The sequence below is a fragment of the Rhinoderma darwinii genome, chromosome 5 (genome assembly GCF_050947455.1).
Source record: "Rhinoderma darwinii isolate aRhiDar2 chromosome 5, aRhiDar2.hap1, whole genome shotgun sequence".
NCBI lineage: Eukaryota > Metazoa > Chordata > Amphibia > Anura > Rhinodermatidae > Rhinoderma > Rhinoderma darwinii.
In genome coordinates this window covers 195,831,102-195,969,413 of record NC_134691.1, presented here as the reverse complement: position 1 = coordinate 195,969,413, position 138,312 = coordinate 195,831,102, and the positions used below count along the sequence as shown (strand labels likewise).

The following is a 138,312-nucleotide window of genomic DNA, read 5'->3' as shown; positions in this document are numbered from 1 at the left end:
GGGAGATGTGCTGCCGACTAGCAACCATTTTTTTGGCCGCATAAAAGATGCAATCAGCCGATGAACAAACGTTTGCTCGTTCATCGGCAGGTCTTTGCCATATTTACACAGGGCAATGATTGGGAGCGAGCGTTCGTATAAAAGATCGTTCACCCAATAATTGGTCTGTGTAAAAGGGCCGTTATTCCAGAACTGTCACTTTGTGAGATTATTATGGTCGTATTCACTGCACAGTATTGTGCCTGTTACACAAAATAGGGGTCCATATCGATTCTTAATGTCCTCTATGTGGACTTGAAACAAATCTAATGCAAATGATGTGAGAATGTTTGGTCATAGGTTCACGTTGGAACCTTGGCCCTTATAAATAGTGTATAGTATTAATTTTCAGGTGGATCCAAAAGTCTGCATTTTATTATATGGTGGTTGTTTTATTAAAATTAGATCTGATTTAAAAAAAACTATAGTGCAAGGGATAGGTTGAGGAGATGTCCATTGTAACTTGTCCAATTACAAAAATGTTGTTAAAAATATTGTCATTTTCTAGAGGTGCTTTGAAAAATGAAAACCGCAACTGTTCATTTCTCCCTTGCACTAGTTTTGATAAATCCCCATCACTGAGATTTCAAAATTGAATTAACTCTTTTGTTTTATAAATGTTATGAACTTTTCACTCTGCTTTTTCCCCGGCATATACATTAAACGTAGGTAAATAGCTCAATATGAACATAGCCTAAAAATGTTTTTACACTTATCCGCCCCCCCCCCCCCTTTTTTTCCATCCGCCTTTTCTGAGCATAAAACATTTGAAAACAGATTCACAGTAGATATAATTTATTTTAGTAGTATATGGCTTTGAACAAAAATTCGAAGAATGCATGCATGGAGCATTCGTCTGACTTTCCCTTAGGCATTTTTTGAGTTTTCTACAGCAGCCTGTTGAGTAAGGCCTCATGCACATGACCGTAGCCATGTGCACGGCCGTGATTTCCGGGTTGGAGTGACAGCCGCGAGCTGCCCGCAAATCGCGGGCTGTGCACATGGCCGCAGCCATTATTTTCAATGAGCCCAGACCGCAGAACACAGCCGTAATAAGGCTTGCCCGTTCTTTCTGCGGTCTGTGAAAACCACGGTCGTGTGCATGGCCCCATAGGAATGAACGGGGCCGCAAGTGGATTTTCGGGGGAATTGCGGCTGCAAAAGCACGTTCGTGTGCATGGGGCCTAAAATGCCTGAAAAAAAAAACCATACCTAGAGCTTGCTACATTTTGATAACACTACTGACCCAAAAACACCTACAAAAATGAAAATGCTGTGTATGTACAGTGCCTTCTGAAATTATTCACCCCTTAGTGTTTTTTCCTGTTTTGTTGCATTAAAACCTTGGCTAAATTTTTTTTGGGGAGGTTGTACCATTTAAGTTTAAAGAACAAGCCTATTACTTTGAAGGTGCACAATAATTGACAATAATTATGCACATTAACCCCTTAAGGACATAGCCGATTTTTTTCAAATCTGACGTGTCGCTTTATGTGGTAATAACTTTGGAATGTGAAAAACACAAACATTTTGAGAAAATTTGCAAAAAATAGCATTTTTCTAAATTTAAATGTATCTGCTGGTAAAACGGATAGTATTACCATACAAAATAGTTACTAGTTAACCTTTCCCATATATCTACTTTATGTTTGCATCATTTTCTGAACATTTTTATTTTTCTAGGACGTTACAAGGTTTAGAACTTTAGCAGCAATTTCTGACATTTTCAAGAAAATTTCAAAAGGCCATTTTTTTAAGGGACCAGTTCAGTTCTGAAGTGGCTTTGAGGGCCTTATGTATTAGAAAGTCCCCATAAATCATCCCATTTTAAAAACTGTACCCCTCAAAGTATTCAAACCAGCATCCAGAAAGTTTCTTAACCATTTATGCGTTTCACAGGAATTAAAGCAAAGTAGAGTTGAAATTGACAAATTTCATTTTTTTTGCCGAAATACATTTGTAATACATTTTTTTTCTGTGACACAGAAGGTTTTACCAGAGAAATGCAACTCAATATTTATTGCCCAGATTCTGAAGTTTTTAGAAATATCCCACGTGTGGCCCTAGTGTGCTAATAAACTGAAGCACCGGCCTCATAAGCAAAGCACCTAGGGGAATTTGGGGCCTCCTTTTTTTAGAATGTATTTTAGGCACCATGTGAAATTTGAATAGGTCTTGTGATGCCAAAACAGTGGAAACCCCCAAAAGTGACCCCATTTTGGATACTGCACCCCTCAAGGAATTTTTCTAGGGGTATAGTTAGCATTTTGACCCCACAGGTTTCTTGCTAAATTTATTACAATTAGTCTGTGAAGATGGAAATCTACTTTTGTTCTAAAATAACGTAGATTTTTTTAATTTTTACAAGGAATAAAGGAGAAAAAGCAACCCAACATTTGTAAGGCAATTTCGCCTGATTACGGCAATACCCCATATGTGGTAATAAACTGTTGTTTGCACCCACAGTAGGGCTCAGAAGGGAAGGAGCGCATTTGGAATTTTAAAGCGCAGATTTTGCTGGAATGGTTTTCAGTGCCATGTCACATTTGCAGAGCCCCTGAGTTGCCAGTATAGTGGAAGCCCCCAGACGTGACCCCATATTGGAAACCACGCGCCCTAAAGTATTTAGTGGTGTAGTGAGTTTTTCGAGCCCACCTTTTTTGTAGGAATTGATTCAAAGCAGATGTGAAAAATGTAAATCATTTTTTTGTCACAAATGTGTCATGTATAGGACACATTCTGTATTTCCTACAAAGTACATTAAAGAGAATAATTGCACCCTAACATTGATTATGCTGTGTCTACTATGTTTAAAAATACTCCCAACTGCTGCTCTATCAAATGGTGGACCCAAAAAGGAAAGAAGCACCCTGCGGCTTTCAGGACACCATTTTAGTTCAATTATAGCCCCTATTCCACACCTTTAGAGGATTTTATCTGGCAGAATGATGTAACACCCCAAGACTTGACCCCATTTTCAAATTAAAACCCCCTACGGTATTAAAGAGGCTCTGTCACCACATAAGTGCCCTATCTCTTACATAAGGAGATGGGCGCTATAATGTAGGTGACAGTAATACTTTTTATTTAAAAAAACGGTCTGTTTTCACCACTTTATTAGCGATTTTAGATTTATGCTAATGAGTTGCTTAATGCCCAAGTGGGCGTATTTTTACTTTAGACCAAGTGGGCGTTGTACAGAGGAGTGTATGACGCTGACCAATCAGCGTCATGCACTCCTTTCTATTAATTTAGGCAGCGCATAGGGATCCTTTTAGATCGCTATGTGCTGTCTTATACTAACACATTAACAATACTGAAGTGTTTAGACAGTGAATAGACATTCCATGGGATGTCTATTCACAATCCCTGCACTTCGATACTGTTTCTGTGGTAGTTACAGCAGAGCAAAGCGTAATCCCGTGAGATTACGCAGTAAATGACAGGTTACAGTGAGATTACGCTTTGCTCTGCTGTAACTACCATAGAAACAGTAACAAAGTGCACAGATTGTGAATAGACATCCCGTGGAATGTCTATTCACTGTCTAAACACTTCAGTATTGTTAATGTGTTAGTATGAGGCTGGGTTCACACGACCTATTTTCAGACGTAAACGAGGCGTATTAACATAAATCTAAAATCGCTAATAAAGTGGTAAAAACAGATCGTTTTTTTAAATAAAAAGCACTGCTGTCACCTACATTACAGCGCCGATCTCCTTATGTAGGAGATAGGGCACTTATAATGTGGTGACAGAGCCTCTTTAATCTAGGGGATTTAGTGCGCATTTTGAGCCCACATTTTGGTCCATAAAATAAGAAACTGGTGTGTCATTTTAAGGGCATTTTTGTAATGCAAAATTCATGATACTGAAAGAATGCACCCCAATATTTATTGCACCGTTTCTTCTGTGTTCAGTAATACCTCTAACTTTGGCCATAGTCTGCTGCCTAGCCACACGAAGGGGCCTGAAGCTATACAACATCCCCAGAAGTTACTTTATTTTGAAGACTATACCCCCTAAACTATTCTGGGATGTAGTAAGCAAAGTTTTTATAGCGGAAAATAATGTGGGTTAGGTGTAAAAAAAAAAAAATGCTTTTTTTTCCCCCATAAATCTGCCATTCTGGTACATCACATATAAATGGCATGTATTTTCACAATTTATTTCTCTACTCTGTTACTTCTATGTTTAGAAATATGCTTCATTCGTTTGGGATCAAACAATAGAGGAGCGCCAATTTTTACCTGAAAAAAAGGCATGTCCCTAGCAGTGAATTTTTGCCTGATATTGTATGACCATATCATGCCAAAAAAAGTTGTTGAACATCAAATGTAGCCCTGGTTTGATATATAGTATGTTAGAGAGCAAGGAATAATTGTCCTGCAATGAAAGGCAATATATCTGAAAAAAGGAGGAAAAATCTATATAACCGTCTTGAAACTCAAGCGTGTTTACAGGATGAGAGCAAGAACAGTTACAGGGCAATATATTGAACATCTTTTCTTTTTTAAAAGAACTGGTTGTACAACGCTTGTTTAGCACCACCAATCCCTATATGAGAGATGAATGTGCCAAGTGACATCGGCGCACCATAACAGGTCCCTGCCCGGCAAGGTAGGAACTGAAATGTGCGCAAAACCACCCGTCACCTGCAGAATATCTAAAGGGGCAGTGTCCAACACCGTATATATATATATATATATATATATATATATACACTACCGTTCAAAAGTTTAGGGTCACTTAGAAATTTCCTTATTTTTTGAAAGAAAAGCACAGTTTTTTTCAATGAAGAGAACATTAAATTAATCAGAAATACACTCTATACATTGTTAATGTGCTAAATGACTATTCTAGCTGCAAATGTCTGTTTTTTTAATGCAATATCTACATAGGTGTATAGAGGCCCATTTCCAGCAACCATCACTCCAGTGTTCTAATGGTACATTGTGTTTGCTACATGTGTTAGAAGGCTAATGGATGATTAGAAAACACTTGAAAATCCTTGTGCAATTATGTTAGCACCGCTGTAAACAGTTTTGCTGTTTAGAGGAGCTATAAAACTGACCTTCCTTTGAGCCAGTTGAGAATCTGGAGCATTACATTTGTGGGTTCGATTAAACTCTCAAAATGGCTAGAAAAAGAGCTTTCATGTGAAACTCGACAGTCTATTCTTGTTCTTAGAAATGAAGGCTATTCCATGCGAGAAATTGCCAAGAAACTGAAGATTTCCTACAATGGTGTGTACTACTCCCTTCAGAGGACAGCACAAACAGGCTCTAACCAGAGTAGAAAGAGAAGTGGGAGGCCCCGCTGCACAACTGAGCAACAAGACAAGTACATTAGAGTCTCTAGTTTGAGAAAGACGCCTCACAGGTCCTCAACTGGCAGCTTCATTAAATAGTACCCGCAAAACGCCAGTGTCAACGTCTACAGTGAAGGGGCGACTCCGGGATGCTGGCCTTCAGGGCAGAGTGGCAAAGAAAAGCCATATCTGAGACTGGCTAATAAAAGGAAAAGATTAATATGGGCAAAAGCACACAGACATTGGACAGAGGAAGATTGGAACAAAGTGTTATGGACAGACGAATCGAAGTTTGAGGTGTTTGGATCACATAGAAGAACATTTGTGAGACGCAGAACAACTGAAAAGATGCTGGAAGAGTGCCTGATGCCATCTGTCAAGCATGGTGGAGGTAATGTGATGGTCTGGGGTTGCTTTGGTGCTGGTAAAGTGGGAGATTTGTACAAGGTAAAAGGGATTTTGAATAAGGAAGGCTATCACTTCATTTTGCAACGCCATGCCATACCCTGTGGACAGCGCTTGATTCGAGCCAATTTCATCCTACAACAGGACAATGACCCAAAGCACACCTCCAAATTATGCAAGAACTATTTAGGGAAGAAGCAGGCATCTGGTATTCTATCTGTAATGGAGTGGCCAGCGCAGTCACCAGATCTCAACCCCATAGAGCTGTTGTGGGAGCAGCTTGACCGTATGGTACTCAAGAAGTGCCCATCAAGCCAATCCAACTTGTGGGAGGGGCTTCAGGAAGCATGGGGTGAAATTTCTCCTGATTACCTCAGCAAATTAACAGCTAGAATGCCAAAGGTCTGCAATGCTGTAATTTCTGCAAATGGAGCATTCTTTGACGAAAGCAAAGTTTGAAGGAGAAAATTATTATTTCAAATAAAAATCATTATTTCTAACCTTGTCAATGTCTTGACTATATTTTCTAGTCATTTTGCAACTCATTTGATAAATATAAGTGTGAGTTTTCATGGAAAACACAAAATTGTCTGGGTGACCCCAAACTTACGGTATATTTATATATATATATATAGTAAAGGACCACCAATCCCCAAAATATTGTCATATTCACTAGAAGTTTTGTCGGTTTTAAGAGATCAGTGAAAAACCAGAATAAAACCATCGAGTCCATACTGTATTGATCATGAACAGCTTGAAATCCTCCAAAAAAGAAAAAAGCACAATGCCCAAATCACCAGTTATGAGAATAAATATAACAGCTGAATATGGTCATAAAAATTCAGTTTATCAAAGGATATGATATATATTAACTTCTGAGGGTATTCATCTAGGGGTGTAATAAGAATTTGTAAAGCACAAGGTGTTGGCAGAAATGTATGAGGTTGTAGAGAGTAACAATTGTTAGGCCTTATTCACACAACCGTGATAAACGGCCGTGTGATGACCGTTCTTTTAACAGCCTTCACACGGCCATTTTCAGGACAATGATGTTCTATGGGTGTATTCACATGGCCGTTTTTTTAACGGCCCGTGAATAATGGCCGTCAAAAAATAGTATTTCCTATTTTTGGCCGTTTTAACGGCCTGACGGCTCCCATAGAGGTCAATGGATCCGTTTTTAACTACTAGTTTCCTTGCTGGCTATAGGCGGCTCGATGACACACACTCACCGATGCAGCGCCGACTTCTCCTGGTCTGGTCGCTAGTCTCGCGGGTTCTGCGAAGGCGGCGCGATGACGTCACCGCCTTTGAACACTAGCGACCAGACTAGGAGAAGTCGGCGCTGCATCGGTGAGTATGTGTCATCGCGTCGCTGCAGATCCCGCGAAGACGAGAGGCCTTACCTGAAGAAGACAGCGCTGCATCTGTGGGAATGTAGGGCATTCATGTCGGGCTGTGTGGCATATATATCGGGGCAGTGTGGCATCATATACAGGAGGGCTGTGTGTCATCATGTACAGGGAGGTGTGTGGCATCATAGTCATGAGGTCTGTGTGGCATATACAGGGAGGCTGTGTGGCATCATATACAGGGATGTGTGTGGCATATATAGGGAGGCTGTGTGGCATCATATACAGGAAGGTGTGTGGCATCATATACAGGGAGGCTGTAAATAGTGTCTTGGTGAACATGTGACCTTCCTTTGGGTGTTTTCAGGGGGTTGGGACAAAAAAAGCCTGACCAATGAAATTCTTCAGTTTTTTTAACGGCCAGAAAAACTGATGCAAAACGGATGTTAAACGGACAGTCGGTCTGGAAATGGATGAAAATTTAGGACCTGTTCACATCACCATTCGTTTTCTCTTCCGGGGTTCCGTCGGAGGTTTCCGACGCTATTGATTCCGTCGGAAAACCGGAAACTGACGTAATGGTGACAAACGGAAACCATTAGCGATGTTTCTGTCACCATTGATATCAATGGTGACTGAAACGGAAGCTGTGGTTTCACTTTTACTTTCCGTTGCAGGGTTCACCCGACGGAACCCCGGAATGGAAAGCGAACGGTGATGCAAAACGGCCATGAAAAATTGACAGTTAATCAGTTTTTAATGGACATTTTTTTTCACTGTCGTGTGAATATAGCCTTATTTTTTTCAGATGTATCAGTTACATTTTTTTGCAGTTGGTAACAATAGAGAAACCAATGTCTGTTCCGCTTTTTTTCTGTAGTACAGAAATATTCCATATGTTTTATTCCTCTAGGGGTATAATGAGAAGTTTTAGTTTTGTTTAGTTATTTTGTGTTAAAGTTTTTAATGGGGCAATAACTCAAGTAGTATAAGGCGGCATTAATAAAATTAAAAGAGGCTGAAGTGGCAGTGAATAAATGTGAAAAATTTAATAAATGATCAAAATTAATAATCTAAATAGGAGTGGAAGGTTTTAAGACCATCTTTAATACAAAGGCCGGGTTTGGAGGGGCCTGTGTCTCATTGATAGCGAGAATCTTTACGGATTCCTCGTTTGTAGCACACACAACGTCTTTTTTGTGCCAGTTACTTTTTTTGTGTGGGAGGCACCTCTGAAGGAAAATTTTGCCCTCAAACTATTCTTGAGGCTTCACTGACTGATGCTGAAGGTTCTCCTTCTTCCTCACTGCTTTTGAACATTTATTTTTTAATTATGTTTTCTTGCTATTCCAGGTACCTACTATGATGGCCAGCAGATCTGTACAAAATGTACGATTGGTACATAGCTACCTGGACTAAATGCATAACTAGTTTTTTATACCAGGTCCTGGATTTCCTTTATAGCATTCTAGGGCTTAATCATCTGGTCGGAAATATCGACCCCTCCCATGTATTTATTACACGCCTGTATACAAACAGGCTTTGGGGTCTCAGCAGATCTGCCACGCACGAGGACAAGAGTGCTTATCTCATTCTGTATCGTTGTGAGCATATGGACATTTTTTTTGTCCCTATATTTTAAGAAGAGCACCCTGTCACTGCACATTGCCCTGCTCTCACCAATTTGTAGCCTTTGGCCTAGGAGGGTCTTTGGGAGGCCTTTCTGATTTTTTCATACTGTTCCACAGGCTACGTTTTTTTTTACGGTCAAACATTTAAAAAGTGGAACACTGGTGTAAAAATTGGTACAAGTGGTAGCCGTGGTCTAGCAGGGGGTGCAAGAGAATGCAGACAATTTTATCACTTGTACCTAGGACAGGAGGGCAGTTTGGGGGCTGAATCTTTGTGTCTTTGCCTTCATAAATTCTGAATGTACAGGGTGGGCCATTTATATGGATACACCTAAATAAAATGGGTATGGTTGGTGATATTAACTTCCTGTTTGTGGCACATTAGTATATGGGAGGGGGGAAACTTTTCAAGCTGAATGTTGACCATGGCGGCCATTTTGAAGTCAGCCATTTTGTATCCAACTTTAGTTTTTTCAATGGGAAGAGGGTCATGTGGCGCATCAAACTTATCGAGAATTTCACAAGAAAAACAATGGTGTGCTTGGTTTTAACGTTACTTTATTCTTTCATGAGTTATTTACAAGTTCTGACCACTTATAAAATGTGTTCAAAGTGCTGCCCATTGTGTTGGATTGTCAATGCAACCCTCTTCTCCCACTCTTCACACACTGATAGCAACACCGCAGAAGAAATGCTAGCACAGGCTTCCAGTATCCGTAGTTTCAGTTGCTGCACATCTCGCTATGCTGTCTATGCTGCGAAGATACGAGATGTGCGGGAAAAATAATATTATAGTTTTATAGTTTGGGTCGTTACGAACGCGGTGATACCAAATATGTGTACTTTTTTTTAACATTTTCATTTTTTTCCCATAATAAAAGACTTCTTATAGGAAAAAAGGCATTTTATGTTTTTGTAATTTATAACTTTTTTTTACACTTTTATAAAACATTTTTATGACTTTTTTTCTTTACTTTTTACTTGTTTTACTTGAAGACCTGCAGCACTGATGGCTGCTATAATACATTACACTACCTAGGTAGTGTAACGTATTATTTATAAACTGTGTCGCTGAGAGTCACACTGACAGGAAGCTTATGAGGACCTGCCTCCGGCTGGTTCTCATAGGCTGCTGTGCATGGCAGACCCGGGGGCTGTTGTTTGGCCTCCGGTTTTGCCTTATAACCGATTGCAGCACCCGCAATCGGTCCCCAGGAAAGTTTGTTGTAGCAACAAACTTTCCAGTTTGTTGTAGCAACAAACTTTCCAGTTTGTTGTAGCAACAAACTTTCCAGTTTGTTGTAGTAACAAACTTTCCATTTAGTTGCTACAACAAACTTTCCCTGCGATCACATGACTGGGACTTGAACTAATTAGGTCCCGGTCATGTCTCCGGGACTAGAGGCAGGGGATAACAGCGCGATCCGGGTGTCAGTGCTACTCTGAGACACCCAGATCGTGCTTTTAACACCCACCGTGAATTCACGTCGGCGCTGCACAGAGCCCAGCAAGCGCCGATGTGAATTTACAGTGGGCGGTCGGGAAGCGGTTACATTTAGAAAAATGCTAATTTTTGCAAATCTGTTCTAAATTTTGGTGTTTTTCAGAAATAAATACCAAAATTATCGACCAAATTTTGTCACTAACATAAAGTACAATATTTCACGAGAAAACAATCTCAGAATCGCTTGGATAGGTAAAAGCATTCCAACGTTATTACCACATAAAATGACACATGTCAGATTTGAAAAAATCGGATGTGTCCTGAAGGCCAAAACAGGCTGGGTCCTGAAGGGGTTAAACTAACACCTGGCTGCAGCATTTTTGCCTAAACTAAAACTTTTGCATGAAAACGCTATCTGTGAAACTTGCCTTAAAGTGGTAGTAAGTGCACAAAAGAAAGTGTAGAAATTAAATATTGATTTAATATTTTACTTACGTTGGAAGATTTTGTCAAATGTTATGTTTCCTTAAAAAAATCTGTGCAGATCTGAAGGGATGCTGCGATTTTCAAATCCACTGACTTCTCTATTCTTTTGTGGATTTGTTTACATTTTGCACTGGATTTCATCCTTGGCATTGCTAAGGTGCAGTCCACTGCTAAATTCACACCAAAATCTGTGTCAAAGTCTGTATGTTGCACATGGACATTGTGTATCAGACTTTGAAATCTCTTGATGGCCTAAAGGACAGATATATACAGAATGCTACCCACCAGCATTCTGCCCTGGATTGATATCTCACCACCTGACCTTTAGAACTGGACCTGCTTTTATATCCCGAAGTACTAAATATCTCCCTTAAAGGGAACCTGTCAGCAGTTTTGAGTCCTCAAAAATGCTGACAGTGCTATATACAAGGTAGGGTGTGCAGCGTAACCATACGTAGGTTGTTGGTCATGCAAGTTGCAAGACTGAGAAATCACCGCTTTGATGTCCTTAGCGTCACGAACGCAAGTGCCATGGAGACTGCCTTTTCTTAATCAGTGCTCCGGTCTCATTGCCCATTCCTCATTAATGGCCCATGCACACGACCATGCCCCGTGGACAGTCAGCCGCATTTGCGGGCCGTGCTCCCATTGTAAGTCTGTAAAACCAATAGGACATGTCCTATTATTTACGGATGATTTCTACGGCCCAGACACCTTCCCGTAAATATAAGGGAAGGTGTTCGTGGCCAATAGAAATGAATGGGTCCGTACTTTAATCCGCAATTACGGACTGTAATTGCAAACCAAAATTACGGTCGTGTGCATGGGGCCTAAAACAGAGATTTCTCAGTCCGACCCGTCCCTTAGTCAAGGGCTACGAACTGCCAAAATAAATATTCTGTCCCAACACAAAAGGATACTGTTACGAACCTTTAATAATAAATCACAGAAAACAGACAGTTTTCGGAGCACGATGAGTACCGCTGCACACTATTTCAATCTGAGCTTGTTACGCTGAGTGTATGTATTTATTTATGAATTTATCTGTTTATCAATTTTATGGAAACTAGATTTTCTGTTTACTTTGTTCAGTTGTGCTCACGGCTTTTGGTGATTGTTTGCTCCCCTAATGGGAAGAGCGGTACCAACCGTGAGCAATCTGCCACAATTTTTTTTTATATTAAAATGATTTCCTGTTAGTGTGTGCACTCATATTCATAATTTGTGCCTGATGAAGGGGTCCTTCGTACCCCAAAACACGTTGTCTATGTAATAAACGTTTTTTGTTCACTACACTAGTGACTTTCACCTGGAATAGCTGCTGCACCAGACAAGTGCTTTTTTTCCCCGCATTGGGACAAGTTACCTGGCTGGTCATATCTTGGATAACTTTGCAGACCCCCAGCGGAGTGGGCACCATTCACAGAGGAGATTTTGGCATCGGCAGCAGCCCAACACCCTTACAAGCCTAAATATAGGGTTGTACCTACATATTAGCACAAAAGGACAAGGTGAGCCTTGACAACTACTCATCACAAATATTGTGTTGTGAATGTACTCACCCTATTTAGCGCTGTTCTTGTCTTTTGTTCAGTCCATATCTACTGACCGAGAAAAAGACCGACAACATAGGTAAGGTTACGCAGTACTCCCCACCCTATTTATAGCTCCTTCAGCAGTTTTGAGGACTGAAAACTGCTGAAAGGTTCCCTTTAATTCTTCTTAAAAGCTTTTCAGGGCAAAGGAAAACCACCACCGAAAACATGTCAAAACACTGTGTGTGAAACCGCCCTACAGGTGAAATTATACACAAAAGTACACATTTACATTTTATGTGCATGAAAAAGACATACAATAAAGTTAAAGATGTAGGTTAACTTTATTAATTTAACACCTCACAATTTTGTTATCCTACACAGGTTGGGAAACGTACAAATCAATACTACCAAGACTTTTAGGATGACCAATTTGCAGACATTGTATTGTTGTCCAAATACAGTTAGACAGGATTTTAGTTAACACAATGGGGGGGGGGGGGGAGTTATTAAGACTGTAATTTTATACACCAGTCTTAACAGAGTACAAGGTGGAGTAAAACGCAACAAATTTATTAAGAAGCGCAAATTTGTCACTTTGGCAGTCCGTGCGCCACTAAGTGAAATCTGTACCATCCGTGAATAATAGTCAATGTGTTGAGCCACATCACCTTCAACTAATCTCCAACCATTTTTTTTTTAAAAAGTGGCGAGAGCTTCATAAACAGTTCAAAAGTGAACATTTTCGATGCTTTTGGGCTGTTTTACGACTTTTACTCCCAAAAACTTGTCTAGAATAGTTGGTAAATTCCTCCAATTTATTTGCATTTCAAATAGTTTTTTAATATTAGAGTGCATGGAAATACAATACAATACAAGAATGAACATTAGTCTCACAGGACAATGGGTCACTGGTTAGGCGGTTCCCGTAAACGGCATTACACCTCCAAAGTCAAAAGAATAGAAACTCCAACATATCACATATACAAAAAAAGTGAGAACAAAGAGTCATGTACTATTTGTAGTATAAAATAGAAAATTTTAATCTTTATTGTTACACATAAATTAAATAATGTAAAATATACAGAAGATCCAAAACAAGACTTGACTGTATATGAGCCACTATGCAAAGTATAGGTATCGAAATGGTACAAATCTGGTACATCAGTGTAATACAGTAATAAGGATGCCATTATCAATTTATCAATTACAAAATAAACTCATGTACAAGATACACAGTCGACTGCGCTATTGATTCCGTCAAAAACTATGGAACCCTGTCACAACGATGACAAACGGAAACCTTTAGCAACGTTTCCATCACCATTGATATCAATGGTGATGCAAACAGAAGCTTAGGTTTCCATTTGCCTTTGCGTTGAGGGGTTAACCCGACGGAAACCTCCGACGGGACCCCTCAACGGAAGGGCAACAGTTATCTGAACACAGCCTAAAGATTTGGATTGTCTATTTTCATACTAATAGTACATGCCTCCTTTTTTGTATATATAATACAAGAACGGTAACCCTACAAAGTTTAACGGTCTTTCAGAAAATTGTTCAGGTAACTCACCATTGGCCCTCACCCTCTGCTCATCGCAATTTCACACAGATATTGAGATCTCTACACATCTCCAGGGCTGGTCTTATGCCTTGTTATTGAAGAATTTTACTTTTTCTGTTAACGCTCAACATGACACTGAGGGCAAAGCCGTAGCGTGCATTATTATTGTCCTTGTATCTCTTGTTTTATAATTGCTGCCCTTAGGAAAAGGGGGACATTTTCTCTTTAAGTGCAGTAGAAAATTCTGAGCTGATTATATGTTAACTCGTGGCTGCACTTCATTATAACTGTTCTCTTCATATATGGCATAATGTACCCACTACCGTAAGTTATAAGAATATTAGTAGTCACCAAGGATTTCTGTGAACATAAAAAAACACAAGGCTGAATGCATTCATACAGGTCAGGGGGATATTATTCCTTATAATACACATACAACTCAGCTGCGGCAGAATCACTTTTTAAAGAGAAAAAGGTACTTTGTGTCCACCACTAAGTGATTTATACCAAAAACCCTCATTCTTCTTACCATGGCAACTAGAAAATCAGCCCTCACCGTCAGTATCCAGAACCCTCTCTCCCTGCAGTAGTAGTCAGAAACCTCAAAGTGCAAAAACATGGTTGTCGTATAATGGTAGCACTGCGCGCTCCTCCTGCATCCGTCTCTGTAAACAGAGATTAATGCAGGAAGCGGTAAAAAATTTGTAGCATTCAATAGAAAGAATACAATAGACTCTAACCACAGCTCTATACAAGCTAACAAAGCCGCAGTTTTCAATCCGCAATGCGGGACAGTAAAAGGCATGGAGAGCAGGTTAAGTAGTGTTGGTATAATCTGTTCTCAAAATTGTTTAAGACATTGGTGGGCTCTTCTTTCCTGACCGATTTTACATCCTCTATTTTTGCCCCAATGTTCCTTTCATAGGGCGTGCCAGCTTAACATGTCCCATATAGTGCAGTCACCACATACATTGACACACTCCTATGCATGCTCACCACAAAGTCACACAAACAACACATTGACTAAGGGTCTGAATTCCAACGGACGTTGCCGCAGACTCCTGGCCTCCTGCCAGCGTCTCCCTCCTCAGGGACACCAGCTCACACGGCCATCCTGCCCGGGACTGTGTGTTAAGGTGCTAACATCCCCGGCCTTAAAGGGCCAGCGCACACGCATTCTAAAAGTGCCCTAACCAATCCCCAGATCACCCTGGACTATTAAAATGGCTTCGTCCTTCCACTCCTTGCCTGAGCATTGTTGTTGTCTACCCATGTTCGTATTGCAATTAAACCTATTTAGCCTTGAAAAAAGACGACTAAGGGGGGACATGATTAATTTATATAAATATATTAAAGGCACATACAAAAAATATGGTGAAATCCTGTTCCTTGTAAAACCCCCTCAAAAAACAAGGGGGCACTCCCTCCGTCTGGAGAAAAAAAGGTTCAACCTGCAGAGGCGACAAGCCTTCTTTACTGTGAGAACTGTGAATCTATGGAATAGCCTACCACAGGAGCTGGTCACAGCAGGGACAGTAGATGGCTTTAAAAAAGGGTTAGATAATTTCCTAGAACAAAAAAATATTAGCTCCTATGTGTAGAAATTTTTCCTTCCCTTTTCCCTTCCCTTGGTTGAACTTGATGGACATGTGTCTTTTTTCAGCCGTACTAACTATGTAACTATGTAACTGTCCCTTAGTTGTATCCTGCTCCCAGTGTTCCCTTATCCTGCTTCCTATTTATAAAAGGTAGCAGGGACGACATAAAATGGGAGCTAACTTTCATAGACCCCGGGAGGTCACCAGATTCCCTCATTATAATCCTCCCCTGAGTCAGTAGTTGGCAGAGGAGAAAGAACTTCCTATGAAAGTTCTGTTACAGATTTCTTCTGCAGGAAGAGATGAGTAGTGCCTTCATATCACCACTAAGAACAACATAGAATTTTGACCTATTTAGATACAAAAAACACTGCACAACAAAATTATGTTCAAGGGTGGACAGTCATATTAAATAGATTTAACATATAGAAAATCAAATTGCATTGTTTTACATGTATTTATATAAATATATATCCAAACTTTTCACAGAACTGTGTGCATATTATTATAACACAAAAAAATGACTTAAAAAATAATATTTTCTACTAAGTTGGTTTAAATCAGTGAAAACTGTTTAAAGGTGCACTCCCACAATTTTTTTTATTCTCTCGCCCATTAGAGAGGCACATTATTTAAATTGTGGTGAAGATCATTTTCTTACCGGTGGCTGTGTTTTATCCACTCCCTTCTGGTCCTCTGGTGGACAGGAAGTCAGTTTCTCTATTCATTACTATCACAGCCTCGATGTGAGTCTTATAGTAATGCATGGAGAAACTGACTTCCTGTCTACACACGAGACGCTGTGGCAGTTGGAGAGTCCTATTGTTAGTCACATGACACACCTGAGGACTAAGAAGGGAGTGGATAACACTCAAATACAGCCATTGGTAGGAAGATTTCACCACAATTTACATAATGTGCCATTCCAACGGGCCAGACAATAGAAAAAATTGTGGGAGTGCTCCTTTAAGAGGACGCGTCCACTCTCCTGACATGTATGTTTTTATACATACTTGCATTCCCCATAAAATAACAATTCCTGAGAATCTTTTCTTAGAATTGTGTTTTGCCATTCCTGTTATTCCTCCTCATTAAATGTATAACTCGGCACTATAAGTCCCCTTGCCAATAGTGTGTAGGGACATGCCACATTAACAAAAACAAAGTTAACTTCCAGTCTCAATTTATTCATATGTGTCCAGTAAGAGGAACATACCGTAAGAACATGCAGAGTTCTAAGAAAAGATGCTCCAGAATTGTTATTTCATGGGAACTAAAACAGACATGTCAGGAGAACAGGCCGGTCATCTTTAAAATGTTCGCTGTAAATCTGTTTAGCATCGCTACATCATTTATATGGCTATTATATTGTTATGTTAAAAGGGGTAATCCGGAAAAAAAAAAAATCTGCAGTAGCGGAGGGGACAGTAAAAAAGAATACATTTTAGGTACTAACCATCTGAAATGCCCATCGCTCCAGCACTGAGGCCCTGTTTCCCTCCACTGTGATCCCAGAAGCACCTGCAGCGGTCACATGCCGTTAATGGTCACATGCAGCTGCAGCAAATTGCTGGCCTCCGCAATAACGCTTCCATGAACGGCACGTGACCCATAAGTCCAGCGATTAGCTGCAGTGGCACATCACAGATGAACAGCACTTGACCGCTGCAGGAGCTTCCCGTACCAGAGCCAGCAGAGAGTGGGGCCCCAGCGCTGCAGTTGGGGGCATTTAAGTTGGTCAGTACCTGATACTCTATTATTTTATACCATCCCCCGCCCTACTGCAGTCCTGGATAACTCCTTTAACTCTTTCACTGCCGTTTGTAATACGTTATTAATTTAAACGCTTGCTGTAATAGAGCTAAAGCTAAGACCTGGGTATCATAGTAAAGCCAAGTTTGTTAGCTTTCAAATGATACCAAAGCTCTAAGTTGCAATATTTGGGTGGCAGCACTTCTTAAGAGTTGGGGAGCAGGATGAAAAGTTTTACTGCTTGGTTTTGTGTCTCTGAAAAGGGAGGGGGGAAGCTGCAAGTGAGAGGAGGAAGAAAGATCCCAGCCCTTTACTGTCATCTATCCCCCTGTACAGCCTTTCAGTGACCCCCAAGATGCCCTGCTGCTGGGATTGCCCATGATCAGCTGTAATTGCTAGGGGAAGCAGCCAGAGAGTACTCATTTCCCCACAGGACATGAAACATTATACAGAGCCCATTGAAATCAATGGACCGTGCAGGTAAGGGATAGACAAACTACTTTCTGCAGAAGGACAGACATATTTTGTAGCGACTCTCTACTTTGGGTTCCGAGTAGATTTTTATGTTTATTTTTTTGTTCCTTTTTTTTAAATCCCATTGAGGGATAACTTTATTTATCACTTTATTTTTTACTTGTAATGTATTAGCATACTCCTGTATGCATCATACTGTGTCACAGGCTGCTGTTAGGGCAGCACATAGTGTGCCTTAACAGCAGGCAAACTGAACAGACAGCCCTGGAGTCCATTCTAGGTCCCCAGGGCTGACTGCAGAGGGATTCCCTGCCCTTTGATCACGTCACCGGGTTTCCAGTGACGCGATCAAAGAGGGGAGTTCTCTTTGATCTTTCTGCGGCGATCAAAGGGTTAAACAGCTGGGGTCCGAATGTTTTCCGACCCCAGCTGTATTCAGCAGTCTTCTTTAAGATCAGGAGCTGTTAGTTACAGCTCCTGCTTAGAGGATAAACCCTCACAGGAGCACTCATCAGCCTCTTCTACCGTGACGCTAAAAGACGTCACTGTAGACTAAGCACATGCACTGCCTGCCGTAAAAAGACGGTGGGCGGTCGTTAAGGGGTTGAACAATTTTATATATTTAAAAAAGCTTTACACTCTATTGTTTATATTGTGGTTTGTTTACAAGATTTTGTGCATGCGCAATGAAAGCAATTTCAATGCACAAGTCGCATTAAAAGTCTGTTCATTGCGCCTGTGTTCGATGCATCTTATTGGTCTAAAGCCTCCTAAGTACCTGCCCGGTCCTTTTTTAGATTACGTCTCAATGCGAGCACTATTTTATTTTCATTCATGTTATCCCTCAGTGCCCGCACGCCCCACAAAGATGGTATCTACAGTGATACACTGAGGAATAACATGAATTCACGTATTCATTAGCACTGTAGATACCATCAATAAAAAAGTGCTCGCATTGAGGCGTAATCAAAGAACGGGGTGGGAATTGAGGAGGCTTAGGATGCCTCGAACACAGCCACAATGAACTTACTGTTAAATGCGCATGCGCAATGAAATTGCTTTCAATGCGCATGCACAAAAGATTGTAGTTTAGTGCGCATGCGTAGGCGCAAGGGGAAGACGTCATTCAGAAGAGAAGAAGCAGGAAGACCGGAAGGTGCTCATCCGGAAGTCAGGATTGAAAAAGGCCGAACAAGATGTCTGCGGAAGAGAAAAGTTCCGATGGTGGCGGAGTCACGTGACACTAGACGGAACTAGGAGACATCTGCAACTTTGAGACGGTAAGTATATTTAAAAAATACTTTAATAAATATTTAATAGGTATTGCATGTTTTTCAAAAATGTACAACCCCTTTAAGGCAAAGTAGTGGAATATTCTGCAATGGCCAAGTCAATGAACAGATCTCAACCCGATCGAGCATGCATTACACTTTCTTAAGACAAAACTTAAAGAGGCTCTGTCACCAGATTTTGCAACCCCTATCTCCTATTGCAGCAGATCGGCGCTGCAATGTAGATAAGAGTAACGTTATTTTTTTTCAAAAACGAGCATTTATGGCCAAGTTATGACCATTTTTATATTTATGCAAATGAGGCTTTCTAAAGTACAACTGGGCGTGTTTAAAGTTAAAGTACAACTGGGCGTGTATTGTGTATGTACATCTGGGCGTTTTTACTTCTTTTACTAGCTGGGCGTTGTGAATGGAAGTGTATGATGCTGACGAATCAGCATCATCCACTTCTCTTCGTTACCACCCAGCTTCTGGCATTGCACAGACACACAGCGTGTTCTCGAGAGATCACGCTGTGACGTTACTTCCTGCCCCAGGTCCTGCATCGTGTCGGACGAGCGAGGACACATCGGCACCAGAGGCTACATTTGATTCTGCAGCAGCATCAGCGTTTGCAGGTAAGTCGATGTAGCTACTTACCTGCAAACGCTGATGCTGCTGCAGAATCAACTGTAGCCTCTGGTGCCGATATGTCCTCGCTCGTCCGACACGATCCAGGACCTGGGGCAGGAAGTCACGTCACAGCGTGATCTCTCGACAACACGCTGTGTGTCTGTGCACTGCCAGAAGCTGGGTGGTAACGAAGAGAAGTGGATGATGCTGATTCGTGAGCATCATACACTTCCATTCACAACGCCCAGCTAGTAAAAGAAGTAAAAACGCCCAGATGTACATACACAATACACGCCCAGTTGTACTTTAACTTTAAACACGCCCAGTTGTACTTTAGAAAGCCTCATTTGCATAAATATAAAAATGGTCATAACTTGGCCAAAAATGCTCGTTTTTAAAAAAAGAAAACGTTACTCTTATCTACATTGCAGCGCCGATCTGCTGCAATAGGAGATAGGGGTTGCAAAATCTGGTGACAGAGCCTCTTTAAGGCAGAAAGACCCACAAACAAGCAACAACTGAAGACAGCTGCAGTAAAGGCCTGGCAAAGCATCACAAAGGAGGAAACCCAGCGTTTGGAGATGTCCATGGGATTCACATTATATTTATGTTCAACATCTTGTCTTAAACCTGAAAGTCTACACTTCAATTGCATCTCAGTTGTTTCATTTCCAATCCAATGTGGTGACATGCAGAGCCCAAATCATGAAGATTGTGTCACTGTCCAAATAATTTTGGACCTAACTGTTTATGAATAAAACTAATTTATAGAACTGAATTTGGAAGTGTTTACAAAACAAATGTTTGTCACAAACGTTACCGAAGTGTCGGGATTGTGAATAGACATCCCGACCTGGCTGGAAGGAATGTCTATTCACTGTCAAGACACTTCAGCAACGTTAATGTGTAAGTAAGTGACTGCACATACTGATCTAGCAAGATCACTATGCGCTGATTAAATGAATGGAGAGAAGTGTATGACACTGATTGGTCAGCGTCATACACTTCCCTCCACAACGCCCACATGGTCAAAAGTGAAAACACGCCCAGTTGGGCATTAAGAAAGTCATTAGCATAAAGCTAAAATCGCTCATAACGTGGTGAAAATAGATAGTTTTTCTAAATAAACACACTGCTGTAATCTACATTATAGCGCCCATCACCTTATGTAGGAGATAGGGCACTTATAATGTGGTGACAGAGCCTCTTTAATTTCCACTTCTGTGCTAGGATGGTGCACTTATAGAGTGTGTTCACAAGGAGGAGCAGTGCTGCAGATTTTCCATCTGGATTTTCGGGCGTATTGCAGTAGCAGCAAAGTGGATGAGATTTTACCAAATATAATGGAAAAACCCTGTGGAAAAATTCTGTTGTGGATTTTCACATCAGATTTCACTTTTTTAAATGAGTTGGGTGAAACCCGCAACAAATTCCACATGAGTATGATGCAGATTTTCCACAGATTAGCGCCGGAATCCGCAGGGAGATTTTTCTGCTATGTGCAAAAATATCCAATGGGGTTGTTAAGTCTTTTTCCGGAAACAACGCCACTCTTGTACATCGGTTGTATCTGATATCACAGACTTAGTCCCATTGACTTAAATAGTGGTGAACTGCAATGCCAGACAGCCCGCGGTTGAAAAAAAAAAGCAGATTCTTTATTCTAATCCTGGTTAAAGCTTAACTGTTTTAAAAATAGAATTTCTGTGGTCATTCATTTCTGTAATAAAATCATCTGCATATGGCCCCCTGCACACGTAGCAGATTTGTAGCGTATTTTCCGCCCAGAAATGTGGATGGAAAATCTGCAGCGGAAGACTTTAGCAGGCAAGTGGATGAAATTTAAAAAATCTTATACACATGCTGCTGAACATTTTCGCACAGAAATTAGGGAATTCTGCGGATTTTCAAATCTACAGCATACTCATATTCTTCTTGGTGTTCATTGTGGATGTCATCCTTTTCTATGTAGAAGGGGTGAAATCCGCAGCAAAATCTGCATATCTTGCTGTAGAAAATCCATAACCAATCCGCTACATCTGTGGGTGCCCTTAGAGATGCAGCATGTTTTATAGTTTTGCTTGGGCATTAAAGGAAAACTCCATTCTTATCTATTAGGGTGGCTTCACACACAGCGTTTTTTGGAAAAACACTAAAGCTTTTGATACAGTTTTTTGAGGAAAAGTCAGGAGTGGATTCAAAAAAACAATGTGCGTGAAACCATCTTTAAGACTTTATTCAGACATGAGAATTATGTGTCTTTGTTGGAGCTTTTAATTTTAAAAACAGGATTAAATTCTATTAGGAGAATGCAGGAAAATCACTCCCCTCAGGTTTTTTTCCCTCCTGATGTTTAAAGCCTATGGCCAGTTTCACAATGCTATAAAAGGACCACACAAGGGTCCATAATGGGGCTGCAACACGTGGACCCTAGCAGTTCTACTGGTGATATGTTTGGTTCAGTAAAATTGTGGCCCTCTTAAATGTGCCTAGGTTTGTACAGATGTGTGTTGCACTGTAGGCAAAAAGTCTGAATTCCGAAAAAAAAAATTAAACCAGGGCTGAGAAAATGTATGAATTGTTTTGTAATGATTAAGCAATAATATACAGGCTCTTTCATTATAAAGGAAGTTGCAGATATGTATATACAGAAATGCATTACAATAATTTACATTAAACAAAATAAAACATAGTTTAACACACTGTACAATGGCAACCGAAGTTGTTGAATAGTGACCTAGTGACATTATTCACAGAACTTTAACTCGGGTCTTTTGATAGGAACGGGGATCATATTTTAACACACTGTAAATGTTTTATTTACACCCAAATGTCTTCATTAAACCACACTGTCATACAAAAATACTAACAAAATTCACTTATTCTAAGCCGGAAATGTTCAGCCATCATGGATACGTGACCTCAAGGTTTCCTGTCAATCGTCATTGTAGAGATCTCCAGCATATGGCAAATGGACTCTACTGCCAGTAACATTTGGTAGACGTGAAAGATCTGGCAGATTTTGGATGCGTAGACGCAGTTCTCTGCGGACTTGGGAAACCCTTGCCAATTTGCGCTTATACTCCTGAAAAAAAAAATTGACAATATGAATGAAGTGATATATCAGCTTAATAGTATAATAATGAAATAAGATTATTGATGGCTGATTATTAAAGTCTCACTCAACTCAAAATATGAAACCTCTGCTAATCCAATTAGAAAATTGTAACCAACATAATGGACTAACCACATTTTCCACTTGGAAAAATTGTGCTAATTTATGCCAGTCGTACCACATACTCACAATACAAGATACCATTTATAACAGGTATTCACAGTTGTAGGTATCTATTATTTGTTTCTACTTTGAGATGCTGAAAAACCTTTTATAAAAATGTTGCAATATGTGTGACACTAGTATACAACATTTTGTTGCTTGTCAGGACATCTATCTATCTATCTATCTATCTATCTATCTATCTATCTATCTATCTATCTATCTATCTATCTATCTATCTATCTATAATGTTTTTGTTTTAGTGTATGACTATTGGGCACTTAACTCTTACAGTTTTTTTACTTTAGCCGTTTGTTCCACTGTCCGCTTTTATGAATGATCCCAACTCTAACAAATATCAACAAATGTGATCACCGTTTTTTTTAATGACTTCCTTTTGGCACATCAATTAAATTGAATTAAACCAGAAAGTCTACACTTCAATTGAATATCAGTTGTTTCATTTCAAATCCAATGTGGTGGCATGCAGAGCCCAAATCATGAAGATAGCTTTTGAGATAATTGTCCAATTACCTTTGGTCCCTTGAAAAAGAGGCAGCTACATATTAAAGAGCTGTAATTCCTAAACCCTTCCTCAAATTAGGATGTGAAAACCCTCAAATTAGAGCTGAGAGCCCATATTGATTATATAACTGTATATTCAATATGTTTTGGTAAACAGATAAAATTATAAAACTTGTCACTGTCCAAATAATTCTGGACCTAACTGTAGTTAGATACACAGATGGATAGATAGATAAATAGATACACAGATAGATACATGCACAGATAGACAGATAGATAGTAGATAGATGATAGATAGATAGATAGATAGAAATCTATTTAATGGAGATAAAAAAAGTGTGTGTGTTTTATTACTACTATTGCTATTCTCCCTCTCTGACAGCCTGCCAGGAGAGGGAGAAGTTACAGGGGGGGGGGGGGCGGTGTCGCGGGTGAGCCCGCTCTGAACATTACCTCCCCCACCACGACGCAATAGTACATCGTGGCGCGGGAAGAGGTTAAACAAAGTGGTGGTGGTGAGGTTTAATAATACATTGTACTAGAAATAAATGACGCTCCCTTGAGCAAAACATATGATAATAGAGTAACATATTAAAGGGTAACTAAACGTTTGACAAACTTCTGACCTGTCATAGTAACATGTCAGAAGTTTTGATTGATGGGGGTCCGAGCACTGAGACCCCCACCGATCGCTAAAACAAAGCAGCAGAAGCACTGGTGTGAGCGCTCAGACGCTTCGTGTCTGTTCGGCTTTTTCAGGAAATCAATGTATCGGAGTACGGACCCAATAGAAAGTCTATGAGCCCGTACTCCGATACATTGGCTTTCCGGAAAAAGCCAAACAGAAACTAAGCAGCTGAGCGCTCGCACAAGCGCTTCTGCTACTTCGTTTTAGCGATTGGTGGGGGTCTCAGTGCTCGGACCCCCACCAATCAAAACTTCTGACATGTCACTATGACATGTTAGAAGTTTGTCAAACATTTAGTTACCCTTTAAGGTAAGAACTTACAAAGTGTTATAGACTAATACACAGTCGTCACATTATTATGACCACCAGCTAATATCTAGAGTAACCACCGTGTGCAGCACGGAAAGCAGCTAGACGGGCTGGGGTGACTCAAAAAGGTGCTGGTAGGTTTTCTTAGGTATCTGGAGCCATGCTAACTGCAGTGCATCCTAAATTCCCCAGACCATAACGCTGCCGCCACCAGCTTGTGTTCTTCCAGTAATGGTTGCAGTGTGTTTGCTTTCTGATGTTTCTCGCCTGACACGCCAACGTCCATCCGTTCGATGAATCAGAAAACGTGACTCATCTGAGAAGGCAACCCTTTGCCAATCATCGGTGGTCTAATTTCAATACTGCCGTGCAAATTGTAGCGTTTTGTTTTTTTCCGGTGCACCTTAGCATAGGAGCAGTGAACATCCCCCTGCTTCAGAGCCCCATACGCAGCAGGGTTCGCTGAACTGTTGTTTTAGACACGTCTGGCAGCCCCCTGGTTGATTTTCACGGTGAGCTGCTCCAATATAGCGTGTCGTTCGGCCCTAGCGAACCTTTGTAACCGACGTTCAGCTGTCACATCAATGGCACGTGATGCTCCGCAGTTTCCACTTAGTTATTCCCAATGGTGCCATTTGTCCACTCATGATACACTTTCACCACAGCAGCACACGAACAGTTCACAAAGTGCGCTGTTTGAGAAATACTGCAACTCTTGGCCCGAAAAGCCAATAATCATCCCTTTTTGCAACTCTGATTAATCGCCCATTTTACCCATGGCAACAGTGAGTGATATGTATTCAGACAGCCTATCGCACACCTTATATACCCAACAAGCCAGCCCACGACTCATCACTTCCTTCATGGGCTACGCGCTGCTGACGTCAAAAGTAGGAGGTAGTCATAATAATGTGATTAGACTGTGTAGAATGTTTGTAGAGGAGCAGTCGTACATGGGGCAAATCTGTCCAGGGGGCCCAATTGGTCAAACATTGTTGTCTATATCCCTTTGAAGTTGCAAACTGTAACTCATATTGAAAGTGAAGGAAAACTCTGTTAAGCGCCTCTGAAAGATTCAATGCATCAGCTGTTTTCCATCTTTTTTTGCAATGTTGAATCTAGAGGCAATATGAATATGATCAACTGGCCATCTAAATTTTAGAGCAATGGAATCCAACTGCATATCTAATAAGGTTAATGCAGGATTTGGTTTAACTTCTGCACCTAGCAATTAAGATATTGTCATGGCCGTGGACCGCCGCCGTTCCTTACCTGGCGACGCCTACGACCACAGTCTGTTGTCTTCCTGCCGGCGTCTACCTCCGAGGAGACGAAAGCACTCGCGGCTGTCTGGTCCTGTTCTTACTGGTATGGTGTGCACGCGGACATGTTTAAAGTTCCATAATCAACCCCTGCCCATCCTGGACTATAAGAAGGGCTCTGCCCTTCCACTCCCTGCCTGAGCGTTGTTGTAGTTTTCCCATGTCTGTATTGCAAACAGTCCCTTAGTATTTTCCTGCTCCCAGTGGTCCCTTGTCCTGCCTCCTATATCCCGTGCTGTGCCTTGTTCCGAGCCTGTATAGTACCTGAGTCGTACTTTGCCTCGCCTGCTGGAATACTCCACGTCTGCTGTCGCCTGTCATTCTGGATACCATCCGCCATGTCTGCGCAACCCACCACCTCCAGCCCCATCTGTGCCAGAGCCCTTGCCGCCATCCGGACTATCCCAGGTACCCGTGTGCTACACTCTTACCATAGACTTTGTGCGTAGACTGTGAGTTGGTCAGCTGCCTCTCTGCTATGGCGGAGCGGCCTAGTGGATCCACATAACCCTAGATCGTGACAGTACGCTTAGGCCATGGAACCCGCTGGTAAGCCTAAGACAGCAGTTCAGAGGATACAGACGGATATGCATGACTTACGGGCAGGTTAGGATCAACTCCTTGGGGCTGTAAACTCCATTATGGTCCGACTGGATCAACTCCCTGTTTCACTGTAAAGGATCTGCCAGACACAGCTTCTGTGTCGACGCCCGTGGGTAATCAGTCTGCACCTGCTCCTAAGTCTGAGAGAGTGACACAATCTTCTACCAGTCAGGCTGGGAGGCTGAGGAGTGGGAGAGCCTATTACAGCCTGGCCAGACGGAGCTAGCTCCCGCCCTCTGTCTATTTATACCTGCATTTCCTCCTCCTCCTTTGCCTGTGATTCTTTTCTGTTTCCTGGCTCTGCTGCTCCTGCTAGGATTATTTACCTTGCTTCATTTTTGACCCTGGCTTTACTGACTACGCTCCTGCTCTGTGATTTGTACCTCGTGCACTCCTGGTTTGACTCGGCTCGTTCACTACTCTTGTTGCTCGCTGTGTTGCCGTGGGCAACTGCCCCATTTCCCTTAGCTTCTGTGTACCCTTGTCTGTTTGCCTGTCGTGCACTTATTGAGCGTAGGGACCGTCGCCCAGTTGTACGCCGTCGCCTAGGACGGGTCGTTGCAAGTAGGCAGGGACTGAGTGGCGGGTAGATTAGGTCTCACTTGTCTGTCTCCCTACCCCGTCATTACATAATCACAGGCCCATATACCTTTTCTACCCTGGTCCCTGACACAACTATGGACCCCCTTGAGACCCTGGCTCAGCAAATGCAGGGCCTCTCCCTACAGGTCCAAGCCCTGGCTCAGAAGGGCAACCAGCATGATGCTACCCTGGTAGTGCCCCCCACCTCACCTCTTGAACCCCACCTCAAGTTGCCTGACCGGTTCTCAGGGGACCGGAAGACTTTTATCTCCTTTCGGGAGAGCTGTAGGCTCTATTTCCATTTAAAGCCCCACTCCTCAGGTTCTGAGAGCCAGCGAGTGGGTATAATTATGTCCTGGCTCCAGGACGGGCCCCAAGAATTGGCCTTCTCCTTGGCTCCTGACGCCCCTGAACTTTCCTCTGTTGATCTTTTTTTTTCCGCTCTCGGGCTCATATATGACGAGACTGACAAGACTGCCTTTGCCGAGAATCAGTTGGTGACCTTACGTCAGGGTAAGAGACCCGTTGAGGAGTACTGTTCTGACTTTAGGAAGTGGTGTGTAGCTTCTCGGTGGAATGACCCTGCCTTGAGGTGCCAGTTTAGATTGGGTCTGTCGAACGCCCTGAAAGACCTGTTACTTAGCTATCCCTCTTCTGACTCCCTAGATCAGGTTATAGCTGAAACAATTAGCAACGGAAGCATTACCATTGAAATCAATGGTAGTGCAAACGGAAAGCTATGGTTTCCATTTGGTTTCTGTTCATGGGTTCCCCTGATGGAAATGTCTGACGAAACCCATGAACGGAACCCTGATGCAGATGTGAACGAAGCCTTAGCTAAAGAGATGTAGGCCGAGGCCAATCCTTTCAATGAGGTCTTCCCAGAATCTGAAAACCTTTGAAATAGTGAGGAGCTCCAGATGACTGAAAGGCTGCTAAATTATTTGAAAGAAAATGCCAGATTTGTAAAAAGACAAACAACTGGTTTCTGGGGATGTCAAATTTACTTTGTAACTCGGTAAAGGAACAAAACCGCGAGTTATCATATAAATCCGAAATCCGTCCCACCTCCATCCTAATCGACAAAGAGAGGTTGATATGGGGGATCTAGTGAGATAGATAAATCAGGACAATTTTCACGGAACAGAAATATATTTTATACACCAGAAGTGCTTTACACCAAACTTGGGACATATGTCTAGTAGTGGTCAATAAGCGTATATTAACTTGCGTTTCAACCATTGTACCTAGCAGAGTAGCCTTTATATCATTTTTAGGGACATAGGCACATTCAGTTTGTTTCCATTAAGTATTTACCCCCGGGTCCCAACAATATTTAATAGCTGCTAAGGCCGATGCTAAATAATACAAATATACATTTGAGTTCTCACTAAACTTTCATAAATACATGCTCTTTTATTAACCTATACAAATTTGAGAAGAGTAGCTTGCTTTTTATTTATGATCACTAAGGGCACCTATAGGGCAATAGTTTGCAAGTAGTAAAGGATTTTTGGCATGGGCCACATTTTAACCAGGTTAATTCTACTTAGCCAAGAGATAATGGCGTCAGAGACCTGTTGTAATTGATCCTTAATAGAGGAGAGTAGATCTTTGGAATTAACCATATCAGATGGATTTGTCGTCTATTAAATTCCTAGCAGTCCAATATCATTCAGTATAGACACTCTCTCCCAGAAAAATGCAGTGGACAATCCAATGAGGGTGTGGATGGAAATTCTTATCCTTGTAGTTCCACCAAGCTCCTTATCGTCTCTCTCCACATTCAAAGAACTCCTGGTAGGAAAAGGATCTTATGTCTCTAATAGATGGAAAAAGGAAGACACATAGTGCAACACCTTTTGAAAAAAGATTGCTCCACGCCAAGTTTAATCCATCCTCACAGAAGTAACAAGAAATAAAAACATCAAGGTAAGTAAAAATCTTTAACATTTCTAGGCGGCACGCCAAACATTCTCGCCCGAGAGTGTTTGGCGTGCCGCCTAGAAATTGTAAAGATTTTTACTCTGCTTTTATTTCTTGTTACTTCTGTGAGTATGGATTAAACTTGGCGTGGAGCAATCTTTTTTCAGAGGGTGTTGCACTATGTGTCTTCCTTTTTCCATCTATTAGAGACATAAGATCCTTTTCCTACCAGGAGTTCTTTGAATGTGGGGAGAGACGATAAGGAGCTTAGTGGAACTACAAGGATAAGAATTTCCATCCACACCCTCATTGGATTGTGGATTGTCCACTGCATTTTTCTGGGAGAGAGTGTCCATACTGAATGATATTGGACTGTTACCAGCACCGTCTGAGCGGTAAACTTAACTGTACTTTATATATGTCATTTAGGGTATTAGTTGGATCATACCCAATTTAGTTTTGCCTGCTCCGGTCTGAGAGAGATTTTGTGGGTATTTGAGCCAAGAGAAATCATCATTATATTTGTATTAAATTCCTAGCTATGGGATATGGTCATCAGCCCAACTGAATGAAACCAATTTAGAGATACATTTTTTAAAAGATTTAGATATGTGAATAGGTAACATCGCAGATTTGGCATTATTCATTTTATAATTTGAGACTTTACTAATGGTAGTAATGCTTGCTAATATATGAGCGATTGTACCGGAGAAGACACGATTAAAATCACATCATCTGCATAGAAACCTTCTTTATGTTGTATATTTCCAATAGATATTCCTCTAATGTTATATGGGGAACATATTAATGAAGCAAATGATTCCATTAATAAAATAAAAATTAATAGGGAAAGTGGGCATCCCTGCCTCGTTCCATTTGTTAGGGAGAAAGATTGTGAGAGTATACCTGAAATGTAAATTTGTGCTGATTGCAAAGTATACATAGACATTATAGCCCTGTGGATCCATCCCATAAACACAAATTTTATAAGGACCTTTGACAGGAATCCCCAATGAACCCTGTCATAAGCCTTTTCTGCATCTAAGGGAATCCATACTGTAGGTGTGGTAAGAGATTGAGCTACTTGAATTAAGTCAATCATCCTCCTAGTGCCGTCCGTGGCTTTTCTACTCATCACAAAACCCACCTGATCAATTGCAATTACTGAAGGGAGAAGGGGATCCAGTCTCATAGGTAAAATTTTTGCAAAAAAATAAATATTGGCCTAAAATTGCCTGGTGAAGTAGGGGGTTTCCCAGGTTTCAGAAGAGTAATAATTGTAGAAGACAACATTTCCCTAGGAAAAGAGCCTGTTTTCACTGAAGCTTTAAAACACCTGAGCTAAGGCACTGGACACATAAGTATAAAATGTTTTATAATATTCCCCCGGTATCCCATCTGGACCTGGTGCTTTTAAAAGTTTAATAGTCCTAATAGCTTTTTCTACTTCTTCAAGAGAAATACTTTTCTAATGAGAGTAGCTCCTGCCCTGTCCCCAGCAACATAGAAATGTGCTTTTAACTTTTTAAGTGCCATTTCGTATTTATATAACATAAGTAAGTGTAGCTGTTTATGAAGGTCTTGAATTTGAGAGGTGATATGCTCAGTGAGTCTAAGTTTATTCGAATTTTCTAAATAATGTCAGTATGGAATGTCTATGAGATTCCCGTTTTTTTCTTTTCATAACCAGCTAATTTAATAAACACTCTTCTTATCACGCTTTATGACAACACCAGAGTGTAGAAGCAGAACTCTCCGGAGAGGTATTGAGTTCAAAATACTGTTGGATGGCAGAAGCTATGGAATTTCGATGTTTGGGTATATTTGGAAGATATGTGTAACATCCATGGCCGCGGACCGTCGGGATTACCCACCCCTCGACGGCCGCAGCCATGGTCTGGTGAGTGCTGGCCCACATCTCCCCAGGAGACGCCAGCGCTCACTTCCGCTCCACTCTTCTGTGTCCCATAGGGTGCGCACGCACGCTCACGCTAGGCCTTAAAGCGCAAGCGCACGCACATGCAAAACATTAGTAATTAGTCCAATGATCATCCTGGACTATAAGAAGGGTCCTGCCCCTTTGCTCATTGCCTGAGCATTGTTAGTATTCCCATGTTAGTCTTACAAATGGTCCCTTAATGTTGTCCTGTTCCCGTTGTTACGCGTGCCCTGCTACCTGTACCTTGTATCCCATGCTATTTGTTCCTGTGCCTTTGAATCTGTCGTGTTGTGCTGCCGGTTCCGCCTGCTGTGTTACACCATGTCTGGTGTCTGCTGTCAAGTTCCCATCTGTGCCTAGCCATTTCTATTGTCTGAACCACTACAGGTACCGTTGTGCTTGGACTATTTATATATTGACTTAGTACTCTGTTGGCCAGCTGCTATCCCGCTACGGCGGTATGGCCCAGTGGGTCCACATACCCACAGATCGTGACAGTACGCTCAGGCCATGGACCCCGCTGGTCAACCCAAGACCGCGACAATGTCACAAGCCATGCTGCCGGAGATGCTTGACCTTCGGTCACAACAGGACCGACTCCTCCAGGCGGTGAACATTATTGCGCATCGGATGGATACGCAAGCTGCAACCTTCCCGGCACCTGCTCTTATTGCTGCTGCTGCTCCTCCTACTATACCTCCTGGCAGTACAAATTTGCTATTCTCTCTGCCATTGCATCCCCATTATGACAGAGACGCGAGGACCTGCAGGGGATTTCTGAATCAGTGTCAGATTCACTTCACCCTACATACCAGTGCATTTCCTTCTGATGGCACAAGGGTCGCATTTAAAGATTCTCTCCTTACTGACAAGGCCCTGGCATGGGCGAACCCCATCTGGGAATGACAGGGACCAGTGACCCGTGACCTACGGTGTTTCTTACAAACTTTGCGCACTGTATTTGAGGAAACTGGGCGAGTTTCTTCAGCGGCTGCATCCCTGCTGACCCTTCGCCAAAGAGACACCTCCGTGGGCGAGTACACCATTAATTTCCGTACCCTGGCTGCAGAGCTGATCTGGAACAACGAAGCCTTAGTGGCTACATTCTGGCAAGGTCTTTCCTCCGATATCAAAGACGAGCTTGTCGCTTGAGATCTACCCTCTACCCTAGATGACCTCATCCGGCTAGCCACCCGGATTGACATGAGGATCCAAGAACGGTCTCAAGAGATTTACCGGGTCAGGAGATTGCCCAGGCTGGCTCCTACTTTCCAGCAACTCCAGCTGCCCTCATCAGTGGTTCGACCAGAGGAGCCATCACAAATAGACCATCTCAAGTTGTCTGTGCTGGAGAGACATCACAGACGCACTTCGGGATTCAATCTGTATTGCGGCCTCGGAGGCCATTTTGTGCGTCTTTGTCCCCAAAAGCCTCTAAAGCCCCAGAGCCTAGGATTGGTTGGAGAGGCAATCCTAGAAGGAAAAGGACTAAATAATAAACTCTCTCCCAAATTGTCCATTCCCGTGACCATAGTGTCTGGTGAGAAAACGAATCGGGTCTCTGCCTACCTGGACTCCGGGTCCACGGAAAACTTCATCCAACAGAACTTAGTGGATCAGCTCCAGTTGCCGACGGTTCCCTTGGAGACAACCCTGATTGTTGCCTCGGTGAATGGACTTCCTCTGCCCGACCCCATCATGTCCGAGACCAAGCCACTGAAGCTCCAAGTAGGATTGCATCATACCGCGCAGATTACCTTTCTTTTGCCCAAAGTCATCACCTGCCCTGGCTCTGGCTTCATGCTCCGGCCCTCGGACTGGAATTCCGGAGAGGTTCTCCAGTGGGGCTCCAAATGTCTCCACCGCTGCCTTCTACAGGTTCGTCCTGTTCTGTCTCCTATGTCTCAGTCGTTGACAGGACTACCTACTCATTTTGCGGACGTCTTTGGCAAGAAAGAGGCTGAGATGCTTCCCCCACACCAGGTGTACGACTGCCCGATTGAACTGTTTCCTGATGCCTCACCTCCCCGTGGTCGTATATACCCCCTCTCCTTGCTTTGATCACATATGAGAAGCCAAGATATTCTCGAAACTAGACTTGAATGGGACCTACAACCTAATCCGAATTCGTCAAGGTGACGAGTGGAAAACGGCTAAACCCCCGTCAAGCCAGGTGGTCGCTGCTCTTCACCCGTTTCCAATTTTTGCTCCACTACTGTCCCGCTGACAAAAACTGTGAGGGTCGATGCCTTATCCAGGTCATTTGAAACAGAGGATACTGTTTAGTCCCCTCAAAGTATCATAGACACGTCCTGCATTGTCACGGCAAATCCTTTGCACGTTAGAGACATCCCTCCAGGGAGGACTTTGTTTGGATGGCAGACAGGAGAAGAATTCTCCGCTGGGGACACAGCTTCAAACTGGCTGGGAACGTTAATGTTCGCAAGACTCGAGACCTGATAACACGTCATTTCTGGTGGCCCACGCTCCCCAAAGATATTGTGGACTTTATCTCTTCCTGTATTGGGTGTGTTTCCAAAAAGGTTGCTCACTCCAAACCTGCCGATCTGCTCCAACATCTGCCTGTACCCAATGCCCCTTGGCAGCATATTGCGATGGACTTTGTCATAGACCTTCCCCCCACAGCAGGATGCAATACTGTCTGGGTGGTGGTGGACTGGTTTTCGAAGATGGCACATTTTATGCCGCTGACCGGCCTACCTTCTGCTCTCCGACTGGCGAGTCTCTTCATTCAGCACATCTTCCGCTTGCATGGCTTGCCTCTTCACATCGTGTCAGATCAGGGGGTCAAATTCACCTCAAAATTCTGGAGAGCCCTCTGTAAACTCCTGGAGGTGAGATAGGACTCGTCCTCAGCCTATCACCCCCAGTCGAATGGTCAAGTCGAGAAGATTAACCAGATCATGGAGAATTATCTCCGCCACTTCATCTCAATGCAGCATGATGACTGGGTACAGTTTCTTCAATGGGCCGAGTTCTCGTACAACCACCACACAAGTGAGTCCACCACTTCCACACCATTCTACATTGTGTACGGTCAACATCCTAGAATCCCTCTGCCTGTGTCGGCTACATCACAGGTACCCGCAGCTGACTCTGCATTTGGGGACTTTCTGCAAATCTGGCAACAGACCCATTTCTCTATTCTGCTGGCAGTCGATCGCATGAAGCGAAAGGCGGATACACGGAGAAGAGAGCTGCCTCAGAATCTTCCGGGTACCAAAGTCTGGCTGTCCCCAAGCAATATACATCTAAAGGGCACCGTCAGATGGTTCCTTGGACCATTTGAGATCCTGCATCAAATTAACCCAGTCTCCTATAAGCTTCGGCTGACTCCTACCCTCGAAATCCCCAACTCCTTTCATGTGTCCGTCCCTCCTGAAGCCTACACTAAAACTCCTAGTCCTGCAGTTGCTGCCAGTGGTTCTTCCGATGTGTTCGAGGTAAAGGAAATCCTGGATGTCAAGTACATGGCCGCGGGCTGTCAGGCTTACTCAGCTCCTGACGGCCAGCGCTGGTCCCAGTCTCCTCCTCAGGAGACACTAGTGCTCACTTCCGCTCACCTCGACCGGGTCCCGTAGGGTGCGCACACGCACCCTCGTGCCCATTCTTAAAGGGGCAGCGCGCGCACCAGACTTTTTTGTTTAATTAGCCCATGGGAACCCTGGACTATAAGAAGGGCCCAGTCCCTTCCTCCCATGCCTGAGCGTTGTTGTCGTACCCAAAGTTTGTCTATGCAAATGGTCTCCTAGTGTCTTCCAGTTCCCAGTGTTTCCCGTACCTGTATCCCGTGCTATCCTGGTCAAGTGCCATGCTGAGCTGTAGTGGTGCTGTGCTGCATACCACGCCTATCCTGCTACACCACGCCTGACGTATGTCTGCTGCCTAGTCCCAGCCGAGCCTGCCTTGCTACTGTCCCACCTGCCACAGGTACCCTATACGAACTATAGACTGTTACCTGCGCCCTGTTTGCCAGCTGCCATACCGCCAAGGCGGTACGGGCCAGTGGGTCCACAAACCCAATGTGACAGTATGCTCAGGTCATGGACCCCGCTGGTCGGTCCAAGACCAAGATGACGTCACAAGAGATGCAGACTGATATGCTGGACCTCCGGTCTCGACAGGACCAACTCCTCCAGGCCCTGAACATTCTCGCACGTCGGCAGGAGGCACAAGCTGTCGTTCCTCCTCCTACACCTCCTGGCAGTGTTGATGCTCAGACTACACCTCCTGGCAGTGTTGATCCCCGTTTTTATTTGCCATTTCCTGACCGCTGATGGAGACGCAGGTACCTGTTGTGGATTTTTGAACCAGTGCCAGATCCACTTCAGCCTGCATGCAAGGGCATTTTTGTCTGATGGCGCAAGGGTCGCTTTTATCATCTCTCTCCTCACTGGCAAGGTTTTCGCATGGGCGAATCCTATCTGGGAGAGACAAGGACCAGAGACACGTGACTTCCAGGGCTTCCTCCGGACTTTTCGCATGGTGTTTGAGGAGCCTGGACGAGTCTCATCTGTAGCGGCTTCCTTGCTAAACCAATGCCAAGGAGACACCTCTGTGGGCGAGTACGCCATCCACTTCCGCACCCTGGCGGGAGAACTGTTGTGGAACAATGAGGACCTGGTGGCTACATTCTGGCAGGGACTGTCTCCTAAGATTAAGGACGAACTTGCCGCCTCGAGATCTACTATCTACCCTGGATGACCTCATCATTCTGTCCGCCCGGATTGATATGAGGATCCGAGCACGGCTCCAAGAGGCTCGGGAGGGAGGCCTTCCTAGTCCGGTCCCACCCTTGCAGCAAGCTCTGCTGTCCTCAGGTGCCGATCCTCCTAAGGAGTCTGTGAGGATGGACCAGTTTAAGCTATCTACCCAAGAGAGACAACGCAGACGCAATTCGGGACTCTTGTCTATATTGCGGCCTCGGAGGCCATCTTGTGCGTGTGTCCCCAAAAGTCCCAAATCCTAGGGTTGCTAGGAGAGACAACCTTAGGTAAAAAAGGACTTCAGTCTAAATTGTCCATACCCGTGACCATAGTGTCCGGCGAGAAAAGGCATCGGGTCTCTGCGTATCTGGACACTGGATCTGCTGCTAATTTCATTTGTAGAGACCTGGCGGATCTTCTTCAATTACCCACTACCCCTCTGGAGAGGCCATTGACGGTTGCATCGGTAAATGGACCACCTCTGCCAGACCCAGTTATAGCTGTGACCAAGCCGCTGAGGCTCCAAGTGGGAGCTCTCCACTCCGAGCTGTTATCGTTCTTTATCTTGTCCAAGGCCGTTAACCCTGTGCTGCTGGGCCTGCCTTGGCTCCGATTACATGCCCCAGTCCTGGACTGGAACTCTGGAGATGTTCTCCAGTGGGGCCCCGAGTGTCACAACCGTTGCCTGGGACAGATTAGTTCGGCTCAGCCTCCTCTGCCTCAGTCATTGGCAGGATTGCCTGGTCATTATGCTGCATTTTCGGACATCTTCAGCAAGAGGGAGGCGGAGACGCTGCCCCCACACCGGGCGTATGACTGTCCTATCGAGCTGATTCCTGGTGCATCCTTACCCCATGGTAGGGTATATCCTCTCTCCTTACCAGAGACTCTGTCCATGTCCGCCTATGTTAAAGAGAACTTGGAGCAGCGCTTCATGTGGAAATCTTCCTCCCCGGCAGGAGTCGGGATTTTCTTTGCCAAGAAAAAGGATAGTTCTCTGCGTCCCTGTATTGACGACCGGGTCTCAACCAGATTACGGTGAAAAATAAGTATCCGTTGCCATTGATCTCAGAACTGTTTGATCATATATGTGGTGCCAAGATTTTTTCCAAACTAGACCTGCGTGTGGCTTACAACCTGATCCGGATTCGCCGGGCTGACGAATGAATATCTAATATCTAGTACCGTGTTTCCCCGATAGTAAGACACCCCCGATTGTAAGACGTATCGGGGGTTTCAGGGGGGTCGGCTAATATAAGCCGTACCCCGAAAGTAAGACATATGTCTTACTTTCGGGGAAACACGGGGGTATTGCCGCCTCCTGCCCACTTCCACTCCCACTTAACGCCGAAGGACGGATATATCCGTCCTCAGCAGCTGCTAGTTCGCGCCGGAGGACGGATATATCCGTCCTGTGATAGCGCGGGTACTGAGACTGTACCCACGCGATCAGCGGCAGGAGCACGGCTGTTATACACAGCCTGGCTCCTGCTGCAACTGCCGGAATCGAAGCGCGCGCCGATTCCGGCAGTTTAACCCATTAAATGCCGCTGTCAATAGTGACAGCGGCATTTAATGTGTTTGACAGAGGGGGGAGCTCCCTCTGTCACCCGATCGGCGCCCCCGCAAACAAATCGCGGGTCGCCGTCGGGTTTCCATGATAGCCGGGGGTCTAACAAAGACCCCCAGGTCTGCCTTCAGCATCTGCCTGTTAGGCGATGCCGGAGGCATGACCTAATAGGTTGCCTGTCAGTTTTACACTGACAGGCAATAATGCTTCGGTATACTAAGTATACCAAAGCATTATATATGCGATCGGCACATCGCATAGTGAAGTCCCCTGGTGGGACTAAAAAAAAAAATGTAAAACAGTTAAATAAAGTTTGTGAAAAAAAAAAAAAAAAAAAAAATATTTTTTTGCCAATGTAAGACATACCCCGAAAGTAAGACATAGTGGGGCTTTTGGGGATAAAAAGAAAGTAAGACACTGTCTTACTTTCGGGGAAACACGGTATCTAGTAATGCCCTTCGGCCTGTGTAATGCTCCCCCGGTCTTCCATGAGTTCGTTAATGACATCTTCTGTGACCTCCTCTATGTTTGTGTAGTAGTCTACGTTGATGACATCTTTATTTTTTCTCCAGATCCTATAACTCATCAGAGACATGTCCGTAAAATTTCCTGCGGTTAAGGGAGAATCGTCTGTACGCTAAGTTGGAGAAGTGCGTGTTTGAGAAAGATGCTCTACCCTTCCTGGGCTACATCGTCTCGAATCGAGGTCTCGAGATGGATCCTGAAAAGGTAAAGTCCGTCCTGGAATGGCCACGCCCACAAGGCTTGAGGGCCATACAGCGCTTTCTGGGATTCGCCAATTTTCACAGACAGTTCATCCCAAACTTCTCACTGATTTCTCCTATCTTTAACCTCACCATGAAGGGCATGAACGCCAAGGTGTGGACTCCTGAGGCAGAGTCCGCATTCAATAGCCTGAAGAGTGCCTTCACATCAGCCTCTATCCTCCATCATCCAGATGTTTCTCGACAATTCTCGTTGGAGGTGGATGCCACCTCTGTCGGTGCTGATGCACTCCTGTCCCAGAGAGGTTCCGAGGGCAAGTGAATGGTATGTGGATATTTCGCTAAGCTCTTCTCTTCCGCAGAACGCAACTACTCGATTGGGGATCGGGAGTTACTGGCCATCAAATTGGCTCTGGAGGAGTGGAGACATCTACAAGAGGGCGCAGCTCATCCTATCCTAATTTTTACGAACCACAGGAATCTGACCTATCTCCAGATGGCCCAACGGCTGAATCCTCGTCAGGCCAGGTGGTCGCTGTTCTTAACCAGGTTCCAGTTTGAGCTCCATTATCGCCCGGCTGAAAAAATGTGAGGGCCGATGCCTTGTCCAGGTCTTTCGAGACAGAAGACACCATGGAGATTCCACAGAACATTATTGATCCGTCTTGCATTGTCTCTGTCAACCCCCTGCAAGTTGGGGACATTCCTCCAGGGAGGACATTTGTGCGCCTGGCTGACAGAGGGAGAATCCTCCGCTGGGGACACTCCTCTAGACTGGCAGGTCACGCGGGTTCTTGCAAGACTCGAGATCTGATTGCCCGTCATTTCTGGTGCCCCCACGCTGCCCAAAGACATTATGGACTTTGTTTCTTCCTGTTCAGTGTGTGCAGCTAACAAGGTCGTTCACTCCAGACCTGCTGGCCTGCTCCAGCCATTGCCTGTGCCGTTGCTCCCTGGAAGCATATAGCTATGGACTTTATCAATGACCTGCCTCTCTCTGCTGGATGCGGTACTATCTGGGTGGTGGATCGATTATCGAAGATGGCCCACTTCGTTCCTCTAACCGGTCTTCCTTCTGCTACTCAACTGGCCAAGCTTTTCAACCAACACACCTTCCGCCTGCATGGCTTGCTGCAGCATATTGTGTCTGATCGGGGGGTTCAGTTCACCTCAAAGTTCTGGAGAGCCCTCTGCGGACTCCTAGATGGACTTTTCCTCAGCCTACCATCCTCAGTCCAGTGGTCAGGTCGAGAGGATCAATCAGATCTTGGAGAACTACCTACGCCACTTCATCTCCAAGCAGCATGATGACTGGGTGCAGTTGCTCCCGTGGGCTGAATTCTCATACAATAATCACACCAGCGAGTCCACAAGGAAGACGCCGTTCTTTATTGTCTATGGCCAACACCCACAAATTCCTCTCCCGATGCCTGATACGTCCGAGGTACCAGCTGCTGACACTGCTTTTAGGGACTTTCTGCAGATCTGGCAGCAGACTCGATCCTCCATCCTGCTCGCGGTCGACCACATGAAACGGAAGGCGGACACAAGAAGAGAACCCCCTCAGGCTCACTCACCTCCTGACGGCCGCAGCCATGGATCTGCGAGCGCTGGTCCCAGTCTCCTCCTCAGGAGACACCAGTTCTCACTTCCGCTCATCTCGGCCGGGTCCCGTAGGGTGCGTGCGCACGCTCGTGCTCGCTCTTAAAGGGGCAGCGCGCGCACCGGACTTTAAGGTTTAATTAGCCCATGAGCACCCTGGACTATAAGAAGGGCCTAGCCCCTTTTTCCCATGCCTGAGCGTTGTTGTCGTACCCAAATTTGTCTATGCAAATGGTCTCCTAGTGTCTTCCAGTTCCCAGTGTTTCCCGTACCTGTATCCCGTGCTATCCTGGTCAAGTGCCGTGCTGAGCTGTAGTCGTGCCGTGCTGCATACCATGCCTGTCCTGCTACACCACACCTGACGTCTGCTTGCTGCCTAGTCCCAGCCGAGCCTGCTCTGCTACTGTCCGAGCTGCCACAGGTACCCTATACGACCTATAGACTGTTACCTGCGCCCTGTTGGCCAGCTGCCATACCGCCAAGGCGGTATGGCCCAGTGGGTCCACGAACCCAACGTGACACTGGACTACAAAAGAGTAGGAGGAAGGACTTTTTATTTGGTGGATTGGAAGGAGTTTGGTCCAGAGGAGAGGTCCTGGGAGCCAGAAGAGAACCTCAGTGCCCCTACCCTCATTAAGAAGTTTCTCCCTCGCTCTGGCCCCAAGAAGAGGGGGCGTAAGAGGGGGGATACTCTAACATCCATGGCCGCACACCGTTGGGATTACTTACCCCTGGAGGCCGCAGCCATGGTCTGGGGAGCGCTGGCCTGCATCTCCTCCCCAGGAGGTGCCAGCGCTCACTTCCGCTCCATTCTGCTGTGTCCCGTAGGGTGTGCGCGTGCAAGCTCGCGCTAGGCCTTAAAGGGCCAGTGTGCGCACATGCAAAACATTAGTAATTAGTCCAATGATCACCCTGGACTATAAGAAGGGCCCTGTCCGTTTTCTCATTGCCTGAGCGTTGTTAGTATTTCTATGTTAGTCTTGCAAATGGTCCCTTAGTGTTATCCTGTTCCCGTTGTTACCAGTGCCCTGGTACCTGTACCCTGTGCTATTTGAACATGTTGGAGTCTAGTTGTGCTGCCGGTTCCGTCTGGTGTCTGCTGTCGAGGTCCCATCTGTGCCTAGCCGTTGCTACTGTCTTAACCACTACAGGTACCATTGTGCTTGGACTATTTATATATTGACTTGGCACTTCGTTGGCCAGCTGCTATCCCGCTACGGCGGTACTGGCCAGTGGGTCCAAATATCCACAGATCGTGTCAATATATGTTAATTCACCAAGGTCTTTGGTTTTTAAAACTGTTTGTTCTAGAAAGGAAAGTGATATTGGTGCGTGGTTAGACCACGTGATGTGGCCAAGAGAGGCCGAATCCACTGCTGGTATAAAATCACTATCAATTAAAAACATATCAATCCTTGTGTACGAAGTATGGGTATGAGAAAAATAAGTGAAGTCTCTTTCACCTGGATGTAAATACCGCCATATATCATGTAGGTGTTCTTCCTTCAACAATTGAGCTAAAGTTGGCCTACCCCTTCTAACTGTTCCTGTAGAATCCATATCTGAGTATACTCTGGAGTTAAAATCACCACAGACTATCAAAGAGCCCAGTTTGACTTTGCTCACCAGTTTAAAAAGTCTGCTAACAAAACATATTTGTTTCTGATTAGGGGCATACACTCCAACCAAAGATTTGATATATGAGAAGGTTATAGCATCTTTAATTTCAAAAAGCACACCGGCCTTCTTCCTTTCATTATTTGTTGTGAAGATATAAGGAAAATGTCTATGGGAACATCTAGGTGGACTGTTTTGTTTTAAACGAGTTTCTTGGGCACACACAATATCCCCCTTAGATTGTAAGGCTTCTCTCCAGAAGCTGGACATTTTAAACAAACTATTCAACCCATGGGAATTAAGGGAAATTATTTTAAACACCATATTGAGAGTACATAAGGAAAATGAAGTTGTTTCAACCTGTCAGACATTTAATAACCACCATTATCATATGAGAGCTGAAAATAAAAATAATGAGTATAACATAAAAACAATTCACAACAAGGCCACACAAAATTTGGAAACAGAGTAATATGGGGGGGGGGGGGGTAGGTAATGAAAGCACTAGAAGTGCTACAAACTAGTTATGACTCCACCGGTAGAGGGACCTACGCTAAGGAATTAACTTTCATAAAATTCCATAATGCAATGATATTATGGAAAGAATCTACTATAATAATGAGGGGGTTTACAAATGGTATTGTACAGTATGATATGAGTAGACATGAGAAAATCCTTCGTATCCTAAAGCGATAACTATTTCTTACACACTGTCTTCATTCCTTAATCCTATATCCTATGCAAACTATAACAATAAGCTGTGTTTCTCATGAAACAAAGTCAATCAATGTTCATAAGGCATGGGTCCATCAGAAGGTAGCACCTGAAAAGGAAAGCATCAAAAAAAAAGAGAAAGGCAATATAAGCTTAATTATACAGCAGGCACCTCATGCCATTCCTCTTCAATCCTTGTAGGAACACCGGGTGACGATAGGTGTGCAGGTAGGCGAGTAGATGTGGAAGGCAGCAAATTCCAGTCTTTGATAAATTTAAGGGCTATTGTAGGAGAGGAAAAAACATGGAGAGTACCATCTTTATGGAATAACAACTTGTCCGGAAGTCCGCTGCGGTATGGAATATGATTGTCGCGGAGTGCTTTAGTAATTGAGAACTCCCTCCGTTTGGCAAGAGTGGCAGCGGACAAATCCGTGAAGACGGTGATGTCCTTACAAGCTTCCGGAAGAAGAGACTACTGTTTAAAGAATTTAATGAAGGCCTTCTTTACATTAAAAAAGTGAAATTAGGTTATACATCTCTAGGTAGACTTAGGTTTTGGTAGCAGATGAATACGATCCAGCACTTTTTTAATTTCAGAAAGATCAGGCAGGAGAGCTGAAATAATGTCCACCACATATTTATACAGCTGGTCATTGGTAACAGATTCAGGGATACCCCTTAGCCTGACGTTGTTCCTACGAGAACTGTCTTCAGCATCTGCAAGTTTAGAGGCTTGCCTTTCCAGTTCTTCTAGGTTGCTCACTTTGTCTATAAGATCATTATGTGAGCCCGTCAGTTCTGCCATCTTAGATTCTAAGTGATCTGTGTGGACACCAATGCTTTATATTTCCGCTTGTAGAGTGTGAAGCCTCCTGAAGATATTTACATAGTGAAGTCAGCATGCACCATAGTCTTTTCCGTATTAGCGGAGGAAGTATTCTGTAAAGGACTACTAGAACTTCCACTGCTGCCACTACCTGCTGGTGACGAGAATGCCATGATATTGTTAGAGCGTAAGGCTTCGTTCACATCTGCGTCAGGGCTCCGTTCCGACGGAGCTTTACATCGGAACGGAGCCCTGACTGACACGAACCGAAACCATAGGTTTCCGCTTCCATCACCACTGATTTCAATGGTGACGGATCCGGTGCCAATGGTTTCAGTTTGTCTCCATTGTACAAGAGTTCCGTCAGAGGGATGCGTCGCCATGGCTGCATAAGTATGAAACTTTTTTTTTTATGTGGTTTCCTGCAGCGGATATTCCGGCTTAAAAATTGCACCACAATTCAATTTGGTACGTTTTTTTCAGCCGGAATTCCCTGCGGCGCCCAGGGCGGATACAACGTGTGCTTTTACGCAGCGTATCCAGCCCGTGTGAACGTACCCTAATACTCACGTGCTGCTGCATCTACTCCGTCAAGGCAAACGTTGTCCAGTTTCTGTGTGCACATAGACCCAGTTCAAGTCCAGAGAGCGTCTGAGTGGTGAAGTATATATGTGTATATATATATATATATATATATATATATATATATATACATACAATTTCTTAGGGTATGTTCACAAAGGGCGGATTCGCTGCGTAAATGTACACAGCGTATCTGCCCTCAGGGAAATTGTGGTGCCGATTTTCGACCCGGAATGTCCGCTGCAGAAATCCTGCAATGAAAAACAAAATGGATATACTTACCATGGCGACACGTCCCTTCAACGTTCTGCAGCCCTGGGATGGTTTCATCCCATGTGACCGCTGCAGCCTGTGATTAGCTTCAGCAGTCACATGGGATGAAACGTTATCCCAGGAGGCTTGCCTGGACTAGGAAAGCACAGAATTCTGGTTAATTATAACTTTTTTTCCCCCTGAGTTGCGATTTGTTGCGGAATTATCTCCCCGTTGAATTCAATGTGGAAAACGTTTACTGTGCATTTTTTTATTTTTTAATAAACTTTATTTAACTAATTATTTATTTTTTAGTCCCTCTAGGGGACTTCACAAGGCAATCTTCTGATCTCTATGCTTTAGTATACTCAGTATACCAAAGCATTAATGACTGTTAGTGTATAACAGACAGTCTATTTGGCAACTTATTGCTGCAATGTAGAAAATATGTAGTAATAGCAAATAAAAGTGTAATACCCGCGGCCGCGGACTGCCAGAATCCCCCTTTTACCGGCAGCCGCGACCGTAGGACTATGCCTCCCCGTAGGTGTGCTCTGCTCTCTGCCTCCTCTCCCTGTCCCATAGGTTGCGCACGCACGCTTGTGCCAATTCTTAAAGGGTCAGAGTGCGCACCAGTAAAGTTGTCCCCAGCCTATCCCTTCACACCCTGAGTGATCCTGTCCCTTTCCCCAGTGCCTGAGAAATGTTAGTTCTAACCCAGTTAGTCTGCGAAGGTTCCGTATCCAGTTCCCTGTAACCTGTGTCCATGTCGAGTCCTGTATTTATGTAAAGTATCGTCACGAGCCCAGTGTATGTGACGAGTCCAGTATCCATGTCCAGTGTCCGTAACGAGTCCAGTATCCATGTCCACTATCCGTGATGAGTCCAGTTTCCGTGACGAGTCCAGTATCCGTGTCCAGTATACGTGACGAGTCGTGTCCGTGACCAGTTCTGCTTCCGATAATCCAGCTTCTGAAAATCCAGCACAAGCCAGTTTCCAGCTATCCAGCACAAGCCTACCTCCTGTAATCCGGCACCCGCCTGCCATCAAGGTACCATCGACCAGTGACTGTCCTATACTTTGTCTGGCCAGCTGCTACTGCGCTATGGATGAGTAGCCGTGTGGGTCCACTGTCCCAGTGGATGTTACAAAAAGGAAGTACAAAGACTATACCATTTGGATGTAAAGAACACATATAAACACCATGACCTGGTTGATTTTTCATTTTTGACCTGTGCGATCCTTTAGAGAGGATCTGTCACTAGTTTATTAATGCCCTATCTCCTAACTAATCTAATAGGCGCTATGATGCTGATAACTACAGTGTAATTTTTTTTTCAAAAACGTTTATTATTTGCAAAGTTATGTGCATTTTTCTAAATATGCTAATTTGTCTATATTGCCAAATGGGAGGTTACTCCTTCCTTTCACTCTGGGCGGTATAATGTTTTCTGTATGACTCTGTCTAATCAGCATCATACAGTTCTACTCTTCTCAGCCCAGCAACACAGTGTGATCCACAGCCGGAGATATGGCTATTTGAAGTGATCCCCCTTTCCTCCAGCCTCAGTCTCTCACACTGTGTGAAGCAGCTTTATGCTAATTAGACAGCATCTGAGGCTGTGAGATAGCTACACCTCAGGAGAATCGTTGGCGTTGACACCCACTTGTCTAGTATAGGCTCATTTGCATATTTAGAAAAAAGTTCACAACTTTTAAAATAAACTTTTTGGGACATAATTTTCACTAGCATTATCAGTGTGACAGCGCCTATTATATTAGCTATGAGATTGGGCATTACTAAAATAGTGACAAATCCTCTTTAAGGCCCAAAATTGCTGCTTCCTTAAGGGGTTGTATAGGATTAGACAAAAACTGCAGCTTTCTTCCAAAAAAAAACAGCTGCACACCTGTCCACAGGTTGTGTGTGGTACTGCATTTTAACCCTATTCAGTTCCATAGCGCTGAGCTGCAATGAGACAAAACCCATGAACAGGAGTGATGCTGTTCCTGGAAGAAAGCAGTCATGTTTTTGATTTAAATAATCAAATTTTTATTGAATTTTTTGAGAATTTATTACAACCTGAAACAGATAGGAGACCATTCCAGAGAGAAAACAAGTAGTATAAGTAACATGCCATACATATTTTATGCAATGCATTGTGTGCTAATAGAAATATGATATCCACAATGTCCGCCAGGGAAAAAAAAATAAAGCCAAGCCATGTTTTTCTAATCTTGTAAAATCCCTTTAAGGGATAAAATACTTAATAATTTTCTCTTAATTATTTACTGGTTTGTGATCACTGAACAATTTTGAAATGCGTGCTTATTTATTAAAACAATCTAACAGAAAACCTGGCCTTGTTGCCCATAGCGACCAGTCCCAATGCAATTTATTTTTTCCCAGAACAGTTTAAGAAATTAAATCTATTTAAATAATGAAGCCCATGGCGCCTTGCAGTTTTTGAGTAGGTATCCTTGTTCCGATTCAATTTCCTATCAACAAACTCCTATTCAGGCCCCAATTTTCTTTTTTTATGGATATTTATACTAACTATAATGATTAGTAGGAATTTTTGTTTTTTACAAGAAAGAAAAAAAACCATTACAGCTCAAATGGGTATCTTGGCAACATGAGAGGAAGCATAGAAGTAGATATCTAGTGTAATGTCAATGAGCTGTTGAATACCCAACCCAACATGGGAAAAAATTGTAAAAGACTGAATTCTATAGGAAAATAGACCCAAGAGTCAGAAAAGCAACAGAAGAATTGAAAGAAATACAGTAGAAGAGAGAAAAAAATTTGGGAGAGGGGGGGGGGGGGGGGGAGGTCCATCAGACAGAACAGAACTAGGAGCACACATCAGTTAGTGGTTAATGTTTATAAAGTCTAATTAGATGGTTGTGTGTAAGAGATCCAGCATGACCACATAAGTTTAAATTTATTTGGTCTACCTAAAAGAATAGAGGTGTGTTTCTCGTTCCCCATATACCAGGAATGGTGCCTCTTGACTTCTGAGAAAAGGAGGTTATCCCTCTTCCAGCTATGGACGATTGTTTATTTAAATGCCAGAAAATCAAAGGAAATACAAATTTGGGATAGTTTTGGTATACCTACTATAAGTCTTTCAAATGTCTAATGAAAGAAGCATAGCCCCAATGCCACAAACTTTACACTAATGAAGCAAGTGGGCTACCCGTCTGATGTTATCTGAGGCCTGTCTAGAAGGAACTAAGCCAACTTGATCCCTTCCCCACCAGGAGCCCCAAAACATGATTCAAGCGTAAGGCCAGTATTTTGGCCAAAAGCTTAACCGCTCTGTTCATGAGGAAAATTGACCCAATTAGGAAAGACTTTATCAGGCTTCGGGATCATGGAGACGGTGGCAAGCAATGTGGTTGGATTTGGGCTGGTTTTACCCACTAATGTTTTTAAAAAGGAAGGTAGATTTATGGTCAAAATGTAAGAGAACTTTTTATAATAAGATGCATTCGCCTGGGCTTGGTCTTTTGCTGATTTTAAGTTGTTCAATGGCAAAAGTCACTTCTTCATCCACAATGTCCACTATACGAGTGTCTCTTAGGGATCGCGGTATGGGTGGTAACGTGACAAAGGAGAGGAAGGATGAGACAGCCTCAAGGTTTGGGGGAGTTGGCTTAGAGTACAAAAGTGCAATATGTCGCTACAATTTCTCCAGAATACGTTGAGGGTAAGGCTGGGTTCACACACCCTATTTACGGACGTAATTCGGGCGTTTTAACCTCGAATTACGTCCGAAAATACGGCTCCAATGCGCCGGCAAACATCTGCCCATTCATTTGAATGGGCTTTACGATGTTCTGTGCCGACAGTCATTTTTTTTACACGCCGCTGTCAAAAGACGGCGCGTAAAAAAGACGCCCACGTCAAAGAAGTGCCTGTCACTTCTTGGGACGTAATTGGAGGCGTTTTCCATTGGCACCATAGAAAAACAGCTCCAATTACGTCCGTAATGGACGCAGCGAAAAACGCCGGCAACATGCCATTACGTCTGAAATTCAGGAGCTGTTTTCTCCTGAAAACAGCTCCGTGATTTCAGCCGTGATGGATGCTGCCGTGTGAACATACCCTTAGAAGTCACTGTCTGATTCTCTTTTGATATTCTACAACTCTAAAGTGCTTAGAGCGCTTGCAAACTCTTCAAACACTGAACCAGTGAAGCTTAGCCAATTAATGGTATTCCATTACAACTTTGCTATTTATTAGTATTCTTTTTTATCAAGTAAAAGCCCAAATAAGAATACGTTTACACAAATTTATGGTGGAAAATAACAAATCTGTGATGTTTAACTTACTATTATCATGCAGTATTGATCCAGAAGACTGTAATAACAAAACCTAGTAAGTAGATATTTCCTACTATTCTTAATGTAAGGATATATTTTTTTGGGCTAACTAGCAAGGTCTTGTTTTTTTATCAGGTTTGAAAATGTCAGTCCAGTTATACTCTCCCATTAAACTCGTGCATCATACTCTCTGGGCATTGTATGGTTTGGTACCAGACTGGCAATTAACATTGATATATAAACATTTCCCGACAAAGGCACCAATTTGGTGCTGAAATGCACTGCCTTGTTCTACTAAATAAAGGATTAACCCCACTAGTGTCCTGATTTTGGAATAGGGTCCATCAGCAGCATGTTATTCCTACATTTTTGCTCTGCACATATTGTATATAAATAGATAGTAACACAAATCTGTGTCAGCATTTGATATATTTGTAGTAATTAAGTTATGGAAGTCACTTATTCCCATGTATAATAACATTTACCTAATTTTCTTGATTAATGCAATGTATCCTCTTAATTATTAAATGGTCCCTATCATTTCAAAAAGCTTCTGACAGGTCATAATAAGTACGGTCGAAAAAAGACATGTCCGTCAAGTTCAGCCAAGGGATGGGAGAAAGGGAAGGGAATGCGAGAAACTATAGAACCTTGTTTTATCCCTATTAATTCAGAGGAAGGTTTAATTCGATCAACATTCAAACAAAAATTTTACACATTCATATAGGAGTTGATATTTTTGGAAAATATCTAAAGCCTTTTTTAAATCTACTGTCCCTGCTGTGAGCAGCACCTGCGGTCGGCTATTCCATAGATTCACAGTTCTCACAGTAAAGAAGGCTTGTCGTCTCTGCAGGTTGAACCTTTTTTCTCCAGACGGAGGGAGTGCCCCCTTGTTTTTTAAAGGGGGTTTTACATGGAACAGGATTTCACTATATTTCTCGTATGGGCCATTCATATATTTATATAAGTTAATTATGTCACACTTAGGCCTCATGCACACGACCGTATTTTTTCCCACCCGTAAATACTGGCGTAAATACGGGTCCGGTGTCACACGTATTCCACCCGTTTTGCACCAGTATTAACGAACCCGTGCCCGTAAATATGGGTCCGGTGTCACACGTATTCCACCCGTATTTACGAGCACGTTTTTGGCGGCAAAATAGCACTGCACTAATCGGCAGCCCCTTCTCTCTATCAGTGCAGGATAGAGAGAAGGGACAGCCTTTTCTGTAATAAAAGTTAAAGAAATTCATACTTACCCGGCCGTTGTCTTGGTGACGCGTCCCTCTCTTCACATCCAGCCCGACATCCCTGGATGACGCGGCAGTCCATGTGACCGCTGCAGCCTGTGATTGACCTGTGATTGGCTGCAGCGGTCACATGGCCTGAAACGTCATCCAGGACGTCGGGCCGGATGTCGAGAGGGACGCGTCACCAAGGGAACGGGCGGGAGACCGGACTGGAGGAAGCAGGAAGTTGTCGGTAAGTATGAAAGTCTTTTATTTTTATTTTTTACAGGTTTATACTGATCGGTAGTCACTGTCCAGGGTGCTGAAAGAGTTACTGCCGATCAGTTAACTCTTTCAGCTCCCTGGACAGTGACTATTTACTGACGTCGCTTAGCAACGCTGCCGTAATGACGGGTGCACACATGTAGCCACCCGTTATTACGAGAGCTCCATAGACTTCTATGGACTGTCCGTGCCGTTATTACGGCCTGAAATAGGACATGTTCTATCTTTTTTAACGGCACGGGCACCTTCCCGTGAGAAAACGGGAAGGCACCCGTCGCCAATAGAAATCTATGAGCCCGTTATTACGGGTCGTGATTACGACCCGTAATAACGGGCGTTTTTACGGTCGTGTGCATGAGGCCTTAGTCGTCTCTTTTCAAGGCTAAATAGGTTTAATTATTTTAATCTTAGATTCTCCATGCCTCTTATTAGTTTACTTGCTCTTCTTTGTATTATTTCAAACTCCAGAGCATCCAGTGACGTTTTCAGGGTGTCTGCATTTAAATCTTTCCCACTCCGAGAAGCACCATGTTTATTTGGCGAGCAGGAGGAAGAAACAGGGCAAGAGCTTACCTACCAAAGTAATCTTGCAAAAGAACACGGCAGCATAAAAGGAGGAAATGTTCTTATGCTGCATACTAATGCCATAGGTAGTCCGAAAAGGCCTTTATTGTAGAATGATTCTTTAACTTTACTTTTCACATTCTTTACCTTTTCAGGCTGTGATGGACGCTTGCCAGTGCTGACGTTTCCTTTGCATCTAGTCTAGTACTTACATGCAGTGTAAGGCCTCATTTACACGAGCGTGTGCGTTTTGCGCAGGCAAAAAAACGCAGCGTTTGGCGTGCGCAAAAGGCACTTGACAGCTCCGTGTGTCATCAGTGTATGATGCGCGGCTGCGTGATTTTCGTGCAGCCGCCATCATAGAGATGAGGCTAGTCGACGTCAGTCACTGTCCAGGGTGCTGAAAGAGTTAACTGATCGGCAGTAACTCTTTCAGCACCCTCGACAGTGAATTCCGATCACAATATACATCAACCTGTGAATAAAAAAAAGCCGTTCATACTTACCAAGAACTTCCTGCTTCCTCCAGTCCGGTCTCCCGGCCGTTGCCTTGGTGACGCGTCCCTCTCTTGTCAGCCGGCCCCACCTCCCTGGATGACGCGGCAGTCCATGTGACCGCTGCAGCCTGTGATTGGCTGCAGCCTGTGCTTGGCTGCAGCTGTCACTTGGACTGAATTGTCATCCCGGGAGGTCAGACTGGAGGAAGAATCCGGGAGTTATCGGTAAGTCAGAACTTTTTTTTTTTTTTTACACGTTCGTGTATATTGTGATCGGAAGTCACTGTCCAGGGTGCTGAAACAGTTTAACTCTTTCAGCACCGTGGACAGTGACTGTCTCCTGACGTCGCGTACCGGAACATTTTTTGCCGGGTTCGGTCAAAACGAGTTCGGCCGAACCCGGTGAAGTACGGTTCGCTCATCTCTAATTTGACACTCCGTTTGGCTGTTTGTAAACAGAAAAGCACGTGGTGCTTTTCTGTTTACATTCATCCTTTTGACAGCTCTTGCGCGAATCACGCAGTTCGCACGGAAGTGCTTCCGTGCGGCATGCGTGGTTTTCACGCACCCATTGACTTCAATGGGTGCGTGATGCGCGAAAAACGCACGATTATAGAACATGTCGTGAGTTTTACGCAACGCACTCGCGCTGCGCAAAATTCACGCATTGTCTGCACTGCCCCATAGAGTAATATAGGTGCGTACGACACGCGTGAAAAGCACGCGCGTATATTACGCTCGTGTAAATGAGGCCTAAAGGTGTATTCCGAGTTCAGCAAAAAAATGGACAAAAAGCAGAAATAGCGTTAAAATCATAAAATAACCACCACCCGTCTTTATTTACTTTGCTGCAGTGATGATGTGCCCATATACCCTTGTGACCGTTCCAGCCTATCACGGGTACGACATTGCTGCAGCCAGGTAGACAAAGATTGGCGGGGAGCACTGGAGTGGCGGCACAATTTATCAGGAAAAAATTGGTGATTGTATTATTAATATAATTCCTGCTTCTTGCCCATTTTTTTGCTAAACTTAGAAAACCCCTTTAGTGGTCAGTTTAGATATGAGTAATCACTTTCCAAATTTCTCCTTTTATCTCTTATGGTGATACTTGTGAAAAAGCCAAATGCAAAATACGTAATGAATATTAAAGCAGCATGTGCAGGAAAAAAACGAATTCCTCCACAAAAAAATATATTCTGTGCATAAAGAGTAAGCGGTCGTTGATGTGTTGAAATCTATGAATGAAACAGAAGTCAGGACCTCCTTTAACCCCTTACTGCTGCAGCCAGTTTTGGCCTTTCTAACAGAGCCCAATTTTTCTAATCTGACATGTGTCACTTTATGTGGTAATAACTTTGGAATGCTTTCACATATCCAAGCGATTCTTAGGGTATGTTCACACGGCAGCGTCCGTAACGGCTGAAATTACGGGGATGTTTTCCGGAAAAAACATCCCCGTAATTTCAGCCGTAACGGCATGTGCAGGCGCTTGAACGCCGCGTCCACTACGGACGTAATTGGCGCTGCTTTTCATTGGAGTCAATGAATAACGGCTCCAATTATGCCCCAAGAAGTGACAGGTCACTTCTTTGACGCGGGCGTCTATTTACGCGCCGTCATTTGACAGCGGCACATAAATATACGCCTCGTGTGAACAGACAAACGTCAGCCCATTGCTTTCAATGGGCAGATGTTTGTCAACGCTTTCAAGCCGCATTTTTCGGACGTAATTCGGGGCAAAAACGCCCGAATTACGTCCGTAATTAGTGTGTGTGAACATACCCTTAGATTGTTTTTTCATGAAACGTTGTACTTTGTGTTAGTGGCAAATTTTGGTTGATAAATTCTGTGGCTACTTATGAAAACGCCAAAAAGAATAACAACAATAAAAACAAATTGCATTTTCAAAATTAAAATTTCTCTGCGTGTAAGACAAATAATCATACCATAAAAATGTATAATAATTAACATTTCCCATATGTCTACTTTATGGTGGGATAATTTTTTATGTCCTTTTATTATTTTAGGACGTTAGTATGCCTATGGACCAATTCAGTACTGAAGTGGCTTTGAGGAGCCTATATATTAAAAGCCCTCCCAAAATCACCCCATTTTAAAACCTGTACCTCTCAAAGTATTCAAAACCGCATTTAGTAAGTTTTATGTTAACCTTTTAGATATTTCACAGGTATTATGGAGAAATGTAAAAATGCCACCTTTCTGCAGATATTCCAATTTAATCCATTTTATTCTGTAACACAGCAAGTGTTAGCAGAAAAATGCAACTCAATCCTTATTACACTAAGGGTATGTGCACACGGCCTATTTTCAGACGTAATTCAGGCGTTTTACACCTCGAATTACGCCTGAAAAGACGGCTCCATTACGTCTGCAAACATCTGGCCATTGCTTGCAATGGGTTTTATGATGTTCTGTTCAGACGAGGTGTAATTTGATGCGTCGCTGTCAAAAGACGGCGCGTAAAAATACGCCCGCGTTAAAGTGGTGCAGGACACTTCTTGGGACGTTTTTGGAGCTGTTTTTCATTGACTCCAATGAAAAACAGCTCCAATTAAATCCGTAAAAGACGCCGCGAAAAAAGGAGTACACTTGCAAAAACGTCTGAGATTCAGGAGCTGTTTTCGCCTGACGTATTTTGCGTTTGAACATACCCTAATTCTGCAGTTTTTAGAAATATCCCATACATGGCCCTAGTGTGCTACTTGACTGAAACCCAGGCCTTTAGAAGCAAAGGAGCACCTAGTGGACTTGGGGCCTCGAACCATTATAAGTTTGCAGAGGCCTTGAGCTGCCCAAACATAAAGAACACCCTCAAAAAGAACCCACTTTATTAACTATACACCTAAAAGAAGTTATCTAGGGGTGTATTGAACATTTTGACACCACTGGTGTTTCATAGACTTTTTTTTTAATTTGGGCCGTGAAAATAGAATATTATATTGTTAGGAAAGGTCCGTCTCTTTAAGATTACCATGACTACTAGTCTAGCATTCGGGGCGGTTCTGGTTTTAGTTGCTGAGCCTATCCCACTTCTGTCCCTCTTCCTATCAGATTGAAGGATGGAGTATTTAACCCCTTCCCGTCATTTGACGTATCCATACGCCAAAGTCGGGTAGGGGAAGTATGGAGCGGGCTCACGGTGTCGGCTGTTTGTTACAGCCGATACCTCAGAGTAACTAGCGGCTTCGCGCTCGAGCCCGCTAGTTTAACTCGTTAAATGCCGCGGTCAACAGAGACCACAGCATTTAAATCATTAGAAAGAGGGGGGCGACCCCCTCTAACAGCTCATGGCACCCAGGTCCGCCATCTTTGTACACCTATTAAGCCCTGCCTCCGGCAGGGCTTAATAGTTGCCTGTCAGAATCACGATATACTGCAATACATTAGTATTGCAGTTTATCGTGCAAGCGATCGAACGATCGCTGGTTGAAGTCCCCTAGGGGGACTAATAAAAAAAAAAGTAAAAATGAGTTAAATAGTTTTTTTTTTGTGCGTAAAAAAAAATATTAAAAGTTAAAAAAAAAAAACCTTTTCCCATTTTCCCCCTAGAGCATAGTAAAAAAATAAATAAACATAATTGGTATCGCCGCGTCCGTAAAAGTCTGAACTATTACAATATATCATTATTTAACCCGCACGGTGAACGCCGTAAAAAAAATAAATTGTGAACGCCAGAATCTCTATTTTTTGGTCACCTAATCTCCCACAAAAAATCAAATAAAAAGTGATCAAACCATCGCATTTACACCAAAATGGTATTATTAAAAACCACAGCTTATCCCGCAAAAAATAAGCCCTCATACCACTTAATCAACGGAAAAATAAAAAAGTTGTGGCTCTCGGATTTGGCGACACAAAATAGATTTTCTTTTTTACACTTATGTTTTGACTTGTAAAAGTAGTCAAATCTATATATATTTGGTATCGCCGTAGTCGTATTGACCCAGAGAATAAAGTTAACATGTTGTTTTAATTTCACAGTGAATTCCGTAAAAACGGCGCGCAAAAAACCATGGAGGAAGCGCTGTTTTTTTCATTTTCTAACCCACAAATAATTTTTTTCCAATTTCCTAGTACATTATGTGGCAAAATAAATGAGGCTACGAAAAACTACAACTCGTCCCGCAAAAACTTTTGGAAGGTGGGGAGGAAAAAACGAAACTGAAAATCTGAAAAAGGGCTACGGCGTGAAGGGGTTAAATCTGGGTTCGTTCTGTTTTCTTTGCTTGTGATTTTCCTGGTCTCCATGTGTTTGATCAAGCTATTGACTGTACCCTGTTCCTTTTGACTATTTGCACTTTTTGGAACTGGACCTCAGCTTGTCTCTGGATTACTCTCTGCTTACTGATTTGGACTTTCTGCTCCCAGCTGGTTTTGACCTCTGCAATCCCTGATATCCACTAGCTTTGTGATTTGAACTTTCTGTTTACCCTCTGGCTGTCTTGTTATCTGTTCTGGCATTGTCACTCTTATCCAACAGCGAACTCTTTTAGAGAAACCTGGGTTCTATGCAGCAAAATCCATCCTGTCTTGTGGTCGGCTCTGGCGAAAAACATAGCATAGCCTTAGTTTCTGTTGATCAGAGTTGTGACGGATTTGGGGTTGCAGATTTATTTGCACGCTCATTCCTAACAGTCTCCAGCAGCCTTTGGGGAATTGCTCACCTAGCAATTCCATAAACTTCCACCCTGGGGATTGCTCAACTGGTGATCACGTAACATATTTTTTTCCAATAATGTAGTTTTAGCTAAAATGTTTAATTTTCATAAGAAATATAGAAGAAAAACAAAAAACGAAGGAATGTTCTGGCCTACACATCATGGTGTATTTTCATCCCAGCCTTACAAAAGCAATAACTTTTTTTTATTTTCCCATCGACGTAGACGGCCTGTTTTTTATTATTACAGGACGAGCTGTAGTTAATACCATTTTGAGATACGTGGTACTTTTGATCAATTTTTATTTCATTTTTTTTGGGAGGCACAGTAAATAAAAACAGCAATTCTGGCTTTATTTTTTGTACAGCGTTCACTGTGCGGTATAAATAACGTAATAGCGATATGCCATCACTTTATAACATCGGAATACCCCTTTAAATCACTATAATTAGGGGGTTAGTGAGACTGCCATTCAGTTCCTACGCTTAATTCCCATTAGTTTTGTAGCCATTAATTCCGCTAAAAGGGAAGGAGTAATCCAAGCCCATTCCGCTAGACCACCTTTTACATAAATCCTGGATTTATATAGTGTTTAACCCTTTCCCTGCCAAGGACGTATCATAATTCCAGTCAGGGATGCACTTCAATAGCCAAGAACAAATATCGGATACGTTCTTGCTACTAACAATTGTAAGGATCGCATATATTTGCAGATCTCACGGTCTGAAGGAGGAAAGGGGGGCTGTGCTGGCAGCGTGTCAGGATAGGAGAATATGTAATCCTCCTCTAACTTGTCGTTGATCACAAGAGGAGGGGTAACATTAACTTTTGTTCATGTTTATACCGATGTTATCAATCAGAGAGAATACTTGTTCTCTGATTGTCACATATGGGGGTCTATTTGCTTTGCAGAAAATAAGTGATAAGATGAGCAGTAGCTTATCTAATCAGTCTCCTATGCCTAATTAGGCCCTTCATTATCTCCCCAACCAGAGTGTTTACCATCGTCCGGTTTGCAGCATCAAATAAGGATTCGTTCACATTTGCATTGGGACTCCGTTAATGGGTTTGCACCGGATCTGTCACCATTGAAATCAATGGTGATGCAAACGGAAACCCATGGTTTCCGTTTATTTAAATTTGGATCCAGTTCATGGGTTCCCCTGACGGAAAAGTCAGACGGAACCCATGAATGGAGTCCCAACACAGATGTGAACGAAGCCTAAGTTGCACCAAGCATCAATAAAGTTTGGACATTTTACACTGTCCACTTTCTGTATTAGTTAACGCATTAAATGAGGTTTATGGAATTGCGATTATTGATTAGGATTAGGCTGCGTTCACACGTTGTGTCCAATTTGTTTTTTGCTGAAATTCTCGCAGAACCGCACCCGAACGGAGCAGTTTTGCTGCAATTTTTTTTGCAGCAAATTGTGTCAAAAAACGTGTTTTGACTACGATGTGTGTATACAGCCTTAGAGTTTGCATTGAAGAATGGAAAATATATACCTAAAATTTTTTTTATTCGCGGGTAGAAATTGGTTGCCGCTTTCCTGTGGTTTTACCATTTCTTTAATATTCGCCTGTAAACATAAACATATGTGATATGTATGAACTCCTCCCATCTTAGGTCACATGCACACAATGCATATTAAGTCCGGATTTACCACACAAATTTTACTGTGGCAAATCCGAAGTGTAACGCGGTACCAGCAAATTAAATGACGTCATGTAATTTTATCTACACGTTGCAGAATTTTTCCGCACATAAATCAATATATCTTGCGTTTCCGTGTCAGAATGGTATCTGACAAGTTTATAAAAAAAAAAAGCGTCAAAATCCGCAGCATATAATCTGCACCTGTTTTCGTATCAAAATGTAAAAACTGCATCCAAAAATGCAATATAAGAGTTTTTTACTTGCTTTTATCTGTGGGTTTGATGCAAATTCCGCAACGTGTGCATGTATCTTTACAGTTCTTTGCAGAGTACATTTTGTTTGATTAAGGGGTCTGCTTGAGCACGCATTTTAGTCACAAAGTTGAATTTTAATGCAATTCATAGAAATGATTCCTGTTTGTCACAAAGTTACATGAAGGGGGACATAGCTGCCAACAGCGCGTCAGGATAACTGCCAGGTTGTCTGCTTTACAGAAATATATAGGATTTGCAGGTGCACTCACTTTTTAACAGTGTAATCCTTGTATTTTATAGCTTGTTTTTCCAATTTCCACCTCAAAACCAGATTTTCAACCTCTTTCATTCTGTTGATTTTATGAAGGTGTGAGCATGTGCAGCTGGGCATAAGTGGCATTAATAAACTCTGCACACATTGAACTTTGATTTTTATGATGTGTGATTAGTCTAATTTTCTGCTGCGGTCACATTTTTAGCTACAAATATAAAATTTGTATGCATTTTTTTTTTTTTTTATTAAAAATTATATTTTGCCTTCCCAAAAAATTGCATGCTGCCACATAGGTTTATAAAGGGCTGAGAGGCATTTTGACAATGTGCCAGGTATCCACTTTCAAAAAATATGTAGGTATGGGGTTTTAGCATGATTTTTTTCTTTTGTAATTTACGTTTTATTTGTACATTATTTCAAAAGTGTGAAAATTGTCCCCGCTACCAGAGTGGCAAAATGTAAAGAAGCAAAACAAATAAATGGCAGCGAAAGGGTTAAAGTAAAGCTCAACACAATACCTGGACCTTTAAAAGCTGCATGCATTTTTTTTCTTTACCATCTTCATTTTTTTATGTTTCTTTGAATTTGACCTTTTTAGGGCTTGTCCACACGTAGCGGAATTGCGGTGTATTTTCCGTGCGGAACTGCGGAAAAGAAAAACGTAGTAGAACACAGTAGCAGCATAGTGGGTGAGATTTAACAAATCTCATCCACACACTGCGTAAAAATTCCGACAAGAAATCGACCTGCGGAGCATATATTTCGTTCCGCAGCTTGTCAATTCCTGCTTCGGAAAATGGACTGAATGGCTGTGTTTTACAGAGATGTCACCATCTCCGAGCATTGAAAAAAACACAGCAAAATATGCACCCTTTTCTGCAGTATAAAACGCAGGAAATGGTGCATTTTTCCCCCAGCGGAATGTCTGCTACTTTCAATTGTATTTCTGCAGAGGTTTTCTGCAGACATTCCGCTAAGTGTGGACAAGCCCTTACTTTTTCAGGGTAGCTCATTGGATAAATTAGAGCCCAGTAAACATTTCCATTTCAGTGATATGTGCAGCAAATCCTCTTCATCTGCTGCATAATCACGGTGTCATCACAGCAAACTGTATTGTGACACATACTACACATTCTCTATCTTCCACCTGCAGTGTGAGATTCTTATATCCTTCACTCAGGCAGCCAATGGTCCTCCCTTTCCCCCTCCAGCTGCTGAGGATTCCTATCCATGAGGAAGACGACCATTCTGTCCTTGAAACGTGCTAAAGTTTTCGCTTGTCCATGCCCTGTACTACTTACTACCTGTGACGTCACAGTTTAGTTCTTGAACACTAGCCGCACGTGAAGCGCCACCGCCTGGAGGGGTGTTCCGCAGTACTAGCAAACCATCGTTACTTTTTTGTTTTTCTACTCACCAAAGAATCGGGATGCTGTGCTAAATCATGAGTATGAGAGCATAACCCAACTACTCCCCAACAGCTGTCTGACCTAGAGGTGAGATGTCCGGTATCTCAGCAGAGTACATTCCCTATTACTACTTTTTAGATGTATTAGCTCGCTTAACCCACTGTGTGATATACTCAGCAAGCGTGGTTGTGTGGCTACCGTGGGACCAGGTGAGTTATCCTGAGCCGTGGTGTTTGACTAATTCACTGGATGCGCAACACCTATAATGTAATATTATTTGAACCAGTTTTTTCTGATAATTCTGTCGTGGGTTTACCTTTACGTGTGTGGTGCTCACTACAGTCCCTGATTGAAAGAATGTGCTGCGGTTGTGTCTTTATAAATATTATAGTACAGTGCCTATATAGAGTATTCACCCCAATATATATATATATATATATATATATATATTCATGTTTTATTTCATAACAAATAAAACTGAAGCAATGTATTTAAATTTATGATCAACAGAAAATGATTTTGTAACGTCAAAGTTAAAACAAATGTCTAAAGTGAATGAAATTCATTAGCATTATTATACGCAAAATACATAACTATTCATCCCCTTCAAGTCTGCAGAAATGATAACCTTGAATCTGTGTTGATAGGTCTCTGTAAGCCTATTTAAATCTCTTTGATTTAATGTAGTTACACAATGAGAATATTAACCGTTTCCCACTGCTAACCTGTAGATATACATCCTAGCTGCCTAAGCCCCGTACAGCTGTATAGCGCCCTGCCATGAAACAGATCAGGATTACACTGTTTCAGCGCAAATCTCCTATGGTGACACGGCCCTGAAATGATCAGCTCTGACCCAAAAAGCACTAAACACAGCGATCAAAGTGAGCCCTGTGTTTAGTTCTGGGACCCAAAGTTTTCTTCCTGCGTTCGAGTTGTTGCCACTTAAATCCGTGATGCTACGATGACATCACAAACCTCCAACTGGTACACGGAGAGATCAGAATACTGGAGGACATGATCTATGTCTTCCCAGCATTCCTCTGTGGGCAAATCACTTCAAAAAGTTATCTAATGCCAGCAGCCATTAGATCACTATTGCATGTCGTCTGCACACAGGGGAATGCTGGGAAGAAACGGATTATGTAAACCCAGCTTTTGCTTTTCCCCATGTAATAGTTAAAGGCTATGTACACCTTTGAAATCTTTTTTATTTTATTTTTTTAAATAAAATTGCCCATCAGTGTGATTGGAGCAACTTTCTAAGTACATTTTATTAAAAATTATTTTTACTTTTTGAGATACAGCTGCTCTGTATACAGTATACAATGCAGCTGTATCTTGAACTGAATCTGTCAGGTTCAGTGACAACGGGAGACACGCAGGATCCAGCTGCTATCGATCACATCTAAGTTCATAACAGAATGCAAAGCAGCTGTATCTCAAAAAGTAAAAATAATTTTTAATAAAATGAATTTAGGAAGTTGCACCAATCACACTGATGCACAATTTCATTAGGGGAAAAAAAACTATTTAAAATGTGTACATAGCCTTTAAAGGTCTGTGATGTCATCATATCATCATGGGTTTCCATGGCAGCAACTGGAACGCAAGGGTGCATTCAGCACCCACAACAAAACATGGGGGTCACTTTGATCGCTGTGTTTAGTGTTTTTTTGGGACATAGAGCTGATCAAGTGGTCAAAACGTTAAATATATAAAATCAGTAAAAAAAAAGTATTAAAAAATAAATAGAAATAATAGAAGGATACAGTATGTTCACCTTTGTTAGCATTTTTTTAAGTGAATGTATTGAGTGTTTTAAAGCAATTTTCAAAATAACTTATTAAAAATGTGTCTTTGATGTATCCTGTATTATGCATAAATTATCTTGAAAGTTGCTTAAAACCACTCCATTCAATTTAAAAACAATTGCTCACTAAAAGCGTTTAAAATAATAAAAACAACCCAATGTTTATTGATCCTACTCCGTTAGTGTTGGATAGTGCATTCGATGTATTGCAGATCGCATGAGCACTGCAAGATACACTACAAAATCTGACTCACTGTACTATCCAACACTTACGGAGTAGGATCAACAAACAGAGATCCAACACCAATAATGGTTTCGAGAAACATAGTGCGTCCCGGCACTGTGTGGCACTGTGTGGCCACTCGCAATAATGATTTTAAATGCATCAAAGTGACGCCCGTTGAACAAATCACCAGCTCTATACCTAATAGATTTGCGAAACTAAGACAACATGAAAACTTCTGGATATACAAATTATCATGTTTACAACCGAATGGGCTCAATGACTTTATAGAGACCTAACTGTAAACTAGCTGTTAGGGTTTTCCCTTCACAATTGAAGTAGCCCTCCTCCGCCCACAGCCACATGAGGGAATAAACTAACTTTATTCTATTTATTAGTCCTTTTCTATTCTATGAATATAGAATATTGAGGTGCATCTATTTATTATTTACTGTATGCTCGGTTTAAATGGATATACACAATTATTTGGTTGATAACTACAATTTTTTATGCACTCACATTATCTATTGATGGCCATCTATTTCTCACTACATACATAAGACATACCGTAAGGTCCAGAAGTATTTGGACAGTGACACAATCTTCATGATCTGGGCTCTGTATGCCACCACATTGGATTTGAAATGAAACAACTGAGATGCAATTGAAGTGTAGAATTTCAGGTTTAATTCAAGGGGTTGAACAAAAATACCCTGTGAAACGTTTAGGAATTACAACAATTTTTCTACACAGCCTCCTCATTTCAGGGGCTCAAAAGTAATTGGACAAACTAATATTACCATAAATAAAACGTGTTTTTTTTTTAATACTTTCTAGAGGATCCTTTGCAGGCAATGACTGGAACCCATGGACATCACTAAACGCTTGGTTTCCTCCTTTGTGATGCTTTGCCAGGCCTTTACTGCAGCGGTCTTCAGATGTCTCTTGTATGTGGGTCTTTCTGCCTTAAGTTTTGTCTCAAGCAAGTGAAATGCAGCTCAATCGGTTTGAGATCTGGTGATTGACTTGGCCTTTGCAGAATTTTCCACATCTTTACCTTAAAAAACTCGTGGGTTGCTTTCGCAGTATGTTTTGGGTCATTGTCCATCTATACTGTGAATCGACGTCCAATCAACCTTGCTGCATTTGGTTGAATCTGAGCAGAAAGTATATACCTGAACACTTCAGAATTCATCCGGCTGCTTCGGTCTTCAGTCACATCATCAATAAACACTAGTGACTCAGTGCCTTTGGCAGCCATGCATGCCCATGCCATCACACTGCCTCCACCATGTTTTACAGAGGATGTGGCGTGCTTTGGATCATGAGCTGTTCCAAGACTATTCCATACTTTCTTCCTCCCATCATTTTCGTACAGGTTGATCTTAGTTTCATCTGTCCAAAGAATACTGTTCCAGAACTGGGCGACTTCTTTACATGTTGTTTGGCAAAGTCTAATCTGGCCTTTCTATATTTGAGGCTGATTAATGGTTTGCACCTTGTGGTGAACCCTCTGTATTTGCTCTTATGAAGTCTTCTCTTTATGGCAGACTTAGATATTGATACACCTACTTCCAGGAGAGTGTTCTTCACTTGGGTAGATGTTGTGAAGGGGGTTTACTTCCCCATGGAAAGGATTTTGCAATCATCCTCCACTGTTTCCTTCATGGATGTCCAGGTCTTTTGGAGTTCACGAGATCACAAGTGCGCTTTTTTTCAAGAATGTACCAAACTGTTGACATGGCCACTCCTAACATTTGTTCTCTCTCTCAGATGGATTTCATTTTTTTTTTCAGCGTAACGATGGTCTGTTTCACTTGCATTGAGAGCTCCTTTAACCTTATGTTGTGGGTTCACAGCAACAGCTTCCAATTGCAAATGCCACACCTGGAATCAACGCCGGACCTTTTACCTGCTTAATTGATGATGGATTAACAAGGGAATAGCCCATGCAGCCCATTAAATAGCTTTTGAGATAATGGTCTAATTACCTTTGGTCCCTTGAAAAAGATGCAGCTACATATTAAAGAGCTTTAATTCCTAAACCCTTCCTCAAATTAGGATGTGAATACCCTCAAATTAAATCTGAGCGTCTGCACTTTAAGCCCATATTGATTATATAACTGTATATTCAATAATGTTTTGGTAAACAGCTAAAATGCCAAAACTTGTGTTACTGTCCAAAAATTTCTGGACCTAACTGTATATTTATTCGCTCTGCCATTATATATATATATATATACATACGTAATTTTTTTTTCTTGTGAACTCTGTTTTTACTCATGGCTTTTATTATTATTTTATTACTAATGTAAAAAAAAAGTCTTGAAGTGGGGCGGTTTTTATGAACTGTGTGTATATTACCCGTTTCATAACTAATCATTATGTTAAGTCTTCTGGCTCTTTTGTCTGTTCCCTTGTACTTCAGAGTCTCTCTATATACATATTGTAGTCTCTTTTAAGGTTTCCCCTCAGTTGCTGTAGCGATCACACGGCGTCTGTTTCTCCCCATTACAACCTGGGACCGGTCTCTGCCTCGGTCCCTGATTGGTCGATCTCAGAGTCCCCTCGCCTTGGCTCCAGCACCTGATTGGCTCACTTAGGCGTCTTGTTACAAAAGGTTACCGGGGGCTGTGCTCGGCCCCCGCTCTCCTCCGGGTCTTTCCGGCTACATAGTACGAGATATTCTATGCTTAACTTGGCAGAGAGAACATTTATGTTCGGGATCACTGTCCAGCGCATGACTTGACTGCCTGACGATTTGTCTCCTCATTACGATTAGCCCGTCTTTACATTTAATTAAGATGCTTTTGTTTTTATGCATTTATTTTCTGCAATGAGTGATGTTTGAAATGGAGTTTGTAAGTCAGTGTGATTTTTGTATATCTCTTGTTCAGATCTTGAACTACTTACTCTCTCAGTGGCTTATTATCCTGCCAATTATGACGCCATCTGTGTTTTTTGGCGTTTTTTTTGTGTGTTTATAAATCACTGTGCTAATGTCCTCTGTTTATTTGGTCTGATGAAGACCCCTGTCTGGTGTCAGAAAGAGTCACCAAAACCAGCTTAAGACTTCCTGACTTTGATGATGAAGTAGCACTACCAAGCTTCTGTTTTTCTCTTCCACTGGATCCAATACTAAGCCGTAGTGTCTGCTGCTGCTTCCTGGCTGGTAGGTCTGCAGATTTCATTACTCTCACACACCAAACCAGGGTTGTGCCTATATGTTGCTCAACTAGCTAAGATAAGAGCATTCCCATATCTGTACAAGTCAGTGCTTTTGCTATTGGAATGCATGCACAATGAGGCGCTTTTTTCTTTAATTTCTTATACATTTTAGAGATTGTCATGGAACCAACAGAGAATGGTATGGACCCACTGTGTTGCCAATGGATTTGGCATAGGACTAACCTGGGGAGCAGAGTCCAAGGATAGTTAGGTGGTCACCCTTTTAACCTCCATATGGAGATGTGGACTTGGCGGCTAATATCCCCCAGGCGCTAGTATCCCCAGAGTAGTCTCTGTTGGCAATGGCCAACGTGGATAGACGAGGTACAATAACAGTAGAAAGACGCAAGATCCAAGCTAAGACACAGGTAAGGGAAGGCGGCAGATGTTCACTTACGGTTAGCAGAGCCATAGCTTAGTGCAGGCAACAGACATGGATAGTCAAATTCAAGTAGGATCAGGAATAGTAAATCCAATAGTAAACAAAGAATAGCAGTACTAGCAGGTTAAACTAAGGAACCTAATTGCACAGGCAAAGAGCAAATAGGGGGGGTACCTCAGGTACCTGGGAAAGTTGGGTGAATTGACATGTGGTGATCCTTTAAAGAAGGGAAGGTCAGCACGCACGTTCTAGTGGCCGGCAGAGGAAGAGAAGGATAGTAGCGGCGAGGAAGGCCGCAGACAGTGGTGAGGCGTCAGCTTGAAATTAGAAGACGCTGGGGAGCAGGGAGTATATGGTGATGAAAGCGGTAGGCAGCAGTTGAGGATGTGGCGATTACACGTGTAACTTCTCACATACCACTACAAACAGAGCATGATGTTACCATTTGGAATGTAATATTTTGCTCAGTATTGTATTTGTTATTAACTCCCAAAAACTGGTCTTGTGCATGTTGAAAGACTTACCTTTTGAAAACCCCATTAACTACAATAGTACAGTAATTTGTTGCAGATTCTCGGTGCGGCATGTGGCCACATCTGTGATAGGTCAGTCAGTTGTCAGCATGTAGTGGAGGCTGCTAAATATGTATTCTAATTAGGGATGTCACGATACCAGAATTTGGACTTCGCAATACTAAACGAAGTATCGGTATCGATTTAGATACCAATTCGATACTTTGCCAACAGTAATAAAAAAAAAAAGGTCTTCCGTTTTTTGATGTGCGGCGCGTGGTGTGATGATTGTGCCTCACATTAATAGTAATTAACCCCATCATGTTTCTCAGTTATAATGGGTTAATGTGTAAGGTACATGATGGGGTTAATTACTATTAATGTGAAAAACATGGAGGTTAAATTCATCACACCTTGCGCCTCACAATAAGTTAGTTAAAGAAAGCAGTGTTTATTTTTATTTTTTCTACAGCGTACACATCATAAATGTTGCAAAAAAAATTGTAGTGCAGGTTATTACGGCCGCGCCAATACCGAATATGTATATTTTATGTATTGAGACTTATTTTAAAGTTTATTGTAAAAAAGGCGTATGTAGAATTTTTTTTTATTTAAAATTACATAAAGTAAAAACATAATTTTTAAACTTTAATGTACTGGCATATATCTATATTACAGTACATTAGCCTGTGTATGGATAGTACACAGGCAGTTGTTAGGACATACCCAAGTATGCCCTAACAGGAAATATGGACAGACAGCCCTGGGGTCCTTCAATGGACCTTGGGCTGTCTGCCCATATATGGTGCGCATCACAGGGATTCCCTGTGACGCGATCCAAGGAGCATCCCCCTTCTCATTTTTCCCCTCGAATGCCGCGGTCCGCTTTGATCGCATCATTCAAGGGAATAGCGGCGGAGAGGTGAGGTTTCTCTGATCTCCGCCGTTATAGAGCAGGGCTGCGGCTGTGTAATACAGTCATTGCCCCGCTCCTGACATTAAGTGTGCACGCGGTCAGAATGTTGTAATGCGGCCGGCACTGCACTAATGAGCGGCGGTGCAGGCACGGAGGACAGAACATGGGGGTGTTTTGTAGCGCCCCTGCCATGTTCTGTTTTCATTGCCGGCAATCATTAGTGCATTGCTGGCCACATCACGTCATCCTGAGGGCCCGCACTTCTCAGGAGCGGGGCAATGACTGTATCACACACCCGCAGCCCCGAACTTATACATTCATGTGTTAAAATACTGAGCTGTGCTGCCGCACAGCTAAGTATCGAATACATGAAATGACGGTATCAAACCATTTGGGGATGCACGTTATCGAAACAGTATCGAAGTTTCGATGCATCGTGCATCCCTAATTCTAATAAGTATGGACAAAGGCAGAGTCATTATAGGAGTTTTCCGGTTTTATGCAAATAAAGCATCATCATACAGTTTGTGTTCCATTTTAGAATCTTTGTTTGCGTTAAGTGAATGAGAAACACACTTGTTTAAGCTGGACATCCACGTTAGATGTATGTCAATCGAACCCACCGATTTCGGGGGGACAGGACAACAATCTAATGTGTATGGCCGTGTTCTGACTCTCCCCCCCCCCCCCCTGCGGCAGATGTCAAGAGCGAGAAGGGTCGGGCATGTTCAATTTCAACATGCGGAATCCTTTTGTACGGTAGTAGACAAGCCACTGTCAGAGGCGTCTGGCAGCAGCTTTCTACCGTCTCCTAATTTAAAATACATGCAATCTCAGCCTGGTCGAGCGTGCATGTGTATGGAGGAGTTGAGAGGAATAGTGGTCGGCCAAACGATTGTACAGCTGACACCTATTTAAAATGTATGGCCAGCTTAACATTCGAAGGCTGAAAACCCATACACACCTAGTCCTGCTGTCAGCCGAGAAGCTGAAATAATTTTATCCAGTCCTCTGGGAGCTAAGCAGCAGCTGCACAAGTGTGTCTGTAAGTTTGCTACAATATAACAAAATGAATCCCAGGCTGTTGAGCTCAGAGAGCAATAGACTGAGTTCGCACTAACATCAGATGCTCAGTTGGGAGCCTCCGTTGCTAGCTATGTCATATTTGATGGAAATAGCGGAGCATGCCGCATTATTCTTCCAGTTAAAACTACGGACACCACAATGGAATTCTAATCAAATATAGTCAATGACATCCGTCGGGCATCGGTGGTTTCCGTTGTGCGACTTACCTAGACCAGTACATCTCAAAAAGTGAGAAAGCCTTACCAGTGAGCCGTCCCCTAGTTGAGACCGGGGAGGTGGTTTTCACAGAAGTGATCCTGTTATTCCCTGACTGTAGCAATCTCTGGTTTAGCAACATATTTGACTTATTTTGGTGTTTGTTTTATTGCTATTCTGGGTTCAGGAGACAAATGAAAGGTAAATTGTGAAAAAAAAATATTTTGGCATGGACTTTGACCACTGGTGGTGAGGATTGGGCTGGTGGGCCCCCATTAGAAAAAGTTTTTAAAGCACTGGCCTAGACTGAATACAACTATATACACTTCTCAGCTAAAAGCACTAGGTCTGTACAAGTTTTCAGCCTCTGTATGTAAACAAGAATATTTTTATCCACTGACTGTAAACAAAGATCTTGAAAATGGTGAGGAAATTAAACAAAATATACAAAAAAAAAAAAAGTTTAACCTCTTGCCTCCCCGCATTCCAAAAGCCATATCTTTTTTATTTTTCTGGCGATCTAGCTGAATGACTGCTTTTTTTCTGCAGGATGAGTTGTCGTTTTTTAATAGCTCCATTTATTGTACAATATAATGTACTTGGAAACTAAATCTAAATATTTTATACTACTTTTACAAAGAAAATCTGACGCATGTGAACTTACCATTATACAGATACCGCTGCTAGTACTGCTACGTGTTTTACTGTGGATCAACCCTATCATGGTCCCACAAAAAATAGTGAGTGAAAGGCTAAGCTGGATCAGTGTCACTGCTGAGCTGCTGGTGACTGTCAATATGATAAGGTCCATGTAGTCTGTCTGGGTGCTGGTGTGCTAAAGTCATGAGCAATAAAATAATTAAGTACGTTTTGGGGCGTGGCATATATATTAACGTACGAGCATACGTTTGAATTTGGCACGGCGTCCATGGTGTCTCATTGTAGTCATTTCTCAAAAGTAAGCAAGTCTGTATTGTAAGTGTAAAGGATTTGCCTGACACAGCTTCTGTGTCGACGCCCGTGGTCAATCAGTCTGCATCTGTTCCTAGGTCTGCTAGAGTGACTCGATCTGCTATCTCTCAGGCTGGGTTATGCTGAGGAGTGGGAGAGCCTATCGCAGCCTGGCCAGACGGTTCTAGCTCCCGCCCTTGGTCCACTTATACCTTCATTTGCTGCTTGTCCTTTGCCTGTGATTCTCCTGTTTCCTGGCTCTGCGGTTTCTGCTGTTACCATTGTCCTCTGCTTTATATTGACCCTGGCTTGACTTACTATTCTCCTGCTCTGCATTTGTTACCACGTACACTCCTGGTTGACTCGGCTCGTCCACTACGCTGTTGCTCACGGAGTTGCCGTGGGCAACTGCCCCACTTTCCCTTGCTTTGTGTACCCTGTCTTGTTTTGTCTGTCGTGCACATATTCAGCGTAGGGACCGTCGCCCAGTTGTACGCCGTCGCCTAGGACAGGCTGTGCAAGTAGGCAGGAACTGCGTGGCAGGTAGATAAGGGCTCACCGGTCTATCTCCCTATCCTGACATTACAGTAAGACAGTGGCAATGTTTGCTGAAAAAGGGCCGGGAGTCGGATTGGGGAAGAGTATGGTCGGTTTCTCAGTCCCTTGTTCATCTCAGGTATTAGGACGCTAATTAATTAGCTACACCTGAAGCTTGTATAAAAAGGTACTCTGGCCTTGTTCAGTGCCTGTGTAGGGCCACCTACCACTTAGATTTGAGGGGCGACCACACGGCATTGTAGCATCTTTCGTCTCCCCTTCTCTTTTATTATTTTTGGTTTCAGCCTACCCTGTTTTGCTCTCTCCACTCACCCCCCCTTTTTGTGGACTTACCTGCTTCTAGAATCTTCCATAACTCAAATCGGCTTGGCAGGAATTGGAGGCTTAAAAGAATCGGTTACCGATTATTTTCCCTCGGCTGCCTGAATGGATTGTTTAAAGAGGCTCTGTCACCAGATTATAAGTGCCCTATCTCCTACCTAATGTGATTGGCGCTGTAATGTAGATAGCAGTGGTTTTTGAGCAAGTTATGAGCAATTTTCGATTTATGCTAATTAGTTTCTTAATGACCAACTGGGCGTGTTTTTACTTTAGACCAACTGGGCGTTGTACAGAGGAGTATTGTTCCAGCCCAACGTGATTGTGCAGTGCAGGAAGCTGGGCTGGAACAATAAGTATATGAAGCTGATTGGTCAGTGTCATACACTCCTCTGTACAACGCCCAGTTGGTCAGAAGTAAAAACACGCCCAGTTGGTCATTAAGAAACAAATTAGCATAAATATAAAATTGCTCATAACTCGCTCAAAAATGAACATTTTTCAAAATAAAAATGACTTATCTACATTACAGCGCCGATCAGATTATGTAGGAGATAGGGCACTTATAATCTGGTGACAGAGCCTCTTTAAGAGAAGCCCTGCACTAGGAAGGAAGACCTTTTGAGAAAGCTAATTTACCATGTGGAAAGTGCAGGAATAAGGAGTGGTTAAGCAGATATCTGGAGAACCCACAGGTATTGGAGGAAGTGGCGGGCACTTAATTTTCTCAAGCGTGCCAGTCAGCATTAAAGAAAGAGCAGGCGACGCAGCGGAATGGGGTGTACAAGACGTCATTCAGCTTGAGGTTCCCATGAATTGAAGGAAGATGAGGAACATTCACGCTCCACCTCCTCAAACTGGGCGGAGGTCGCAGAATAGAGGATCCCGGCATGGATAGCCTGTGGTGCAGTGGGTGAGATTACTGCCATGACTGGCAATGTTTCTGACAATGTTCATTCTTATGTGATGTCTAAGGAGTTTATGAAAAACAGATGTTTGTTTCGTGGTCTAGGAGTGTTCCTAGTAACTCTCTGGCTATTGTTTGGACTGGGGATTATTAGGTAGCAGCGACACAGGTGTTATCTTCGCCTGTGAGTAATTTAAAGTGTAACTAAACGATTGACAAACTTCTGACATTTCATAGTGACATGCCAGAACTTTTGATTGGCGGAGATCCGAGCACTGGGACCCCCACCAATCGCTCAAATGAAGCGGCAGAAGCGCTCGCCCACTGTGAGAACTCAGCCACTTTGTTTCTATACGGCTTTTTCCGGAAAAACGATGTACCGGTGTATGGGCTCATAGACCTTCTATTGAGCCTGTACTCCGATACATTGATTCCCGGAAAAAAAAACAAACGGACATGAAGCGGCTAAGCGCTTACACGAGCTTCTGCCGCTTCGTTTGAACGATTGGTGAAGGTCTCAGTGCTCGGACCCCATCTTTCAAAACTTCTGCCATGTCATGACACGTCAGAAGTTTGTCAAACGTTTAGTTACCCTTTAACGGAGTCAGCAGAGCGCTCTGATATTGATCTCAGTAGACCAGTTATGGACAGAGCTGCTGGTGTTTGAGTTACGTGTAAAAGAAGGTCTGAACTGCAATATTTCTTCTCTGGTTTATCATTAGTCTGTTTTAGTGAGGGAGAAATATGGAAAAAATTTTTTATCCATTGATTATTGTTATTGGGGTCAGCTGAAGAGCATGTGATGAAAACTGAGGCGAACGGTCCCTCGCTCCTTCTATAACTGGATTCAAGCTTTCTGAATTTATGCAGCAGTGTTAGGCAAGAAACAGCCAGACAAATGTTCCGGGTTGTTGCAACATAGGAATAGAATTCTTGAGGCCTAATGCAACTTTGGTGGTATGGCTTGGTATGGATACGATGAGATGTGGTCTCTACTACTCAGGGTTCATTTTGCAAAGGAGTATGCTTTGCGTTCAATAAAACCCATTGCAAATGGAAAAATAATTGCTGCTACGAGCACTAATGTTCTTTCTGCGGAGAACAACACCCTAGTTGTTTTAAATAGGTCTCACAATCTAGACAGTAGCAACTTGGAAATAAGGAGATGCTTTCAAAAAAAAACTTATTCTCCAGTGAGTTTAACAACAATGTCTCCATGGGTAAAAATTTACCCAAAGACAAACTGAATTTATATTCACCGGTTTTAGGGACAATTTTGACATTCCAAAGTTTCTTGGTTCCAGTTGCTAATGGGCAGAGAATCTGAAGTCTATTGAGAATCTTAATAATTTTGCCTCTAGAAACATCTTTATAAAACTACAAAAAGCAAGAATTTCTATACCATTTGATACAACACCATTTCTTAATTTTAGATTAACCTCAAAAAGGGACAGTTCCCAAAAAATAAACCAATTATTTTAGCTTAATCCAGGATTAGTTTTCCCGAATAAATTTTCTTTAAATGATTTGACTGATGAGTAATACTTCCGGCAATTATTCCTCTTTTAATCAAGCTTCATGCTTGTTGAGGAAATTTTGTCCAGAAGCTATGCTAGCCTTCAGACTTTTGCCTGTGCACCATAAGGGATTTAAGTTTGATGGCCAATTATTTTTTGATAGGTGCCTCCTTATGGGGTTTATTTTCTCATGTTTACATGAAACTTTCTCCTCGTTTGTTCAGTGGGTGGTGCAAATTGGTGTTAGAGGGTAGAATTTTACATTACCTGGACGATTTTGGTTTATAATTTGACTGTTCGGATTTGTAGTTGAAGATGATCTATGTATGTGGTTAGATTGTTTTAATCATTTCAATGGACATTGTATATGGCATTCAGAATTTGTTGAATTGGACGCAGAGTTTGGTGACTGATTCAGCTAGTTCCTATGGTTATGTAGCCTTGGTCATTAATCATCTGAATATTGACATAGAATCTTGGGTTGACAATGGTTTGAACAAAAACAATGTATTTTTGGAACGATTCTTGTGGCTAAAGTTGTATGGGGTGAACACTTTTGAAATAGGTTAATTTTAAATTAGAGACAAAAGGTGTTATACCGGGAGGTGCGATTCTCTCCTGACTTAATAGTATCCTTCATGCTTATATAACTGAGAGGACACTGCGGATGATCAGTATACAATCCACATGGATGTAATATATTATTAATCACTTTTGTGGGTAGTATATACTGGTTTGCGGCATACACCATTTCGTCTGTGTTACATAATATCTTCCTGTGCTGAATGACGTACCATAGTACTAGTACTAGAGTCTTCGAATGATGTGTTTTTAAATGTATGTTATTTTGTAATAATAAAACTGATATATTCTTATATACTCCGACTATATGCTCTATTCTTTCTTCGGTATGGTTAGACATTTTCAGTGTTGGTTTGCAATCTATGATTGAGAACGGGCTTCGATGTTTGAGGGGCCATGCCATTTAGGAAACATGGCTTTAAGGTTTAGCTTATGCTGGGCGGATTAGGACTGAAACAGTTTGGCAGATCTGCAACCATTTTTTTAATATAAGATTAATCGATTTTTGCTTTTAATATTATGGTCATAATTTACTGGTGCCAAACTGAATGTTTATTGTTAACCCATAATAAACAACATGGCTTATTTTCACCACTGAAAATGTGTTTAAAGAAAAAAAAAGACAGTTTAAAGAGGCTCTGTCACCAGATTATAAGTGCCCTATCTCCTACATAATTTGATTGGCGCTGTAATGTAGAGAACAGTGGTTATTTTGAAAAACTATCATTTTTAGCAAGTTATGAAAAATTTTAGATTTATGCGAATTAGTTTTAGACAATTGGGCATTTTTTACCTTTTTACCAACTGGTCGCTGTGAAGAGAAGTGTATGGCGCGGACCAATCAGAATCATACACTTCTCTCCACACATTTTTAGCTGTAATTGCAGCACAGCGTGATCTCGCGAGATCACACTGTACTGTCACATACTCCGGTAAAGTTTCTGTGGGGCATAAACAGCACAGCCTGATCTCGTGATATCACGCTGTGCTGTGATTAAGTCCCACAGAAACGTTACCGAAGTGTCGGGAATGTGAATAGACATTGCATCCTGGCTGAAAGCGATGTCTATTCACTCTCAAGACACTTCTGCAAAGTTAATGTGGGAGTGACAGCACAGCGTGATCTCGCAAGACCACGCTGTGCTGCGATTACAGCTAAAACTGAATGGAGAGAAGTGTATGAAGCGGATTGGTCAGCGTCATACACTTCTCTTTACAACGCCCAGTTGGTAAAAAGGTAAAAAAAACACCCAGTTGTCTATAAAGTAACGAATTGGCATAAATCTAAAATTGTTCATAACTTGCTAAAAAATTATAGTTTTTAAAAATAAAAAACACTGTTATCTACATTACAGCGCCGATGAGATTATGTAGGAGATAGGGCATTTATAATCTGGTGACAGAGCCTCTTTAAGTTGTATTTAACCCCTTCCCGCTCCTTGACGTACTATTACGTCATGGCAGCTGTATCGTTCACGCTCCATGCCGTAATAGTACGTCTCGGGAGTAACGCCCGTTTCGGCCGTCCTCCCGACACATACAGGAGCTGTGACGCTGCTGTCTTGTTCAGCAGCTGTCACAGCTCCTACAGCGGGGACCGATCGCTGTGTCCCCGCTGATTAACCCCTTAAAAGCCGCGTTCTATAGAGATCGCGGCTTTTTAGGGGTTAAGCTGCCATCGCCGGCCTGCTACGCGATAGCGGCCGGCGATGGTGATTATGGCAACCGGACACCAAACAATGGCGTCCGGCTATGCCATAGACGGAAGCCTAGTGGGTCCTGACAACGTCAGGACCCACTATGCTTGCTGTCAGTGAGTAGCTGACAGTTCTAATACACTGCACTACGCATGTAGTGCAGTGTATTAGAATAGCGATCAGGGCCTCCTGCCCTCAAGTCCCCTAGTGGGACAAAGTAATAAAGTAAAAAAAAAGTTAAAAAAAAGATGTGTAAAAATAAGAAAATAAAAGATTTAAAAGTAATAAAAGTAAAAATCCCCCCTTTTCCCTTATCAGTCCTTTATTATTAATAAAAATATATAAACAAACAAATAAACTATACATAATTGGTATCGCCGCGTCCGTAACGGCCTGAACTACAAAATTATTTCATTATTTATCCCGCACGGTGAACGCCGTAAAATAAAATAATAATAAACCGAACCACAATCACAATTCTTTGGTCACTTCACCTCCCAAAAAATGGATTAAAAAGAGATCAAAAAGTCGCATGTACCTAAAAATGGTCCTGATCGAAACTACAGTTCGTTACGCAAAAAATAAGTCCTCGCACGGCTTTATTGATTGAAAAATAAAAAAGTTCTGGCTCTTAGGCCTCATTTACACGAGCGTATTATACGCGCGTGCGATGTGTGTGCTTTTCACGCGTGTCGTACGCACCTATAATAGTCTATGGGGCTGTTTAGACGATGCGTGAATTTTGCGCAGTGCGCGTGCGTTGCGTAAAACTCACGACATGTTCTAAAATCGTGCGTTTTTCGCGCATCACGCACCCATTGAAGTCAATGGGTGCGTGAAAACAACGCATGACACACGGACGCTCCTGCGTTGCATGCGCGAAAATCACGCATCACTTGTTATGTCCATGAAAAACAGTCTATAAAGCTGGACAAAGCAAACAAAAACCAGGAAGTGCTTGAGTTTCCACTGCGAGTGGGCAGGGCTAGTGACTGGAGACTGTGAAGGTATCTTCCACTGTCAACATCTGCTGCCATGCCGCGTGGGATGGACGTGGAGCGCCTCCTCGTCCTGGTCCAGGGACATCCCGAAATTTGGGACACTCGCTCGGAGGCGTACCACAACCGGACGGCCAAGGAGGACGCCTGGGAGGAGGTGGCAAAGGAGCTGTTTGGCCAGGAGTGGGAGAGTGGCCGAACCCGTGACCGCAGTCGGTTGGGTGAGTACCAGGCATTTTCTGGCAAAGCATGACATCCCTTTTGAAGAACTGGGGCCCTGTATGTGTCTTCTGCGCATTTTCACGAGAAACTTTTGTGGAGCAGGCGCATCACCGTGTACCACGTAATTGGCAGTGCAGGGCCCTTAATTTAAAGTGAGAGGTCATAGGTCTGATGGCATGATATCTGTTTTTTAACTCCAACAGTCCAAGAGATCAAAACACGGTGGCGGAGCTGCCGTGACCAATTCCGGCGTGAAATGGGTGAAAGGGGATGCAGCGGGGATGGCGCATCTCGCAAGCGACCGTATATGTATACCCAACAGCTGATGTTCTTGAAGGACATCATGGAGATGCGCACGTAAGAGTTTCTGCCATTGCATGTGTCTAATGTGTGTTCGCCCATGTCCTGTTTGCCATCGTGTTGTTGTAGGCATTGTTATATATTCTGTTCTAACGTAATTTCCTCTTTCTAGAACCACAGACAATTTGGAGGATACCGCAGAAGAGACAGACGTGGGCGAGTCTCGGCCGGAACCTCCTGCTGCCCCTGTCCTGCCCCCTAGCCCAGAGCCGACACCCCTGGAGCCCGCCCCTGGCCAGTCCGCACGGGCCGTCGCCTCTCCGGCAGAGGAGCGCCCCGTGCGTGCCCGCACTCGCCGGGCCCGTGCTCAACAGGCCTCCGCAGCGGGGCAAGTAGATGCCCGGGTCCTGGACTATCTACGGCGAGCCGCTGATGAGGACGGGAACGACGCCTTTGGCCGAAGCATCGTTCCCCTCCTCCGGCTGGTCCCCATGGACCGTATGGGCCGTCTGCAAGCGTCGATCGTGACGTTGATCGACGCTTCCAGACCGCCCCACAATCCGCACGTGTGCTTCACGGCCATTGAACAGTGGCGCAGTACAGCCATGCCGGCCACCACGCCCCAGGTGCCGGGCCCATTCCACCCAGGCCCCCAGATGCACCGCCCGCATCCGTATATGCGCCCTATGGCTCCCCACTTCCCTGGCCCAACATACCCCGGACAACATCAGCACCACTATGCTGCCGAGGAACAACCTACACAGCTCCAGGTCCAGCATAGTGGTGCTGAAATGCAGGCCTATTCGTCCCCGGGCCACCAGTACCAACACCTTTAAGTGTGTTGGAGGCCAGAATTTGTGACACCACACTATTTTTGGGTGCAGGGATGCCAACTCGCCGTCCTGTTTTTGTGTTGGATCGATATTATACACCATGTTGGTGTTTTTTGTTTGATGAAACATTTTTGTGCTTTTGCAAAACCCTGTATTAAAAACTTTAATGTTGAATGGTTATATTTCGTGTTGTTTTTCATGGATAGCCCTCCACACAATGTTTGGCCCACATTTCCTTGGCCTATACCCTCGCACACCTCTGGGATTTGGGTCCAATGCATACACACGTGATATGAGGTTTTAGTTAATCACTCGGGGTTTGATATGGTTTGCAAGAGGTGCGGACGTTTAGGTGCTGTCATGGGCCCCGAGGCAAACTATGTACACTAGCAATTGGCCTTTCCAAACTTTCGCCCACACAACATTCTATCTCCAGAAAGAAGGTTGCCAACTTTATAAAGTCCTGCTCAAACCCCGACAGATGTAAGGTCGCAGCCCGCGTCAAGACTCCTCTTGTTTTGCAAGTCCCTAACCCAACAACAACCACGAAAAAATAAAAACCCCAGCCCACATGTGACGTGTGTAGGTAAGCCGACAAACAACAGAGAACCCTTCAAAGGTCATCACGCACCCACGGTGCGGCTCCAGATCGACATTCCAAATATGCCGCCAAAGTATCCCTCATGCGAGGGCGGGATGAGAGAGATCGGCCGAGAGGAATAACCGGGACACTGAGGCTGCTGCCTGCATCTGTAAGTATATTTGCTGCATCAAAGGTAGCATCATTAATGCAGCAGAAGTTATGCAGACCGACACACAATTCTATAACACGTGTCACATTCTGCATGGACAATTGCATTGTCGTCCCAAAGACACGCCACCTGCGCGACATAATGGCAAAGCCACATTCCACACATCGACGAGCTCGGCAGAGGCGGAGATTAAGGTGCTAAACCTGCTTCTCCCAGCAAGCAGGGGTTGGGCCAGCTGGCCTATTTGTAGGCTGGCCTGGCATGAATCTCCTCTGCGTTTTTGACGCGCGTTGCAAACGCTAGTCATGCGCGCGTTTAAAACGCAACAACGCTGCGTATACGCAGGCAAAACGCAATGCCAACGCGCGCAAAACGCAGCGTTTTTTGCGCGCGCAAAACGCACACGCTCGTGTAAACGAGGCCTTAGAATAAGGTAACACAAAAAGTGAATGATTGTTTACAAAACGTATTTTATTGTGCAACCGCCATAAGACATAAAAAAAAACTATAAACATCTGGTATCGCCGTAATCGTATCGCCCCGCAGAATAAAGTGAATAAGTCATTTATAGCGCACGGTAAAAAAAAACGAAAAAAAAAAACAATAGTACAATTGCTGTTTTTTAGTCCCCACGCCAACTAAAAATAGAATGAAAACTGATCAAAAAGCCGCATGCACCCCAAGAAAACTGCAATGGATTCCTCAAGGGGTCTAGTTTCCAAATTGGGGTCACTTTTGGGGGGTTCCCAATGTTTTGGCACCACAAGACCTCTTCAAACCGGACATGGTGCCTAATAAAAAAGAGGCTTCAAAATCCACTAGGTGCGCCTTTGCTTTGGAGGCCGGTGCTTCAGTCCATTACCGCACTAGGGCCACATGTGGGATATTTCTCAAAACTGCAGAATCTGGGCAATACGTATGAAGTTGCGTTTCTCTGATAAATCCTTTTGCGTTATAAAAAAAAATGGTATAAAGAGGATTTTCTGACAAAAAAACAAAATGTAAATTTCACCTCTACTTTGCTCTAAATTTTTGTGAAACACCTAAAGGGTTCATAAACTTTCTACATGCTGTTGTGAATACTTTGAGGGGTCTAGTTTCTAAAATTGGGTATTTGATAGGGGTTTCTAATATATGGGCCCCTCAAAGCAACTTCAGAACTGAACTGGAACCTAAAAAAATAAATAAATGAGGCAATACTTCGCTTCTTACATTATACTGATAATGAGCTGTGCCCACCCCGAGATGACCCCAGTTTTGACCGTTTGTATAAACGGAGACCCCTATTAGACCGTTCCAGTGCCCGGTTTTCCCAAGCATACACCCCCGAGAAGTGTATTTCTATTGATGAGTCCCTGGTACATTTTAAAGGGAGGGTTCAATTCCGCGAGTACCTGCCGGGTAAGAGGGCAAGGTATGGCGTGAAGATGTATAAGCTGTGAGAGTGCATCAGGGTATACCTACAGGTTTAGGCTATATGAAGGAAAGGCCACCCCCAAACCAGACTGCATCCTGGACTACAATAGGTACATGGGAGGGATGGACTTGTAAGATCAAGCCCTGAAGCCCTACAGCGCCATGCGGTGTGGTATAAGAAGCTGGCCGGGCACATCATACAGATGGCATTGTACAATGCATACATGCTACGTCGATGTGCAGGCCAGACGGGAACTTTCCTGGAATTTCAAGAGGTGATTATCAAGAACCTAATCTTTAGGGACCAAGAAGGGGGGGCACCCAGTACTTCTGGAAGCGAGCCCACACGCATCGTACCAGGGCAACACTTTCCAGGAGAAGTTCCCCAAACTGGCAAGAAGGGAAAAAGTCAAAAGAGGTGCAAAGTCTGCTATAAGAGGGCGATAATGGATGACACAATATATCAATGTGACACGTGTCCCGAATAACCAGAGCTCTGTATGAAAGTGTTTTAAAATTTATCATACATCCCTTGGTTTATAATTTACCCCAATTTTACTTACCCTGATGCACTCCACACAGCTTATTCCCCCTCGTCTTTCCCCTCTGGGCCCTGCTGTGTGTCCAGGCAGCTGATAACAGCCACATGTAGGGTATTGCCATACCCGGGAGAACCCACATTACAGTTTATGGGGTGTAGGTCTCCGGTCAAAATGCTCACTACACCTCTAGATGAATGCCTTAAGGGTGTAGTTTTTAAAACGGGGTCACTTCTTGCGGGTTTCAACTGTACTGGTACCTCAGGTGCTTCTGCATACATGACTTCGCACTAGAAAATCCCCAGTAGGCCAAATGGTGGTCCTTTCCTTCTGAGCCCTCCCATGGGCCCAAACGGCAGTTTATCACAACAAATGGGGTATTGCGGCACTCAGAACAAATTGTGCAACAGAATGGGGTATTTTGTTTCTTGTGAAAATAAGACATTTTCAGCCAAAACTACATATTATTTGAAAAAAATAAATTTTGTTTTCATTCCCAGCCCAATTCAAATAAGTTCTGTGAAGAAACTATGGAGTCTAAATGGTCACATTACCCATAAATGAATTCCTTGAGGGGTGTAGTTTCCAAAATGGGGTCACTTTTGGTGGGTTTCCATTGCTTTGATACCTCTGAGGCTCTGCAAATGCGACATGGCACCCGAAAACCAATCCAACAAAATCTGGACTCCAACAAACATATAGCGCTCCTTTCCTTCTGAGCCTTCCCATGGGCCCAAACGGCAGTTTATCACCACAAATGGGGTATTGTCACACTAAGGACAAATTGGGCAACAAAATGGGGTATTTTGTTCCCTGTGAAAATAAGAACTTTTGATCACAAATGACATTTTATTGGAAAAAAATGACATTTTTTTCATTTCAGAGCCCAATTCAAATACGTGCTATGAAAAAACTGTGTGGTCAAAATGGTAACAACAACCCTAAATGAATTCCTTGAGGGGTGTAGTTTCCAAAATGGGGTCACTATTGGGGGATTCCTACTGTTTTGACACCTCAACACCTCTTCAAACCTGGCATGCTGCCTAAAATATATTCTAATAAAAAAAGAGGACTCAAAATGCACTAGGTGCTTCCTTGCTTCTAGGGCTTGTGTTTTAGTCCATGAGCGCAGTAGGGCCACATGTGGGACATTTCTAAAAACTGCAGAATCTGGACAATACATATTTAGTAGTGTTTCTCTGGTAAAACGTTCTGTGTTACAGAAAAAAAAAATGAATAAAATTGAAATTCAGCAAGAAAAATGAAATTTGCAAATTTCACCTCCACTTTGCTTTAATTCCTGTGAAATGCCTGAAGGGTTAAAAAACTTTCTAACTGCTGTTTTGAATACTTTGAGGGGTCTAGTTTTTAAAATGGGGTGTTTTATCAGGGTTTCTAATACATAGGCCCCTCAAAGCCACTTCAGAACTCAAGAGGTACCTTAAAAAAAAGGCTTTTGAAATTTTCTTAAAAATATGAGAAATTGCTGTTTATGTTCTAAGCCTTGTAACGTCCAAGAAAAATAAAAGAATGTTCAAAAAACGATGCCAATCTAAAGTAGACATATGGGAAATGTGAACTAGTAACTATTTCGGGTGGTATAACCGTCTGTTTTACAAGCAGATGCATTTAAATTCTGAAAAATGCATTTTTTTCAAAATTTTCTCTAAATTTTGCAATTTTTCACCAATAAACACTGAATATATCGACCAAATTTTACCACAAACATGAAGCCCAATGTGTCACGAGAAAACAATCTCAGAATCGCTTGGGTAGGTTTAAGCATTCCGACGTTATTACCACAAAAAGTGAAATATGTCAGATTTGAAAAATGGGCTCTGAGCCTTAAGGCCAAAACTAGGCTGCGTCCTTAAGGGGTTAAAAGCTATGTCCACCTTTGTAGGCCAATTTTTCATTACTACTAAACCTATGTTTAATGTGTTTACAAACGTTTTTGATTTAAAGGGGTTTTCCCACTTTCTGACAACTGATGACCTATTCACCGGATAAGTATTTAGTATACCATCGGTGGCCTACGTGCACCGGACGTTATGGCATATAATGCTATGTACAGAGCCGGAAGCAGTTGGCTCCGTAGATAGCACAGCGGTCGTGCTGCAGCTCGGACGCTATTCCATGGCCAACTGCTTCCGGGATGTACGTCCAGTGAACGGAGGCACCTGACCAGATGATCTGTGCAGGTGTCCGGGTGCCAGATCCCCACAGATAATCTACTGATGACCTATACGGTGGATAGGTCATCAGTAGGTGGAATACCCCTTTAATTATTTACATTTTGTTCGTTTTTACTATACGGCTTCTATGTATCCGCTTTACATACTGTGCATTTGGAAAGTCAGATCCTTTCACATTGTTATGTTGATGCTTTGTGCTGAAATAATAAAAAAAAATATATATATATTATTATTTTTTTTTCTTATCATTCTGCACTCAATATCCCATAATGACAAAGTGAAAACAGAATTTTAGAAATTTTTGCAAATGTATTAACCCTTTCAGGACGGAGTCTGTTTTGGCCTTCAGGATGAAGCGGATTTTTCAAATCTGACATGTCACTATGTGGTAATAACTTCGGAATGCTTTTACATATCAAAATGATTGAGATTGTTTTCTCGTGACATATTATACTTTGTTAGTGAAAAAATTTGGTCGATAAATTCTATATTTATTTGTAAAAAACACCAAGATTTGGAGAAAATTTGCCACAATTTGCATTTTTCTAAATTTAAATGTATCTGCTTGTAAAATAGATCGTAATACCACACAAAATAGTTACTAGTTTACATTTCCCATCGTTTTTTGAACATTTTTATTTTTCTAGGACTTTTTAAAGGCTTAAAAGTTTAGCAGCGATTTCTCATATTTTCAAGAAAATGTCAAAAAATCTGTTTTTAGGGACCAGTTCAGTTCTGAAATGGCTTTGAGGGCCTTATATATTAGAAAATCCCATTTTGAAAACTGCACCCCTCAAAAGTATTCAAAACAGCATTCAGAAAGTGTTTAAACCATTTAGGTGTTTCACAGGAATTAAAGCAAAGTAGAGGTCAAATTTACGAATTTCTTTTTTTTTTTGTCAAAATTAATTTGTAATACATTTTTTTCTGTACCACAGAAGGTTTTACCCGAGAAATGCAGCTCAATATTTATTTCCCAGATTCTGCAGTTTTTAGAAATATCTCACATGTGGGCCTAGTGTGCTAATAGACGGAAACACAGTCCTCAGAAGCAAAAGGAGCACTTAGAGGATTCTGGGGACTCCTTTTTTTAGAATATATTTTAGGCACCATGTTGAAGAGGTCTTGTGGGGCCAAAACAGTAAAAAGTGACCCCATTTTGGAAACTACACCCCTCAAGGAATTTATCTAGGGGTATAGTTAGCATTTTGAACCCACAGTTTTTTTGCTAAATTTGAATTAGTATGTGAAGATGAAAATCTACTTTTTTTCTAAAAAAACATAGCCATTTTTAACTTTTACAAAAAATAAAAAGGAGAAAAAGCACCCCAACATTTGTAAAACAATTTCTCTCGATTACGGAAATACGCCATATGTGGTAATAAACTGCTGTTTGGACCCACAGCAAGGCTCAGGAGGGAAGGAGCGCTATTTGGAGCTCAAATTAAGCCGAAATGGTTTTCGGGTGCCATGTCGCATTTGCAAAGCCCCCGAAAGGCCAAGACCGTGGAAACCCCCCTTAAAGTGACCCCATTTGGGAAACTACACCACTTAAGGAATCTATCTAGGGGTATAGTAAGCATTTAGACCCCACAGGTCTTTTGCAGAATTTATTAGAATTAGGCCGTGAAAAGGAATAATCAACATTTCCACTAAACTGTTGAATTTTTTTAAATTTCAAAAGGATAAAAGGAGGCAAAAAGCCGCCCAACATTTGTAAAGCAATTTTTCACGAGTACGGCTACACCCCACATGTGGTCCTAGATATTTTTTCATTAGAAAGTAATTGCCCTATTATCGGACTGAACCATTTTTTGCTTTTTCTTTTTAGTTTTTCCCTCCCCGCTTTCCAAGAGCCATAACGTTTTCATTTTTCCCATCAATAGAGTGTTGTGAGGGCTTCTTTTTTGCGGGGAGCTGTAATTTTTATTGGTACCATTTTTTGGTACATAGAACTTTTTGAGCACTTTACATTTTTGGGTAGAGCCAAGGTGACGCAAAAAAATAGCGATTTTGAAATGTGAAAAGGTTTTTTTTGGGACTTTAAAAACAAATTAAATAGTTATTAGTGAAAAAAATTTAATAAATATTTACACATTTTATTAGCCCCCCTAGGGGACTTGAACCAGCAATCCGTAGATCACTGGTACAATACACTGCAATACTAATGTATTGCAATATATTGTCATTTTTACAGGTTCCTGTAAAAGCGTGACCGCTGTTCCTGTCCGTTAGTCCTGGGTGTCAGCTCTAATACACAGCTGACACCTGCAGCGTATGGCACGGGCTCAGCGCGTGAGCACGCTCCATACATCACCCCCCACACCCCAACATGCTATGTCGTTGTGCGCGAAGGGGTTAATGCGCAAGCGGATGGTGCAGAGTGAAAATTACAACATTTTCCACTGTGCCATTTTAGTGCACAATATGTGGTGCCCAGTTTGTGCCATTGAAGAAAAATATCTCATAAAATATTAACCGAGTTCTCCCGGGTATGGCGATGCCAGATCTGTGGGTGTAAACGGCTGTTTGGGCACGCTGTAGGGCTCAGAAGGGAGGGAATAGCATTTGGCTTTTGGAGCGCAGATTTTGCTTGGTAGTAGTTCTGTTTGCGGTTTTGCTGGTATTTCAGTTTATAATGTGGTGGTATATGTAAGCTGTGCAGAGTACATCAGGGCATAATAAGAAGAGGGTATAATAATGGGGTAAATAAATAATAACCCGCAGATATGTGGCCAGTGTCACACTGATAAATGGCGCCCGATCTTATCCGCTTTTGGAACACTGCACATTTTGCATCGCCATATTCTGGGAGCCAGAACTTCTTTATTTTTTTTTCACTGGAGCTGTGTGAGGGCTTATTTGTTGCGGGACAATCTGTCATTTTCATTGGTACCATTTTGGGATGCATGCGATTTTTTTTATCAGTTTTTATAAAAAATTTGGGCAAGCAAGGTAACCAAAAACCATCAATTCTGAAAATGTTTTTTATGCCGTTCACCCTGGGCTATAAATGACCATTTTACTTTATTCTGTGGGTCAATAGGATTACGGCGATACCATTTGTATATAGTTTTTTTTTATGTTTTGCAGCGTTTGCGCAATAAAATCACTTATTTATAAAATAATTTATTTTTTGGTCACCATATTCCGAGAGCCATAACTTTTTTATTTTTCAGTCAAAAAAGCTGTGTAAGGGCTTGTTTTTTTGCAGGACGGGTTGTAGTTTTTATTGGTACCTTTTTGGGGTACATGCAACTTTTTATTGTATATTTTGGGAGGAGTGGTGACCAAAAAAATTGTGATTCTAGCATTGTTTTTTTAATTATTTTTTTGTGGCGTTCACCGTGTGGGAAAAATAATATTATAGTTTTATAGTTGGGGTCGTTCCGAATGCGGTGATACCAAATGTGTACTTTTTTTTTTTTAACGTGTTAATTTTTTTCCTAGAATAAAGTGTTTGTTTATGTAACTCATAACTTTTATTTTTACACTTTTTTTAAAAACATTTTTATTATCTTTTGTTGACTTTTTACTTGTCCCACTAGGGGACATTTAGACTTGCAGCTCTGATTGCTGCTGAACACATTACACTACCTATGTAGTGTAATGTGTTCTAACGGTCATTGTGACGTGACAGCCTCCGGCTGGTCCTCATAGGCTTCCGTACATGGCAGCCCGGAGGCCATAGTCTAGCCTCCGGTTGCCATGACAAGGATCGCCAGCCCCTGCAAATGCATGTGGGGGCTGCCGATCTGCTCTAAACCTCTTCAATGCGGCGATCGCAATCGACCGCCGCATTTAAGGCGTTAATTGCAGATTTCAGTGGCGACGGGCAGCTGATCGACAATGGGGAGTGCAGGGCAGACAACCTGCACAGTTAACCGCCGCGCAGGGGTTAACTGATAAAGCGCGGCCGTAACTGCACGCCCAAGTGCGCGAAGTTACTACTCACCGGGATGTGCATGTATGCCAAAGTGCGGGAAGGGGTTAAAAATGAAAAGCTCAAATTTCACATGGACAGAAGTATTCAGACCCTTTGCTATGAGACTTGAAATTTAGCTCAGGGGGCCTCCCATTTCTCTAGCTCATCTTTGAAATGTTTCTACACATTGATTGGAGTCCACCAGTGGTAAAGTTATTTGATTGGAAAGACACACCCCTTTCTATAGAATGTCTCACAGCGGACAATGCATATCAGAGCAAAAAACAAGCGATGAGGAGGAAAGAACTGCCTGTAGAGCTCAGAGACAGGATTGTGTGGAGGCACAGATCTGGAGAAGGGTACAAAAAAAAAATATTCTACTGCACTGAAAGTTCCTAAGAGCACAGTGGCCTCCATAATTCTTAAATGAAAGAAGCTTGGAACAACCACGACTATTACTAGAACTGGCTGCCTTACCCAACTAAGTAATCAGGGGAGAAGGGCCTTGGTAAGAAAGGTGAACGAGAACCTAATGGTCACTCTGGCTGAGCTCCAAAGATCCTGTGTGCAGATGTGTTCCAGAAGGTCAACCATCACAGCAGCACTCCACCAATCTGGGCTTTATGGCACAATAGCCAGAAAGAAGTCTCTCCTCAGTAAAAAGACACATGAAATCCTGCCTAGAGTTTTCAAAAAAGCACCTAAAGGACTCTCAGACTGTGAGAAACAAGACTCTGTGGTCTGATGAAACAAAGATTGAATTTTTTTGGCCTCAACTCGAAGCGTCATGTCAGGTAAACAGGCACTGTTCATCACCTGCCCAATACCATCCCTACAGTAAAGTTTGATGGTGGCAGCATCATGCTGTGGGGGTGTTTTTCAGCAGCTGGGACTGGGAGACTGGTCAGGGTTGACGGAAAGTTGAATGGAGCAAAGTACAGAGATATTCTTAATGAAAACCTGATCGAGTGCTCTGGACCTCGGGTTCACCTTCCAACAAGGCAATGACCCCAAGCACACACCCAAGACAACAGAGGAGTGACTTAGGGACAGCTCTGTGAATGTCCTTGAGTAGCCCAGCCAGAGCCCTAACTTAAACCCAATCGAACATCACTGGAGAGATCTGAAAATAGCTGTCTACCGACGGTCCCCATCCAATCTGGCAGAGCTTGAGAGGATCCGCAAAGAATGGCAGAAAATCCCCAAATCCAGGTATGCAAACCTTGTGGCATTATACCCAAGAAAACTGGAAACCGTTATGGTTGCCAAAGGTGCCTCAACTGAGTAAAGGGTCTGAATACTTATGCAATGTTTTAGTTTTTCCATTGCAATAAATTAGCAAAGATTGCTAACATTCTATTTTGACTGTCATTATGGGGTAAAAATGATGGGGAAAACGTGAATTTTTATTTTAGCACAAGGCCTCAACATAGCAAAACGGAAAAAAAATTAAAGGGTATGAAGGCTTTTCGAATGCATTGAAACTGTATAGTTCGCTTTACCCGAATCCATCAGTTTAGCTGAACTGGCGACTCAGCTGAGAGCGAGTTCGGTTTGTCTCGAACACACAGAATCACCATAATTATGATCATACCCAAGTTCATCAACTTCGTTGTGATTGTAATTACAGTGACCCTGTGTGTTAAAGACCAGTGTGTTAGAGTCACACAGGAACTTCTCACAGCCAAACAGTCCGTTTAGCTGAACGGATGGATTTGAATAATAGTGAACTATACAGCTGCTATGTATAAAAGGATAAATAGAAGCTGTATCATAACAAAGAAATTTTTTAATAAAAGTAAATTCAAGAAACATTTGTAAACGCATAAAGCAGATTTAATGAAAAAAATAAAAAAAGTTGACCACAAAAGGTGGCCATAGCCTTTAATTCTTTATGGGGCCTGCAATTCCGTGTAGGGCCCCCACTTAGAATTGGGGGGAGAGCTACAGGCTTGTGGTACCTTTCTCTTATTTTTAGTTTTTGCCTTTGCTTCCCTTCCTTCTTTGTGTTTTAAAGAGGCTGTCACCACATTATAAGTGGCCTATCTTGTACATGATGTGATCTGCACTGTAATGTAGGTGACAGCAGTGGTTTTTTTTATTTAGAAAAACGATCATATTTGACGGAGTTATGACCTATATTAGCTTTATGCTAATGAGTTTCTTAATGCCCAACTGGACGTGTTTAACTTTTTGACCAAGTGGGCGTTGTGGAGCGAATTGTATGACGCTGACCAATCAGCGTCATACACTTCTCTCCATTCATTTATTCTGCACATAGTAAACCTGCATTGTTGACTATGTGCAGTTACTCAAGTGTCCGGACAATGAATAGACATTACCTCCAGCCAGGAAGGGATGTGTATTCAGAATCCTGACACTTCTGACGTCTGTGGTTGATTTACAACACACAGGCGTAGTCTCGATGTAAATGACAGTTTACAGCGTAATATGACGAGACTACGCCAGCTGTGCTGTAAATCAACCACAGACATCAGAGCAGTGTCAGGATTCTGAATACACATCCCGTCCTGTCTAGAGGTAATGTCTATTCATTATCAGGACACTTGAGTAACTGCACATAGTTAACAACGCAGGTTTGCTATGTGCAGAATAAATGAATGGGGAGAAGTGTAGGACGCTGATTGGTCAGTCATACACTTCTCTCCACAACGCCCACTTGGTCAAAAAGTAACACACGCCAAGTTGGGCATTAAGAAACTCATTAGCATAAAGCTAATATAGGTCATAACTCCGTCAAAAATGATCGTTTTTCTAAATTAAAAAAAACACTGCTGTCACCTACATTACAGTGCAGATCATATTATGTACAAGATAGGCCACTTATAATGTGGTGACAGCCTCTTTAAGTTGGACTTACCTGCTTTTAGAATCTTTCATGGCTCAAATCTGATTGGCGGTGCAACGGAGAGCGGCTTATAAGAAGCGATTCTCTGTGCTTTTTCCTCAGCTGCCTGACTGGATTATACAAGAGAAGCCCCCAGCCCCCCCTTCATCGTGGTTATTATTAGCTCATGCTGGGCTGTCTAGGACTTAGTTTGGCATATCGATGGACATTTATTAATATGTGGTTAATTAGATTTTTTGGGGTTTTAAATGGGGTTCTTCGGGACTTTTATATTAATGGCCTTTTAAAAGAAGTCATCAATAATCAGGTCGATGGGGATCCAAATCCCAGAACCCCCACAATCAGCTGACTGAAGGGGCTGCGGCGAGAAACGCCACAACCTCTTTATAGTTTACTAGATACAGCACCATAGAGTAGCGGCTGTGCCTGGGATTGCAGTTCTCTGCAGCCCGGTCCTATTCACTTGGAAAACTATGAAGGCAAAACTATGAAGAGGCCAAAGCGTTAGTCGCCACGGCCCCTTCAGTCAGCGGATCAGTTGAAGTGCTGGGAGTCGGACCCCCACCAATATGAAATTGTTGACCTATTCGAAGGATAGGCCATTAATACAAAAGTACCGGATAACCCCTTTAATCTTATGGTCATAATTTATTAGTGACAAACTCAATGTTCATTGTTTACCAATAATAAACACCAGACTATTTTCACTACTGAAAAATTGTGTTTGTCTTTATTAGTTTACGTTAATTATTTATGTGGCCCCCAAATCAGCGTCTGGGGCTAATCTCTGTCAATGCAAACCCCGTTTTGAACGTTATATGTGGTGTCACTTTCTGTATCAGATCTGAGCCCACGAAGTCAAACCTTTGTTAAATACTAGTCATCCACAGTAGAAGGCCCCACGCACACGACCGTAAAAATGCTCTGTAATTGCGGACCGTAATACGGTTCGCAATTATGGACCCATTCGTTTCTATTGGCCGCTGACATCTTTCTGTACGGATAGGTGTCCGTGCCGTAGAAGTGTACCGAAAAAGATAGGACATGTCCTATCTTTTGCTTTTTACGGGCTGTGCTCCCATACTTTGTATGGGGGAACGGGCCAAAAAATGTGGGCTGCGGCCGTCAGCGGTCGGCTGTGCCCACAATCGCAGGCCGTGATTATGGGCACGGCCGTGTGCATGAGGCCTAAAACTAAATAGTGTTTTTTTACTTTCTAAATGCATTGCTTAACTTGTCTAGCTCTTGTCCTGAGTTACAGCACTATGTACTATAGTCCAAAGTTGCATTCACAACTTGGTTGAAACATCAATATCTACATTCTACCTACCTTGAATGAAGAACTTTCTTCTCAAAAGAAAGATCTTTCACTGATAACAGATCTAATCTGTGGTGCCCAGAGAAGGCATGAGGAGTAGACCAGGACGCAGCTCTGCAAATCTGCTCGATGGATGAGCTAGCCTTCTCAGCTCAGGTGATAGACAGTCCTAGTAGAAAGGGCTCTAAGTTTTTCCAGGGGAGACAATCCCTGGATTGTGTAAGCGTAGAATATAACCTTCTTAATCCAGTTGGACAAAGTCTTTTTGGATACTTTCTTCCTTTTATTGGCTCCCTGGAATTGGATAAAGAGATTTTGAGCTTTACTTTAAGATGTGGATATTTCCAGGTACTTTAGCACCGTCCTAGGGACATCAAGAGTGTGGAATTCTTGTTCACGTTGGTTTGAAGGATTCGGACAAGAGGAAGGTAACGCAGTGAGGATAATTTATCAACCTTTATACGCCAGTTCTCTGGCGTAGAAAAGTTGCGAAAGAGCCCAAAAAGTTTGGTCTTTTTACATTGCCCTCGTCACTTTGTGGAAAAGCACCTAGCTGGTGTCAATTTCACTCTATAGGGTGTAGCAAGGTAAAGGCCGATGCTGAGCCCCTACCTTACTTTTCCTCTCCCATCGGTCAGTTAAATAAAACAAAAATGAAGTTAAAAAACAAAATGAATGCTCACTTTACCAGCACTCCTCTTCTCCGGCTCCCTTAGAATGACATAACTCATACAACGTTCTGACGCCGGGGTGCTTCAGGATGTATCCAATGCAGCACTGAAGACATTGAAATGCTGCATCACATATAAAGCCCTGACATTTCTCCAGGTCAGAACCTTGTATGAGCTGTGCTGAAATGCTGAGGGAACCTGAGAGGAGAAGAAGAGCAGCGGTGGGGGGGTGAGCATGCATTATTTTTTTTTATTGCCAATGTGGGTGGAATTGATGGTGCATGAACGCCATCATTGCGCCACTGTTGTATGGACGGCTTGCCTGAAAGATGCAACACATTTATTAAGAGGCTTTGGGTAAGAAAGATAAAAGTTTAAAGATAAATTAGGTTCCCTAATAGAGCCTGAATTTTCACTGACCCTTCTGGCTGTTGTAATAACTACAAGGTGAGTCGCTTTCCAGGATAATCTCCTGAGCACAGTGACAGAGGCTCAAAGGGGGACATAAAGATACCTTTTAGAACAATTTTAAGAACAGCTTTTGTTTTTTTCTTCCCCACCTACAAAAAAAGTCATAACTTTTACATTTTTTTTGTTGACAGCCATATGAGGGCTTCATTTTTATGGGACTAATTGTACCATTTACTATTATGCGTGATGTACTGGGAAGCAGGAAAATTCGGAATGGGGTGAGGCCCCAAGCACACGAATGTGTTTTTGCATCCGTAATTCATTCACAAAAATGTGGATGAATTGCAGACCCATTCATTTCTATGGGTCCATGCATACGACTGTGATTCACAGTCTGTGCATTGGCCAGGAGCCCGGAGAGCAAAAAATAGGACATTATATGGGGCGCATTTGCTGTCTAGGCTCACTGAAATCAATGTGTGCACGGTGCGTGATTTGCGGACGGCCCGCGGATGAAACTCCGCGGCCGTCCGTGCTGTAATCACGGGCCTTGCACACGGCTATGGCCATGTACATGAGGCCTAACTCCCTCTAGTTTGAAGAGTGGTGTAATATCTTTTTCTACGGTGGCCTCCCAAGCTAAAATATGGTGATGTCTGGGCCTCACCATTGATCATAGTCCATGCCAACATTTTTAAAACTTAACTCAATTTATCTTAAAATGCGTCTTCGGTACCCAGTAGTACATTAAATAACCACAAAAGGAGTAGATTATGTTGCTAAACCATAGATTTGTGCTGGAGGAGAAAGGCCTATGCAGCATATAATCACTTCTGCCTTCCCAGCTGCGCCTCACCAACAACTCGAGGACACCTCACTAGTGAGGCCAGCCTTACAGTTTGAGAAGCACTGGTGTAGAACACAAGCTCCCCCAAACCTTCTTGCTGGTATCAGTAGTGACGGACACTATTGGAAGCTGGTGGAAAAAGGGGTCCTTTTTGCAAGATTTGGGTTTAATCACAATCTGATTTTTTGTGATTTATAATCCAACCCAGGTTCTGAAGGGTCTGACATGTCTTCTGAAGGTAAACAGAGAGAAGAGACACTGACGAAGCGTCAGAGAATAGTCAGGGTAAGGCACAATGTTTATTTCCTGATTTGTTCGGAATGCTACTATTTCTGCCATTAGTTTGGTGACTGGGCAGGAGGAGATTCGTAAAAATGGGAGGAACTGAAAATTATAGATTTCTTGATCTTAAGGGATAGCAAATCTGAGGGACTTCTGATGAGGCATATGGGAATGTGATAATATGCGTCCTGCAGATCGATTGTTGCCATGATGTGATTTTTCACCTATATGATGGTTTTAGAGTTATTATTGTCTTAAATGGCCTATTTGCCTTTTTTAAAAGCACATTTACCTTCAAACTGGTGTTTAGATTTAGAAACCGTGTCACCCGACCGTAACTTCAGCCATCGAGTTCTCATTGCCGTTTTAGACTCTGCTGAAGCGTCAGCTATAAAATCATGTGGTTTTCTGAAACAAAGGAAGAGCCAACAATTTCTTCTTGAGGCAGCTCCTCTTAGATGATTTTCTAATTGCTCCAACCACATACACATGATTCCTTTCAGCGGTTAATGTTTCCCAGGATTTCTTGAGTAAACTTTTTGCTTTCCTATCCATTGGCTCTTTCAGCTGTGATGAGTCTTGGTGGTGTTGTGTTTTCTGCCACTTGTATTTAACGTTTTGGGCTTTCTACCCAGAGCTTGATCATTTCAAATGAGAATAGCGGTTTAAGTTCTGCAGTAATCCCAAGATGTTTTTATGGATTTTAATCATTCCTACTTTATTAATTTCTGGATATTTTCATGAATAGGAAACACTTATTTTCAGATTGTTCGAAGTCTCACAAACATTTTGTCCTGAACCTTTCTTGTCTCTAAGCTCTTCTATATTCATGGTGCTTCTTCCCGCTCACAATAATTCATCCATATGTTCAAAGGAAAAATAATTTCTATTAGTCATCTTCTACTGCCGATGATATTTCACCTTCAAGATATTCTTCTGTAATATATACTTGGTAACTTCCAGAATCAAAGTCTACTTCCAGAACAATTTTTTTTAAATTTAATATTTTTGCAGTAGAGGCAGGATTATTTGCTTAGAAAAAGGAGTCCAGAGAGGATTAGATTTCTTGACACACAAATAATTTAATGTCGTCAATTAAAGAGGGATTACTACTTTAAGAATCTTCTCTTTACTTGAAAGAGGGGCTTCACACGGTTTATGTGGCAGCCAGCTTCTGGAAGCAGATGGCAAATTTGTGCACATGAGCTTTTTTTGGGGCATCCTTGTCACCCTAATAGAGGGGACAAGGAAATAAGTAACATAAAAAGGACCCCGATCTAAGGCGATAACGCCCCCTAACAGAAAATATACTGAGCCAGTGTTTGTGCTGTGCTCTGCAGATTCAGAGTGGGGGGAGGCATCTTCTACTTCAGGAATGGTTAGGCAGAAGAAATAAATAACGTCATTCTATCGTAACAGAAGCAGACCTCAGATCAGGGTGACTTTAAACACTGCCATGACATCACCAGCCTCCATGTGCGCATAAAACCTTGCTGTACACGGCGCCACAGAAAGAAGGCCCCGGTGTACCCCAGCACCCCTGGAAGTAGGACCCACGGTGCCAGTACAGTGCTGATAGATATGCTTTGGTCAGAGAGTCACAGGGGAACAACAGAGCCTGCACGGGGAAGGCATCTGGGAGCTCAGAAGAGGACCAAAACATATCTGGTCTTCGAGCTTAGCGTAAACCCCCAGATCATCGGATAATGTCTCAAGTCTGGGGGAGATAGGCGTAGCATAGTGGAGGAGGGAGATAGTCAAATTGACCTCCGCTTCCCGGTGACTTAATATCGCAGGGACCCGTCAAGGCCATGGATACAAACAGGAAAACTTTCTATGCCAAAATAGGGACACTGAAATTCACCTTTCCTATTGCATGATATTAGATAAACTATAGAATACTTCAAAGCTAAAATCAGTGGCGGTCTTAAAAAAAAATACTGAAGATAAATCATACTGCATTCTGAGGGATGAATTCTATGAATAGTAATAACACTTAAAACATCTGACTTTCCATTTTAACCTTCATACTGTACAAAAAAAAAATGGAAGTTTAGATCTTCTAAATATATAGAAAAAACATAGTAGATAAAAAAATGTAAAAAAAAAAAAAAGTGTTACGCACTTCCAGTTGCTGCTCCTTTTCGTCATATACCTCCTTCTGAGATCGCAAGAAATCGGAAAGCATTCTTGTAAGTTGTTTTCGATCATCTATCTCTGCTGCTAATCTGCCATTGTAATCTGCAAGGAGCATGCAGGCATCATCCACCATCTTGGAAAGTTGATCACCAGAGGCTTTATCTAGAAATTAGAGATACATCCTTTTCACTTAACCCCAACCCAAGGTGCCCCTTTGCTTATTAACAAAATAAATATCCATTTAAAGTTTAATTTAAGTACTCTAATCACCTACCGGTAATTTTGTCCAAAAGGGAGACGTCTTGTACTTCCACTGGTAAGGAGCCTATCCTCTGATGTACAGCTGCATCTCCAGAAGCTGCATTTTCAAGTTCTTGCAATGCATGGATTAGATCTGTTGTCTAAGAGTATGAGAGTAAGCAGGTAAAGTTCGGTCCGTAAAATTGTTGAGTACTATGGTGATGCAACATTCACGGAGCACTCCGGGCAAAATAGATGCACTTCGTTATGCCTAGTGCAGGGCTGTTCATTAGGGTGAGATACGCTCCATCAAAGTACACAGCGTATCCGTCCTGAAAGCTGCAGGAAATTCTGCCCGAAAAACCGCACCAAGTTATGGTGCAGTTTTTCGGGCAGAATCTCCGCTTCAGAACAACTGCTAGAGAAAAAAAATAAAATAAAAATCAATCGCAAAATTTGCTTATCTGTTGTGGGTTTTACCTCCCACTGAATTCAATGGGGTAAAACCCACAACAGAAGTGCAGCAATTCCACAGCATAAATTGAAACGCTGTGGAAAACCGCACCGCAGGTCAATTTATGAACAGTTTCTCAACGTTGTTTTCCACAGTTTGTGGATGAGATTTATTCGTAACTCATCCACTCTGCTGCTACTGTAATACGGTGTGGATTAGAAAACCTGCTGCGGAAAATTTGCAGCATTTACACTGTCTCCGCACCCTTAAAGGTGTCTTCCAGCCACTAAAAATTGAAGGCCTATCCTCTGGATAGGCCATAAATAGTCAGTGGGCCGGGTTCACTTCAACTGGAGAGAAGTCTGCAATACCTGTGAATCTCAGCTAAATGCGTGTCAACGACTCAGTGAGCAAGAAAAAATGAAGGGGAAGCAGCGCTCGTACGACTGCTGCGGCCCCTTCAAAACAGCTGATCGGCAAGGTTTGAAAATGTCAGACCTCGACCCATCAATTTTTAGGGGCTGGAAAACCACAAACGCGAGAAAAAAAATAAATAACATATTATTTAGTCTATATATAGAGTATGGCGTGTGTATAAAAACAAACACAAACTATTGCGGAATTACTGTTATTTTCCCCATTCCTTCCACACAAAAAAAAAAACTTTATGCAATTTATAAAACAATGCATTGCAAAACGGTGCAAAAAAACAAAAAAACCTACAAACATGTTTAGCAAAAAACTTGGATAGAAAAAAATAAAATAAAAAAAAGTTGTGGGTCTTGGAATAAGGCGATACAAAAATGTTTTGTGTTTTTCAATAAAACACTTTTAATCAGTAAAGCAGTAAAACATGAGAAAAAAAAAAAAACTATAAAATTTGTCATTGGCATAATCATAGCAACCCATAGAATAAAAAAAAAAAGACAACCTTATTTATACCACAGTGTAAAAGAAAAATGCAAAGAACAATGGCAGAATTGCTGTTTCATTTTCCATTCCACCCCAAAAAAAATACAAGTTCAGGCCCCATGCACACGACAGCAAAAAACCTCAGAACGGAGCCATTCACTTTCATTGAACACTGACACCTTTCCGTAGCACTACGGAAGGGTGTCAGTGCCGTGGAAATGTTCCGGGAATTATGGAACATGTCCGTTCTTTCGCATTTTGCGGGCCGTGCTCCCATACTTTGTATGGGAGCACGGCCCGAAAATGCGGCTGTCAGCGGCCGGCCGTGCCCGCAATCGCGGGCCGTGATTGCGGGCACGGTCGTGTGCATGGGGCCTAACCAATATATTATATGTACACCAAAACAATGGCAATAAAAACTGCAACTCTTCCTGCTGCCATCATACACATACAAAACAAACCATCATCCAGCTTCGTTGACAGAAAAATACAAAATGATAGCTCTTAATAAGCATAGTAAGAAAATGTGAAAAAAAAAAAAAATCACATAAGCCTCAAAAATGTTAACCTACAACCTCATGTTTATAAATTTCACTTAGCAGCAATAGATCAATGTATATAAAGTGGATGTGTGTTACATGGCGGATTTTCTAGTTTGGCATATTTATAAAGGTCACCTAATTTTTTTGTTTTGCCCTGGTACCAGCATAAGGGTTTCTACTGGTTTGCTCCTTGTCTGTCCACTGAGGCCACTTAGAAAAGTGAGCGCTTATGATCTGTTCACTTGGTTGTGGTTTTGTGTGGTGATCTTTGTTAATGTAATGCTGTACCTGTAAAGGGGGGGGAGGGGAGAAAAATGACAGGACTTTAACCCCTTCACGACTGCCATACGGCTATATACGTTCTAACTACCGACACTCCGTGCAGTTAGCACGTACATAAGCAGTTAGCACCGCTTGACAAAGGCTGCGTTGAGCAGCTGAAATGTTGCATCCTACTGCACGGATGGGTGAATAAATCCTTTTTTGATAAGACTATTGGAGTGCCTCCTCTATTCCTATTTATGATCTAAACCTGGCGATTAATACGTCGGATTCCTGGAGGCCTGCATCTAGTTACCCTGGAGGTTGTTGTTCTACTGTGCAGCCCATATCTCTATTTGGACATATATGGACAAGGACGTCAGCGGCTCTCTGGGAGCGGAATCCCCGCTGTCAGATCGCTCTGTGCCGGGGATTCTGCTACTGGAGAAGCCCCTGGTGTCACTATCCATATTTGGACAGAGACATCAGGGGCTTCCTGTAGGAGCGGAATCTTCGGCCAGAGGTATTCCGCTCCTACAGGGAGCTACAGTGGTGCCATTTATAGGAAGGGGGTGCCATCTGCAGCGGGGATATTGCTAAATACAGGGGGGGGGGGGGGGATGTTGCCATCTACGGGGGGGGGGGGGTGCTATATACAGGGGGTGTGGCACTATCTACATGGGTACTGTGGCATTATATTGCCACTATATACAGGGCACACTGGCGTTATCTACATGGGCACTGTGTGTGGCACTATGTGGGCTACAGGGAGAATTGTGGAACTATTTACAGTGGGCACTATCTCTATCTATGTGTGCAATATGGCACTATCTACAGTGGTATTGCGTCGCTATCTACATGGCCACTGTAGTGTTTTCAGGGGGTTGGGACAAAAAGCCCTAACGAATAAAATTGTTAAAATAAAATTTTTTTCAGCGTTCATGAAAAACGGATGGCAAATGGCGGTTAACTGCCAGACAGCCGGGAAATGGATTCAAATTTTGAGACACATTGATACAAAACAGAGTTGATTCGTTGTTGACTGACATTTTTTACGGTGTGTGTGTGTGTGTGTGTGTGTGTGTGTGTATATATATATATATATATATATATATATATATAGCCCGCTCTACAGTGAGTGAGTGAGTGTATATATATATATATATATATACACACATATACTCAAAAAGATAGGAGCAGCACAGTGTAAATACCAAAAACGGCTGGTGCTAGCTTCAATAAAAGGAGGGACGCATTCCTCATGAATATACAAAAAATAGAGACCAGAAGCAGCACTCAAATAGCAAAAAATGTGAATTTATTTACCCAACAAAGCAACGTTTCACTTCCTCCATGGAGGCTTGAGAATGCTTCCATGGAGGAAGTGAAACGTTGCTTTGTTGGGTAAATAAATTCACATTTTTTGCTATTTGAGTGCTGCTTCTGGTCTCTATTTTTTGTGTATATATATATATATATATATATATATATATATTATATTTTTTTTTTTTTTTTCAAAAAAAGTGATTTTTATTTTTAGCGATTTGTCTGCTCATAATAAAAATTTAAAACACTGAATTAAACTAATCTAGAAAATGAAAGCCTCATAAGTCTTGTAGAAAAACAAAGTAAAAATAGTTGTGATATTCAAAGCGGTTGCAAAGATATTATCGTTTAAAGAAGTGCATATCAAAAATGAAAGATTTGACCTGGACACAGGAGCATCAATGACCTTTGGTCATGAAAGGGTTAATAAATAGCAAGTTCTCTATACAGACTTAAGGCCTTATGCACATGGCCGTGCCAGTAGTCACGGTCCGCGACTACGGGCACGGCCGGCCGCTGGCACTGACAGCCACCCGCATTTTTCGTCATGAACTCCCATATAAAGTATGGGAGCACGGGACGTAAAAAGCAAAAAGATGGGACATGTCCTATCTTTTGCGGTTGCTTTCTACGGCTCGGACACCTTCCCGCAAATATACGGGAAGGTGTCCGTGGTCCATAGAAATGAATGGGTCCGTAATTGCGGACCATAATTGTGGTCCGCAAAAACGGAAGAAATCTACTGTGTAGCTGCTACTGCAGCGACTATCAGAAAAAAAGAAAGAAATTCAGGTGTCCTTTTATTCTGCCCCATATTGAAATGGATAGTGTTCAGTCTGAAAGTGAATCAAGCGAATAAAAGGCAGAGAGATCTATGAACTCATGCAATACCTGTGGAGGTTCTTCTGGAGTGATCTCCGATAAATAGTCATCCTCATCATCCTCCTCCTCTTTATCAAACTTTACTTCTTCATATGGGCGCTTTTTTGTTTTTTTCTCACCATCTTTAAATCCAAGATTAAAAAGAAACATCAGTAGTATTGTTGTTGACCAGGCAAAGTATTGATTTGTGTATGACCGGACAATATCTTGGCTACTCAAGCTTACACCCTGTTATCAACTGTAAATTTCAGGCAGTATCGGCAGACTAGCTCCGATAGACTATATGAATGCAACATTTTGGAAGCATAACTGCCCATATTTTGCAAAGATAATTAATGTTTTAGCTAGTGAACATGGCCAAATATCAGATACAATGTGCTTGTAGGACACCTCATTCCAAAGCCATGGACATTTAATAGTAGAAACAAAGACCAACAAAATCTCTATTTTTGGAAAACACTTTAGCCCACTTTAGGACAGGACTGCGGGAATACACATCCGGTCAGTCACAGGGGCATTAGTGAAGTTGGGTGCCAATTTTAATATGAAGTTGGCATTGAGGTCAGAACTCTGCAAGTCATGCGATTTCTTCTACACCAAGCTAGACGTATGTCATGCTGAAAGAGACAAAGATCTTCCCTAGGAATGCTGCAGTGGACTTGAATTAGGGGACCCAGGCCACAGCCCCAGAACATTATTTCTTCTCCGTCTTAAAGGCTATGTACACCTTTGAAATCTTTTTTTTTTTATACAATTTTTTATCATTGTGATTGGTGGAACTTTTAACCAGTTCAGGACCAGGCTATTTTGAGCCTTCAGGACCAGACACCGTTTAGCCCTTTTTAGCACGTGTTAGTTAAATGGCTATAACTTTTTTATTTGTTGGGCCAACTACGTGATTTTTGAGACTTTTTTTCCGTAGACAATGCAGGTTTCTTTTTTTATTGTTTTTATACACATCCTTTTTGCTATTTTAGAATTTTTATTCATAAAGTTTGAAAATAGTAAAAAAATAAGCTTCTTTACGTTTCAGCTATTTTTTTGGGTAATAACAGTTTTACCCTAAAATAGACCTTTTATTTGTGATCGTCATTGTCTACCGTAAATTTTAATATATTACATGTCTATATTAGGGTAATTGGGTCAGCGCTACAACAATGATTGGCGGGAGGGGAACTTTTTTTTGGGGTGGGTATTTTATGTGTATTCATTTTTTTTTTTGCACTTTACTTTGCTTTTCGTTTTTTATTACTATGGTCTGTCCCTCAAAGGTCAAAGAAGACCTTTGGGGAACTTTATATATATTTTTTCACCATGCTTTTCCCCTGTAACTGGAGCTGAACAGCAGCCCCAGTTACAGGGGAAATCAGCCCTCTCATAGTGACGATTGTCACTAATAGGGCTGTGCTGGGTCTAGTAACACCCAGCAGCAGTCTGTCACTAACGGCACCCGGTGATCATGTGACCAGTCACATAAACACTGGGAGGAATAGAGACAGCGGCGCGGCCGCTGCCTCTATTCCTATTCACAGTGTTCATTGAGCGCTGTGTACAAGTGATCAGAGAAGACAGAAGCAGCGAAAGCTGCTTCTATCCTCTCCTCTGGGTCCCCGGCAGTCACTGACAGCCGGAGACCCGACATTCAGCCCGAATTACATCTGAAACCAGTGCGTGTGAACATACCCCAAGTTGATAATTTAGATGTAGCAGATTACAGGTGGATCCGACCCGCTTTCACGGAAACAGTCAGTCCCGCGGACCTGACAGATTCAGGTCTTAGCACACGATACAGCTGCTATGTATACAGAATACAAAGCAGCTGTATCTCAAAAAGCAAAAATTATTTTTTATAAAATGTAATTAGAAAGTTGCAAACACACTGATACACATTTTTATAATAAAAAAAAATCAAAAATATAAAAATCGCTTTCAAGTGTGTACATAGCCTTTAATGATCTCAACCTTGTGTGTGCCTGCTTGGCCATGGAAACCTAATTCATGAATCTTCCGGGGACTGAATACTTCCTAGGACAGTGCGGAAGCAAATGGTACAACTGAGAACAGAAAATGTTCACATGATATTTGCTTGTTAACAGACCTGTTCTGTGGGCTTGATTTTCATAGATTTATATCCAAGTTGCTGGAGCTCCTAGACATTACCACTAATAATATCAGCACTTTGATTTTAATAGAGAAGCTCCAGCAGAGCAGAAATCTGACAAAGCACCCTGCTAGAACGATGGAATACTAATTCAATGGGTAAAAATGTTCTAGTGTTTGTATTTGGAGATTGCATATGTGTACTTCATTTTAGGCTTCAGTAGTACAGGTTATATATATGAAAAGTTTTAATATATGTCTTAGAGCCTTTTCCCGGTCTGCAGGCTCTATGTAGATGTTCAGAAACACCCTCGAAAAAAACAAATAAAAAGTCTGTTTTCAGTAATATAGTAACGCAAGACAAAGAGGTATCTCACTACTTCGCCCTTTCCGCTACTCACGCCATTTTCTTTTAAAAAATATTAAAAAGATTTTTTTTAAAAAGAAGCTGGGGTGGGGCAACCAACAAGTTTACTATAATTTACACCACTTATGGCGCAAATCTACAGATACCATGATGGCCAGAAACGCCTAATTTAAGTAGTGTGCGCCTCTTAATAAATTAGGCACATTTTATTCCAACTCTCTTTATAGTAAGACTGGCGTATGAAACGTAAGTCTTAGATTTCCCTCCTCGTGAATACTGTGAAAAAACTATGGGCCTGTTCACATCACTGTTCACTTTCCGTTCCAGGGTTCCCGTCGGGTCAATGGTGACTGAAACGGAAGCTGTGGTTTCACTTTCCGTTGCGGGGTTCACCCGACGGAAACCTCCGACGGAACCCCGGAACGGAAAGCGAACGGTGATGTGAACAGGCCCTATGAGAGATCACAAGAAGTTTGAATCGGGTGCTGTTGTCTTTCTAGAAACTTCTGCTGTCAGCACAAAGTTTACTACTGAAACAAGACTTAAACATGCTCTGTCACCAGATTATAAGTGACTATCTCCTACATAATGTGATCAACGCTGTAATGTAGAGAACAGTGGTTTTTATTTTGAAAAACTATCATTTTTGACCAAGTTATAAACAATTTTAGATTTATGCTAATTAGTGTTTTTACTTTTTACCAACTGAGCGTTGTACAGAGGAGTGTACGACGCTGACCAATCAGTGTCACACACTTCTCATTGTTCCAGCCCAGCTTATTTCACTGCACAGCGTGATTGCGCACAGTGTGATTGTGCAGTGAAAGAAGCTGGGCTGGAACAATGAGAAGTGTATGAGGCGGATAAGGCACTTATAATCTGGTGACAGAGCCTCTTTAACTAAAAACAATAACTTAAGTTATTAAACTGAGAAATATTAGCTATATTACTAATACCATTTTTTATAATAAAATGGGAGATTTGTGAGTGGTTAAAATAATCGCTATTTAACGTCACGTGAGACATAGGTAAATAACTTCTACTTACACAATGCAGTCTTTAGGTGATCCAGGATATCATTCTCATAGACAGCCCTTTCTTCCCATATTGATAATACCCTACCCAAGTGCTTCTTGCAGCCTTCATCTGCATCACTGTGAAAAGAAGGTAAATAACATCAACGTTCCACAAAGTATTCGAATATTTCACTAGCATTTCCAAGAATAATTAGCTTTGTTAAGAGGAGTTAATAGGCTTGAAATTTTACACTATACTCCTCATTAGGATCTGTTAACAAGTTTCTAAATAGGGGTAATAAAAAAAAGAAGTTAAACTTTTGATCATACCAAAACATAGATCGCCAAATTGACTAGAAAATAAGCAGTGGTGACCTAGTTTTGCTACCAGCATTCTATGCATTTGGCGGTTTGATTCCACGGACATTACTTTTCAATCTGCTGCTTTTGTCCGTCTCTTAATAAAGGGCACATGTGGGACGGTGCAGGAGGTTAGTACATGGGCGAAGGCCTTAGGCCTCATGCACACGACCGTAGCCATGTGCACGCCCGTGATTTTCGGGTCGGCCGGCAGCGGACTGTCAGCCGCAAGCAAATCGCGGGCAATGCACATGGCCATTATCTTTAATGAGCCCGGACCGCAGAAGACGGCCGTAATAAGACATGTCCGTTCTTTCTGCGGTGCCATAAAAACTACGGTCGTGTGCATGGCCCCATAGAAATGAATGGGGCCGCAATTCTCCCGTGGATTTTCGGGGGAATTGCGGCCGCAAAAGCACGTGCATGGGGCCTTAGGCCGGATTCAGTCGAGCATGTTCAGTCCGTGATATATGGACTGTATGTCGACAGCATTTCCCGGAACGAACACTTCAGTGAGCCGGCTCCTAGCATCAAGCGTCATAGATAGCTATGGAGTCCCTGCCTCGCTAAAGGAAAACTGTCCCGTACTGTAATCATGTTTACGATGAATATGAGGGACCTGCTGTGACTACTGGGGAAGTGTGTGTAGGGGGATTTTCTCTTAATAGAACGGAGGGGTGATATGGTGACCTGGACCGTATTTGCAGCAAGGCACCCATCGGAGGGTACCAACAGTGGCAGATATTTGCCTACAAATCCGATGGCGGTAAATTGGTGGAGGAGGCGTGTTGTTGCGAAGCAGAGGTATAATGTATGCACGAATAGGGACTTCTAGTTGTAAACATTATACAACGCAGCAGGGAAGTCGGCAGTATTACATGTCACTAGTGACCGGCTATTACGACACTGGCGCTAAACAAAGTCCTGGTTTTCCTGCACTTTGCAGAGGTCTTCTTTTTGTAAATATTATACAGAGAAGAGCAGGGAAGACAAACCTGCTCGGCAGCAGTATTACTTGTCACAAATATAGTCGCTAACTGGCTGTGATGACATTGACGCCCAGCACGGCCTAGCAGTTGTGGAAGCTGCTATAGAAATGAATAAAAATAAAGAGACCCGTCTGCATCTGACTAGTTTAAGGCCCCCTTCTCCCTGCTACCCACACTGCTTTTCTCCACCATTAGGAAAGGGCCCATTGTTTCTGCATCAGTGTATGGCCTCATGCACACGAACGTATATTTGTCCTGCCTTAAATACGGGTCCTTTGTCACACGTATTCGACCCGTATTGCACCAGTATTTACAGACCCGTGCCCGTAAATATGGGTCCGGTGTCACCCGTATTTACGGGCACGTTTTCGCTGCAAAATTGCACTGCAGTAATCGGCAGCCCTTCTCTCTATCAGTGCACGATAGAGAAAAGGGACAGCCCTTTCCGTAATAAAAGTAAAATTAATTCATACTTACCCGGCCGTTGTCTTGGTGACGCGTCCCTATCTTGACATCCAGTCCGACCTCCCTGGATGACGCGGCAGTCCATGAGACTGGCTGCAGCGGTCACATGGGCTGTAACGTCATCCCAGGAGGAAGTTCTGGGTAAGTATGAGCGTCTATTTTTTTTTTTTACAGCTTTATCTATATTGTGATCGGTAGCCACTGTCCCTGGTGCTGAAAGAGTTACTGCCGATCATTTAACTCTTTCAGCACCCTGGACAGTGACTATACACGGACATCGCCTAGCAACGCTCCCGTAATTACGGGTGCACACACGTAGTCACCCGTAATTAAGGGAGCCCCATAGACCGTGCCGTAATTACGGCCTGAAATAGGACATGTTCTATATTTTTCAACGGCACGGGCACCTTCCCTTAAGCATACGGGGAGGTACCCGTGGCCAATAAAAGTCTATATGCCCGTAATTACGTTCGTGTGCACGGGGCCTATATGGGTGTAAAAAATTATGCACCTATGTAGTATACACACACACACACATTATATATATATATATACACACACACACATACATTTGATGGTTTATAGGAAGTTTGAGTGTGCGTGCTTACGTATAGTATGTCTGTGTTTAGTGAGTTTAAAAAAAGGTTTGTCTGTATATGGTATATGTGCATGACCATATGCAGTGAACGTACGTGCTTGTATATAATAAACAGGTGCAATACATCTCCAGTTGCAGTGCATGTGCTGGAATTTGTCCAGGCGTGTCGTAAAGGGGTTTTCCCAGAATTATAAATTATCACCTATCCACAGGATAGGCGATAATTTTCTGAACGCTGGAGTCCCAAACCTCCAGATCATCCTTACTGCACCTCTTGCAGTCAGCATGCGGAAACAGCTGAGCGCTGTACTTGGCTGTTCCGGTCATACCCATAGAAACTGAATGGAGCGCAGGGCGCATGCTCGACCCGCTCCATTTAATGTTCTACTCACTGCAATCGAACAGTGAGGAGAAACGGTGGGTTCGGGACCCCCGTTATCACGATCGGTGGGGGTCCCAGCGATCAGAAAATTATCACCTATTCTTTGTATAGGTAATAATTTATGATATTAGGAAAACCACTTTAAAACGTATGGTGGTAAAAGTCAGTGCATAATTTATGTCTTAGTGAAGCATGCAACTTCTGAAACAAAAACCACTTAAAAAAAAATAAGAAAAAAAAGTCTGTAATGCAGTCTACCTGGAGGAAAGAAACCAAATACCAATACCTTGAAACATGTTTAAAAGCATCCACTATAACTGGTGCAAAGTCTTTGGTGAATTCAGGTCCTTTCCTCTTACTATTCTGAATTACATCATTTGCCAAATAAAGAAAAGTTAGTTTTCTGTTGGGTTTTGCTAAAAGACAAAGAAGAAAATGAAATGTGTTAGTACTGTACACAGACTAGAAGAACAAACTTCAAAGGTCATGAACATACAAATCTTAGATTCACCCATTTTTAACAAGTCTACATAGAACAATATAGAAAAAGATTCAGAAACATTCCGTGCCTGCACACAAACTCTGCGGTCATCAGAAGATCATCATTTTGATTTGTTCATATAGGTCAGGCGATCGATACACACTTTTTTCCAACCTAGTGCAACGAAAATGTAGGGCAGATATGTATGACCTTGGCAGGTGACAATGCACAATTTATACAGCGGTCTGGGGTATGGTCGGTACATACACCATTTGGTTCAATCTTATCTATTGTGTGTAAACAGCCATTTTATTGCAATGGTTTTTAACGACACAAAAATCTGCCCCCATGACCGCTAAATCATTTGACACATGTCCAGTTCTTTCATGCTTTGTAGATGGTGCAGGGGGTCTAAGTGCCCTTTAACACGGGCAAACAAGCGTTCACATGAACACTTGTTCCCGATCATTGCCCTGTGTAAACAGGGCAATGATCAGTCATGGAACAAGCAAACGCTCGTTCATCGACTGATTGTGTAGTTTATGAGGTAAGAAATGTTATAGTGGTCAGCTGCACATCTCCCTGTATAAACAGGGAGATGTACTGCAACAATCGCAGCAATGATCACTCATCCCAATATAATTATCATTGAAAAGGAGAAAACAAGTGCCAATCAACGAGCTGTCTCCATCGGCGCTAGTTTTCACTTTCCATATCGGGCTGCATAAGAGGACCTGTACAGAAAATGCTCCCTAGGAAAAAGTATGCAAATTAGCTATCCTGCACAGTTAAGAAAACGGTCTCTCTTGTGCCACCTATAGGTAGCTGTCCTAGAAGTCAACGTCCTATCCATTAACCCCTTTCTGCCGCAGCCAGTTTTCATTTCATCCTTCTGAGAGCCATAACTTTTTATTTTTCTGTATAAGGGCTTGTTCTTTGTGGTACGAGTTGTATTTTTTACTAGCACCATTTAATGTACTGAGAAAAGTTTATAAAAAAAACCAAAAAAACAACTGGGGTAGACAAAAAAAAATAATAATTTCCGAATTGTTTTTTGGGTTTTGATTTTAAAGGCGTTAACTTTATCCTGCAGGTAAGTACGATTACAGCAATAGCAAATGTTTGTAGTTTCTTTTTTACTACTAGTATAAAATAAATATTGCTTTGTGCCGCCATATTTGGAGACCCCCCCCCGCTTAATTTTTGCGAGGAAAGCTGTAGTTTATAGCACTTTAGGTGAGATGCCTTTGCCGTAGCTCTTGGGGGGGGGGGGGGGGGTTCACTGGTTCACCTTGCAGAGATTCAGCTGCCTACACCAGCTGGTTCCCTGCTCTGTACTGGCTAGGAGGAAGAACTCCAAAACAGCTGATGGGTGTCTCTAGTTTGGCTGATATCTCTAGCCATGATTCAAGGCTCTTTAATGGATCGGACATTGACTTACAGGATAGCTATCAATAGCATTGTGGGGCAGTAAAGACTGAGGAACCATCTCTGCTCTGTGCTTCACTTTTGTAGTCAGCCGTTACATGGCCCATCAGATATCCTGAACAAGACTTGCGAACTCTTGTGGTTTTGCTTGCCGTTTTCAATCAACTCTGCTGTACGACAGCGGTCTTTATATATAATCAAGAAAGATTAAGGTTTACGGGAATGCTAGAACACATGACAATACCAGTTTAACCATTCTTAAAGGCTATACACACCTTTGTTAGTCATTTATTTTTATTTTTTTATTAAATGTATTTTGTTTTTAACTTTTAAATTCACTTTTACTAAAAAAAAAAACATTTTTACGCTAAGATACAGCTTCTATGTATTCTGTATACATAGAAACCGTACTGTTCCGTCCCATAACTTAGATGTGATCATTATCTGGATCCTGTCGGAGACAAGGACCTGCGCTCAGCCGAGCAGTCAGTGCAGCTGAAGACCTAGAGACAGAACTATACAGCTTCTATGTATACAGGATGAATAGAAGCTGTATCTTTTAAAAAAAAAATAATAATATTAGTAAAAGTGAATTTGAAAGTTGGTTAAAAAAAAAATTAAAAAAAAAAAAAAAAAACACATTGTATACAAGAATTTAATTTTATTTTTTTCACAAATGTGTAGACATAGCTTTTAATTCAAAATCAACAAACACTGATAATTTTCTCTTGTTACTTAAAATTATAACCGCATTTAGGGAATGTATGATATATTTTAATTAAGATGCAGTTTTATCGGTGGGGGGGGTTCTCACTTCTCTCCTTTCTTTTATAAGCTAGGGGATGGGTGAAGGGGTTGTTGATGCATATTGTACAAACAAAACAAAAAAAAAAACAGGATTGTTCACTTTTAGGGAAAAAGTGCAACATTTTTCCTACTTTATATACATATGAAGAACGCTGCAATAAATATTATATCAAGATAATGCTTTTTCATTGGTTGTGAAATTGGCTATAAAGTATTTTATAACAGGTATCGTCACTTCCTCCCTGTAGTTGATATGTTTCCAATACAGAAATTTACAAGTGTAAAGAGCTAACCTCTGATATTGTCAAGGGCTTATGGAGGATTTACTTTTATTTAGCGATCTTATTCATGGTCTCTAAAAAAAAATAAATCTTGTTTTTCAATTTTTTACATCGAAATTCATTAAATTGATAGGTTGTACATTACAAGCAAGACTTCACTTACACAGCTGTAAAAAGGATTTCTCTTTTGAAAAAAATGGAATCAAATTACGTCAGAGTAAAACCTTTCCAAAAATGTTTTGAAAGGTTCTCTGCTCTTCTGAGGGGATCGGACCCTTGTCGCGGTTGAAGTCCACATTTAAAAAAAAAACAACTGAAAATCATATGCATTTTTACTGCAATTGAATGCATTTTTTCGATGTGGACCCGGAGTATAGCCATATATTCGGGATCGACCTCTGCCTTTTTGGGCTTCTTTCGATGGGATGCAGATCGGTCATTTGGCATGAATAACAAAAGATTGCACCTGAACCAAAAAAAATCCAACAAAGCAGATAGACTTTTCCACAGATATCTGCCTTCAGGTCGACAGAAAATGGTCTAAATCTGCCTTTTCAGCAATTCATAATCTCTAGTGTAGCCACAAGACAAGAATAGAATGACAAAACTATTTTACCTTTCTCCTGCCCTATACAACAGAACCTATTTCACACTGATAAGGACTGACACAAATGCGTTGCAATCAATGGTTCTGTACTTTTAGGGAACGTCATCATAAAAAGGTCTATTGTTTTAAATGTTAAACATATTTAACCCCTATCCGCACGAGTAAGTAACTGTACTTCCCGTACGACGACGTACAGTTACTGAGTTTTTCCCGGTGCACACTGTCGGCGACAGTGTGCACCGGGAAGTCAGCTGTCACCGACAGCTGACACTCCACTCTTGCCGACCAGCGGTCCTTTGCCGCTGATTTCGGCGAATTAACCCCTTAAATTCGGCGATCGGTTGCAATCGCCGAATTTTAGGGGTTTCTAGCATATCGGCAGACCCCGGTCCGAAATCGCGGGGTTTGCCGATAGTTAGTATGGCAAACGGAAGCCAAACAATGGCTTCCGTGTCTGCCATGGACGGAAGCCCATCAGGACCAACCTTCGGCTGGTCCTGATAGGCTTCCTGTCAGAGTGACAGGAAGTCACTGTGTCGTTCCCGATGCACACTGTCGGCGACAAGGTGTGCATCGGGAACTTGGAGATCAGCTGTCCCCGACAGCTGACACTCCAGTGTTGCCGATCAGCGGCTCATCGCCGCTGATTTCGGCAATTAACCCGTTACATGCGGGACTCGATTGCGATCTCTGCATGTAGGGGGTTTGTAGCACATCAGCAGCCCCCATTCAATCGTGGGGGCTGCTGATGCTTGTGATGGCATCCGGAGGCCAGGCAACGGCCTCCGGGTCCGCCATGTATGGAAGCCTATGAGGACCAGCCTCTGGCTGGCCCTCGTAGACTGTCAGAGTGACTGTGACGTCACACTGACAGTTGGAATACGTTACACTACCTAGGTAGTGTAATGTATTTTAGCAGCGATCAGAGCTGCAGCTCAAAAAAAATAAAATATATTAAAAAAAAAAAAAAAAAAAGTTAATAAAAATGTTTTATAAAAGTGTAAAAATAAAAAGGTTTTGTTTTCCTATAAGGGTATGTGCACACGTAGTGACCAAAAACGTCTGAAAAGCAGGGTCTGTTTTCCCTTTAAAACAGCTCTGGATTTTCAGACGTTTTTTGACCAACTCGCATTTTTCGCTGCGTTTTTTACGTCCGTTTTTGGAGCTGTTTTCATTGGAGTCTATGAGAAAACAGCTCCAAAAACGTCCAAAGAAGTGTCCTGAAGTTCTTTTGACGAGGCTGTATTTTTACGCTTCGTCGTTTGACAGCTGTCAAACGACGACGCGTAAATAACAGGTCGTCTGCACAGTACGTCGGCAAACCCATTCAAATGAATGGGCAGATGTTTGCCGACGTATTGTAGCCCTATTTTCAGACGTAAAACGAGGCATAATACGCCTCGTTTACGTCTGAAAATAGGTCGTGTGAACCCAGCCTAATAAGTCGTCATTTATTATAGGGAAAAAAATGAAAATGTTAAAAAAAAGTGCACATATTTGGTATCACCGTGTTCGTAACGACCCAAACTATGAAACTATAATGTTAATTTTTCCACACGGTGAACGCCGCAAACAAAATAAACTGAAAACTGTCAGCATCGCTATTTTTTGGTCACCACCCCTCCCAAGATATAAAATAAAAAGTGATCAAAAAGTCGCATTTACCCCAAAGTGGTACCAATAAAAACTACAACCCGTTCCGCAAAAAAAAAGACCTCCCACAGCTTTTTTGACGAAAAAAAAAAAAAAAAAAAGTTACAGCTCAGAATAGCGCGTCTCAGAAAATAAATTTTATAGAAACGTAATTTTATTGTGCAAACGCTGCAAAACGTTCAAAAAAAAACTATACACATATGGTATCGGCGTAATCGTAAGGACCGGCAGAATAAAGTAAAATTTAATTTATTGCGCACGGTGAACGCTGTAAGAAATAACGAATTTAAAGCGCCAAAGATCGCTGTTTTTTGGTCACCTTCGCTCTAAAAAAAGATCCTGTGGGGTCAAAATGCTCACTATACCACTAGAAAAATTCCTTGAGGGGTGTAGATTCCAAAATAGGGTCACTTTGGGGGGGGGGGGTTCCATTGTTTTGGTCCCTCCGGGGCGTTGCAAACCCGACATGGCACTGAAAACCAATCCAGCAAAATCCGCGCTCCAAGATCCAAAAGGCGCTCCTTCCCTCCTGAGCCTTGCTGTGGGTCCAAACATCAGTTTATGACCACATATTGGGTATTGCCGTAATCGGGAGAAATTGCTTTACAAATGTCGGGGTGCTTTTTCTCCTTTATTCCTTGTAAAAATGAAAAAAAATTCTATGTTTCCACAGAAAAATAGGTGATTTTCATCTTCAGACTAATTCCACTAAATTCGGCAAAAAAAACTGTGGGGTCAAAATGCTAACTATACCCCTAGAAAAATGCCTTGAGGGGTGTAGTTTCCAAAATGGGGTCACTTTTTGGGGGTTTCGACTGTTTAGGTACCAAAAGACCTCTTCAAACCTGACATGGTGCCTAAAATCCACTAGGTGCTCTTTTGCTTCTGAGGCCTGTGTTTCAGTCCATTAGGACACTAGGGCCACATGTTGGATATTTCTAAAATCTGCAGAATCTGGGCAATAAATATGGAGTTGCGTTTCTCTGGTAAAACCTTGTGTTACAGTTTTTATTTTTTTCATTACAAATTAATTTCGGCAAAAAAAATTAAATTTGTAAATTTCACCTCTACTTTGCCTTAAAGAGGCTCTGTCACCAGATTCTCAAACCCCTATCTCCTATTGCATGTGATCGGCGCTGCAATGTACATAAGGCTGGATTCACACGAGCGTTGCGTTTTTGCGCGCGCAAACAACGCAGCGTTTGCGCGCGCAAACACCATTTGACAGCTGCGTGTGTAATCCGTGTCTGATGCGCGGCTGCGTGATTTTCGCGCAGCCGCCATCATAGAGATGAGGCTAGTCAACGCCCGTCACTGTCCAAGGTGCTGAAAGAGCTAACTCTTTCAGCACCCTCGACAGTGAATGTCGAACACAATATCGAAAAACCTGTTGAAAAAAAGAAAAAGTTCGTACTTACCGAGAACTTCCCGGCCGTTGCCTTGGTGACACGTCCTTGGTGACGCGCCTCTCGACATCGGGCCCCACCTCCCTGGATGACGCGCCAGTCCATGTGACCGCTGCAGGCTGTGTTTGGCCTGTGATTGGCTGGAGCTGTCACTTGGCCTGAATTGTCATCCCGGGAGGTCAGACTGGAGGAAGAAGCCGGGGAGTTATCGGTAAGTCAGAACTTCTTTATTTTTTTACAGGTTCATGTTTATTGGGATCGGAAGTCACTGTCCATGGTGCTGAAACAGTTTAACTCTTTCTGCACCATGGACAGTGACTATCTCCTGACGTCGCGTACCGATAATTTTTTTGCCGGGTTCGGCCAAACCCGGTGAAGTTCGGTTCGCTTGTCCGGCTTCGCTAATCGCAAAGACACTCCGTTTGGATGTTCGGAAACAGAAAAGCACGTGGTGCTTTTCTGTTTACATTCATCCTTTTGACAGCTGTTGCGCAAACACGCAGTTCGCACGGAAGTGCTTCCGTGCGACATGCGTGGTTTTCACGCACCCATTGACTACAATGGGTGCGTGATGCGTTGAAAACGCTGAATCAACGGACATGTCGTGAGTTTTTGGCAACGGAGCAACGCTGCGCAAAAAACGCTGCCATGTCTGCACGGCCCCATTGACTAATATAGCTACGGGCAACGCACGTGAAAATCACGCGCGTTGCACGCACGTATTTTACGTTCGTCTGAATAAAGCCTAACAGTAACGTTTTTTGTTTTTTTTTAAAAACGTTCATTTTTGGCCAAGTTATGAGCTATTATATATATATATATATATATATATATATGCAAATGAGCTTTGAAATGGACAACTGGGCGTTTTTTTTTCGTTATGTCCAACTGGGCGTGTATTGTGTTTTTAACTGGGCGTGTTTATATGTAGGACGCTGACCAATCCGTGACCAGTCCGCATCATACACTCCTCAACATCTGCGCACTCTCCTGAAATATTCTGTGCTGCTGTGAACTCTGCTCTTACCATTACGTAGCTCTCAGTCTGTTACCTCTCCTCCACTCCTGTCCTCAATAACGCCTTCACATGATTGGCAAGTCACCACCCCACACAAGATCCTACTAACAGCACGGTTGTGTTGGAAGCACGCCCTGCAGCTGGGTGTGTTCCCCTCATCTAGCTGCTACGTTCTATCCTGACCGCCGGGGAATTTTCTGTGCGGTCTTCGCAGTGCTGCTACCCCGTTTACCTACGGGAGCAGAACGCGGCTCCTGAAATACTCTGTGCTGCCTTAAACTCTGTGGACAGGTCAGGATCCTGTTTTTTTTAAATGCTGCTGGGGAACCCGCTCGATCCACTATAAGGCTGCGCCTCCATCCTCTTCTGCCCCAGTCACTTATTCCCAAGCACAGTAAACTTTCAGATTGGTTGTGCTGTGAATATTCGGAGAACGTGATTGGTTTATGTGCAGGGTAATGAACATACAGACAAGCAGTAGAAGACTGACTTCAATGAAATGCTCAGCCCTTAGTCAGTCTTCTACTGCTTGTCTGTATGTTCATTACCCTGCACATAAACCAATCACGTTCTCCGAATATTCACAGCGCAACCAATCTGAAAGTTTACAGTGCTTGGGAATAAGTGTCTGGGGCATCACGCGCGTCGCACGGACCTATGTTAATGAATGGGGCCGTTCAGACGGTCAGTGAATTTCACGCAGAATATGTATGCTGCGTGAAACTCATGACATGTCGTATATTTTCCCGTGTTTCGCGCTGCACGCACCCATTGAAGTAAATAGGTGAGTGCAAATCGCACTCGACACACGGAAGCACTTCCAGGTGCCACGCGTGATTCGTGGAACAGCATTAAAAGAAATGAATGACAACAGAAAAGCACCACGGCCTTTTCGGTTTGTAAACAGAAAACCAGAGTGTCATCATGACGCCGTGCACCATATGCTGATGACACACGGACCTTTTGGGCGCGCAAAACGCAGCGTTTTTTACGCACGCAAAACTGACACGTCCGTGTGAATAAGGCCTAACTGGCAGGACTACAATGGAAAGTAACAGATCGATAAATATCTATCTATACACATACACACACCATGCTGTGAAAAAGTATTTCCCCTCACCCAATTTTATATTTTTGCTAATTTGTTACATTTTTTAGATGAAAATCAACAAAATTTTAAGACCATACAAGTAAAACACAAAATGCAGCTTTTAAATGAGCATTCCATTTATAGATAAAGATTTATTCAAAACCTGCATCACCCACGTGAAGTAGTAATTGCATCCTAAACCTAACTGGTTGTGCAGTCACAACTGCTACCAAACGGATGTGATAACGTGCGATAAGTCTTTTACATCGCTGTGGACAAATTTAGGTCCACTCTTTGCAGAATTGTATTAATTTAGCTACATTAAAGGTGTTTTTTGGCAAATGTGATAAATATTTGTGTTCATTTTGGTCAGCAGTGGTTTGTGCTTTGCGATTCTCCCACAGATGCCATTTTTGCCCAGTGTCTTATTTTAATATGGAATGGAGTAATTGACCTCAACAGAGGGCTGCAGTTCTTTAGCTGTTCATCTGTGTTCTTTTGTAACCTCCTGCATAAGTTTTCAATGCGCTCTTGGTGAAGTTCTAGTAGGCTGGCCACTCCTGGTAAGGTTCGCCACGGTTCTAAGTTTGCACTGTTTGTGGATAATGGCTCACTGTGGTACGCTGAAGTCCCAGAGCCTTTGCAATGGCTTTGTAATCCTATCCAGACTGGTAGATTTCAATGACTTTGTTTGGCATCTGTATTTGTATCACTTTAGAACGTGGCATCATGTGCTGCTTTCAGAACTATTAAAAGTAGTTTGTTGATCTGAAACGGTCAAGTGTGACAAATATGCAAAAATAGAAAAAAATAGGGACTTTTCCACAGCACTGTAGAGAACACTGAATCCACCACGGACAATAGGTGATGGACACAGTACCCCTCCTATCCCTTCATGCAAAATTACCTCTGCACAGCTCATAGAGCATGCCTAGAATACTCTCCCATAGAAGTCAATGGGTTACCTCTAGACTACAGGTCCCTACGGTCCATGTGGCTGCTGTAAAGCAGATCTTTAAATGCTAATAGCAGTTCAGGCAAGACGGTGGCCCCCATAATTATGTACAGAAAAGAAAAAAAATGTAATCTACAATCAAAAAACAAAAACAGATTAGAAAATAAAGAATATGTTTCAATATCTGGTTTTGAGAATAAATATATATATATATATATATATATATAAATATGTGATGCATTCCCTTAAAAGTAAACCTACGTATCTCCTGCAGAAATTCATGTGGCTAACCAATGGGCCTTGGCATGGGGTGGGTGACAGTTCAATCTCTAAATTCCTATAAATCAAGCAGTGCCACTCCCTAAAGAGCAGAAGGGCTGGTGGCCTTTATTAATGTACTTACGCCTCCTTCAATTCATGAAGGATGGGCCTGGGTTACAATGGAGCGTGGTTAATGAGGAAATATTTATATATTATTCAACGACTAAAATTACGCAACAATTTTTTGAGCTACACGAGGACACAAATCGCTTAAAGGAACAGTGTCACCCAAAATTTTTTTTATATATCACTTTTGTTAGGGTTTTATTAAAAACATTTATATTTATTTGTGTGTTACTTTTTTCTATTTTTACACTTTTTCTTGCCTATGGGGGCTGCCATTTTTTTTTCCATTTCTGTATGTGTCGATTAACGACACATACAGACATGGAATACGGCAGCTCCAGTCCCATAGGGACTGCGAACGGGGCCCGTTCCATCCACTATGGTGTACGCCGTGTGTGTGGGAACGGCGCATGCGCCGCTCCCACACAGTCCGATTTGAAATGCGCGCCGTCCGGCGCCATTTTCCTGTGGACCGGAAGTCGCGGCCGGGCAGTAAGATTACTACTTCCGGTCGCGGCTTCCGGACTTGTGCACATGGAGCAGCGGCAGCAGACGGAGCGGAGGGAGCGGCGGCGACTGGAGCAGGTAAGTGATTTCTATGTATGTTCGTGTTTCAGTGTGTGTTTACTAGTGTATGTAAACCTTCTACACGGTGTGTTAGCTCAAAAAATGGCGACACACCGTGTAGGAGGTTAGACCGTTCAAACCCCTCGTTTCTCCCGGCACTAGCCAGGATAAAGGAGGGGGGGATTCTGAGAGCTCACTAGAGCGAGGGATTTTTTCCCAATTTTGCAGCATAAAGCAATGTGGTTGCTTTACCAAATGCAATGCTGCAATTTTGGGAATTGCTCCATCTAGTGACCAGTGCTGGGAAATATTATAAATTGAGTCCAATTTATAATATTTCCTGACTCGTGAAAAAAATTAGAACAATGTTTAATCACCTACACACTAATTGTTTAACTAAAAAAAAAAACAAACATGTTTTGCTGGCAACACATTCCCTTTAAAATGCTGCTGTGCTATGAGCACTCAGGCCTCTAAGAATTTGTTTAGCTCCCTGCCCTTTGAAATTTTCGGTCACCATAAGCGTTAGATAAATGTGGGGAGTGATGACAACGAATGGTTTTGTAGTAAAAATTGTGAAAATGCCCAATGGCAACTGATACATTTTTGTATCAGTTGTAATCACTTGAGGGGGAAAAAACTGCTGCTGATGCAACTGATATGTAAATGCACCCTAAGTAGAGTACCATACCATTGTATCTTATCATACTCTCCACATAAATGTTAGTGTCCAATGTTTTTCTAGAATTGCTTTTTATATTGTGGAATGCTAAACAAGAGTATGCCTATCGGTACTTACCTGTTCTCATTTTTAAAACCGGTAAACCATGTTTGATTTAGCTCCTAGAATAAAGTGTAGCTTCCGTTGCTCGGTGTTCCACGCTCCCACCTGAATTTTAAAGGTGCCGCTGGGAAACATGGTGCACAAGAAGCTTCTGAGGTTATACAGGTGACTAACAGGACGGGATGCTCTGCCTGCCACAATTGTTAAATTAAGACAAAAGCACTCATCACCTAGATGCTCTTTATTTAGTATTACAAGGGAACCTGGCACTAGACTTTAGGGCACTAAACCACCAATTAGTCGTTATACTACTGGCGTTTAGTGTCCTAAACATGCCCCTCAAAATTGTCCATTTTAGCATGTTGACTTAAAAGCAGTTATAATACACCGTGAGCTGTATGTAAATTACCAGAGAATACGGAGAGGAGTCCAACACATATCCATCCATCCATCAAATGAAGTCAAGGCAGGTACACCTGGACTCATCTCAGGACTCTTCTCTGGTAATTCACAAACTGGCTGCGCTGTATTATAAACTTCTTTAAGACAAAAATTCTAGCGATAGCAGGCATTTCCCTATCATATTATCAAATAGATCATTTAGCTGAAGAAATATTCCTTGCAGGTGCCCATCAAAACCAACAACAGATAAGTGGCACAGAAATCTTTGTTTCAGAACAGATTTGAGAACTTTGTTTGTCATGAACATATCTAGAAATAGGGTGGTTGAAAAATCAAATAAAACTTTGTATTCTGGTATTTTCTCATTTTGCCCAAGAGACAACTATTGTCTATTAACATGTGTAGCCAATAAGATTTTAACCAGGTCCTATACCATTCGATTGAATGAGGTTTTGCCATTAATACCTTTGCATGTTTTTATATGCATCCACTGAAAAATTTAGGAAATCTTTATTACAAGGATAAAAATGACAATATCTAATTAAAAAACTATTTCACATGAAAAAAAAGTTAAGCATACCTGTAAAATAGAGAGTCTAATATACATTGTCAGCTACACATTCTCCTGAGGGTTCATTACCATCTATAACTCTAGGTTTTCCTTTGGGGTTTGTAGCATAATTATATAAACTAAGCTCATCACACAACGGTCTTGATCAACATGGTGTAAAACCGCACCTAATGAAATCCTTTGAGATTTCAACCTTTATGTCTCTACAGGCACCTCGAAGAAAACCTGTCATTTTCACATATGACTTACGTACTTTATGAGAGCTAGGGAACAACTATATAAATATTCTTGGGAGCCATGCAGCATTCTGCACACACAAGTGACAAGTTGTGGTCACACGATGTACAACAGTACAGTCATTTAATGTAATTTTCATTAACGCGAGTAGAATGGAGCTCCCCCAATGGGGCTAAAAGTAAAATGATCCTTAAAGGCATTGTTCTGTTTTGTTAGAGGGGTACTACGACGATAAGCTAATCGCTGAAGGGGCTGTTGCTGGAATAGTCCATGATCAGCGGTTATCTTCTGGGGATGTGGCTCTTTTCACTGTAGGCAGAATGAAGCAGTCCATGTAATGCACGGGCGAGCCCCCCTCTATTTTGGCTGATAGAGAGTCCTGAAACTAATAAACGGACTGATTTAATCAGGCGGGTGTTAAAACGAGACAGACTAACTTTCTTCAGGTTAACAAGATTCTTGTATTTGAAGTAGAAGGTTTGAATTGATGGTTGTTTATGACAAATTTCTATGTTTTAGCTTTTGTTTGTAAAGCAGAGCTTTAAATGAATCTCAAAGCAGATCCACACGTGGCAGATGTTTGCCGGTATTTCTGCCCCTTAAATTCCATTCAATTTATCTGAATGAGGTGGTTTGTTTCAGATGAATGGTAGAACTGATTAAGTCTCAAACATTTCTGCAACAAAATCTGCCACGTGTGGATCCACCCTAAGGGTAGGGACAAAGCGTACACACTGCGGATTTTCCACAACGGATTTCATTGCGGAAAACCTGAAGTGAAATACAGTAGCAGCAGAGTGGATGAGTTTTGAACAAATCTCATCCTCACACCTTGCGTAAAAAACCCTCAGCTTTTATCGCAGCACTCAAGGGAATAGTGGCGGAGGAGAGGTTTCTCGGATCTCCGCCGTTAGAGCGGGGCTGCGGCTGTGTAATACAGCCATTACCCCGCTCTTGACAAGTGTCTGCGCGCTGTCAGCATGAGGTGATCCGACCAGCGCTGCGCTCTGTAAAGGGAAGTGTCCCTATTTATATATATATATATATATATATATATACACACACACACACACACACACACACATACACACACACACACACACACACACACACACACACACAAATATACAAAAATGTCAACCGCACAGTCCGGGTCTCATAAAAATGAGGGTGCAAGCCCGCCAGGGATACGGCCATAGTCTCCCAAGGTATATATTTTTCAAAAAACAGGCAGCACTCAAAAAGTTGTAGCAAAATTAGAAAAGGTCCTTTATTCCATCAGTCCAATACAGCAACATTTCAGCTCTTCAATAGAGCCTTTTTCAACACACACATACATAATGTGTATATATAATACATATAATGTATTGCCCTGGTCGTGAATACGGTTGTAAACAAAGCAGGACAAATTAGCATTGCCCTGCTTTGTTTGGAAACCATGGAGACGGGATCGTTAGCCCCTGTCTCCATTTCAGGTCTCGCGCGGGCGCTCATGAGTCGGCTGGTGATACATTATCACCATGCCGCCCATGCTAGCCGGGGGCGAGCGCCACTCATCCCCCGCTGTGAGCGTACCGGCATGGTTAAATAGCCCTGCATCAGTACGCTCAGGAGCTGAAGACGACCTCACCACTCCACCGACGAGGAGCAGCTGAGACCTGCCTGCCTCCCACACCACCACGAACCGGCTCACCTCTCCTGTCCTGTCTCTCTCCTCCAAAAACCTACTACGGCTCCTGCTTCTGCTCCACCGAGAAGTATCAAGTGTAGCAAGAGCTACACTTAACCCTCTCTCTCTCTGTCTCCTCCTGCTGTAATCGTTGCTCTCCCTAGGTCCCTGTGTTAACCCTTGCTCTCCCTGAGTAACCCCTTGTGCCCATGCTGTCCCTGAGAAATTTAACCCTTGCTCTCCCTGAGTCCCTGAAGTTACTGTCCCTAAGTTAACCCTTGCTTCCCTGAGTAACCCTTGGTGCCCCTAAGTTAACCCTTTGCGCCCCTGAGCAAGTTAACCCTTGCTCTCCCTGAACTTACTGTCCCTAAGTTAACACTTGCTTCCCTGAGTAAAGTTAACCCTTGAGTCCCTGAGTTAACCCCTTGCTGAACCGTTTACCCTTGCTGCCCTTAGTACCCTGCAGTGACCCTTGACCTGCACATCCCCAGGTACACAGAAACACATTCCACTTGTTCCTCCTTATCCTGTATTAACCCTTAGTGTATAGGGAAAGTTATATTAGGAGGGAGTGGGACAGAGATAGTGAGCGTGTGAGAATTACAAGTAACTTGTGTATTGTGTTGTAACGTAACTTCTGTGTATGTTTAGGTAAGTGGGTGGCGGTATAATTAGGATTGTGATACCATGTTTATACTGTACTGTGATTAGTTACTGTATTTTATATATGAGTGTGATTACTGTATGTTAATATTACCTTTATTTACTATACGGTCTTATTCCCTTAAGAAGCCGCTAAAGCAATTAGATCGACGTTAGTATAAGGAAAAGGTATGGGAACTAGGCATAACCCTAGTGACCCCGATTATAAAGGAGGTAGCAATAGTGGGTGTCACTAACCAGTGAATCCCGCTATTACCCCACCCCCCTTTAACATTGGCGAGCCAACCAGGAGACATTATATATATATATATATATATATATATATATATATATATATATATAAAGCCCTTTAACATTGGCGAGCCAGCCCAAACTGTTTTACATTTATTTCTGTCTTTTGTACAATAAAATTGTGTTAAAACGTGAACAGCAGATAGGCGGAGGCGTGGACAGGTAACGTACATACACGGTGTAGTGTTGGGTTATACTATGCGCCTAGACCTTTTTGAAGTTCAGACGAGTAACAGTTTTATTTAAGGCTTGATACAGGATACAATTGATCAGCGAACCTATTGCGATTTGTTTTCTTTTCTGGGGTATTAACGTCTTATTTTGTTTTGCGAGCGAGCAACTTATACAAAAGAGTTTGCAGAAGTATTAACGTCGGTGTTCTTCCGGTAAAGTCCAGCTGATCGGGAAAATACGTTCCGGAAGAAAAGGACCTTTTTCAAAACAGCGGGGGACAAGGAGGATGGAGATGACTTCTGGAACAGCGAGTATGGACTTCTCCACACAAACACCTCGCCAAAAACAGTAAATTCAATCCAGTAACACCTAAAACATACAAGTCAGCAGGAATGCTGTGGTCCACTCTGCTGGACGAGGCTTATGCACATGATAAGTTGTGTATTAGCAAGAGGAGCGTTCTTAACAAAACCTCCAAACTTCTCCACATGCTGGCTAAATTAATCTGTGTGTATGAGGAGACGTGGAAGCCTGATCACTCAGAAATAAACAGCGATTCCCGAAATCTTCACTGCCAGTGTTGTGCCAACAATGTGAAGCGGGTTTGTGATTTGCAGACACAACTAGCAGAGAATGCCCAATATAGAGATCAGCAAATTTGCGTGCTGGAATCGCAGGTGATAGATTTGAGAAATCGTGGTGATGATATTAATGCACACCTGACTGGGTCTTATGCTGTGATCAATGCATTTAAGGTTAAGGCGGCATCTACGGATGCCATCATTGCCAAGTTGAATGATGAGCTTGCTACTAGGTCACAATTGGTTGCCAGTATGCAAAACATCATAAAAGATTTCTCAAAAATGTTACCAGCCTTGTCTTTTTCAAGGCCTGATTCTGCTGTAGGGGGGGGGGGGGGGGGGGGAGTAGTAAGAGTGATGGACCAGATGTCACAAATCATGATCCCATCCAGAATCCTGAAGGTAACATTGTTACGAAAGTGTTACGCAGATGTAAGCGTACTATATTTAGAAGTGCGTCCCTAGCCATGCAGAACTTTAAGAGATCATGCACTGTTGACTGCCTTAAAGGGAACCTGTCACCAGCATTTCACCTATTTAACTTTACTTATCCCTCACTGGCCGCTGTTCATTGCCGTTATCCCCTCTCCTAAACTCCTCCTCCTACTGTAAATAACGGTCTGCAAACATTTTGCACCTTTTATCGTAATAATCCGGTGTCCCTTTGTGCGTGCACACGATTAGAGGACATCAATGCACAAGTGCAGGATTTTGTGGGCTGTGGGAAGGCGAGGAGCTGTCAATCAAAAGTAAGGAGGCCGGTAAACTCGGAAAGATTTGAGGAATGAAGATATGACTCTTTTCAAACGAAGATTTGACTCTTTTCAAATGAGGATATGACTCTTTTATGCTCATTAGCATACGGTGTGGGAACACAAAAAAACTGAATACTAAAGCTACGGAGCCGACTAAGAAGACAATTATAGGTTATATAGAAATGATTTTTCACCCACTACCACCAGGTATTACTGGTTTAATAGGTGAAATGCTGGTGACAGGTTCCCTTTAAGTCCAGCAGAGCATGTACTGTTAAAAGGTTTTGCATGTGCCGGACCAGGCCACATTGCGAAGTACTGCGAGTCTTTGAGTACTAAGAAATGTCACCCTGTTAAATGCGGTCAGATGGGACATATTGCGAGGAACTGCCACGGCATAAGCAACCATGGAAAGCTCAGCGAAATGGCAATAGAAAATGGCCACGTCACAACAAAACGTGGGTTTAGACAAAATGGCTGCATAAGAGTCTCCTTACAGCCTTAAAGGGAACCTGTCACCAGCATTTCACCTATTGAACTTTACTTATCCCTCACTGGCCGCTGCTATCAAAACTTCATTGCTGTTATCCCCTCTCCTAAACTCCTACACCGACTGTAAATAACGGTCTGCGAACATTTTGCGCCCTTTATCGTAATAATCCGGTGTCCCTTTGTGCGCACACACCAGAAGAGGACATCAATGCACAAGCGTGGGATTGTATGTGCTGGGGAAGGCGAAGAGCTGTCAATCAAAAGTAAGGAGTCGGGGTAAACTCGGAAAGACTTGAGGAATGAAGATACGACTCTTTTCAAACGAAGATTTGACTCTTTTCAAATGAAGATATGACTCTTATGCTCAGTAGCATACGGTGTGGGAATACTAAAAAAACTGAATACTAAAGCCATAGGGCTGACTAAGAAGACAATTATAGGTTATATATAAATATTTTTTTTTACCCACTACTGCCTGGTATTGCTAGTTTAATAGGTGAAATGCAGGTGACGGGTTCCCTTTAACCCCTTCCCGCTCCTTGACGTACTATTACGTCATGGCAGCTGTATCGTTCGCGCTCCATGCCGTAATAGTACGTCCTGCAGTTAGAACAGCGGTGCGCGCGCCCGGCGCGTTCATGCGCTGTGATAGCTGCTGTTTCTGACAGTAGGCTATCACGGCATAATGGCCCGGGACCATTTACTATGGTCCCGCCTCTCCGATCGCCGCTATTGGCTAGTCAGTGAGTAACTAGCCAATAGCAGCGATCGGTCTCATTCAGCACAGCAGTGCTCGAGCCCGGCGTTCCTGAGCTGTGATAGCTGCTGTTTCTGACAGCACGCTATCACAGCATAATGTGCCGGGACCATTTAATATGGTCCCGCCTCGCCGATCGCCGCTATTGGCTAGTCAGTGAGTAACTAGCCAATAGCAGCGATCATTCTCTTCACTTCCTCTCTCTGACCTCACATCCTGCTGCAACCGCCCTGAACGCCCTGTTGGAGTTAGCGAGGCGTTGAGATCGGTTGTGAGCAGAGAGTCAGAGAGAAAATAAGTTAAAAAAGTGAAAAAAAAGTTTCTAAAACAAAGTTTTTTTTGCTTCCCACCACCCCATCCACTACCCACTCCTGTTCCCTTCCTCTTTGAGTTCTACCCACGTTTTTTGGTCAGTGATCTCCTATCACTGACCACTTTTCAGTCTTCAGGACCACATTTCTTGGTCCCTGGGGATTTTTTTTTTCATTTTTTTTCTATATAAAACATATAAAACAAAAAAATATATATATATAAAAAGAAAAAAACAAAAAAAAAAAATTGTTAGTTTAGCCAATTTAACTGGTTAGTTTAGTATTAGGGTTAGTTAGTGTCAGGGAACCGTCAAAAAGCGTAGTTAGGTATAGTGTCAGGGAATTTAGCGTCAGGAATCGGTCACCGTAGATAGGCTTAGCGTTAGGGACCCGTCACCGTAGTTAGGTTTAGTGTCAGGGAAGCTTGAAATAATCTAGATAGGTTTAGTGTCAGGGAATCGTCGCTGTAGTTAGGTTTAGCGTTAGGGAAGTCCACATAAAATTTAGTTAGGTTTAATGTTAGGAACCCTCGCCCTAGTTAGCTTTAGTGTCAGGGAAGTCCACTTGCTCTCTAAAAACAAAACACACATTTGTGCTAGTGGTGTTATCCTATTGCTCCCAGTTAGGGATTTATTTTTTTGCGGTATATAAATTTTGTCTTAGCACAACAAGCATGTCCCAACGGACATTTACTGCTGAAGAGGCGTATGCATTTCTGGCCTCCGACACAGACTCGTCGGATGGTGATACACTATTTTATTTGTCTACCTCCTCATCCAGCGATGAAGAGGAGGGACCCCCTAGGAGACGCCCCAGGACCACCACCATAGTAGAAATCCCTGAGAGAAGTGACCCCACAACAAGTGATACCCCTGAGCGAAGTGACCCCATTTGGACGCCCACACCAGACGATTATGAACCCCAAATCCCTGAGTACACGGGCAGCCCAGGGATCAAATTTAACACGGCAGGGTTCAGTGAGATGGACTTTTTCAAGTTCTTCTTCACTGATGACTTTATAGAGCTAATGGTCACCCAGACTAATTTATATGCCCAACAGTATATCACCAAGAACCCCAACTCATTTTATGCCCAATCCCAGAGGTGGACTCCTGTAGACGCAGCAGAGTTGGGCAAGTTCTGGGGACTGCTCTTGAACATGGGGCTTCTGAAAAAGCCATCCATTAGGACCTACTGGAGCACGGACATCCTATACCACACCCCGATGTACCGTATGGCCATGTCCAGGATGCGTTATGAGGCAATACTTTGCTTCCTACATTATGCCGATAATGAGCAGTGCCCACCCCGAGATGACCCCAGTTTTGACCGTTTATATAAACTGAGACCCTTATTAGACCATATCAGTGCCCGGTTTGCCCAAGCATACACCCCCGAGAAGTGTATTTCCATTGATGAGTCCCTGGTACATTTTAAAGGGAGGCTTCAATTCCGCCAGTACCTGCCAAGTAAGAGGGCAAGGTATGGCGTGAAGTTGTATAAGCTGTGCGAGTGTGCATCAGGGTATACATACAAATTCAGGATATATGAAGGGAAGGACAGCAGTATTCAGCCCCCAGAATGCCCCCCCTTACTGGGAATTAACGCAAAAATTGTGTGGGATTTGGTGCACCCACTGCTGGACCAGGGTTACCACCTCTACCTGGATAATTTTTATACCAGCGTCCCACTCTTCAAGTGCCTCGCTTCCAGAAGGACTGCGGCATGCGGCACTGCTAGAAAAATCTTAGAGGCCTCCCTAAAACACTGCTTGGGCAAACACTCAGAAGGGGTGAGAGCAGGGCACATTCTAGCAGCAACATATTGTGTGTCAAGTACAAGAGAGATGTCCTTGTATTGACAACAATACATGGCCACACCAGTACCCATGTACCTGTACGAGGTACCAGTACAGAGACCCCCAAACCAGATTGCATCCTGGACTACAATAGGTACATGGGAGGGGTGGACTTGTCAGATCAAGTCCTGAAGCCCTACAGCGCTATGCGGAAATCGAGGGTGTGGTATAAGAAGCTGGCCGTGCACATCATACAGATGGCATTGTACAATGCGTACGTGCTACGTCGATGTGCAGGCCAGAGGGGAACTTTCCTGGAATTTCAAGAGGTGGTTATAAAGAACCTAATTTTTTGCGACCAGGAAAGAGAGGCACCCAGTACTTCTGGAAGCGAGGCCACACGCATCGTACCAGGGCAACACTTTCCAGGAGAAGTTCCCCAAACTGGCAAGAAGGGAAAAAGTCAAAAGAGGTGCAAAGTGTGCTATAAGAGGGGGATAAGGAAGGACTCAATATACCAATGCGACACGTGTCCCGAAAAACAAGGGCTCTGTATAAAAGATTGTTTTAAAATTTACCATACATCCCTTGATTTATAATTTACCCTGATGCACTCCGCACAGCTTATCCCCCTCATCTTTCCCTTTTGAGCCCTGCCATGTGCCCAAGCAGCAAATAACAGCCACATGTAGGGTATTGCCGTACCCGGGAGAACCCACATTACAAATTATGGGGTGTATGTCTCCAGGTGGCACATGCTGGGCACAATATATCGGACACTGAAATGGCATATATGTATAGGAAATTGCAAATTTCACTCTGCACCATCTGCTGCGCATTATCTTTTACACAGTAACTGTGGGGACAAAATGCTCACTACACCTCTAGATGAATGTCTTAAGGGGTGTAGTTTTTAAAATGGGGTCACTTCTCGGGGGTTTCAACTGTACTGGTACCTCAGGGGCTTCTGCATACATGACTTAGCACCAGAAAAGCTCCAGTAGGCCAAATGGTGGTCCTTTCCTTCTGAGTCCTCCCATGGGCCCAAACGGCAGTTTATCACCACAAATGGGGTATTGCCGCACTAAGGACAAATTGGGCAACAAAATGGGGTGTTTTATTCCTTGTGAAAATAAGAAAATTTTGATCAAAAATTACATCTTAATGGAAAAAAATATCATTTTTTTAATTTTACAGCCCAATTCAAATAGGTGCTGTGAAAAAACGGTGTGGTGAAAATGATAACAACAACCATAAATGAATTCCTTGAGGGGTCTAATTTCCAAAATGGGGTCACTTCTGGTGGGTTTCCATTGCTTTGATACCTCAACACCTCTTCAAACCTGGCATGCTGCCTAAAATATATTCTAATAAAAAAAAGAGGCCTCAAAATGCACTAGTTGCTTCTTTGCTTCTGGGGCTTGTGTTTTAGTCCACGAGCGCACTAGAGCCACATGTGGGACATTTCTAAAAACTGCAGAATCTGGACAATACATATTTAATAGTATTTCTCTGGTAAAACCTTCTGTGTTACACAAAAAAATGGAATAATATTGAAATTCAGCAAGAAAAATGAAATTTGCAAATTTCACCTCCACTTTGCTTTAATTCCTGTAAAATGCCTGAAGGGTTAAAAAACTTTCTAAATGCTGTTTTAAATACTTTGAGGGGTCTAGTTTTTAAAATGGGGTGTTTTATGGGGGTTTCTAATACATAGGCCCCTCAAAGCCACTTCAGAACTCAAGAGGTACCTTAAAAAAAAGGCTTTTGAAATTTTCTTAAAAATATGAGAAATTGCTGTTTATGTTCTAAGCCTTGTAACGTCCAAGAAAAATAAAAGAATGTTCAAAAAACGATGCCAATCTAAAGTAGACATATGGGAAATGTGAACTAGTAACTATTTTGGGTGGTATAACCGTCTGTTTTACAAGCAGATGCATTTAAATTCTGAAAAATGCAAATTTTACCACGAACATGAAGCCCAAAGTGTCACGAGAAAACAATCTCAGAATCGCTTGGATAGGTTTAAGCATTCCGACGTTATTACCACATAAAGTGAAATATGTCAGATTTGAAAAATGGGCTCTGAGCCTTAAGGCCAAAACTAGGCTGCATCCTTAAGGGGTTAAGCGCTCCGCCACGTACTCTAGGATCTAAATAACCAACCACAACTGGGGGAGGAGTTTAGGAAGTTGGCCATAAGTTGCATGTTCAGTATGTCTGTAATGTGTGTTTATCCGTTTGTTTCAATTTGTGGTTCCTCCACAGATTCTATTGTGGTAGATCCCTGGTTATTAATAATATCTATTTATACTATATGGGTGTTGCCTGTATTTATAATGCATAATTAGAAAACCACTCCAGGAAAACAATTGGAGAATCAACCATTGGATAGTGGTGTATTTGCGCCTAATGTTTTAATTGCGCTCTATTGGGATAACGTTGAAGTGGTTATTATACTGTGAACTCAGGTTGGACGGTGTGAACAGGTAACATAAGTTCACGGTGTAGTGTTTTATGTTATTCTGTGCACCTAGACATGAGGCCTAATGTGAGTGCAATTAAATACAGCGAACAACAGTATGGCTGATTCTTATATGTTTAACTGGCGTTAGGAAACTTCGGAAAGTTTGGACAGGGGGAGATATCCCTGGCATTACACCCATATCTTGATTTTAAGATAATGGGTTTGGTAAGACAGGGATATAGTTCCACAAACCTGAGAATTGTGAGGAACCAGAAAAACAGTGCTTCATCCACAGCTCCCCTCAGATATCCTGACCTACACCAGTGTTGGGATACCGAGGGGTCCTGTGATATGAAGGCTAATCCAATGCCCTCCTCAAGACATGGGTCAAGGATATTGGTGCTGGTATCCAATGCAGAATGCCACGCGACTAACTGCTCTGAAAGAGGCATACTCCTCCCAGAAGCATACTGTACCCTTAATCCCGTATTAGGTGTTGATGTCTCGGATCAGAAGGGAAGAACTCCGGTGACACCTGAGAAGAGGCTCGACATCCATCCAGACACCCCTGTGAGACTCAGAAGTGTCTTGGTGGGAGAGCTTGCTCGGATATAGTCCCAAGGCCACTTCCTTCTTCAATTTGCTCATCCACCCAGTGATAATCCTTCGCATCCTGGTGGCGATTATGTACGTTGGACTGTTCTGCGTGTACCGACGAATGAAAGGACTGGTTGACCAAATACAACGAGGTAAAGCAGAAAGCCACAAATACATTCGTAGATTGGGTCTAAGGACAAAATGATACAGTCCTGCGACCCAGAATTGTTTATTATTGTGTGTGTATATAGAGATTTGTAAAGTGTAAATCTTAATCAATGGGTCGTACAAAAATTTTCAAGGTGTACATATGTGTCCGCAACATAAGCATACTCAGTGAGGACGTGCCCGTCCCACAGCGAGTGTGTACGTGTAGGCGGGAATATATTTACAGCCTGTAGTCACCCTATTTGCATGTGGACCTTTCACGTGTTTATGGAGGAGTAGTGAGAGATGCTGTTTGAGCATGAATCTCTATATGTACATATACCTATGGTTGGTGGGGGAATATTTTTGTATGTTTGGTTATTTATCACTTTGTTTGTATGATTGGGTAGTGTATAGGAACCTTAGGGACAGATAAGGTATTTATACACCCTTGTAGTTATTTGCCACCTCAACCTAAGAACTGGTATGGTCAATACGATGATGGATTGAATGTCAGAGGGGAAATGGAAGGCGATGCTCCACCCCACAGTAGATTCCTGGGTACCAAGGCATCACCTCCTCCTCGGGGATCATAACCTGCCATGATAGAAACCTGGATATCCGCCACAAAGATCAAGATGCTGGGAAAAGTTGAAAAAGTAAAGGATCACATACAAAAGGTTGTTGAAAGGCGGGCTAAGCCATTCCAAGGCTGACCGTGTGAGGGCACAAGTAGCCTTACACGGGTCGGCATGCTAAAATTGGATCGGCCACTGGAAAGACCTGCTGACGCCAATTAAGAGGAAGAAATTCCAAGCAAGAAAGAACAAGAAATCATGGGTTCATGGGCTTTGAGGTTTTCGTATGAGCTTTGTCCGTTTGATGGGCTTTGAGGCTTCGTTCTATGGACTGAGTTTTATTTCAACACTGTTCTATGGACTATGAAGGTTTCTTCATTCTATGGACTAGGAGATTTAATTTCATCTTCATTCTATGGACTGTGAGGTTTCGTTTCTTTGGACACTAGACTCCAGAGTCTGAGGACTAGCGGGAAGGTGTCCTTGAGGAGATAGCTGATGTCGAGTATCTAGGTTCAATAGTATACTTCCTTCCACCTCAGACCATTACCAGTAACGTTGAGGGGGGTAAATAGAACCCCACAAACACTTCCCCAAATTGCGTGTGTGCGTGCGTGTATATATTTGTTTGGAAACCATGGAGACAGGGGATAGTTATCCCGTCTCCATTTCAAATCTCCCGCGCGCACGGCCGGTCTCGCGCGGGCGCTCATGAGTTGGCTGGTGATACATTATCACCATGCCGACCCATGCTAGCCGGGGGCGAGCGCCACTCGTCCCCCGCTGCGAGCGTACCGGCAGGGTCAAATAGCCCTGCGTCGGTAAACTCCGGAGTTGAAGACAACCTCACCACTCCACCAACCAGGATCAGCTGGGACCTGCCTGCCTCCCACACCACCACAGACCGGCTCACCTCTCCTGTCCTTCTCCTCCAATGACGGGCTCCTGCTTCTGCTTCACCAAGGAGACACGGTAAGTATCAAGTGTAGCAACAGCTACACTTAACCCTCTCTCTCCCCGTCTCCTCCTGCTGTAATCCTTGCTCTCCCTGGGTCCCTGTGTTAACCCTTATTGTCCCCAAGTTAACCCTTGCTCTCCCCGAGTGCCTGAAGTTGCTGTCCCTAAGTTAACCCTTGCTTCCCTGAGTAACCCATGGTGCCCCTGCTGTCCCAGTGTATGTTAACCCTTGCTTCCCTGAGTAACCCTTTGTGCCCCTGCTTCCCTGAGTAAGTTAACTCTTGCTCTCCCCGAGTCCCTGAACTTACTGTCCCTAAGTTAACCCTTGCTTCCCTGAGTAAAGTTAACCCTTGAGTCCCTGAGTTAACCCCTTGCTGAACCCGGTTTACCCTTGCTGCCCTAAGTACCCTGCAGTGACCCTTGACCTGCACATCCCCAGGTACACAGAAACCCATTCCCCTTGTTCCTCCTTATCCCGTATTAACCCTTAGGGCCGATTCAGACGACCGTGGCGTTTTGCCTGCGCAAAAGCCACTTAGCTGCTCCGTGAGGCAGCATCATATGATGCGCGGCTGTGTGCTTTTCGTGCAGCCGCCATCATTATGACACACCATTCGGATGTTTACATTCATCCTTTTGACAGCTGTTGCGCGAAACAGGCAGTTCGCACGGAAGTGCTTCCGTGCGACCTGCCTAGTTTTCACGCACGCATTGACTTCAATGGGTGCGTGATGCGCGAAATACGTGGAGATATTGAACAGGCCGCGCTTTTTACGCAGCGGGCAAACGCTGCGCAAAAAGCACGGACTGTCTGTACTGCCCCATATACTTCTATTGGTCCATGCGAGCCGCGTGAAAACCAAGCGGCCTGCACGGACGCAATTCACGGCCGTCTGAATCAGCCCTTAGTGTATAGGGAAAGTTATATTAGGGAGGGAGTGGGACAGAGATAGTGAGCGTGTGAGAATTACAAGTAACTTATGTGTTTTGTGTTGTAACGTAACTTCTGTGTATGTTTAGGTAAGTGGGTGGCGGTATAATTAGAATTGTGATACCGTGTTTATACTGTACTGTGATTAGTTACTGTATTTTATATATGAGAGTGATTACTGTATGTTAATAAATATTACCTTTATTTACTATACGGTCTTATTCCCTTGAGTAGCCGCTAAAGCAATTAGATCGCCGTTAGTATAAGGAAAAGTTAGGGGAACTAGGCATAACCCTGGTGACCATGATTATAAAAGGAGGTAGTAATAGTGGGTGTCACTAACCAGTGAATCCCACTATTCCCCCACCCCCCTTTAACACGCTCATTAGTGCAACACTTGTCAAGAGCAGGGCAATCGCTGTATTACACAGCTGTAACCCCGCTCTGGCTACATTCATGTGTTACAATACTAAGCGGTGAGGCAGCACACCTTAGTATCGAAATACATGAACTAACGGTATTTAACAGTTTGAGTGTGAACGGCAACTAAATAGCATTGATATTTCAATGAATCATGCAACCCTAGCAAGTATAGATTTTTATGTTTTTACAAGAGGTGATTTCTGCAAGGGAGATTCTGCCCGAATAACTTTGGTGCAGTTTTTGGAGCGGAAGTCGCAGAAGGTTCTAGGTCTGATACACTGCTTCATTTTATACAGCGTATCCGACCCATGGGAATCCAGCCTAAGGCCCTGCTCACACAGAGTTTTTTTGCAGGCAGAAAATTCTGCCTGGAAAAAATCAGCTCCGTTTTTTTTAAAGAAAAAAAAGGCAGAGAAGTTGTGCAGAAAGTGTTCTGCGGTGTGGCTTTCAAATCCGCAATATGTCAACTTAAGTTGCGTGTTCTGAACAGAGATGCTGCATGTTTGGGCCAGAGACTTCATTGGGAAACATAAATATGGGACTAAAATTCGAGTTGAGTTTTTTTGCGGTTTGTATAGCGTTTACACAGCAGAAACTCTGTAAAAACCACTGGAAATCCTACACCGCATGTCAATTTAGATGCGGAAAAATTTTGCAGTGTAGGAGAGTATTTGAAATCTCATTTACTTTACTGGTACCGTATTACGCTGCGAATTTGCAGCAAGAAAGTCTGCATGAAATATGCATCGTGTGCATGCGGCCTTTTAGGTTTCCTTCCAGCTTTTACACCATTGATAATAACTTACCTTTAAAGAGAAAAGACAGTCCCCTGGACTGTAGAGCCACTTTCTTCTTAAAATTATCTTGCAAAAAGCAATGTTAGCCTAACAAGAAAAAATAAAATAAAAATCCACATTCCTCTTGGCTTTGACCACTGTAGGTGGTGGTCAGGTGACATGACATGCCTCTTTTAGCCCATCCATTCAGGAGACTGCTGACACACACACACACACACACCAGCACAGCCTATCGAATGGGGTTTAAACTGCATCTACTATGGCCCATGTGAAGAAGTGGTAGCATTAGATGTCAAGCTATAATGTTAGGTTAACCCCTTCCCCCTGCTTGCATTCTGGGCCCTAATGACCAAGCCATTTTTTACGTTTTTCCATTGTCACATTCGAAGAGCTATAACTTTTTTTATTTTTGTGTCGACATAGCTGTATAAGGTCTTGTTTTTCACGGGACAAGTTGTACTTTTTAATAGCACCATTTTGGGGTACATATAATTTGGCAATTAACTTTTAACTTTTTTTTTTGGGGGGGGGGGGGGGGAATAGAAGAAAACCTGAAATTTCACCACTCTTTTGCGTCCTAAATTTACGCCGTTTACCGTGTGGTATAAATAACACAATAACTTTATTCAGCGGGTTGTTACGATCGCAACGATACTAAATTTGTATAGATTTTGTATGTTTTACTACTTACACAGTAAAAACACTTTTTACAAAATTTGTTCTTGCGTCTCCATATTTGAAGAGCCATAACTATTTTATTGTTCCACCGATGCGGTTCTATGAGGGTTTTTTTTTTGCGGGACGACTTGTAGTTTGTATTGGTACCATTTGAGAATAGATTCGACTTTTTGATCACTTTTTATCACATTTTTTTAAAGTCAGGATTAACTGAAAACAGCAATTTTTCCATTGTTTTTTATTTTACTTTTTACGGCGTTCACCGTGCGGGTTAAATAATGTAACAGCTTTATAGTCGGGGTCATTACGGACGCGGCGATACCAAATATGTGTAACTTTTTTTTTAATAGTAAAGCATTTGATAAGGGGAAAAAGTGGGGTTTTTAATTTTATCTTTTTCACTTTTTTTTTAAATTAATTTTTATTCAACTTTTTTTTAACTTTTATACTAGTCCCACTGGGGGACTTCACTATGCGATCATCCGATCGCTATTATAATACACTGCAATGTATTGCAGTGTATTACTGCCTGTCCGTTTAAAACGGACAGGCATCTGCTAGGTCATGCCTCCGGCATGATCTAGCAAGCATGCACTACAGGCAGACGTGGGGGCCTTTATTAGGCCCCCGGCTGCCATTGGAGAAACAGACACTCGGCGATCTTATCGCCGGGTGTCAGTGGGACGAGAGGGAGCTCCCTCCCGCTCTCCAAAACCACTCAGATGCGGTGCACGCTATTCAGCACCGCATCTGAAGGGTTAAACGGGCGAGATAGATACTTATATCGATGTCACCCGGTCGAGCAGGGACGCCCCCAGCTCTCAGCTACCTCTGGCAGCTGAGAGCAGGGAGATTTCACATTTCCCTGCTCCATTTACTTTATTCTAATGCAGCGCCATGGAATGGCGGCGCTGTAGAATAAAGCCCACTAATGACCGCCGTGAAAAGGCTTATCTGCGGTCATTAAGGGGTTAAGAGTACTGCTGTGAAGTGGTTTGCAGCCACCGACATTTTATTTAAAGTGAACCTATGATAAGAGGGTCGTCCAGTGTAAAGTTCTGGGGACCAGTAAACAGGTTATGAAAAACCCGGCATGCAGAAGTGCTGGTGCACACCAACAAATGTATTATCAGCATTTAAGCAGACTAGTGGCAGACCACTTTGGTTTCCACAGGAGACTGAAGATCTGTTGCTGTTAACCGATGTCCTTAACACTTGTTTTGTAATTACAAGTAATTGCTTAATCATTACCTAGCGAGAGAGAAAGACGAATATGAATGCCCTAACCACCAATGGACAAATAGTTACTATGTATGAAAACCTTACACTAGATCTTAGATTATGCAGCTACATCACCACAGGTCGCTGCTGAAATGTGCCACAGGGCAGCTGTCAACCATAGCACTAAGTATTTCTCCTGCACCAGTCTGAGAGCAGTGAATGATGCAGTAAGCTATATATCACAACCAGAAACTGTACTTAACTACTCACAGGGGCTAGGGTGCTCGCGGTCACTACTGGCAAAGTTACCAGGGAGGCTGTTGTGGCAACTGGGGAACACAAGTCCTCTACTAGAGGGGAGGGTCACTGAGACTACCATTAATGGGAGTTCTATTAGGACTACTGGGGGGGGGGGGGATATGTACGACCCACACAAACCAGACTGAAGAGCATATGTGCAGCAATCACTCCTCAACCAGGTTCAACGTTGCTGGCTTTAAGGCCCCATGCACACGGCCATGCCCGTAATCACAGCCCGCGATGACTGGCATGGCCGGCGACAGTCACTCGCATTTTCAGCCTGTGGCCCCATACAACGTATGGGAGCACAGTCTGTAAATAGCAAAAGAACGGACACGTCCTATCTATTGCAGAGGCTTTCTACGGGCTAATATACAGGAAGGCGTCCATGGTCAATAGAAGCGAATTGGTCCGCAATTACAGACAAATTGTACGGTCGTGTGCATGGGGCCTTAGTGCTAGCTAAGATTTGTCCAGGCCTTCTCTAAACATTAAAGCAGGGACCTACAAGAACTGCTTATCAGGGCTGGTCAATTTCAGTCCTTAAGGAATAGAAGAAGAAGGTTGAAGAAAATCTAGTGGTTAGAAAAAAAAAAAAAAAAACACCAGCCATAGAGACAAAATATCGAATAGTCAAATATTCTAATCTATGCCCTCACAACCCAAAACTTGAAGGGAGTCAAAAGTAGCTAGGATCAGATGTCTGTGCTGCACATACTTGGAAGTCAGTATATGACAGGATTTAGCACTGACTCCAGGGTTTTGAGAGTCAGGGCTGTGCTGACACCAGACTTATCTGTTTGTAAAGAACGCAGGCAGTCGTGTCAGCCACTACAACTGTTCGGAATAGTTTGTGCTGCTTCCAACTGATTAAAATCTGCTGTGTCACTCAGAAACCGTACTGAGAATTTCCTATGCAGGTTGTAGCGGTGTATTATTTCTGGTCTATGGTCACACCAAATTAAAATGAAGGTATTACTTACTGTATCTGGTGGTCCTATGTCCTCACTGCATTCAGGACGTACCATAAATTGTACACGATTTACAGGTACAAGATTAGAAAATGGTTGTCCAAAAGGCAAACCTACAGGTTAAAAGTGAACCGCCAGAAAATCGTATTAAGCAGCAAAATACTATAAAATGCGTCTGACTATAGATGACAATCCTGTAGTGTGCACCCTAAGGTTCTCCATTGAAAAACTAGCTTTCACATACATTAAGGCATTTTAACTTAATAGAGCGGAGTCCCTAATTTGGGACCTCCATCAGTCGAGAGCTGCAACAAAGGGCATCTCTCTGCAGGACCCGGCCTGTCCACAGCAGATTAAACCCAATCGCTGGCGGTCCTAACATCGAGATGATCAGCTTATTTTCAGAAGAACCTTTCTAACCAAAGGGAACGTTCGGAGCCGACAACCATCTTTAGTAATCCAAGCATATGACAGTCTACGACATGCTGGGATTTGTAGTTTCTGAATAGCTAGAGAACACAAGTGATACAGACAGCCAACCGTAAAGAGTCTCATGTCAATTTGAATCATCGAGGAAGAGATTAAACTACAAATCCCAGCATGTTATGACAGGTTGCAGACGTGTTCTGCAGTCCGCATACCGCTTGCAGTTTATAGATTGCCATTTGAGCCCTGCGAACAAGAAATTATCTTTAACAGAAGAATTTCACCATACTATATAAAAACTATAGCACTCTAGTTACTCTAAACCGCACTAAGCGTAGATCTCATGGTCGGTGGATAAGGAAGGAAAACAAAGTTACCAAAACGCTTATAAAAACACATTCCTACAGATCAACGTAAGTAGCCAAGCCCCAAAGACATGTTCACAAGTAGTGCCCTCCCTCAGCCCCCATGAGACTCTCAATTGGGAAACAAATTTTAAAGGGGCCTTCTCATGCTATACATTTAACATATCAATTGGATATTGAACGATTGTCTGACAGACAAATCACTGAGACCTCCACCAATCATAAGGAGTGGATCATGTATCCCCCCTTCCCTATTAAAGGGGAGTAGAACAGATACATGGCACTCTACATGGGAAATACAAAACCCTCACTCTCCTGATATGTTTGGTGTCCAGCGGTCCGATGCCCATTAGACATTTATCACATAACCCATGAACATGGAATATATGTATAAACAAGTTTTATATTACGGGATTTGAACACATGTGCTCCTCCCATTAACCCTTTAAAGGGAGTGTTTTGTTTTTTTTTCCAGAATCCTTCTCTTTTAGGTTATACCTAATGTTAAAATGAATGCCCTGGTCCCCACTGCACCCTTCTTTCTTGGTCATCAGGTCATCCGATTAGTCCAGCACTGGACACACAGAAATACTCAATGAAGTGGTAGGAGTAGCAGCCACGACCATATAGGTGTCCAGCAATATGGGAGGGGGGGGGGACAGGGGCATCATTTTCATTATTAGGCAGGAGAAATATATATATATATATATATATAGTGTGTTGCGTGTCCAGACCAGCTATTGAGCAGAATACAATCCTGACATTCCTAGCCATGTGCTGTATCTAGAATGCACAGTCCAGTATACGGAGGCTTCTTCCTGCCTTACCTTTCCGCAGCTCCCTATCCCACACGGAGACAATAACGCGAGAATGCTTTCTATGGTGAATGAGCCACAGGGACAGGGTCTGCACGCTCTGCTGAGAATTACTAAGCTCGGACAACTTTTTTTCCAACGCCGCCTCAGAGAACGCAGACATGCCTGCCGGCTTCAGAGCACCAGCTCCGAGTAACGCAGCTAAGCTATGCTATGCGACGAGCTCAACAACAACCTTCTCTTTATAACGTCCCGTAGACTGCTCTCAGCTGCCGTGACCCGCTTCGTCCCGGTAAATGAAAGCCCCGCGTACACTTCAGCGCGACTAGAAAAGTGTTTATAACGTTGCTATATCACCAATGTCACTAATCTAGCGTACAAACGGAAGTGACGTCAGTGTTTGGGCCGACTGGCCAATAGCAATGAGTATTAGCGGCCAGCTTGTTACGTGCGCAACTCCTCCTTTCGAGAGGTAAAAAAAAAAATGGTGCTGCCATCCAGCGGTTGGTGCCTGCAATGCATTGAGAGCTGCCTTGTGCGAACCTCCAGAATGCACAAATGCTCACGGAATTACAGGACGTTACACGGACAATTTACAATTCAAAGCATAGTTCACAATCATCATACTTATGGTCATCAATACTTATAGTCATCATGTGACTGAGTGATGAATTGAAAGACCTATTCTTATTTAGCGAGATATAGAGAGTTTGCTCTCTGCAGTGGTCAGGCCGCGTTCACACTGCATTTTGTACGCTATTTTTATGTTTTTGTTCGGTGTGTGGGTATGTACACGCGTAGTTTTTTCAGACGTATTTCTGAGCATAAAACGCCTTGAAATACGCCTGGCAAAACACTAGCAAAATGCCTGCAAACAGCTTCCCATTGAATTCAATGGGAAATACACAGTGGCGGATTAAGTAGACCATAGGCCCTGGGCTGTTACCCAAATTTGGGCCCCCCTTCTATTGGGCCCCCTGTATCTATTGTTAGCACCACCTTTCTGTGTGAGCATTAACAAATGGGTGTTAAGATTGCCTTGTCACAGGGCTGTGTCCCTACATACGGACAGTCTCCAGCCATCGCTAACAGTATCACACTGTGCAGGGACACATCCACCTGACAAGGGGAATGGTGACACGGGTTTGTCTATCAGTCCTGGACCGCACAAATTCTTTATGTGAAATACAAGGATTTCCTATAATAAACATGTCAGGAGAGGTGACAGATTCTCCATAAATCTAGTGACTTACAGGTGACGACGTCTCAGATTCTAGTAGTTTTCTTCCTCTTTTATTCTCAATCGGTCCAGACTTTATGATGACTTCTCCCGACCACGACCCATTTCTGCAGTTTGCCACTCAGATGTCTTCGGCTCCTCACTTTAAAATTATCATGGTGTCATGGTTATCATGGTATCATGGTGCCGCACACTGTGCCCCTGAATAAAATAGTCCCAAACACTGTAAAGTAAAGCATCACATACACACAGCCCCTGTAGATAGCGTCGCACACATCCCCTCTGTAGATAGTGCCATACACATCCCCTGTATATAGCGCCACAGTCACCCCCTTTGTATATAGTGCCACACCCCCCATTGTATATAGTGCCACACAGCGCCCCTTGTATATAGTGCCACATGGCGCCCCCCTTCTATGTAGTGCCACACAGCGCTCCCCCTTGTATATAGTGCCACACAGCTACCCTCTTGTATATAGTGCCACACACCGCTCCCTCTTGTATAAAGTGCCACACACCGCTCGCCCTTGTATATAGTGCCACACTTTTTGAGATACAGCTGCTTTATATCCGTCAGGTCAGCGGGACTGACGGGATCAGTGACACGGGATCAGTGTCTCTGACACGCAGGATCCACCTGTAATCTATTACATCTAAGATTATAAGTTAGCGCAGGACCCGTGTCTCAAAAAGTAAAAGCTGTATCTCAAAAAGTAAAAATAATTTGTAATAAAATGTAATTACAAAGTTGCACCAAACACACATTATTATTATAAAAAAAAAAAAAGAAAGGTTTTCAAAGGTGTACATAGCCCCCCCAGAGAGCTCTCCGCAGTCACTCAGAAAATCTGACCTCCCCTTGCAATATAATAACTACTGAGTGCTCCATGGGGGTGGGAACTACACTACAAGTAGGTCTAACCATCTGACTGCAGACAGCGGGCTCTAGGAATAATCCCCCCCATCCCCCATAGAGTCCTCAGTAGTTATTATACTGCAAGGGGGGGGTTGAGCGTCTGACTGCAGAGGGCTCTATGGGGGGAAATTATTATCCCCCCGTAGAGCCAGCTGCAATGAGTTAGATTGTTAGACCCCGCCTTACTACATAATCCCACACCTAGCGTCGGCCAATGACTTTAATGTTAGTTGGGGCTGGAGGATAAACTGTCAGCCAGTACCACTAATCTCACCGCCGGTGACCGTCTTACTCTTCTCTTCCAGCTTTGTTACGGGATCGCTCCCCTGTTCCTCTCTGGCGGCGCCC

General features: G+C 42.7%; 2 protein-coding genes across 3 annotated transcripts; one reads left to right on the top strand and one right to left on the bottom strand.

The window, feature by feature from the left end:
• Positions 1-19,963: 19,963 nt before the first annotated feature.
• Positions 19,964-136,190, bottom strand: RPRD1A (regulation of nuclear pre-mRNA domain containing 1A). 2 transcript variants are annotated; one of them, XM_075826837.1, is made up of 8 exons: positions 135,821-136,190; positions 104,257-104,386; positions 101,208-101,314; positions 97,703-97,815; positions 93,351-93,477; positions 93,063-93,238; positions 88,739-89,020; positions 22,499-22,580 (listed from the first exon to the last, which is right to left on the bottom strand). In XM_075826837.1, the coding sequence occupies exons 1-7, from the start codon at positions 135,969-135,971 to the stop codon at positions 88,874-88,876; spliced, it is 951 nt and encodes a 316-aa protein (XP_075682952.1). In that variant the 5' UTR covers positions 135,972-136,190; the 3' UTR covers positions 22,499-22,580; positions 88,739-88,873. The 2 variants fall into 2 exon arrangements, with proteins under 2 accessions (XP_075682951.1, XP_075682952.1); XM_075826836.1 differs by lacking the exon at positions 88,739-89,020 and having other exon boundaries at positions 19,964-22,580.
• On the top strand, positions 74,859-75,733 carry LOC142652824 (uncharacterized). Its single transcript, XM_075828504.1, has 2 exons — positions 74,859-74,936; positions 75,052-75,733. The coding sequence occupies exons 1-2, from the start codon at positions 74,887-74,889 to the stop codon at positions 75,713-75,715; spliced, it is 714 nt and encodes a 237-aa protein (XP_075684619.1). The 5' UTR covers positions 74,859-74,886; the 3' UTR covers positions 75,716-75,733.
• Positions 136,191-138,312: the final 2,122 nt, after the last annotated feature.

Excerpts from the sequence above, each read along its gene's own strand:
- LOC142652824 (XM_075828504.1), top strand. The coding sequence starts at position 74,887 with ATGTATACCCAACAGCTGATGTTCTTGAAGGACATCATGGAGATGCGC. Across the intron at positions 74,937-75,051 it reads GACATCATGGAGATGCGCAC|AACCACAGACAATTTGGAGG; the intron begins GTAAGAGTTTCT and ends TCCTCTTTCTAG.
- RPRD1A (XM_075826836.1), bottom strand. The coding sequence starts at position 135,971 with ATGTCTGCGTTCTCTGAGGCGGCGTTGGAAAAAAAGTTGTCCGAGCTT. Across the intron at positions 93,478-97,702 it reads CTCCAGAAGAACCTCCACAG|ACAACAGATCTAATCCATGC; the intron begins GTATTGCATGAG and ends TCATACTCTTAG. Across the intron at positions 93,239-93,350 it reads CCTTTTGGACAAAATTACCG|ATAAAGCCTCTGGTGATCAA; the intron begins GTAGGTGATTAG and ends TCTAATTTCTAG.